Below are 142,450 nucleotides of genomic sequence, written 5' to 3'. Positions count from 1 at the left end.
TTATGGAGAGATTTTTGTGACAGGGAAGTTGAAGTTCATGGAGAAAAGCCCTGTAGAGGGCCAGCTCTCTACAACATTGGGAGTTCTGAAACATTTGTTTTCAGGAGTTAGACCCTCCTTTGGCTGCTTTATTGGTTTCTGTCAAGGACACCTGTCAGATGCTAGAAGCATTATTCTTTCTTAGTCCTACCAGACTTCAAAACCTATTCTCAGAAAAACAATTCTGACAAGATCTTCACCTGAAAGTGTACATGTCTGATCATGTCTACATTTTACCTTTCTCGAGAGGGCATGTATTATAAAAGCTATCAGAGACTTTAGCCAAAAGAATGAGAGTATAAAATTGGAAATTTCAGACTTACTAGATGGGGCTATAAAGTTACCACATTAAAGAAACCTTGAAACCAGCCCAAGTTTCCCGTAAAACTGAAGCTTTAGAAACTTACATTTGTCTTGTCTGAGTTCCTTTCTCAGGAGACCGACCAATAGGCCCCTAGATGGTGTCAGTGGGGCTGGGGCTTTTGGGATCAACACATCCTGCTGCCTATTGACCAACTCCTCTTCCTTAACCCTCTCTGATTCCTGTTTTCCTTTCCCCCTATGTAAACCCATAACTTTAGTCAGTTGAAGGCACAGATTTCCGACTTGTCTCTCATCTCTTTGTTGACATCACCTGCAATAAAGCCTTTTTTCCTGGGCAACACTTGTCTCAGGGATTGGCTTTCTGTGTGATGAGCAACTGGACCTAGGCCGAACCTTTAGTGTTTGGCAACAACATCATGAATGAATCTCAAAATAATTACACTGCATGAATGAAGCCAGATGAAAAAGAGTATATACTGTATGGTTCCATTTTTATAAAATTCTAGGCCATACAAACAGAAAGCAGTCAGTGGTTGCACGGGGATAGGAAGGTAGGAGGAAGGGATGGGATAGAGGGATGACAAAGGGACATGAGGAGACTTTTGGAGGTGATGCGTATGTTCACTATCTTGATTCTTGTGATGGTTTCATGGGTGCATGCATATGCCAAAAATCATCATATTATCTACACTTTAAATATGTGTAGTCTACTGAATAACAATTATAACTCAATAAAGTCGTAGAAAAAAATTAGGCTGACAAGATTAAATAAAAAGTACTATGCAGGCCAGGCACAGTGGCTCATGCCTATAATCCCAGAATTTTGGGAGGCCAAGGCGGGTGGATCACTTGAGGTCAGGAGTTCAAGACCAGCCTGGCCAGCCTCCTCTCTACTAAAAATACAAAAATTAGCAGGGCGTGGTGGTAGGCGCCTGTGGTCCCAACTACTGGGGAGGCCAAGGCATGAGATTCACTTGAATCTGTGGAGACACGGAAAAGGGTCAATCGAGTCTCCCCACTAAGAGCAAGGACACCCACGTCTGTGGCTGGTGCTGTGCCAAGTTCTTTGAATTATCACATCTTCTGCTCCACAAGAAGAACTGTACTATTCAATTAGTTTTATTTGTAAATGAAAATCCAGCCTCCCCACCCGAAACCTTCTCCCCCAGAGTCCCTCCCAATAATCCTGATGAACAAATGAATGAAACAGTTAACAAAACAGATCAAGTGGACTGCAGCGACCTTTAAGAACACAACAGACTCAACAGGGAAGAGTCCATGGAGGTGGAGGCCCCACTAGCTAACAAAAGTGGCAGCAGCACTTCCAGCCGCAGCCACAGCAGTATTGCCCCAAGTGGCAGCAGCAGCAGCTCCCCCCACAGGTACCTCAGCGATCACAACCTCTCTGCCTCAACTCGGGGACCTGACAACACTGGGCAACTTCTCCATGATCAACAGCAACGTCATCATGTAGAACCTCCAGAGCACCAAGGTGGTGGTGTCCCAGTTCTCCCAGAAAGCGAGGTGCAGCGAGGCTTCCGGGGGCAAGCTGGCGGTCCCAGCCCTCATGGAACAGCTCCTAGGTCTGCAGCAGCAGCAGGTCCACTAGTTGCAACTGATCGAATAGATTTGTCACCAAATATTGCCGTTGGCTTCTCAGAATGCAGACTTGCCAACATCTTCTCGTCCTTCTCAAGGTACTTTACAAACATCTGCCAACCCCTTGTCCATGCTAAATTCCCATTTATCTCAGCAGCTGGCAGCAGCAGCTGGAATGGCACAGAGCCTCACCAGCCAATCTGCCAGCATTAGTGGTGTGAAACAGTTACCCCAATCCAGCTACTTCAGAGTAATTCTGGCAACACCATCATTCCATCCAACAGTGGCTTTTCTCCCAATATGAACATATTGGTGGTGTCAGTTACCACCCTGTCCTCGGAAAAAGTGGATTCAAGTGCTGCGGTCTCCCATGTCAGTAACCCAGCAGTCTCATCATCATCCTCACCAGCTTTTGCAATAAGCAGTTTATTAAGTCCTGCATCTAATCCACTTCTACATCATTTGGTCCCCGCTAACTCGGTTTTCCCCAGCCCTTTGCCCGACATCAGAACAACTACAGAGGATTTAGACTCCTTGTCTGCCTTGGCCCTGCAAAGAAAAAGCAAGCCACCAAATGTCACTGCCTTTGAAGTGAAAAGTACTTCTAATGAAGCATTCTTCAAACACAAGTGCAGATTCTGCACAAAGGTCTTTGAGAGTGACAGTGTCTTACAGATCCACTTGCATTCCCATACTGGAAAGAGGCCGTTCAAGTACAACATCTGTGGGAATGGGTTCTCCACCAAGAAGAATCTGAAAGTCCACTTTCAGTGCCACAAAGAGAAATACACTCATACCCAGATGAACCCTTATCCTGTGTCTGAGCATTTGGACAATATCCCCATGAGTACCCGCATCCCATATGGCACGTCCATCCCTCCAGAGAAGCCAGTCACCAGCCGGCTAGACACCAAACCAGTCCTGGCTACTCTGACCACTTCAGTCGGCCTTCCATTGCCCCCAACCCTCCCAAGCCTCATACTCTTCATCAAGACAGAAGAGCCAGCCCCCATCCCCATTAGTCATTCTGCCACCAGTCCCACAGGTTTAGTCAAAAGTGACTCCAGGGTCGCCGAGCAGGCCACAAGAAACCTAGGTGGGCTCCCGGAGGAAGCTGAAGGGTCCACTCTGCCATCCTCCAGTAGCAAAAGCAAAGAGAGCGATGTGGTCACCAACTCAGTCCTGACAGTGAGCAGTAGTGCCCTAAGCTCCCCAGCAGCAGACTGGGGCCCCCTGGGGAAGCACCACCACCTTCACCAACCCTTTGTTGCCACTCATGTACAAGCAGTTCAAGGCCAAGTTTCCTTTTGGGGGACTCTTGGACTCAGCCCAGGCATCAGAGACATCCAAGCTTCAGCAACTGGTAGAAAACATTGACAAAAGGCCACTGACCCCAGGGAGTGCATCATCTGCCACCCAGTTCTCAGCTGTCAGAGTGCCTTGTAAATGCACTATCGGACACACATTAGGGAGGGGCCTTTTAAGTGTAAGATCTGTGGCCAGGTTTTCATCACAAAAAGGAATCTTAAAACCCACTACAGGGTCCATCGTACTGTGCCCCTGCTCAGAGCCCAGCATTCCTGCCCCATCTACCAGAAGTTGACAGACGAACACTGTCATCCTGCAGCAGCACACTCGAATGCATATGGGAGGCCAGGTCTCCAACACCCCAGTCCCCAACAGTTACTCGAGTCCACGGAGTCTGACACAGGCTCCTTCAATGAGAAAAATGTTGATGACCTAGACAAACTCTCCAGTGAAAAAATGGAAGACTGTCCTGAGGGCAGCTTCCCTGATATGCCCATGTCTGCAGAAAACTTCCAAGACAGCTTATCTTCTTCACCTTTGCCCCTAGAAATGTTGAGCATCACTTCTTTGGAAAATCAGATGAAGATGATGAATGCTGGCCTAGTGGAGCAGCTGTGGACCAGCCTGAAGTCAGTGGAGAATGGGTCCATCCAGGATGATGTCCTGATCAATGATTCAGCCTCAGTGGGTGATGACATGGAGAGCCAAAGTGCTGGCAGCCCAGCCATCTCAGAGTCTACGTCTTCCATGCAGGCTCTGTTCCCATCCAACAGCACCCAGGAGTTCCGTAAGTCACCCAGCGAAGAGGAGAAACCACAGAGAGTGGTCCCAGGTGAGTTTGCCAATGGTTTGTCTTTCATTCCAGTGAATGATGGGGCTTTGGATCTGACATCTAGTCACATACAGAAAATCATCAAGGAAGATTCTTTGTGGACCCTCTTCCCTTTCGGAGACCAGGGTAAATTTAGAAACACTACTTGCAGCATTTGTGGCAAAATATTTGCTTGACAGAGTGCCTTGGACATTCAGTATAGAAATCATACAAAAGAGAGACCTTTTATTTGCAGTTTGCAATTGTGGCTTTTCCACAAAGGGTCATTTGAAGCAGCATGTGTTGACACATCAGATGCAAGATCTACCATCACAGCTCTTTGAGCCCAGTTCCAACCTTCGCCCCAATCAGAACTCTGTGGTGATTCCTGCCAACTCGTTGTCATCTCTCAGCAAAACGGAGATCAATGGCTTTGTGCATATTTCTCCTCGGGACAGTAAGGACACCCCCACCAGTCAATCCCTTCTGGGCCTCTGTCTTTCTCTGCCACATCCCCAGTTCTGCTCTTGGCTCTGCCCGGGAGAACTCCCAAGTAGCACTACTGCAACACATGTGGCAAAATCTCCTCCGCGTTGAGTGCCCTGCAGAACTCACACTGGAGAGAAACCCTTTGCTTGCACTATTTGTGGAAGAGCTTTCACGACAAAAGGTACACAAGGTACACATGGGCACTCACATGTGGAATAACACCCCTGTGTGACAGGGTAGGCAGCTCTCTGGGGATGGGCCCATGGCATTTCTAGGAGGCAATCCCATCAAGTTCCCAGAAATGCTCCGTAAGGATTTGGTGGTAAGATCAGGAAGTGCGGATCCTTCCAGCTTCAGAATGCAGCACCGCATTCCAACGGGTTGATGATGAAGGTCAACAGAATCTCCGTCATTCAGAATGGTGGCATCCTCCAATTCCTGGAAGCCTTGACATTGGAAACAGCTCACCTGTTAGTGGGCTGACAGGAAATCTGGAGAAGCTCCAGAAGTCAGAGCCCACTGCTTCTCTGGCCAGACTGGAGAAAATGGCAAGCAATCAGAAGAGAACCAACTTGCGCTTCACCTGCTTCATGGAGGACAAGTTAAAGCAGCTCTGACTGGAAACATAGCATTCATTCTTGTTCAGAATACAACCTATGGTGGCCTCCTACTCCTTGCCCCCATACCCCTTCCTTCTGGTTCCCCAGATCTATGAATTACAACATTATGAAGACATTCTTTTGTACCTTGTTCAACTTTGGAGTTCTAAGAAAGCTTATTTATTAGCGATATAACCTTGTTTTGCAAACAGAATGAAAGTATTAACTTTGGTCTTCTGTATTGTGGACTAAATACTAATTAACTAGAGTGCTGTAAACTTGCTGTGATATTTATGGCAATTGCAAGTTGCCCTGCTAGGCAGTCGTAATCTGGCATTAACTTATTTTTTATATCCAGTTTAATATGAATCTGGTGTTGACGCAATGCCTCGGTGATGCATTAGATCTCTAATAAAGTCTGTATATAAATGTACACTTTGATCCCGCTGGAAATTTTTATCAGCAAACACATTGTCTAATCTTTCAAAACAGATTTAAGGAAAGGACTGAAAGTACAGACTGAACAGTGTGGTTGACAGGTTTGTTTTTTTATTTTTATTCAAAAATTCAACCTTTTTTTGTTTTGTAGATTTAACCATTTCCATTTTGAATTGCTATTTGTATTGTGCTTTTTACATGCATCATCTTCAATATTGATACATTTCTGCACAGTGATAAGCACGCAGAATTCTTTAGAGAAACAAGTGTTGTTTTGGTAGTTGAACTGAGACGTAACATTTTGCCGTATAGGTATATTCACGGTAGAAAATTTGTGCTAGAATTTCACAAGGCTGCTAAGCATAGCATCTTGAACAACATTCAGTAGAGAAAATGTAAATGCTCTTGTATATACAATAAGAAATGTCACTTTCATTCAAATGTACATATGTTCCTTACAAGAGATCTTACAATTAGATCTCTTGTATTGAGAGATTTGATCTCTTCTTCTTGATCAAGAGTGCAGGAATAGTGTTTATTTTGCATTAGATATGGAAGAAAAATAATGGACTGTTATATGCACTTTCTTGGAAAGTTGAAAGGAAAGGGGAGGAGTTCAGTTTCATTTAATACTTATTAACAACAGATAAACTGTAATTTTACTCAAGCAGTCAAATACATTTTTTTGCAACAGAAAAAGAAGCCCTGTGCAGTTTCCAAAGGGAAGTTAAACTTGCAGGTTATAGAGATGTCAAAGCAAACTACAAAAATAATAAAATAAAATAAAAATAGGCCGGGCACTGTGGCTCACGCCTGTAATCCCAGCACTTTGGGAGGCTGAGGAGGTGGATCGCCTAAGGTCAGGAGTTCCAGACCAGCCTGGCAACATGGTGAAACCCCATCTCTATTAAAAAACAAAAATTAGCTGATTATAGTGGCGCGAGCCTGTAATCCCAGCTACTCAGGAGGCTGAGGCAGGAGAATCGCTTGAACCTGGGAGGCGGAGGTTGCAGTGAGCCAAGATTGTGCCACTGCACTCCAGCCTGGCGACAGAGTGAGACTCTATCTCAAAATAAATAAATAAAAATAAAGATAAAAAATAGGGATGTCAAAGCAAAATTACACTCTAAAAATACACTGTTCTAAACTTCATCATAACTGGAAAAAACTGTAATCGGTATTTACATGGCAAGAGTGAAATGCAGTTCCGCATCTAGTAGGCACTGGTTCAATAAAACTGAAGTAAACCTTGGGTGGAGGCTTGAGCCTATTCCCTCCTTTGCTGGTTCACTGGGCTAACATTAGTCTCTTCTGAACCTGAAATCAGTGCGTTCCTTAAGTCTCTTCATTCATTCTCTGCTCTCTCCAAGATTCTTTATGCTCAGGCTGTGATTAGCCCAAGGACAGGACTATGTTTCTCTCCCAAGCTCCCATCCTATATCACTACCTGGATGTTCCCATTCAGATGTCCTGAAATCACATTAAATGCAATATGTCCCCAATTCAGTTTCTTCTACAAACTTTCGCAGTTCCCAAGTTCTGCACAATCCGGTCTACTCTGTCCCCTGTTCTCAGATATCTTGTAAGCAAGGGATTACCAGTGGGTCATGATGAACTGGATGAACATGGGGAGCTGTACAGGACATTGAGCAACTGCAGTGTCCACAGCACACCTGGAAGGCCATCTGTCACTTATGCCACCTAGATGAGAGCCCTGGTGTCTTAAAATCTACCTTCATGGGTATCCTGTAGATTTCATTCAGGAGGGTGGGAAACAGCAGGAACAGAATGCTGGCTTCAGATGGTGACAGTCTTGAGGCCACTGATGTTCTGGTCAATATACAGTTTTCAGCTCTGCTACAAAGAGTTTCAAATGAAAGTAGGGAGTTTGGGGGTCTATTCTCATTTGTACCCTGTATATTTGTGTGGTGCTTACCCAGGGCTCAGGATGGGAGTACTGGGGCCTCAGGCACAGGGTCTCTCAGGCACCCCACTAACATGGGATCAGAAGGGACGGCTGCTTTCCCTTGGCATCTGGACATGTACCCCTGTAAATTGCATGTTGGTGTGGGGTCCCTCAGTCTGGGGACAGAATTCTCCCCACACAAACTTCCCATTAAGTGAAACAGGACCTTCAATGTCTGCAAAGCACCAGGGGGGCTGTACCAGTTCATCATACAGGCTCCCAGAGACATTTCTAACATTTTTTTTCCCAAGAACTGGGACGCTCCTGGCCTTCCCAACAATGAGCGTGGCCTCCGCAGGGCAGTGGCCCAGAACAGAGTCTACTGCAGCCTGCAGGCCTGCAAGCACAGCCTTGGGGCTTACAGGAGCTCTGTGAGTGTCAGGCTAATCCCTGAAGGGAGGGAAGAACAGAGGGAGGTCTCTCAGCCCACTGGTGAGGAGATTGGCTGGGGCAGCTGGCTTCATGGTGCATTTGGGTATACCCCAGCTGGGCCCACAGAAGACACATTCATTTATTGATGTATATGATGCATACCCTATATTACCAGAGTAATTTACAGGTTGTGAAGCATGCCATTTCATATATCGCTTCATCTTCACAAACACTAGTGAAGTTAGAATCATTGCTCCGATTTTTCAAATGAGGAAACAAGCTCAGAGAAGTCCAATGGCTTGTCCCTATCACACAGCCTGATGGAGAGAAGTCACAAAAATACCTCTACCTTCTCACTGGCCGATAGGCTGGTGCTACATTTGGTTCCCATTTGCGAGTTAATTAAATAATGTTTGCATTTATAATTGCACTATTACAGACAATGAAGAGAAGCTTTGGGGGGAAAGTTGCCTTTCTAAATCTCTCTTTCTTTCTCTCTTTCTCTCTTTGCCCCTCCCTCCTTTACTTCCCACTGAACTACATAGCACAATTGTTTCCTGCCCCAAAGTGCAGGCAACTAATTGTGCTATGAAGTGTTCTTAAATGCAAAGCAGATCTGAAGAAAAGGTTTGTTGAGTAGGGAAAAGGTTTGGTATGCACACAATCATACAGCTTCATGTCTATAACCACAATGCCTGAGTTCCACCATCGGAAATTAAGATCATGGGATAAGAATTTTACACTGGCCCAATAACATTATCTCCAGATTCAAAAATTGGTCTTAAAAGCCATATGTTTTCAGATATTGTCAATCCCACAAAGACATGAAAGGGCTTATTTGTTTGTCAGCCCTGAAAGTTTGTTGCAGAGAGAACTGGAAGGCCACGAGAGAAGACTATAGCTGCTGGGAGGAAAGGAAAGTTCTAGACCTTGAATCCCAGCCCCAGGAGACCAGGCAGAACCACAGCGGTGGCAGGAGGTCATCGGATACTGGGAGGCAGGGAGGCTCAGAGAGGAGAGACAGAGGAGGGATACAGGAAGACAGGCCTGTGTGGGGGCCACAGGCCAAGTGTCGTAGAGAACAGAGCCCACAACAGATCACCCTGAATTCAGGCTGAGGCTCAGTCACTTCTGCCTATGACACAGTCCTCCCTTTCCACATCTGTTTCCATAAAGCTAAAATGAGGATAGTCAGATACGTATGAGGGTTGTGGTATGGGTGAAATAAGATGCTATGTGTGGAAGTCATTTGAAAATTGTCAGATGGGCTGGGCACAGTGGCTCACACCTGTAATCCCAACACTTTGGGAGGCGGAGGTGGGCGGATCACCTGAGGTCAGGAGTTTGAGACCAGCCTGACCAACATGGTAAAAGCCCATCTCTACTAAAAATACAAACATTAGCTGGGCGTGGTGCCGAGCGCCTGTAATCCCAGCTACTCAAGAGGCTGAGGCAGGAGAATCGCTTGAACCCAGGAGGCAGAGGTTGCAGTGAGCTGAGATGGCACCATTGCACTCCAACCTGGGCAACAAGAGCAAGACTCTGTCTCAAAAAACAAAACAAAAAACAAAACAAAACAAAAAACAGAAAGAAAAGTTTCAGATGCTCTACACACACACATAGAAATAGTTGAATGACAGGGGCTTGCCAGAAGCCCCTGATCCCTGGTTGTGCGTGCGTGTGTGTGTGCATGTGTGTGTGTGCACGTGTGTGTGCGCACGTGTGTGTGTGCACGTGTGTGTGTGCATGCGTGTGTGTGTGTGTGTGCACGTGTGTGTGTGTGCGTGCATGCGGTGTGTGTGTGTGGTGTGTGTGTGTGTTAGAGAGAGCGAGAGAGAGAGAGAAAGAAAGAGAGAGAGAGAGAGAAACTTCCACAGGGACCTCCATGCCATTCATTCCACAAGGATATACAGAAGCTGACCCCTGTCCTGCTGGCACCAAGATGTCTGACGCTGGGCAGTTCAGAGTGTAACTTTGCCTTCTGGTGTGAGATCACACAAACAGCACTGGGCCCTGCAGAAAATACCCACAGGCCCTTGGAGTCACAGTCTCAATAGTTCCAAACACTCATGCACTGTGCCCTATGTACTCCAGTTTTAAAAATAGAGTCTTAACCTCTAAACTGGCTATACTAGACCCAGATTAAAGTGAGTGCTGTTTAGAATAAATACTTCAATCTTATTAGGATTGATAATATCTAACAACGGCCGAGGTGCTACAGTTGCAGCACTCTGGGCCAAGGTGGGAGGACTGCTTGAGCCTAGGAGTTGGAGGTTACATTGAGCTATGATCTCACCACTGCACTCCAGCCTGGACAACAGAGCAAGACCTTGTCTCTAACACACACATATATATACACGTACATATAAACAAGTGGGCCAGAGGCAGTGGCTTAGGTCTGTAATCCCAACACTTTGGGAAGCTGAGGCAGGTGGATCACTTGAGGTCAGGATTTCGAGACCAGCCTGGACAACATGGTAAAACCCCGTCTCTACTAAAAATACAAAAATTTTAGCCATAGGAGTGATGGCACATGCCTGTAATCCCAGCTATTCAGGAGGCTGAGGCCCAAGAGTTGCTTCAACCCAGGAGGTAGAAGTTGCAGTGAGCCAAGATCACGCCACTGCACTCCAGCCTGGACAGCAGAGCCAGACCCTGTCTCAAAAAAAAAAAAAAAGGGGGGGGGTGTGTCAGAATGATGTTTAAATTTTGAGATAACATTATTGGAAGAGTGCAATAACTGACATTGAAAAGGACACTGATTTGTTTCTAAATCATAAAGTTTTATGGATTGTCTTGTGCATAAAACATTTTAGCAGCCAGTTGCGGTGGCTCATACCTGTAATCCTAGCACTTTGGGAGACTGAGGCGGGTGGATCACTTGAGGTCAGGAGCTCAAAACCAGCCTGGCCAACATGGCGAAACCCCGTCTCTACAAAAAATACAAAACATTAGCAGGGTGTGCTGGCCGGGGCCTGTAATCCCAGCTACTCTGGGGGCTGAGGCAGGAGAGTCGCTGGAACCCTGAAGGCGGAGGTTGCAGTGAGCCGAGATCGCGCCACTGTACTCCAGCCTGGGTGACAGAGCGGGACTCTGTCTCAAAAAATAAAATAAAATTTTTTAGCTGGTTTGTTGTCATCTCTAGCCAATGATTGTAACCGCTGTACTGTACCCTCCAATGAAAAAGGACAACTCCAACTGAGAAATCCCCCTCCTTTCCCCTAAACTTTCTTATCAAAGGCTTCCAACTTGTAACAGACTCTTAACACCAACTTTTTGTTGGTGTGTCTTCCCAGGTCAATCCTCACATTTGACTTCCAATAAACCTTTATGAAATTATTTCTGCCTCAACAGCCTTAATTTTGGTCAACACAATGATTATTAAACTGTCAAACAAAAAGAAGACTCCACTTTGTCACCAAAATCAAAATCAAGGGTTAAATTTGTGAGGGGGGTGGGGACAGGGGGGTAGCAGAGAGATCCAGCCACTCCTCTGAGATACTCATGACGGTCACTGCTAGAGTCTGTACCTGCTGCACCTTTTGTACCCTCTGTACCAGCTGAAAACCAACCACGATATTCTGATATAATAAGAAATGCACATTTAGACTTCATCTCCTGTTCCTGGCACCGAGTTTCTAAAACCCTTGTAATTTCCTGAGTGACAGGGATGGTAGAAGCATCTTTTGTTATAATATTTGGCCTTAGTCCCCGGTTCCTAACACAAGGCTCTTGGAATCTCTGGAGTGATGACTGTCTTCTGTACGCTAATAATATGACTGGTGGCTGAGAGTGCTAGGTAGCTTCAGGATGGGCTGGTCACCGGAAAACTATGGCAGGATTAGAGGATTAGGACTTTCCTCCCCACCTGCAACCTCTAAGGAGGAGAGAGGGGCTAGAGATTGAGTCGATCACCAATGGTCAATGGTTTAATCATAACGAAGCCTCCATAAGAACCCATAAAGCACCAAAAGACTTCCAGGGTTTTAATCCATTTCCCAACTATTTAATTTTGGGCAAGTTGCCTAAACTGTCTGTGCTTCAGTTTCACTCTCTGTAAAATGGGGAAATAAAGGCACCTTCCTGACAGTGTTGCTGTGGAGATGAAATGATTTAGCACAGATAAAGTGTCTGTAACAGAGCCCAGCTGCCCATTGAGAGTTAGCTCTTACTATTAACCGAGGCCCTCGGGACAATGGCTTCCGCCACAGATAGACAGGGTTTGAGCCTTGAATTCATTATCCACTAGTTGAGTGACCTGGAAGCAAGATCACATATCATCTCTGTGCCCCAGTTGCTTTATCTGTAACACAGAGGTCATAATGGGGCCAGCACCTCCTCAAAAGATATTGTGAGAATGAAGTTAGAAAATTTCCGAAAAGCAGTTAGCACATCCCCAGCACTAAATACCTGAACAACAGCAAGAGTGTTCCTAATTAATTAGCTAAACTGATGCTACCTGGCGAGCCCAGTGTCTCTTCTTGGGTAAGTCAGTGCTGTTCCACTTGCCTGGTGTCTTAGTGGTTTTGTGTTGCTATTACAGAATACTTGAGACTGGGTAATTTATAAAGAAAAGGAATTTATTTCTTACGGTTCTGGAGGCTAAGTTCAAGGTTGAGGGGGCACATCTAGGTAGGATGGTCTTGCTGGTGGGGACTCTCCGAGAGTCCTCAGGCGGTGCAGATAGGTATGGTATCACATGGCAAGGGGGCTGAGTGTGCTAATTAAGGTCTCTTTTCCTCTTCTTATAGGGCCACCAGTCCCACTCCCATGGTAACCCGTTAATTCATTAACCGTTTAATCCATTCATGACGGCAGAGCCTTCATGGCCCAATCACCTCTCAAAGGTCTCACCTCTCCACATTACCAAATTGGGAATTAAACTTCAACATAAATTTTGGAGAGGACAAATACTCAAACCATAGCAGTGACCTGTCCTCTCTGAGTCTCATTCAAATGCCCACCTTGGAGGACATCTGTGCATCTTAGTGACGTTTGCAATGTGCCTGGCTCCCAGCCATTCTTCAACAAGAGTTTTCTGAGAATCTGCTATGTGTCTGAGTGCTGTTCTAGGTGCTAGGGATACAACAGAGAACAAAACCAACAAAGTCCCTGACTCACCCCAGAGGCTACAGTAAAACTCTGGAGCCCAGACCAAACTGGCAGAAAGTTAAGAATTCTTCCTGAACTCAGCATCCCAGATTTCCAGGCTATGGTCAAGACCAGGTGGTAAAAATGTCTCCTTTCCAAGTTTAGATTAACAGGAGAAAACATTTGTATGAAGTTAGTTCTCTGGGTTTGTGTGACTTTGATCATTTCTTATTGATCCATCTCTCTCTCAAAGGGTAGCCACAATATTCTTTTGTCTCTGTCTTTTGTGTCACTTGCCATAAGAGGAAGAATCATAGGGTAAAATGCAGGCATACATCCTATAACCCTGTTGTTTGAGGCAGTCTCACAGATTGGTGAGTTTACAGTTCTCACCGGACCAGTTTCCATTTGAACCAACTTTGCTGTGGGTCACCAATGTTTTAAAAAAGATGAGATTTTTCTTCCATCTTATCTTGTGTCTTGAGAGCTTGGCTTGGATCCAGTGAGAGCACGTTCTCCCTGGTTTTTCTGCTGGAGTTGCAGGTTGTTGGGCTTGCATCTGTAGGTGGTGAGCTATCAGGATGAGGACCCGAGATACTTTGCCTAGCAACTGTGCCAATTTTCAGAGCTGAGTCTGCGTCTTTTCTTTGCCGCCTATTTGTGCTAGGGAAAGTCCTATCCCAGTATTGCCTACCTGGTGTCACAGATTAGTGGGTCTGTGATTGAAGGTGTCTCACTTTTGTGGAAGACTGGAGTTTCCTTACCACCTGTGACAACGAACGTCTTCATATTCCATGTCTATCTTTGGGAGTGACCTATTCGGAATCACAGAGGCAACATCATCTGCACCCATTTCAGGGATGTCTCTTTTGTCCATGATAAAAACTTATTCTCAGCCTGGAAATTTGCCTCTGGGTCTTTCCATCAAAAGGCTTTACGGTTTCTGGGAGTAGATGTATCATTCAGAGGTCCTATCCACTGATGGCCAGACACAGATCCTTTGGTTTGACATCTAAAATAATCGTTAGAGAGCTCTCATCCGAAACAAATATCCTCTTGGTACCTATGGAGAGATCAGATGCAAAGAAGAAAAAAAGAAATGGGAGAGTGCACTTCTGAGAGCAAAAACCCCCTTAACTAGATTAGGAAGCAGAAATCAGACTTAGAATAAAAGTTACGAATTACCAAAGACACTCAGGAAGGTGTGGGACTTATACAAACACTGATAGCCAGCAACCAGCTAACAAAGCCCCCCAACCTCTGACCCCCCAAGAATACACAGCAAGGTTGTTTTACTGCCCCTCACTCTATAACCAGTCCCCACCAGCTCCAGGCATTCCCACGCAATTCCCTTTGTGGATGCATTTTGGACCCCCACCACAAAGAAATCTGCACTTTCTAAAAAACTGTAAGTAACAATTGCCCTGGGTTTCCAACGGTAAGCAAATGTGCCCCTAAATCCCTTCTCAGAGAAAACTTACAACTTTTCTCTGTCTCTTGGAGTTGTAAATCTTACCATATTTTTAAAATGTAAACATCCAGGCCTGGTGCGGAGTCTCACATCTGAAATCCCAGCACTTTGAGAGGCCAGGGCAGATTGATCCCTTGAGCCCAGGAGTCCGAGACCAGCCTGGGCAACGTAGCGAAAAGTCCATCTCTACAAAAAAAATGCAAAATTAGCCGGGCATGGTGGGGTGCACCTGTGGTCCCAGCTAATGAGGTTTAATGAGGTATTATTTATACCCTTATTAAACAGGTAACCTTAATTTGTTCATCTGCCAAAAACACTATTTGGATTTGACTATTGTATATAAACTAGTGAGCTTTTTATTACTACTTTTGCCTGATTCATAGCTAAAAATTTTAAATGAAAGCTATAAGATCTCTATTTGCATTTGCCTGTACATTTGTCTATGTATGTATGTATATATGCTATGTATATGTGGTATTTTCTACCTTGCAATAGTACTGTCAAAATTAACTCATAAAATCCTGTAAAAGAGCTCTGCTTTAATTGGCCTAAAATAAATTAAGCACTTATGTAAATTAAGCATTCCTAGAACTCTTAGAAAACTAGAATCCAATCCATTTTATTTTTAATTCACATAATCTGGGATAATCTTTGGTAAATAAAGTTAGGTTAAGATTGCTGAGTTAAGATTTTTGGTTAGGTCAGGTGCAGTGGCTCGCACCTGTAATCTCAGCACTTTGGGAGACTGAGAAGGGAGGATAGCTTGAGCCCAGGAGTTTGAGACCAGCCTGGGCAACCTAGTGAAACCCCATCACTACAAAAGATACAAAAATTAGCCAGGCGTGGTGGTGGGAGGCTAAGGTGAAAGGATCACCTGAGCCCGGGAAGGCCAAGGCTGCAGTGAGCCATAATTGTTCCACTGTACTCCAGCCTGAGCGACAAAATGAGACACTGCCTCAAAAAAAAAAAAAAAAAAAAAAAAAAAAAAAAAAAAAAAAAAAAAAAAAAGATTGTTGGTTAAATAAAAACAGCATGTCTTCAGGGTTGATGGCATTAGATATTATACAGACATGCGATTTTATTCTCTTGGGTTTACAGGTTAAATAATGTTATATTATCTCTACTAGGTATTTAAGATTTAAAAATTATAAATTTGAGCTAAAAACCAAATGTACAATAAAAACAAATTGCTGGTGGGTGGGGCAGGAGGATCACTTGAGGCTAGAAGTTCAAGGCCAGCCTGGGCAACAAGGTGAAACCCCCTCTCTACAAAAAATACAAAAATTAGCCGGGTGTGGTGGCATGCACCCGTAGTCCCAGCTACTAGGGAGCCTGAGGGGGAAGGATCACTCGAGCCCAGGAGGTGGAGGTTGCAGTGAGCCATGATGGCGCCACTGCACTCCAGCCTGGGCAACAGAGTGAGACCCTGTCTCAAAATAAATAAATAAATAAATAAATAAATAAATAAATAAATAAATTGCTTGTGTTTATCAAGCACACCAGTAAAAACAAATCTGGGGAGCCATGTGCTTAATTTTTTGGGTGCTTTGTTCTGTAATGTTTGATACTTGCCTAATATACATGTGTTTTAAAATTGGTCAGCAAGAAAAAGAACTTAAGATGATAGCTAGCTTTGTTTAATGTCTTGTGAAATTTTCATGAACAATTCATGCATAGTTGTTAATAACAAGTAAATTAAATGAGTGTAAGTGGGATAAAAGTTTATAAATAAACCTTCCAACAATAACTATTGTATGTTTTCTTGATTGATTTATTTATTTTGAGACAGAGTCTCACTCTGTCACCTAGGCTGGCATGCAGTGGTATGATCTCACATCACTGCAACCTGCACCTCCTGGGTTCAAGCAATTCTCCTGCCTCAGCCTCCCGAGTAGCTGGGACTAAGGCGCCCACCACCACGCCCAGCTATTTTTTTTTTTTTTTTTGTATTTTTAGTAGAGACAGGGTTTCATCATGTTGGCCAGGCTGGTCTTGAACTCCTGACCTCAGATCATCTGCCTGCCCCAGCCTCCCAAAGTGCTGGGATTACAGGCGTGAACCACCGTGCCCAGCCTATTACATGTTTTATAATACGTTTGCTTGAAAATGGTTCCAAAATATTTTTGGTTACTTGAAATCCTAAAAGTATACTAAGTTACATTAAATGATAGATAATCATTGAATATCTAGATCATTAACAAATAATATAAAACACTGCAACATCAATTGCTAAACATAAGTTTAAATTCATCTACTTTTGGCTTCTTAATTTTTACAGAGCTACTAAAGATATTGGAACCTGTTGCTAAAAATATCCTTTGCCACATCAAAAAATTATACTACAAGGAAGCATACATCTCTAGGAATTATGAAAGGGTATATCCATAAATTTGCTAATCTACTACAAAATGTTGGTATATGACAGTTTACACTTCCTTGCTTTCTAATTTTAACTGAGAATGAAGATTACTAAGGGTTAAGAATTCTAATCAACATATTTAACTACCAGGAATAATAAGGATAAAGAAAAAATTTCTTTTTTTTTTTTTTTTTGAGACGGAGTCTCGCTGTGTCGCCCAGGCTGGAGTGCAGTGGCCGGATCTCAGCTCACTGCAAGCTCCGCCTCCCGGGTTTTTACGCCATTCTCCTGCCTCAGCCTCCCGAGTAGCCGGGACTACAGGCGCCCGCCACCTCGCCCGGCTAGTTTTTTGTATTTTTTTAGTAGAGACGGGGTTTCACCGTGTTAGCCAGGATGGTCTCGAACTCCTGACCTCGTGATCCGCCCGTCTCGGCCTCCCAAAGGAAAAAATTTCTATATGCAAAGTGTGCAAGGAAAATAAGATGTGCTTCAGTAAGGAAAGGTATGAGGTATGAAGGGTGCATTTTTGTTAAGGGAAAAGGAGAGAAATTTTGTTCTAGTTTAGGGGTTACTTAAATTTTGTTTTGAAAGGGGAAAATAAAGGACAAAAACTGAAATGGATATAAAATGTAAAGAAAGAGACAGAGAGACACAGAGAGAGGGAATCTTATCTCCTGTGGTCGAACAAGCCTTAGCCTGTCATTTTAGCTTGTCATTTTAATGACAATTAAATTGTCGTCTATGTTAATTGAATGAGTTTATTATAAGAGTTTTTAAAATTAGATTTAATATCAATAATGTACTATGCAAAACTATAATTTGAATTTCTTTCTCTATTAAAATGAAAATATTGGATTATTGTAAGGAGGTTTTCTTTACCTATTGAGTAAGTAATAGAAAATAAAGATTCTGTGTCTTTTCAAATAATTTCAAACATACAATTAGATAAAAGGAACAAGTTTTAGTGTTTGAAAACACAGTAGGGTGACTATAGTTAACAATTTATTGTATATTTCAAAAACAGCTAGAAGTGGCCAGGCATGGTGGCTCATGCTTATAATTCCAGCACTTTAGAAGGCTGACACGGGAGGATCGCTTGAGCCCAGGAGTTCAAGACCAGCCTGGGCAATATAGTGAGACCTCATCTCTACAAATAATTTAAAAAGTTAGCTAGGCATGGTGGCATATGCCTGTGGTCCCAGCTACTCAGAAGGCTGAGGTGGGAGGATCACTTGAGCCTGGGCAGTTGAAGCTGCAGTGAGCCATGATGGCACCATTGCACTCTAGACTGGGCAACAGATCAAGACCCTGTGTTAAGAAAAAAAAAAGGCTAGAAGAGAAGATTTGAAATATTCCTAACACAAAGAAATGATAAATGTTTGACATGATAGAAGTCCTAAGTACCCTGACTTGAACTAAGTATGCATGTATCAAAATATCACCTGTACCCCACAAATATGTGCAGTTATTATGTATCAATAAAAGTTTTAAAAAGTCATTTTCTGTGCTTCATATTGTCTTTATCAAGCCTTTGATTACTTAATGAAATGGAATTTTCTCAGTATTGAAAGAGCTAAGCAATTTTTTATACATACGTTACTTTCTATACTTGCCTTTGAAATCTTTTATTGTCATTTTAGTTTAAATATATAACTGATTATTATTGCATATAATCAGGATTTTTGATCTCATATGATCTCATATGATCTCATATAATCAGGTGTTCAAACCTTTTGACATTTTTTCACAAACTTCCCCAAATCAAATTATAAATGAAATCCTTTTTTGCCTCAAACTGACTGAGATTTCCCAGAGGGCCCCTGTAAAATCTCAAAGGACTTGTTCCTCTATCACCTTGTAAAAGAGAGATGTTAAACTAATTAGATTTATTTGATATGTTAAATTATATGGGAATCATTGTGAAATATGAACTGATGCTTAACCTTCTTTAGGTTATATTTGTAAATATCTATGTTATTAATATAAGTGTTTCAGGCCGGGCATGGTGGCCTGTAATTCCAACACTTTGGGAGGCCCAGACAAGAGGATCACTTGAGGCCAGGAGTTTGACCAGCCTGGGCAACACAGTAAGACCTACGCCTCTATGAAAAATCAAAACATACACATGTACAAGTGTTTCAGAAATTGTATAATATTCCTAAAAATTTGTCAGTGTCTTTACCATCTATATGTTTCAGTATGATATTAGTCATAATTCCGGATATTATGTTAAAATATCCTATGTCACAGAAATAACCAAATTTCATCATCAATTGCATTATAATGAGTTAGATCTTTAACCATGGCTATTTTAAGTATTTTGTCATTCACAGACAATTATTATTTTGGTTTTTCTCTGATAGCTTTTACAATTACCTGTAAGCAAAAAACAAAAGTGCTCCATCTTCAAAAGGATTCAAACAAAAGACTATGACAAGTATTCCAAAGTATCTGATACTTTAAGATCATTCCACTGAACTTGGCCAGGCACTACAGCTCACACCTGTTATCCCAGCACTTTGGAAGGCCGAAGAGGGCAGATCACTTGAGGCCACGAGTTCGAGACCAGCCTGGCCGCATGGTGAAACCCTGTTTCTACTAAAACTAAAAACTGTCCGGGCATGGTGGCAGGCGCCTGTAATCCCAGTTGCTATGGAGGCTAAGGTAAGAGAATCACTTGAACCCAGGAGGTGGAGGTTGCAGTGAGCAGAGAATGCACCACTCCACTCTAGCATGAGTGACAGAGCAAGACTCCATTAAAAAAAAAAAAAAAAAAAAAAAAAAAAAAGATCTGAGTAAAAATTCCCAGAACTCCCGTTTAAAAAAAAAAAAAAAATTCTTGTGACTTTATAAAGCTGCTAACCCAAGATCAAGTGGGACAAAAATTAATTACATGGCCCTGAATAAAGTGATGAAGATGATTATAATTTTTATGACTTTCTTTTTGAAACATTGTAGGTTCTTTAGTGTTTTATTTTCCAAATTTAAGAAAACTCTTTTTCTCTTTTCTCTTAAACTATTTATAACTTACAACAATTTGATAGATTATATCTTTGTAAGTGAAAAGAAAAAATTTATTTTTCTCCCTGTCTCATCCTTCCAGAATTCAGAAACTCTTATTAAATATTATTTTCATGGTAATATATTTGCATATGTTCAATAAGGATCTGTTCTGTAATCGGATACATAATAATATAGTTATTTGCATAAGTTCAATAAGAATCTGTTCTTAAAACAGGACAAAATTAGAAACACTGGTTATATTACCAAGGATTTGAATGGAATGTCATATTTAAGAATAAGGAACATAGAATCAGATAAGACCAGACAGATATAAGGAACTAAGGTTGACTTTATGGAGCCAATGTTTACAAAGCCCTCTTAGAACACCGGCTTGGTACCTGACTTACAGGATCTCTCTTCTTACAGATGAATAAGGAAGGCCACTTACTGACAGGTCCAAGAATCTTAAAATATATTGGAAAACTTGCCAATATATTGGCAAGTATATTGGTGGCTCATGTGTGTAATCCCAGCACTTTGGGAGGCTGAGGCAGGTGGATGACCTGAGGTCAGGAGTTTGAGACCAGCCTGGCCAACATGGTGAAACCCCATCTCTACTGAAAATACAAAATTAACTGGGCGTGGTGGCACATGCTTGTAATCCCAGCTACTCAGGAGGCTGAGGCAGGAGGATTGCTTGAACCCGGGAGGCAGAGGTTGCAGTGAGGTAAGATCGCGCCATTGCACTCCAGCCTAGGCAACAAGAGTGAAACTATGTCTCCAAACATATATATATATGTTTGGAGACATATATATATATATATATGTATATATATATAGTGCCTCACACCTGTAATCCCAGCACTTTGGGAAGCCAAGTCGGGCAGATCGTTTGAGCTCAGGAATTCAAGACCAGCCTGGGCAACATGGCAAAATCCGTCTCTACCAAAAATACAAAAATAAGCTGGGCATGGTGGCACGTGCCTGTGGTGCCAGCTACTTTGGAGGCTGAGGTGAGAGAATCACTTGAGCCCAGGAGGCAGAGGTTGCAGTAAGCCAAGACTGCACTACTGCCCTCCAGCCTGGGTGATTACCTCAATCAATCAACCAATCAATGAAAGACTACTTTGAGATTCCTTAAAAAAGATCCAGCAAAGCAGACTTAAAGGAGCCTATATGGTCAGTCACTATTCTTGCTGCACTTATGCACTTATCAGGCCAAGTTTAATGAGACAAGACTTACTTTGTAAGCAAATTAGTCTTCCTTTGATGATCTTTGATAGAAATGAGAGTGATTATAGAGAGAAAAATTCTGTTTCTGTGAGAAACTATAGCACACCCTTGTGGGTTGTCAAATTCTAGCCATGTTCACTATCTTTGAACATTTTGTTTTGTTTTGTCTTTTTACCTCTTTGTAAACTGGATCCTGCTGTTCTGTGATTTTTGTCAGTAAATAGCATTTCTAATTATTCTCTCACCCCTCTGACTTGATGCCACTGAAAACTAAGACCTGACTGCCCAGGTCCTTATCAGGACTATCTAAAAAGCCCTGCAAGCTGAAGCTGGATCCGTTCATGCTCTGCTCTGAGAAAAAACCATGACTGTGACACTGCAAATCAGAAAAATCAGTGGATTGCCACTGCCTATTCCCACTCTTTCATCTAAAGATGCTTCCGGTCCAACACCTAAAAGCCTTGAATGACTGCCCTCTGGACTAAAAATCTGAGTGTAAAGTTTTTCTAACCATCAACCTTTGTTTTGTTTTTTTTTTTTGTTTCCATAAACATGACACTTCATAAAGACCTATTTTTAGGCAGTTAGGGGGACGTAAAGAGCTTTTCCTGCATCTGCTGGTTATCAATGGTCTTTAGCACAAAATAATGAATATGCCAAAGAGGCATATTTTGGAGTGGCATATTCTGGTACCCTTCAAAACTTTAATAACTGTGCAGGGGGAAATCCCACAAGAGAGATTTCTCATGTTCTAGCAGTACTCACCCTCCAGTTTCTCTCCCACTTGTAACAGTATTTTCATTTCAGAGGCCAACTCTATTTGACTTTATTGGGCATTCAGATTAAAATCTGGTGGAAGATGAAGGAAGCTGTTTGAAAGAGAAGCAGAATCCTCGGATGGCTTAGCCAGAAGTCATGGGGGCTCAGGCCGGAAACTCCTGCAAATATCAGGGTGCTGAGGCTTCCTGCTTTTGTTGCTGATGTTGGAAGATAAAACACGGGAACTGAAGGCTGTTAGCTTTAAGATTGCCCTAGGCTAGATATCTCAGTCAGCAAATGAGGAAACTGAGGCACATACGATGTATAAAACTTGCTCAATGTCACATAGCCAGTTCTGTGGCCAAACTGAGGCTCCAGACCTATTTTCTTTCTTTCTTTCCTTCCTTCCTTCCTTCCTTCTTTCTTTCTTTTTTCTTTTCTTTTTTCTTTTTTTGAAACAGAGTCTCACAATGTCACCCAGGCCGGAGTGCAGTGGTGCAATATCAGCTCACTGCAACCTCCTTCTCCCAGACTCAAGCAATTCTCATCCCTCAACCTTCCAAGTAGCTGGGATTACAGGCACATGCCTGTGTGCCAGTTAATTTTTGTGTTTTTAGTAGAGATGGGGTTTCACCATGTTGCCCAGGCTGGTCTCGAACTCCTAGCCTCAGGTGATCCACCCACCTTGGCCTCCCAAAGTGCTGGGATTACAGGCGTGAGCCACCATGCCTAGCCCCAATAACTATTTTCAAACAACTTTAAGGATTCTTTAAAGCCTGTGCTCTTACAGCCCATGTCCCCAAAGAAGATGCAGGTGAGTGCCTGAAAGAAATTTGACATTTTCAAACACAAAGAAGCGATCATGCAGCCTCATATGAAGTGTCAGGCGTCTGAGCCCAGGCCAAGCCATCGCATCCCCTGTGACTTGCACGTATATATGCCCAGATGGCCTGAAGTAATGGAAGAATCACAGAAGAAGTGAAAATGCCCTGCCCCTGCCTTAACTGATGATATTCCACCACAAAGAAGTGAAAATGGCCGGTCCTTGCCTTAAGTGATGACATTACCTTGTGAAATTCCTTTTCCTGGCTCATCCTGGCTCAAAAACCTCCCCCACTGAGCACCTTGTGACCCCCACTCCTGCCTGCCAGAGAACAACCCCTCTTTGACTGTAATTTTCCTTTACCTACCCAAATCCTATAAAACAGCCCCATCCCTATCTCCCTTCGCTGACTCTCTTTTCAGACTCAGCCGGCCTGCACCCAGGTGAAATAAACAGCCTTGTTGCTCCCACAAAGCCTATTTGGTGGTCTCTTCACACGGACACGAGTGATATTAAGTGTCTTGGGCTGATGGGCAGGAGGAAGAGAAGGAATCCTGGGTGTGGCTCCACTACCCACCACCATAGGGAAGAGAACCCACATGCCCCTGTAATTTTCTCTGAGGGCAACTTGCCCTAATGGATACTCTCATGTGATTAAAGGTAATGTCTATAAATATTCATGAATAACTGGATGTGCTCTGAAACAGAAAGCTCAACTTGGACATTAATGGAATCAGGTCAAAAACATAAACATTTACTATAGGAGGAAAGAACCAGTCCTCACTTACACATCATATACCTATCGTGTCCCCAGGTCGGTAGTACACTGCACCAAGAGGGATGTAAGAAAAAGAAGGAACCTCAACACTATTTCCTGCTTTAAGGGAGCCCATACTCCAGCTGGCATAAGAAGATGAAGGAGCCTAGGATTTTAGGAAGCATAAGCAGGACTAGGTTGCCCTATTTACACTCCAGGTGCTAAGACTATCAGAGAGAGCCAGATGAACCAGAGCGACTATGATGGCAGCAGCAACTCATCTGGAGCAGCTACTGCCAAGATGCTGGCTACAGTGGAGCGGTACGGCCGGGGCTGCAAGCTACAGGGAGCTGGTGGGAGCCAGGGACGAGCAGGAGCCCTGTCCCTTCCAAGTTGGTGGGGAGGGAGCTGCTGCAGCTGCCCTGCCATGGCTCCAGACCCAGGCCTCCCTGTGTTCTTGGGGGCTGGGAGCAGGTAGGAGCCCCACCCTCCTGGACATAGCTGCAACCACCCAAGTCACAGCTGCAGACCTGGGCATCTCTGCACTCTCAGCATCCCAGGAAGACCCCCATCCCCCCACAGGCTCAGAGGGGTCTGCTCCTTCTGCCTGGCTTCTCCACACTCCCAGCGCCTGCTCCAATCTCAGGGCAAGGTTGGGGCCAAGCCCAGGTGCTATCACAGCCTAGGCAGTGCTGACATGCCAGCCCCCTGCCCCCTCAGACCCCTCCAGACTTTGGGCACTGACTAGCACAGGAGGGAGGCCGAGGGGGTGCTAAGGGCAGCTCTACACTGGCCTGCAGGCACTCCTTGGCATGAACAACTTGGGCACCATAGAAAGCCATAAGAGACAGGCTCTAGGGTAGAAAGCAGTGGGTCTCTGGTGAAGCCCTACCTTCAGGCTGGGAAAGGCCTGAAGCCTGGAAGCAAGGCCTCCAGTCATGCTGACCAGAGGGGGAACTGGTGATGTTTTTCCTGGGCCCACCCATGGCTGCCCATAGACCAGTCAGCACACACTTCCTCCCCTCTGAGGCCCATGAGAACCCTGGACTCAGCCAGACTCTGGGAGACATCACCATAACCTGCTTGGAGAAGAGCTACCCACTTCAGGGCCTCCTCTCTGCTGAGAGCTGAACACTCAACAGGATGACCTGCCTTCAGAGAGGAGCTACCCACTCCAGCGTTTCCTCTGAGCTATTCGGTCACTCAATAAAGCTCTTCTTCACCTTGCTCACCCTCCACTTGTCCATGTACCTCATTCTTCCTGGACACAAGACAAGAACTCGGGAGCTGCCGAATGGCAGAGTTGAAAGAGCTGTAACACAAACAGAGCTGAAACACACCACTTGCTTGCCACGTTGCAGGCGGAGAAGGAAAGAAGAGCTGCAGCCTTTCAGGGATCCCAGACATGGGTGCTCCCTGAGCCAGGACTGTGACTTCCTCTTTGGGGTCCTGTGGTTCCTGGAGTCTCCAAGCTTCCAGGCACCACCGTTCCCCAGTGACAGCCATGGAAGCTGCTTGTTGTGTGCCTGGTCCAGCTGCAGCCTTGCAGTGAGCCAGCATCCATGCTGCACCTGGAGTTGCCTGTCCAGCTGCAGCAGCCAACATGCTTGACTATGTGCAGTGGCTGGACCCCATGCTTACTTGCTCACACACCCTTCTCTGTTCCATGCCTGGTTTGCCCTTGGCAGGTGTGGGGTCCAGGGCAATAGCATGAGCCAAGCACAGCCTGACAGGCTAAGTGGGTGAAATCAGCCCAACGGGCCTGAGCAAAACTTGGGCAAAGGTGCTACTGGTCACAGAGGTTTCCAGCCAGAAAAGCAACACCCCGGGAATCCTGTGACAACTACAGAACTAATCCACTGACAAGTTAACAGAAGTGGTTGTGGAGCCCCTTCTTTGGAGTGATTCAGAGGTGAGATGGGTGTTGTTGATGAAAAGAGTCAAACTCTGTAAAGTATTTGAAAAGATGTATTCAGAGCCAAATATGAGTGACCAATTGCCTGTGACACAGCCCTCAGGAGATCCTGAGAACATGTGGCCATGGTGGTTGGGGTACAGTTTGGTTATATACATTTTAGGGAGACATAAGACATCAATTAGCACATGTAAGATGTACATTGGTTCGGTCAGGAGAGACAGGACAACTCCAAGTGTGAGGGTCCTTCCATGTTACAGGTAGATTCAAGATTTTCTGATTGGCAGTTGGTTGAAAGAGATAAGTTATTGTTTAAAGACCTAGAATCAATAGAAGGGAATGTCTGGGTTAAGATAAGGGGTTGTGGACACCGGGGTTTCCATTATGCAGACAGAATCAACAGAAAGGAATGTCTGGGTAAAGGAGGAGTTGTGGAGACCAAGGTTCCCATTATGCCAATGAAGCCTCCAGGTAGCAGGCTTCAGAGAGAATAGATTGTAAATGTTTCTTACCAGAGTTGATTCTCTCCTGGATCAGGGAAAAGGCCTGGAAAAGGAAGGGGATTCTCTTCAGAGTGTAGATTTTCCCCATAAGAGACAGCTTTGCAGGACTATTTCAAGATATGGCAAAGAAACATAATTTGGGGTAAAATACTTTGATTTATTTCAGGGCATGCTATCTGTCATGTGATGCTATACTAGAGTCAGGCTGGAATTTGATATCTTCTTATTACAAAGAGTCTGCTTTGTCAGCCTTAAGGTCTGTTTCAATGTTAATAATGGTCAGCTGTGCCAGAATTCTAAAAGGGAGGAGGGCATAATGGGGCATGTCCTACTCCTCCTTCCCATCATGACCTAAACTAGTTTTTCAGGTTAACTTTGGAATACTCTTGGCTGAGAGAAGAGGTCCATTCAGATGAGTGAGGGGCTTAGAATTTTAGTTTTGGTTTACAGAGTTGACAAAGAATTACCAGATGGAACAGCGTAAATGGTCAATATTAGGAATGAGAGAGGTAACATCACTACTGATTCTATTAAAAGGATAACTAGGGGTATATTATGATATTTAAATGATATTAAAGGTGATTTAAGGGAATATTATAAACTTTACACCAATAAATTTGAAAACAGCCAACACAGCTTTGAAAAAGGAAAAAGGTGGACTAACACTACCTGATTTCAAGACATCATAAAGCATATTAATTTTTATTGCTGCCATAACAATTATCACAGACCTTTAAAACAATACAAATTTATTAAGTCACAGTTCCTGTAAGTCAGTAGTTCAGTTGGGCTATGAATCCACTTCCAGGGTTATTCAGGCTGTTGACGGAATTCAGTTCCTTGCAGTTACAGAAATGGGGTTCTTGTTGTCTTGCTGGCTGTCAGCTGGAAGCCACTCTTTGCTCCTAGAGTCCTCTTTGGTCCTTTCTGTGGACTCCTCCATCGCAGAGACAGCAACAGTGTGTGGAATCCTTCTTACTCTTGGGATCTCTCTGATTTCTCGCATCTCTCTGCTGCATCTCTCCTACCTGACTCTATCGCCTTGTCTCTCTGACTTCGGCTACAGAAAGCTATCTGCTTTAAGGGTTCATGTGATTAGATTGGGCACCCCAAATAATCCAAGATAATTTCCCTATTTTAAAGTCCGTAACTTTATTTACATCTGCAAAGTCCTTGCCAGCAAGGTGCAGTGACTCAGGCCTGTAATCCCAGCACTTTAGAAAGCCAAAGTGGGAGGATCGCCTGAGACCAGGAGTTTGAGACCAACCTGGGAAACATAGCAAGACTCCATCTGTACAAAAAATAAAAATAAAAAAAGTAGCCAGGTGTGTTGGCACATGCCTGTAGTTCCAGCTACTCAGGAGGCTGAGATGGGAGGATCACTTGAGCCTAGGAGGTCGAGCCTACAGTGAGCCGAGATTGCGCCACTGCCCTCTAGCCTGGGCAACATAATGAGACTCTGTCTCAAAAACTAAATAAATAAAATAAATAATTTTTTTAAAAAGTCATTTTCGCCAATGTTACATAACAAATTCACAGGTTTCAGAGATTACAGCATGGATATCTTTGGGGAGCCATTCCACTATAACATAAAGTTATAGTAATTAAAAGAGTGTAGTTTTGGCATCAAGGTAGACAAATAGACCAATGAAACAGAAAACATTCAAGAAATAAACCTACAAAGATACAGATCACTGATATTTTACAAAGGTACAAAGGAAACGCAGTAGAGAAAGGATAATCTCAACAAATAAATGGCAATAGAACAATTGGATATCCATATGCGGAAAAAAAAACAAAGAACCTCAAGCCATGCTTCCTACCATGTGCAAAATTACTTCAAATGGATCATAAATCTAAACATAAAACCTCAAACTATAAAACCTGTAGGACAAAATCTTTGTGATGTTGGATTAGGCAAAGTTTTCTTAGATATGACAGCAAAAGAACAAGTCAAAAAGAACAAATTAATAAATTTGACTTTATCAAAACTAAAACATTTCTGCTTTTCAAAAGATGCAGGAGAATAAACTGATGAGCCACAGACAAGGAAAAAATATTTGCAAAGCATATATCTGATAAGGAACTTTTATCCAGAATTTATAAAGAACTCTTAAAACTGAAAAATGAGAAAACAAGCAACCAAAAAAAAAAAATAGGCAAAGAATTTGAACAGACACTTCACCAACGGAGACACCCAATTGGCAAAGAAGCACATAAAAAGATGCTCAACGTTATTAGTCATCAGGGAAATGCAAAATAAAACCACAATGAGGTACCATTCTGCAGGTACACACTTATTAGAATGACTAAAAACTTTTTAAAAGCTGACCATACTATGTGCTGATGAGAATGTGAAGAAACTGGAACCCTTATACACCACTGGTAAGAATGTAAGATACAATCACTTTGGAAAATTATTTGGCAGCTTCTTAAAAAGTTAAACATATACATATAATCCAGTCATTCCACTCCTAGGTATTTACCCCAAAGAAATGATAGTATAAGTCCAAGAAAGACTTGTACACAAATGTTCAGAGCAGCTTTATTTGTAATAGCCCACAGCTGGAAACAACGCAAATGTTCATCAATAGGTGAATAGATAAATTGTGTTATATTTACACAATAAAATCCTACTCAGTAATGAAAATAAATGACCTATTGATACGTGCAACAATTTGGATGAATCTTACAGTAATATGAGTAAAAGAAGACAAAAAAGAGTGCATACTGTATGATTCCATTTATATAAATTATAGAAAATGAAAAATACCTTTACTGACAGACAGCAGATCTTCGATTTTCTGAGGAGGTGGTGGCAGGGAGGGCCCAGAAGGAGGGATGACAAAAGGGCATGACGACACTTTCAGGGTTGATGAATATGTTCACTATATTGATTGTGGTGATGGTTTCATAGTGTAAACATATGTCAAAACTCACTAAATTGTACAATTTAAATGTGTGCCATGTATTGTATGTCAATAAATGTACCTCAATAAAGTTGTAAAAAAATTGTAAAGGACACAATTACTACCCTCAAAGAGCACACGATGTCCTTGGGGAAATGTTACTCATGGAGGAGATGAGACTGAAACTTGATGGATGAGGAGCATTTGCACGGATACGGAGAATTGGTGTAGGGGATAAAGTGGTAAGAAGATATCGACAGGAAGAAACATAAAAAACTTAGATGATGACAAATACAAAAGGTGTTCAGGCCAGGCGCCGTGGCTCACGCCAGTAATCCCAACATTTTGGGAGGCCGAGGTGGGTAGAACACCTGAGGTCAGGAGTTCAAGACCAGCCTGGCCAACATGGTGAAACCCCATCTCTACAAAAAAAATACAAAAATTAGCTGGACATGGTGGCATGTGCCTGTAATCCCAGCTACTCGGGAGGCTGAGGCAGGAGAATCGCTTGAACTCAGGAGGCGGAGGTTGCAGTGAGCTGAGATTGCGCCATTGCACTCCAGCCTAGGCGACAGAGTGAGACTCTGCCTCAAAACAAAAACAAAAAAAAAACCAAAAAAATCCACAAAGTAAGGGACAGATGATTGCATCTTGCATCTCCCACCATGAAGGAGGGACAATGCCTGGTGGGCTTCATCAGATTCTGCAGGCAGCATATTTGACACCTGGGAATGTTGCTTTGGCCCATATACCACATGATACAGAAGGCTACCAGCTTTGAATGGAACCCAGAGCAGGAAAGCGCCTCATAGCAGGTTCAGGATGCAGTTCAAACAGCTCTACTGCTTGGGCCATGTGACCTGGCAGCCACTAGAGTGTTGGAAGTATCAGTGGTGGGAAAATATGGTATAGAATTCGTAGTAAGCCCCAGTGAGCGTATCCAAGCTCAGACTCCTGAGGTTCTGGAGCAGGCCCATGACATGTACAGTGGAGAATTATACATTTTTTAAAAATAGACCCTGGGCAGGGCCTGGTGGCTCATGCCTGTAATACCAGTACTTTGGGAGGCCGAGGTTGCAGTGAGCCATGATCACTCCACCGCACTCTAGCCTGGGCGACATAGCGAGACAATGTGTGAATTGTTTTTTTAAAAAAAGGCCCAGGCAAATCCTGATACAGGCTACAACATGGATGAACGTGGAGGACATTATGTTAAGTGAAATAAGCTAGTTACAAAAGAACAGATACTATATAATTCCACATATTATGAGGTACCTAGAGAAGTCAAAATCATAGAGACAAAGCAGAATGGGGGATGCCAGGGGCTGAGGGGAGTGGGAGAATGGGGAGTTGTTTAATGGGTATAGAATTTCAGTTATGCAGCTGGGTGCAGTGGCTCACACCTGTAATCCCAATACTTTGGGAGGCCGAAGCAGGTAGATTGCTTGAGCCTAAGAGTTCAAGACCAATCTGGGCAACATGTCGAAACCCTGTCTCTATCAAAAATACAAAAAATTAGCTGGGTGTAGTGGCGCAGTCCTGTGGTCCCAGCTACTTGGGAGGCTGAGGTAGAAGGATCACTTAAGTCTGGGAGGCAAGCAGAGGTTGCAGAGAGCCAAGATTGCACCACTGCTCTCCAGCTTGGGCGAGACCCCATCTCAAAAAAAAAAAAAAAAAAAAAAAACGAAAAGAAAAGAAAAGAATTTCAGTTATGCAAGATGAAAAGGTTCTAGAGATCTGTTTCACAACAATGTGAATTGAGTTAACACCACTGGACCATACACTTGGAAATGGTTAAGTGGGTAACAAAGAAGAGATTTCAGAATCTTAAAAATAAAAACGGTGAGCACTGTTTCCTCTAAAAAAAAAAAAAAAAAAAAAAAAAAAAAAAAAAAAGTCCTGATGTGTTGCTAGGCTGTGGTAGACATGGAATGCTTGGCCATGGAGCATTTAGACATCATGCATCTGGAGCTGCCTGTCATAAGCTGGGATTCTGAATGCAAATAAGGAGGCCTTCTGGTGTTCACATCTGGCTTTCAGTCATTTGTCACAGTCCAGTTGTCTGAATAGCATTATCTTTTTGTAGAGCATCAGTGGTACTTGCAATAGCCATCCAATGCTTTTACCCTTAGATCCTTTCATCTACTGTTTCCCTCATATGTCTCTAACGCCTGATACATCTTATCCAGTCATGCATTCCTTCCCACCTGTATAGCCTCCCAATTCACAAGCAGTGAAAGCTTTAACAGCCAAACCCCTATTTTGTACCAGGGGCTGTCTGTGCTCCACCTGCCGCCAAGGACGGGGTCCTCATTGCCAGCTGATGGTGAATGATCCAGCTCCAAATGCCCATCTTATCTCTTACCCTCCCTCCCTCCCTCCCTCCCTTCCTTTCTTCCCTCCCTCCCTCCTTCCTTCCTTCCTCCCTCCCTTCCTTCTCTTTTTCTTTTTCTTTCTTTCTCTTTCCCTCCCTCCCTCCCTCCCTCCCTCCTCTCTCTCTCTCTCTCTCTTTCTCTCTCTTGTTTGGAGTCTTGCTCTGTCACCCAGGCTGTAGTGCAGTGGTGCGATCTCGGCTCACTGCTACCTTTGCCTCCCAGGTTCAAGTGATTCTCCTGCCTCAGCCTCCCGAGTAGCTGGGACTACAGGCACGTGCCACCACACCTGGCTAATATTTTGTATTTTTAGTAGAACGGGGTTTCACCATGTTAGCCAGGATGGTCTCGATCTCCTGACCTCGTGATCTGCCCATCTTGGCCTCTCAAAGTGCTGGGATTACAGGTGTGAGCCACTGGGCCCGTCCGTCTCTTACTTTCTTAGACCCTTCCCAGTATTATCTATCACAGGGCAGGTTTTCCTGAGGCAGTTGCTAAGATGAAGTTTTGGGTACAAGAGATTTATTGGGGATCAATTGATATGAAAGGAAGGGGTGAATAAACAGGATCAGGCAGAGGGACAGCTGAATGGGACGCAGGCCACACAAAGCCTTGGCCAACCCAGCGGGGAGCTCTGGAGCAGGGACAGCCCAGCAGAGTGTCCCCTGTTTTGGGGAAAGGGCATGATCTTCAAGAGGTAGCTCTTTGCAGCTGGAGCGAACCCTGATGGAGCTGACAACTGGAGGCTGCCTGCCCACCGCACTCCGTGCAGCTGCACAGGGAGTCTTTCCTTGAAAGGTGGTCTGGGTAGTGCATCTCTATGTTTACCTCAAAGTATCAAATATTTCATTCAACTTATCACTGAGGAACCAGCAGTATGGTAATGCTGGTTCCAAGAGCATTTGAGGAACTGGATTTATATAATCCTTTATAAAAAAGAATATTCGATTAATACTGTTAGGTACAAAAATGATTAATGTGTCACAGGGCAATAAAACCATATCCTTTGGAGTTATCTTTTTGACAGAACAAAAATCATTTGTTTCTCTACTGGACAAACATCTGCAAGTTAATAGAAAACTTCACAGAGTCTAGGCTTTTGATCAATAGTAGACAGTGTATCAAAGAAAGGCACATTCTACCTACAGAATTCAGTATTTCCTGGGCGAGCCTGTTAAACAGTGCTCCAGTATGACATTAAAAAGACATGCTATTGCTTGCGCCCAGGAGTTTGAGGTTATAGTGAGCTTGATCATACAATTGCCCTCCAGCCTGGGCAACTGCGAGAAACTATCTCTACATACATACATACATACATACATACATACATACATACATACACAAGGCACACTGATCTCCACTTGCTCTATTTCCAAGTTTTTGGATAAATATTCTTATCATCTCTAAGGCAGAGCATCCCTCCTCTAGTGCTGAACAACCACCCTCTTCCCCCTCACCCTTTACACTTGTCCTTGGAATTGGATCTTTGTTTTGTCAGGAACTGCTTACTGCCTTCCAGGAGCTTTAAAGAGTTGAATACAATTGCTGCCCATGGTTTCCTTGTCTCCTTTTCTTAAAATTTAGCAATCACATTGAAGTTAAGCCTCCTTTCTAGTGATTGCAACTTACTAATTTTATCAGAAAACTTCTATTTTCCAAGGCAAAAATGGTGGCTAAGGTAGACCCTCAGATGGACCCCTACTTCTCCTTAGTCAGAAAGAAATCTTTTTGGAAATCTGAAATTTCTTGTATAGCTCCTTTATCGTCCTTTATCCTCTCAGAAGTCATATCTATAGTGTTGCCCATAGAACAGCCCTTTGTGAATCCTTACTAATGGTATGTCTGATTCTCCAAACACTTTTTTTAATTAGACAGACGGAGTCTCACTCTGTCACCTGATCAGGCCAAGTCTCACGCCTGCAATCCTAGTATTCTGGGAGGCTGCGCTGCCCAGATCCTGAGCTCTGGACTTCGACTAAGACCAGGCTAAGCAACATCAGAAAATCTCATCACTACAAAAAACAAAGAAAAAACCATCAAAAAATTACCTAAGCATGGTGGCATGTACCTAGACTCACAGCTACTCGGGAGGCTGAGGTGGGAGGATCGCTTGAGCCCAGGAAGTCAAGGCTGCAGTTAGCTCTGATAACACCACTGCACCCCAGCCTGGATGACACAGCGAGACTCTGTCTCAAGTTTTAAAAATTGAACTTAAAAACGTCCAATTTTATCAATCAAATTCACTATATTAACAGATGAATGGGAAAAAATGCTGTGGTCATCGAAATAGATGCACTGTTTGATGAAACTCAACATAGATTCAAATGAATACGCTCAGCATATTTAGAACAGAATGGAATGACTTACTCTGAAGAAGTCCGTCTACAAAAAAAGGACAGTAAATATGACAGTGAAATGTTGAAAGTTTTCCGTTTCTCATCAGGGATAAGACAAGGATGTCCACTATCACCATGGTAACAGGTGGGTCTGCGCAATGCCATAAAATCAGAAAAGGAAATAAAACTCTTTACAATGGCAGCAACAGGCCCGGCACGGAGGCCCACACCTGTAATCCCAGCACTGTGAGAGGCAAGGCGGGTGCAACACTTGCACTCAGGAGTTCAAGAACAGCCTGGGAAACATGGCAAAACCCCGTCTCTACAAACAATACAAAAGGAAAAAGAAAGAAAAAAAAATGGCAGAAACAAAATTGCTCCTATTGAAGGATGATATGTTTCTGTATGTTGAAGACTGAAAACGATCCAGAAGTAAACTGTTAGAATTCATAAGCATATTTCACAAGGCTGCTGGATAGAAAACCAATATATAAGAATTATGTCTCCGCCGGGCGCGGTGGCTCACTCCTGTAATCCCAACACTTCGGGAGGCCGAGGCGGGTGAATCACGAAGTCAGGAGTTCAAGAGCACCCTGGCCAAGATGGTGAAACCCCATCTCTACTAAAAATACAAAACTTAGCCGGGAGTGCTGGTGGGCGCCTGTAATCCCAGCTACTCGGGAGGCTGAGGCAGAGAATTGCTTGAATCCGGGAGGCGGGGGTTGCAGTGAGCAGAGATCGCGCCACTGCACTCCAGCCTGGGTGATACAGCGAGACTCCGTCGCCAAAGAGAAAAATGAAAGAAAGAAAAAAGAATGATGTCTCTACATACCAGCTCAAACAGTTGGAATATAACATTTCAAAGAATGACACATGTCTCACAGCATCAAAAAGCTAGAAATAAAGTTCACAAAAGATGCATAAGACATTTTTGCAGAAGGCTATAAAGCTTTATTGGGAGAATTGTAATGAACAAATTTCCAACATAGGAGCAGCCTGCATCATTTCAGCGTGTCTTCTTTTAACACTGTCATTGCTTTTCACCTGTAACAGAAACGTAACAATTGGGAACATGACTTAGCAACAGATTATTTAAATGACCCTAAAGGCATACAAAGCACACTACAGTTTGGGTTTTATTAAACGGACTAGAAACAGAACCCTAAGGGTGATCCTGTATCTTACATCCGATTAAACCTCTCTATACACTTTGAGGACAGACCTGCAGAATTTAAAGGTAATTTCTTCTCTACACATCCAGTGCTTCCTTTCAATTCAGAAGCACTTACAATTCACAGTCAGCAATTTGGAAAACACATGTGTAAAACATACTTCAGTTGATTAGTCAGGAAGTACTAAAGTCATGGTCTTTCAACTTTAAATCTGATCAATCCATGTCTCTAAAGCTGAAACTTACATGTAACATTTGATATGGTGAGAGATGATTATATCACGTATGTGTCGACAGTCTTATTAGAAATACTGGCTCATGAAGACTGACAGTGCGGCAGGCAGCGTGCATAGCACAGACATCTGAATCACACCCATGCTGAGCATCACTGACCTACATGCCACAGATGATAGGAACTAACCAGTCTCTCGCCAGTTGATAATTCTGTCACTCAAGGATTCCATGAGGAAAGGTTTTAAACGCAATTGTTCATTAAAAGCCAGAGAATCTCAGCTTCGGCAACATAGTGAGACCTCATCTCGACAAAAAAAAGTTTAAAAAAAATTTAAAAAAACAAAAAAAAAACAAAACAAAAAACAACTTAGGCACAGTGGCTTGTGCATGTACTTTCAGCCACTCAGGAGGCTGAGGTGGGAGGACTGCTTTAACCAGGGAGCCAGAGGTTGCAGTGAGCTGAAATCACACCACTGTACTCCAGCCTGGGTGACAGACTGACACTCTGTCTCAGACAAACAAACAAACAAAGAGGAGGGAGAATTCACAATTTGACAAGATACTACGATAGGTATTTAGCTCTCCACACGGAAAAACTAGGATGAAGCAGAGTGACCGCTCACTTTCTAAGTAGCAATGAAATCTCAATTTAGAGATTTTCAGATGACTCAGGCCAGGGTTTCATGATTTGGGATCAACACATCATGCGAAGCAGTTGATCTCTATATCTCATGCATTCTATGCAACAGGATCAGAGTATGAAAGAACCAGAAGGGAAAATGGTTTTAAAATCTCTGACTTCAACTCACTATTTTCATAAGAACTAAAGACAGGTTTAGAAGTGAAAGGACTCACTCAGCATCTCGCCAAGGCTGTAAGAGCTGGTATTAGAACCCGCATCAGTGCTTTGGCATTTTTCACACCAAGTGATGGGTGTTACAAATGTGTTATGTATTTGTTAAAAGCAGATCTTTACAAAAGCATCTGAAAATTATGAGCTATTGGTTCAAGGATTTAGACTCAAATCTTCATTCAACATGGCTTTGACTCAGTTTGTTTCTATATCTGACAGCCTATCAGTCGGGTGCTGGGGCCTGAACTACGTTTCAAATAACCTTTCTATATAAGAACTCTAGTATTACAGAGGCAGTACTGTTACCTCTCTGCTATTAAAAATATAACGCTGGGTCGGGCTCCGTGGCTCTCGCCTGTAATCCCGGAAATTTCAAAGGCGAGGCACGTGGATAACCCGAGGCCGGGAGTTCGGGACCAACCTGTGCAACGGAACAAAACCCCATCAATACTAAACATACAAAAATTAGCTGGGAACGGTGGAGCACGTCTGTAAGCCTGGCTACTCGGGAGGCACACGCAGGAGAATGACTTGAACCCGGGAGGCTGAAGTTCCAGTGACCGAGGTGGGACCACTGTACTCCAGCCAGGGCGACAGAGCCAGACTCTGACTCAAAAAATAACTATTATTATTATTATACAAGACTGTGGAAACAGACACCCTACGATCTGCATGTCTAATGGACTGCCTACCTTATTCAGGCCTTTTCACCTCCTCTGGATTTGGCAGGCTCATCTCCTGGACATCAGGACCATCATCACGCTCATAATCGGGCGTCGGGTGAACCTCTTCCTGGCCCTCAGCTTCAGGTTCTGGCCCTTGAAAATAAAAAATACATATCAATTTAAGCAGTAAAATATAAAATGTCAATAAGAAAATAATACTCATGCTCTCTGAGTTATTATATCAAAACTTTAGCTACTGTAATAATAGATGTGTTGACAAGAATCCCACGAACATTATTTCAGGAGTCTGTTAGCAGAAAACAGGAAAACAAGGTGTTCCAAATATTACCCTCTTCCTTTCCGAAGACTGCCCTCAGACAACGTTGTGGCCTCCTTTGCTCTTCTCTGTTATTCTACTTCTGATTGTCCTTACCTCATCAAATGACTCAAGGCTGAAATCCTGTCTCTCACAGCACTTACACTCCTAGCACTCAGACTCTCCTATGGCCTGAGTAGCCACCAATCAACGCTGAGTTGAAAAAAGGTCTTTAAAAAATACACGAAAAAGCCCAAACTGCAGAACATTCTGCAAACCAACTGGTCTATCCTCTTCAAAAATGTCTGTATCATGAATGACAAAGAAAAATTAAGGAAACATTCCAGATTAAAGGAAACTAAAAACACCTGAAAAGCACATGCAAGACGTGATCCTGAACCGGACTCTGGATCAGAAAAAGAAATCCTATCAATAACATTATCTGGGCCGGGAGTGGGGTCTCACGCCTGCAATCCAAACACTTTGGGATGCCAAGGTGGGCAGATCAGGTGAGGTCAGAAGTTCAAGACCGCAGTGGCCGGCGCCCGTAGGCCCAGCTACACGGCAGGCTGAGGCGTGAGAATCCCTAGAACCTGGGAGGTGTAGGTTGCAGTGAGCCAAGATCGCACTACTGCACTCCAACCTGGGCAACAGAGGGAGACTCCGTCTCAACAAAGAATAACGAAAGGAAGAAAGAAGTTGTCTGGGGAGCTGGCAAAATTTGAGTATCCACTGTGTATTAAATGACTGCATTTTCTCATTGTTAAATTTCCTGATTTTGATCTTTCTGCAGTGATGATCCAAGAAATGACTTTCTCTTTGTGCTGACGATATACACACCCTCGAGTACATAGGGGAAAGGACCATGATACCTGAAACTTTATCTAAACAAGTCAGCATTAATAACAGTAAACATATATCCGCGTGTGGGTGTGTGTGAGTGTGGGGGCAGCCGGGTAAGAGAGGGAGGGAAGAGATATGAAATCTACGGAGCGAAAGCTATTGACAATTGGTGAATCATGGTGAAAAGTATATGAGTTCATTGTACTATTCTTGCAAATTTTCTAAAAATGTTATGTCTTGAATATAGACACAGTAAAACTTTTAAAGAATATATGACAACTACACTGAACTTTAGAAAGACAGGAGGTTTTCTTTAAATTGTGGTAAAAAACACACATATCATCAAATTTGCCGTCTTAACTATTTTTAAGTGGTACGGTTCACTAAGGAGTTATGTCTGCAACATTACCAGCCACTAGGCACAAACTTTGAATCTGTGTTTTCCTATACCATGAAATCTTTATTTACTTGTTTGTTTGTTTATTAGGAATGAAGTCTTCCCGTGTTCCCAGGCTGGGCTTGAACGCCAGGGCTCAAGCGATCCTCTCACCTCAACCTCCCAAGTAGCTGGGACTATGAGTGCACGGCATTCAGCCCAGCTTGAGACCTTTCTCCTAAATGACAATCTGAGGATAAACCACAGGACATGCATAACGCTTATATTCAGCCGTAGACTACCAAGAGCAGTGTGCATCACCTAAGAAATCTGAAGTCTACAACATGGACAGGATTTCAGTTACAATTACAATGTCAATTTCTGAAGGATTGATTAGCTGAATGGATTTGAGGACTATGGAAAATTACAGTCATGACACCCATTACCTACTGGGGTACAGAGAAACTTAACTTTGTTCAAACAAAGTTATATTTAGGTCCGAAGGTCTTAAATGTTATAATCCATACATGAACCCCATGAAGAACAAAGCACCACATATAACACTGTTTGTGAATCACACAAAATATACTGTCCCGCACTGAGAATAAGGGAGTGGGTGGACAGCAATTAATGGGCATTGTTGTCAGTCATATTGTAGAAACTTTTAACAGTGAATCCCTGGAATAATCCACGACCTCAGTTACATAAATGTTTCCTTTCAAAACATTTTATCTCGGAGAAATTATTTCCATCTCATGTTAATCTCAGGATAATTCCTTTTTTGCTTTTCTAACCATAAAAGGATTTAATCACCTCCTACAAGCCACTTAGAAAATCATTAAACCAGCTACCTGTATGGCAGTACCCTTGTGTACCCAGCTTTTATCGAACATACCATATAAAAATATAAATCGAAGGCAACGGTGGCCAACATTCAGTGACTCGGTTTTTGGAGCTGCTCCTGCTCCTCTGAGCTGGGTCTCTTCTTGGGCCAGTACTAAGCTACCTTACAGGAAAGCATTTGAGTTTTAAGCATTTTCAGCAAAATCATTTCCTTCTGTATAGCAACACAGATGATAGGAAGACACAAACCTTGGAAAAAAGTACAAATTGTGTATTCACCAGTCAAGGGTTCTCGGACAAAACACAATCCCAGCACCTCTATTCTCTCATTCATAAAGTCGAGAAATTTTATCATAGTGAGGGATTTGCCTAAGCTAAGCTGCAAACTACATAGCCTCCTGCTTTTCCAGTCAATTTCAGGCATTCTTTCCATTAATTTCTTTCCTCTGTTCCTCCTATGTGACAATGCATAACACACACACACATGCACACACGCACATGCACACACACAGACACACACACCAGCGGGCATTCTTCTTCCCTTTCCATCACCTTGACCTGCAGATGCTCCCTCATCCTCTCCCTCCAGAGCAGGCGCAGGATCCTGACTTTGAGTTGCTGGTTCCCCCTCTTCAGGTTTTGGTGGTTCCACTTCTTCATCACTGAACTGCTCGGGCTGGGGAATATGTGTGGGTGTGCAAATAAAGAAAAAAAAAAGTTTTGCTATTCATACAAAATTTTACATATATACACAGAATACATAGCTGTTTCTGATCATAACTAAGCCTAAAGACATTTCTCCAACTCTATTCTCTATGGCCAAGAAGGTTACTCTACCCACAGGGAGGTTACTGTGAGAAAAGTGACACACAAGGACTTTGGAAGCTATTATACTCTGTGTTGGAATACATGTGTACGATCTGTCATTAACAAACAAAGCATGAGAAAGAAGTCATGGGCAAAAGCTGAAGAACACGAGAGGAAAAACAAAAAAATCCTCCAGAATCAATGTTTCCTTCATGAGACGCCATAATCATGTTTTATCAGCAGGAAAGACGTTTCTCAGCATTTCCATACTAATGCAACAACACTATCACAAAAATTCATTTCTGCTAATAGAAAAACATCGAATTAATGTTTAAGCGCTCACCAGCATAGGCCCAATCATTTCAGGAGGCTCTACATAGCGTCTTGGTCTACGCCGATAGGTTGATCTTCCTCGCCAACTCATATTTCACACTGAAAACAGACAACCGTGATTGGGAACATGCGCTCCAGAGGGCTGCTATATTCGATCACTTCCATGGATCAATGTTGACTTGTCGTTTTAATTTTGAAAATACTCTCAAAATAAGTCCCAGAGTTAAGCATACGTGTGTATGTTTTCTAAGTGCCTACAAAGCCATTTATGCTGGCCAAGCTGGCAGAGCAGGCATCTTAAGGCATGTGGCAAGAGGCAAAGGACTTTTTTTTCTAAATTTCTTTCGGACGCGGGGTCTCGCTGTGGTGCTCAGGCTGGAGTGCAGCGGCGAGATCACAGCTCACTGCAGCCTCGACCTCCTGCTCAAGGGATCCTCCCGCCTCCGTGTCCCGAGTAATTCGGACTATAGGCGAGCGCCACTGTGCCCCGCAGATAGAGGTCATTTCTGATGAGGTTTAGTTTCACAAGCGGACTCCCCACGAAAACACTAGTGAATCACAATTCCCTTGATGGCTGCTTTGGGCACACTCCCGCTTCCTAGAGCCATTCACCCCCTCTCACATCAAGTTTGGTTGCACCGCACTGCCTCGCCCACTCCTTCCCACTTTTCCCAGACCTTCCATGGCGGACGTGAGACCTTGCAGTGCTTCTCACTCGGGCGCTCCACACTCCACACCGCTGGGGGGCGCTCACCAGGCCGTAGCCTTCCCAGGTGGCAGGTTCCTTCTTTACCGACTGCCTCACCCCCACCGGGCACCCCGTTCAGGGATCTGCCCTCTGTTGTCAGGGGTTCTGGGCACCTCGGGACTTCCATCCCCCAAACAGCACTCACCCCATCTTCACCTGAGTCCCTGACTGCCTTCCCTCCGTGGCCCACCTTCCTCCCTGTCCAGGCCCCCTCACGACCACAAAGTCGATGGTGGCCTAGCAGCCTGAGAAGAGAAGGAGGACGACCTCGAGGCGCTTCTCCCTCAGAGGCCACAGACCAGGAAGCGGGATCTACCGGACCCACCTGAGGCCCACTTCACCCGCACTCACACTTAGCCCCCGGGATGACTGGCCTGCAGACCTACCAGACGAATCTCAGTAGGGGAAAAAGAGACCGGACGGCAGGAACGAGAGCACACAGCCTCACAGCTTCCTGGCGTTCTTCACGTGGGCTAAGGGGCCGGGCGGAAGACGCCCAGTGAACATGCGCACTGAGATGGGGGCCCAGGGAGCCCGCGCGGCTGTGGGCCTGCGCGGGCTGCCGTTCCCAGCCCAATGCCCCAAATCCCCCCGATTGCCATCCACACTGAGGATAATGGAATCCAACCTCCCTTTGCTGTTTTCTATGCTTCTGGGACTCAAATACCTCAAGTAGTGCTCCCCTCAAAACTCACTCGATTTTCAACTGAACCGACCCCGACACACACACACCATCCCCCTACCCCAGGGTCCTCTCTTGCCCTGGCCCCATCATGGGGACAAGAACCATGGTGACTGCCTGGGAAGACAGGTAGGCTACCTGCAAAAACGGCAATAGCAACCTACCCCACAAGGAAATTGTTCAATGTGAACAAGTCACAGAAACAGACTGAAAGAAAAATGAATACAATCTCTAGGACCTGTAAAGAAACACTAAAACGATATCTATCATTTGAAGCATCAGAATCACAGAAGGAGAAGTGACAGTATTAGGGAAACGGGACAGCCAGAGTGGCACCATGTGAAAATCAACTCCATCTTGAAACTAGCAAGATACATAGTCCTACCAGTCACAACCCATGGTCCTAAGATGTTTGGAGTTGAGAAAACAGACGAAAGGTACCTCCACAGACATGCCCCCACAGCAGCAGAAACTGCAGGGTTCCCAACACCCAAAGCAACATATGCCTTCAACATAATTATGCTCTCATGGACTTACACACTGGTAAGTCAAGGATAGTTGTCTTTAAATCAACAGAATGGTAAATTTCATCATGCAAGTCTTTGCCCACCTGCACAAAGGTACAGGTAAGTTTAGTCTTTATATAGATAAGACCCCTATATAAGAAAAACCTGATCAGGCCAAGTCTCACGCCTGTAATCCTAGTATTTTGGGAGGCTGTGCTGGCCAGAACACCTGGGCTCAGGACTTCCATCGAGACCAGCCTGAGCAACATAAGAAAATCTCATCACTACAAAAAACAAAGAATAAGCCGTTAAAAAATTACCTGGGCGTGGTGGCATGTACCTAGACTCACAGCTACTCAGGAGGCTGAGGTGGGAGGATCGCTTCAGCCCAGGAGGTCAAGGCTGCAGTGAGCTCTGATAACACCACTGCACCCCAGCCTGGATGACAGAGTGAGACCCTGTCTCAAGTTTTAAAAATTGAACTTAAAAACCTACAATTTTATCAATCGAATTCACTATATTAACAGATGAATGGGAAAAAATGCTGTGGTCATCGAAATAGATGCACTGTTTGATGAAACTCAACATAGATTCAAATGAATACGCTCAGCATATTTAGAAAAGAATGGAATGACTTACTCTGAAGAAGTCCGTCTACAAAAAAAGGACAGTAAATATGGCAGTGAAATGTTGAAAGTTTTCCGTTTCTCATCAGGGATAAGACAAGGATGTCCACTATCACCATGGTAACAGGTGGGTCTGCCCAATGCCATAAAATCAGAAAAGGAAATAAAACTCTACAACGTCAGCAACAGTCCTGGTGCGGAGGCCCATGCCTGTAATCCCAGAACTGTGGGAGGCAAGGCGGGTGCATCACTTGCACTCAGGAGTCCAAGAACAGCACGGGAAACATGGCAAAACCCCGTCTCACCAAACAATACAAAAAGACAAAGAAAAATAAATGGCAGAAACAAAATTGCTCTTATTGAAGGATGATATGTTTCTGTATGTTGAAGACTGAAAATGATCTAGAAATAAACATTTAGAATTCATAAGCATATTTCACAAGGCTGCTGGATAGAAAACCAACATATAAGAATTATGTCTCCGCCGGGCTCGGTGGCTCACTCCTGTAATCCCAACACTTCGGGAGGCCGAGGCGGGTGAATCACGAGGTCAGGAGTTCAAGAGCACCCTGGCCAAGATGGTGAAACCCCATCTCTACTAAAAATACAAAACTTAGCTGGGAGTGCTGGTGGGCGCCTGTAATCCCAGCTACTTGGGAGGCTAAGGCAGAGAACTGCTTGAATCCGGGAGGCGGGGGTTGCAGTGAGCAGAGATCGCGCCACTGCACTCCAGCCTGGGTGATACAGCGAGACTCCGTCGCCAAAGAGAAAAATGAAAGAAAGAAAAAAGAATGATGTCTCTACATACCAGCTCAAACAGTTGGAATATAACATTTCAAAGAATGACACATGTCTCACAGCATCAAAAAGCTAGAAATAAAGTTCACAAAAGATGCGCAAGACTTCTTTGTAGAGGGCTGTAAAGCTTTATTGGGAGAATTGTAATGAACAAATTTCCAACATAGGAGCAGCCTGCATCATTTCAGCGTGTCTTCTTTTAACACTGTCATTGCTTTTCACCTGTAACAGAAACGTAACAATTGGGAACATGACTTAGCAACAGATTATTTAAATGACCCTAAAGGCATACAAAGCACACTACAGTTTGGGTTTTATTAAACGGACTAGAAACAGAACCCTAAGGGTGATCCTGTATCTTACATCCGATTAAACCTCTCTATACACTTTGAGGACAGACCTGCAGAATTTAAAGGTAATTTCTTCTCTACACATCCAGTGCTTCCTTTCAATTCAGAAGCACTTACAATTCACAGTCAGCAATTTGGAAAACACATGTGTAAAACATACTTCAGTTGATTAGTCAGGAAGTACTAAAGTCATGGTCTTTCAACTTTAAATCTGATCAATTCATGTCTCTAAAGCTGAAACTTACATGTAACATTTGATATGGTGAGAGATGATTATATCACATATGTGTCGACAGTCTTATTAGAAATACTGGCTCATGAAGACTGACAGTGCAGCAGGCAGCGTGCATAGCACAGACATCTGACTCACACCCATGCTGAGCATCACTGACCTACATGCCACAGATGATAGGAACTAACCAGTCTCTCGCCAGTTGATAATTCTGTCACTCAAGGATTCCATGAGGAAAGGTTTTAAACGCAATTGTTCATTAAAAGCCAGAGAATCTCAGCTTCGGCAACATAGTGAGACCTCATCTCGACAAAAAAAAGTTTAAAAAAAATTTAAAAAAAACAAAAAAAAACAAAACAAAAAACAACTTAGGCACAGTGGCTTGTGCATGTACTTTCAGCCACTCAGGAGGCTGAGGTGGGAGGACTGCTTTAACCAGGGAGCCAGAGGTTGCAGTGAGCTGAAATCACACCACTGTACTCCAGCCTGGGTGACAGACTGACACTCTGTCTCAGACAAACAAACAAACAAAGAGGAGGGAGAATTCACAATTTGACAAGATACTACGATAGGTATTTAGCTCTCCACACGGAAAAACTAGGATGAAGCAGAGTGACCGCTCACTTTCTTAGTAGCAATGAAATCTCAATTTAGAGATTTTCAGATGACTCAGGCCAGGGTTTCATGATTTGGGATCAACACATCATGCGAAGCAGTTGATCTCTATATCTCATGCATTCTATGCAACAGGATCAGAGTATGAAAGAACCAGAAGGGAAAATGGTTTTAAAATCTCTGACTTCAACTCACTATTTTCATAAGAACTAAAGACAGGTTTAGAAGTGAAAGGACTCACTCAGCATCTCGCCAAGGCTGTAAGAGCTGGTATTAGAACCCGCATCAGTGCTTTGGCATTTTTCACACCAAGTGATGGGTGTTACAAATGTGTTATGTATTTGTTAAAAGCAGATCTTTACAAAAGCATCTGAAAATTATGAGCTATTGATTCAAGGATTTAGACTCAAATCTTCATTCAACATGGCTTTGACTCAGTTTGTTTCTATATCTGACAGCCTATCAGTCGGGTGCTGGGGCCTGAACTACGTTTCAAATAACCTTTCTATATAAGAACTCTAGTATTACAGAGGCAGTACTGTTACCTCTCTGCTATTAAAAATATAATGCTGGGTCGGGCTCCGTGGCTCTCGCCTGTAATCCCGGAAATTTCAAAGGCGAGCAGGTGGATAACCCGAGGCCAGGAGTTCGGGACCAACCTGTGCAACGGAACAAAACCCCATCAATACTAAACATACAAAAATTAGCTGGGAACGGTGGAGCACGTCTGTAAGCCTGGCTACTCGGGAGGCACACGCAGGAGAATGACTTGAACCCGGGAGGCTGAAGTTCCAGTGACCGAGGTGGTACCACTGCACTCCAGCTTGGTCGACAGAGCGAGACTCTGTCTCAAAAAATAACTATTATTATTATTATACAAGACTGTGGAAACAGACACCCTACGATCTGCATGTCTAATGGATTGCCTACCTTATTCAGGCCTTTTCACCTCCTCTGGATTTGGCAGGCTCATCTCCTGGACATCAGGACCATCATCACGCTCATAATCGGGCGTCGGGTGAACCTCTTCCTGGCCCTCAGCTTCAGGTTCTGGCCCTTGAAAATAAAAAATACATATCAATTTAAGCAGTAAAACATAAAATATCAATAAGAAAATAATACTCATGCTCTCTGAGTTATTATATCAAAACTTTAGCTACTGTAATAATAGATGTGTTGACAAGAATCCCACGAACATTATTTCAGGAGTCTGTTAGCAGAAAACAGGAAAACAAGGTGTTCCAAATATTACCCTCTTTCTTTCCGAAGACTGCCCTCAGACAACGTTTGGCCTCCTTTGCTCTTCTCTGTTATTCTACTTCTGATTGTCCTTACCTCATCAAATGACTCAAGGCTGAAATCCTGTCTCTCACAGCACTTACACTCCTAGCACTCAGACTCTCCTATGGCCTGAGTAGCCACCAATCAACGCTGAGTTGAAAAAAGGTCTTTAAAAAATACACGAAAAAGCCCAAACTGCAGAACATTCTGCAAACCAACTGGTCTATCCTCTTCAAAAATGTCTGTATCATGAATGACAAAGAAAAATTAAGGAAACATTCCAGATTAAAGGAAACTAAAAACACCTGAAAAGCACATGCAAGACGTGATCCTGAACCGGACTCTGGATCAGAAAAAGAAATCCTATCAATAACATTATCTGGGCCGGGCGTGGGGTCTCACGCCTGCAATCCAAACACTTTGGGATGCCAAGGTGGGCAGATCAGGTGAGGTCAGAAGTTCAAGACCGCAGTGGCCGGCGCCCGTAGGCCCAGCTACACGGCAGGCTGAGGCGTGAGAATCCCTAGAACCTGGGAGGTGTAGGTTGCAGTGAGCCAAGATCGCACTACTGCACTCCAACCTGGGCAACAGAGGGAGACTCCGTCTCAACAAAGAATAACGAAAGGAAGAAAGAAGTTGTCTGGGGAGCTGGCAAAATTTGAGTATCCACTGTGTATTAAATGACTGCATTTTCTCATTGTTAAATTTCCTGATTTTGATCTTTCTGCAGTGATGATCCAAGAAATGACTTTCTCTTTGTGCTGACGATATACACACCCTCGAGTACATAGGGGAAAGGACCATGATACCTGAAACTTTATCTAAACAAGTCAGCATTAATAACAGTAAACATATATCCGCGTGTGGGTGTGTGTGAGTGTGGGGGCAGCCGGGTAAGAGAGGGAGGGAAGAGATATGAAATCTACGGAGCGAAAGCTATTGACAATTGGTGAATCATGGTGAAAAGTATATGAGTTCATTGTACTATTCTTGCAAATTTTCTAAAAATGTTATGTCTTGAATATAGACACAGTAAAACTTTTAAAGAATATATGACAACTACACTGAACTTTAGAAAGACAGGAGGTTTTCTTTAAATTGTGGTAAAAAACACACATATCATCAAATTTGCCGTCTTAACTATTTTTAAGTGGTACGGTTCACTAAGGAGTTATGTCTGCAACATTACCAGCCACTAGGCACAAACTTTGAATCTGTGTTTTCCTATACCATGAAATCTTTATTTACTTGTTTGTTTGTTTATTAGGAATGAAGTCTTCCCGTGTTCCCAGGCTGGGCTTGAACGCCAGGGCTCAAGCGATCCTCTCACCTCAACCTCCCAAGTAGCTGGGACTATGAGTGCACGGCATTCAGCCCAGCTTGAGACCTTTCTCCTAAATGACAATCTGAGGATAAACCACAGGACATGCATAACGCTTATATTCAGCCGTAGACTACCAAGAGCAGTGTGCATCACCTAAGAAATCTGAAGTCTACAACATGGACAGGATTTCAGTTACAATTACAATGTCAATTTCTGAAGGATTGATTAGCTGAATGGATTTGAGGACTATGGAAAATTACAGTCATGACACCCATTACCTACTGGGGTACAGAGAAACTTAACTTTGTTCAAACAAAGTTATATTTAGGTCCGAAGGTCTTAAATGTTATAATCCATACATGAACCCCATGAAGAACAAAGCACCACATATAACACTGTTTGTGAATCACACAAAATATACTGTCCCGCACTGAGAATAAGGGAGTGGGTGGACAGCAATTAATGGGCATTGTTGTCAGTCATATTGTAGAAACTTTTAACAGTGAATCCCTGGAATAATCCACGACCTCAGTTACATAAATGTTTCCTTTCAAAACATTTTATCTCGGAGAAATTATTTCCATCTCATGTTAATCTCAGGATAATTCCTTTTTTGCTTTTCTAACCATAAAAGGATTTAATCACCTCCTACAAGCCACTTAGAAAATCATTAAACCAGCTACCTGTATGGCAGTACCCTTGTGTACCCAGCTTTTATCGAACATACCATATAAAAGTATCAATCGAAGGCAACGGTGGCCAACATTCAGTGACTCGGTTTTTGGAGCTGCTCCTGCTCCTCTGAGCTGGGTCTCTTCTTGGGCCAGTACTAAGCTACCTTACAGGAAAGCATTTGAGTTTTAAGCATTTTCAGCAAAATCATTTCCTTCTGTATAGCAACACAGATGATAGGAAGACACAAACCTTGGAAAAAAGTACAAATTGTGTATTCACCAGTCAAGGGTTCTCGGATAAAACACAATCCCAGCACCTCTATTCTCTCATTCATAAAGTCGAGAAATTTTATCATAGTGAGGGATTTGCCTAAGCTAAGCTGCAAACTACATAGCCTCCTGCTTTTCCAGTCAATTTCAGGCATTCTTTCCATTAATTTCTTTCCTCTGTTCCTCCTATGTGACAATGCATAACACACACACACATGCACACACGCACATGCACACACACAGACACACACACCAGCGGGCATTCTTCTTCCCTTTCCATCACCTTGACCTGCAGATGCTCCCTCATCCTCTCCCTCCAGAGCAGGTGCAGGATCCTGACTTTGAGTTGCTGGTTCCCCCTCTTCAGGTTTTGGTGGTTCCACTTCTTCATCACTGAACTGCTCGGGCTGGGGAATATGTGTGGGTGTGCAAATAAAGAAAAAAAAAAGTTTTGCTATTCATACAAAATTTTACATATATACACAGAATACATAGCTGTTTCTGATCATAACTAAGCCTAAAGACATTTCTCCAACTCTATTCTCTATGGCCAAGAAGGTTACTCTACCCACAGGGAGGTTACTGTGAGAAAAGTGACACACAAGGACTTTGGAAGCTATTATACTCTGTGTTGGAATACATGTGTACGATCTGTCATTAACAAACAAAGCATGAGAAAGAAGTCATGGGCAAAAGCTGAAGAACACGAGAGGAAAAACAAAAAAATCCTCCAGAATCAATGTTTCCTTCATGAGACGCCATAATCATGTTTTATCAGCAGGAAAGACGTTTCTCAGCATTTCCATACTAATGCAACAACACTATCACAAAAATTCATTTCTGCTAATAGAAAAACATCGAATTAATGTTTAAGCGCTCACCAGCATAGGCCCAATCATTTCAGGAGGCTCTACATAGCGTCTTGGTCTACGCCGATAGGTTGATCTTCCTCGCCAACTCATATTTCACACTGAAAACAGACAACCGTGATTGGGAACATGTGCTCCAGAGGGCTGCTATATTCGATCACTTCCATGGATCAATGTTGACTTGTCGTTTTAATTTTGAAAATACTCTCAAAATAAGTCCCAGAGTTAAGCATACGTGTGTATGTTTTCTAAGTGCCTACAAAGCCATTTATGCTGGCCAAGCTGGCAGAGCAGGCATCTTAAGGCATGTGGCAAGAGGCAAAGGACTTTTTTTTCTAAATTTCTTTCGGACGCGGGGTCTTGCTGTGGTGCTCAGGCTGGAGTGCAGCGGCGCGATCACAGCTCACTGCAGCCTCGACCTCCTGCTCAAGGGATCCTCCCGCCTCTGTGTCCCGAGTAATTCGGACTATAGGCGAGCGCCACTGTGCCCCGCAGATAGAGGTCATTTCTGATGAGGTTTAGTTTCACAAGCGGACTCCCCACGAAAACACTAGTGAATCACAATTCCCTTGATGGCTGCTTTGGGCACACTCCCGCTTCCTAGAGCCATTCACCCCCTCTCACATCAAGTTTGGTTGCACCGCACTGCCTCGCCCACTCCTTCCCACTTTTCCCAGACCTTCCATGGCGGACGTGAGACCTTGCAGTGCTTCTCACTCGGGCGCTCCACACTCCACACCGCTGGGGGGCGCTCACCAGGCCGTAGCCTTCCCAGGTGGCAGGTTCCTTCTTTACCGACTGCCTCACCCCCACCGGGCACCCCGTTCAGGGATCTGCCCTCTGTTGTCAGGGGTTCTGGGCACCTCGGGACTTCCATCCCCCAAACAGCACTCACCCCATCTTCACCTGAGTCCCTGACTGCCTTCCCTCCGTGGCCCACCTTCCTCCCTGTCCAGGCCCCCTCACGACCACAAAGTCGATGGTGGCCTAGCAGCCTGAGAAGAGAAGGAGGACGACCTCGAGGCGCTTCTCCCTCAGAGGCCACAGACAAGGAAGCGGGATCTACCGGACCCACCTGAGGCCCACTTCACCCGCACTCACACTTAGCCCCCGGGATGACTGGCCTGCAGACCTACCAGATGAATCTCAATAGGGGAAAAAGAGACCGGACGGCAGGAACGAGAGCACACAGCCTCACAGCTTCCTGGCGTTCTTCACGTGGGCTAAGGGGCCGGGCGGAAGACGCCCAGTGAACATGCGCACTGAGATGGGGGCCCAGGGAGCCCGCGCGGCTGTGGGCCTGCGCGGGCTGCCGTTCCCAGCCCAATGCCCCAAATCCCCCCGATTGCCATCCACACTGAGGATAATGGAATCCAACCTCCCTTTGCTGTTTTCTATGCTTCTGGGACTCAAATACCTCAAGTAGTGCTCCCCTCAAAACTCACTCGATTTTCAACTGAACCGACCCCGACACACACACACCATCCCCCTACCCCAGGGTCCTCTCTTGCCCTGGCCCCATCATGGGGACAAGAACCATGGTGACTGCCTGGGAAGACAGGTAGGCTACCTGCAAAAACGGCAATAGCAACCTACCCCACAAGGAAATTGTTCAATGTGAACAAGTCACAGAAACAGACTGAAAGAAAAATGAATACAATCTCTAGGACCTGTAAAGAAACACTAAAACGATATCTATCATTTGAAGCATCAGAATCACAGAAGGAGAAGTGACAGTATTAGGGAAACGGGACAGCCAGAGTGGCACCATGTGAAAATCAACTCCATCTTGAAACTAGCAAGATACATAGTCCTACCAGTCACAACCCATGGTCCTAAGATGTTTGGAGTTGAGAAAACAGACGAAAGGTACCTCCACAGACATGCCCCCACAGCAGCAGAAACTGCAGGGTTCCCAACACCCAAAGCAACATATGCCTTCAACATAATTATGCTCTCATGGACTTACACACTGGTAAGTCAAGGATAGTTGTCTTTAAATCAACAGAATGGTAAATTTCATCATGCAAGTCTTTGCCCACCTGCACAAAGGTACAGGTAAGTTTAGTCTTTATATAGATAAGACCCCTATATAAGAAAAACCTGATCAGGCCAAGTCTCACGCCTGTAATCCTAGTATTTTGGGAGGCTGTGCTGGCCAGAACACCTGGGCTCAGGACTTCCATCGAGACCAGCCTGAGCAACATAAGAAAATCTCATCACTACAAAAAACAAAGAATAAGCCGTTAAAAAATTACCTGGGCGTGGTGGCATGTACCTAGACTCACAGCTACTCAGGAGGCTGAGGTGGGAGGATCGCTTCAGCCCAGGAGGTCAAGGCTGCAGTGAGCTCTGATAACACCACTGCACCCCAGCCTGGATGACAGAGTGAGACCCTGTCTCAAGTTTTAAAAATTGAACTTAAAAACCTACAATTTTATCAATCGAATTCACTATATTAACAGATGAATGGGAAAAAATGCTGTGGTCATCGAAATAGATGCACTGTTTGATGAAACTCAACATAGATTCAAATGAATACGCTCAGCATATTTAGAAAAGAATGGAATGACTTACTCTGAAGAAGTCCGTCTACAAAAAAAGGACAGTAAATATGACAGTGAAATGTTGAAAGTTTTCCGTTTCTCATCAGGGATAAGACAAGGATGTCCACTATCACCATGGTAACAGGTGGGTCTGCCCAATGCCATAAAATCAGAAAAGGAAATAAAACTCTACAACGTCAGCAACAGTCCTGGTGCGGAGGCCCATGCCTGTAATCCCAGAACTGTGGGAGGCAAGGCGGGTGCATCACTTGCACTCAGGAGTCCAAGAACAGCACGGGAAACATGGCAAAACCCCGTCTCACCAAACAATACAAAAGGACAAAGAAAAATAAATGGCAGAAACAAAATTGCTCTTATTGAAGGATGATATGTTTCTGTATGTTGAAGACTGAAAATGATCTAGAAATAAACATTTAGAATTCATAAGCATATTTCACAAGGCTGCTGGATAGAAAACCAACATATAAGAATTATGTCTCCGCCGGGCTCGGTGGCTCACTCCTGTAATCCCAACACTTCGGGAGGCCGAGGCGGGTGAATCACGAGGTCAGGAGTTCAAGAGCACCCTGGCCAAGATGGTGAAACCCCATCTCTACTAAAAATACAAAACTTAGCTGGGAGTGCTGGTGGGCGCCTGTAATCCCAGCTACTTGGGAGGCTGAGGCAGAGAACTGCTTGAATCCGGGAGGCGGGGGTTGCAGTGAGCAGAGATCGCGCCACTGCACTCCAGCCTGGGTGATACAGCGAGAATCCGTCGCCAAAGAGAAAAATGAAAGAAAGAAAAAAGAATGATGTCTCTACATACCAGCTCAAACAGTTGGAATATAACATTTCAAAGAATGACACATGTCTCACAGCATCAAAAAGCTAGAAATAAAGTTCACAAAAGATGCGCAAGACTTCTTTGTAGAGGGCTGTAAAGCTTTATTGGGAGAATTGTAATGAACAAATTTCCAACATAGGAGCAGCCTGCATCATTTCAGCGTGTCTTCTTTTAACACTGTCATTGCTTTTCACCTGTAACAGAAACGTAACAATTGGGAACATGACTTAGCAACAGATTATTTAAATGACCCTAAAGGCATACAAAGCACACTACAGTTTGGGTTTTATTAAACGGACTAGAAACAGAACCCTAAGGGTGATCCTGTATCTTACATCCGATTAAACCTCTCTATACACTTTGAGGACAGACCTGCAGAATTTAAAGGTAATTTCTTCTCTACACATCCAGTGCTTCCTTTCAATTCAGAAGCACTTACAATTCACAGTCAGCAATTTGGAAAACACATGTGTAAAACATACTTCAGTTGATTAGTCAGGAAGTACTAAAGTCATGGTCTTTCAACTTTAAATCTGATCAATCCATGTCTCTAAAGCTGAAACTTACATGTAACATTTGATATGGTGAGAGATGATTATATCACATATGTGTCGACAGTCTTATTAGAAATACTGGATCATGAAGACTGACAGTGCAGCAGGCAGCGTGCATAGCACAGACATCTGACTCACACCCATGCTGAGCATCACTGACCTACATGCCACAGATGATAGGAACTAACCAGTCTCTCGCCAGTTGATAATTCTGTCACTCAAGGATTCCATGAGGAAAGGTTTTAAACGCAATTGTTCATTAAAAGCCAGAGAATCTCAGCTTCGGCAACATAGTGAGACGTCATCTCGACAAAAAAAAGTTTAAAAAAAATTTAAAAAAAACAAAAAAAAACAAAACAAAAAACAACTTAGGCACAGTGGCTTGTGCATGTACTTTCAGCCACTCAGGAGGCTGAGGTGGGAGGACTGCTTTAACCAGGGAGCCAGAGGTTGCAGTGAGCTGAAATCACACCACTGTACTCCAGCCTGGGTGACAGACTGAGACTCTGTCTCAAACAAACAAAGAGGAGGGAGAATTCACAATTTGACAAGATACTACGATAGGTATTCAGCTCTCCACACGGAAAAACTAAGATGAAGCAGAGTGACCGCACACTTTCTTAGTAGCAATGAAATCTCAATTTAGAGATTTTCAGATGACTCAGGCCAGGGTTTCATGATTTGGGATCAACACATCATGCGAAGCAGATGATCTCTGTATCCCATGCATTCTATACAACAGGATCAGAGTATGAAAGAACCAGAAGGGAAAATGGTTTTAAAATCTCTGACTTCAACTCACTATTTTCATAAGAACCAAAGACAGGTTTAGAAGTGAAAGGACTCACTCAGCATCTCGCCAAGGCTGTAAGAGCTGGTATTAGAACCCGCATCAGTGCTTCGGCATTTTTCACACCAAGTGATGGGTGTTACAAATGTGTTATGTATTTGTTAAAAGCAGATCTTTACAAAAGCATCTGAAAATTATGAGCTATTGATTCAAGGATTTAGACTCAAATCTTCATTCAACATGGCTTTGACTCAGTTTGTTTCTATATCTGACAGCCTATCAGTCGGGTGCTGGGGCCTGAACTACGTTTCAAATAACCTTTCTATATAAGAACTCTAGTATTACAGAGGCAGTACTGTTACCTCTCTGCTATTAAAAATATAATGCTGGGTCGGGCTCCGTGGCTCTCGCCTGTAATCCCGGAAATTTCAAAGGCGAGCAGGTGGATAACCCGAGGCCAGGAGTTCGGGACCAACCTGTGCAATGGAACGAAACCCCATCAATACTAAACATACAAAAATTAGCTGGGAACGGTGGAGCACGTCTGTAAGCCTGGCTACTCGGGAGGCACACGCAGGAGAATGACTTGAACCCGGGAGGCTGAAGTTCCAGTGACCGAGGTGGTACCACTGCACTCCAGCTTGGTCGACAGAGCGAGACTCTGTCTCAAAAAATAACTATTATTATTATTATACAAGACTGTGGAAACAGACACCCTACGATCTGCATGTCTAATGGATTGCCTACCTTATTCAGGCCTTTTCACCTCCTCTGGATTTGGCAGGCTCATCTCCTGGACATCAGGACCATCTTCATGCTCACAATCAGTCTTCGGGCGAACCTCTTCCTGGCTCTCAGCTTCAGGTTCTGGCCCTTGAAAATAAAAAATACACATCAATTTAAGCAGTAAAACATAAAATATCAATAAGAAAATAATACTCATGCTCTCTGAGTTATTATATCAAAGCTTTAGCTACTGTAATAATAGATGTGTTGACAAGAATCCCACGAACATTATTTCAGGAGTCTGTTAGCAGAAAACAGGAAAACAAGGTGTTCCAAATATTACCCTCTTCCTTTCCGAAGACTGCCCTCAGACAACGTTTGGCCTCCTTTGCTCTTCTCTGTTATTCTACTTCTGATTGTCCTTACCTCATCAAATGACTCAAGGCTGAAATCCTGTCTCTCACAGCACTTACACTCCTAGCACTCAGACTCTCCTATGGCCTGAGTAGCCACCAATCAACGCTGAGTTGAAAAAAGGTCTTTAAAAAATACACGAAAAAGCCCAAACTGCAGAACATTCTGCAAACCAACTGGTCTATCCTCTTCAAAAATGTCTGTATCATGAATGACAAAGAAAAATTAAGGAAACATTCCAGATTAAAGGAAACTAAAAACACCTGAAAAGCACATGCAAGACGTGATCCTGAACCGGACTCTGGATCAGAAAAAGAAATCCTATCAATAACATTATCTGGGCCGGGCGTGGGGTCTCACGCCTGCAATCCAAACACTTTGGGATGCCAAGGTGGGCAGATCAGGTGAGGTCAGAAGTTCAAGACCGCAGTGGCCGGTGCCCGTAGGCCCAGCTACACGGCAGACTGAGGCGTGAGAATCCCTAGAACCTGGGAGGTGTAGGTTGCAGTGAGCCAAGATCGCACTACTGCACTCCAACCTGGGCAACAGAGGGAGACTCTGTCTCAACAAAGAATAACGAAAGGAAGAAAGAAGTTGTCTGGGGAGCTGGCAAAATTTGAGTATCCACTGTGTATTAAATGACTGCATTTTCTCATTGTTAAATTTCCTGATTTTGATCTTTCTGCAGTGATGATCCAAGAAATGACTTTCTCTTTGTGCTGACGATATACGCACCCTCGAGTACATAGGGGAAAGGACCATGATACCTGAAACTTTATCTAAACAAGTCAGCATTAATAACAGTAAACATATATCCGCGTGTGGGTGTGTGTGAGTGTGGGGGCAGCCGGGTAAGAGAGGGAGGGAAGAGATATGAAATCTACGGAGCGAAAGCTATTGACAATTGGTGAATCATGGTGAAAAGTATATGAGTTCATTGTACTATTCTTGCAAATTTTCTAAAAATGTTATGTCTTGAATATAGACACAGTAAAACTTTTAAAGAATATATGACAACTACACTGAACTTTAGAAAGACAGGAGGTTTTCTTTAAATTGTGGTAAAAAACACACATATCATCAAATTTGCCGTCTTAACTATTTTTAAGTGGTACGGTTCACTAAGGAGTTATGTCTGCAACATTACCAGCCACTAGGCACAAACTTTGAATCTGTGTTTTCCTATACCATGAATCTTTATGTACTTGTTTGTTTGTTTATTAGGAATGAAGTCTTCCCATGTTCCCAGGCTGGGCTTGAACGCCAGGGCTCAAGCGATCCTCTCACCTCAACCTCCCAAGTAGCTGGGACTATGAGTGCACGGCATTCAGCCCAGCTTGAGACCTTTCTCCTAAATGACAATCTGAGGATAAACCACAGGACATGCATAACGCTTATATTCAGCCGTAGACTACCAAGAGCGGTGTGCATCACCTAAGAAATCTGAAGTCTACAACATGGACAGGATTTCAGTTACAATTACAATGTCAATTTCTGAAGGATTGATTAGCTGAATGGATTTGAGGACTATGGAAAATTACAGTCATGACACCCATTACCTACTGGGGTACAGAGAAACTTAACTTTGTTCAAACAAAGTTATATTTAGGTCCGAAGGTCTTAAATGTTATAATCCATACATGAACCCCATGAAGAACAAAGCACCACATATAACACTGTTTGTGAATCACACAAAATATACTGTCCCGCACTGAGAATAAGGGAGTGGGTGGACAGCAATTAATGGGCATTGTTGTCAGTCATATTGTAGAAACTTTTAACAGTGAATCCCTGGAATAATCCATGACCTCAGTTACATAAATGTTTCCTTTCAAAACATTTTATCTCGGAGAAATTATTTCCATCTCATGTTAATCTCAGGATAATTCCTTTTTTGCTTTTCTAACCATAAAAGGATTTAATCATCTCCTACAAGCCACTTAGAAAATCATTAAACCAGCTACCTGTATGGCAGTACCCTTGTGTACCCAGCTTTTATCGAACATACCATATAAAAACATAAATCGAAGGCAACGGTGGCCAACATTCAGTGACTCGGTTTTTGGAGCTGCTCCTGCTCCTCTGAGCTGGGTCTCTTCTTGGGCCAGTACTAAGCTACCTTACAGGAAAGCATTTGAGTTTTAAGCATTTTCAGCAAAATCATTTCCTTCTGTATAGCAACACAGATGATAGGAAGACACAAACCTTGGAAAAAAGTACAAATTGTGTATTCACCAGTCAAGGGTTCTAGGATAAAACACAATCCCGGCACCTCTATTCTCTCATTCATAAAGTCGAGAAATTTTATCATAGTGAGGGATTTGCCTAAGCTAAGCTGCAAACTACATAGCCTCCTGCTTTTCCAGTCAATTTCAGGCATTCTTTCCATTGATTTCTTTCCTCCGTTCCTCCTATGTGACAATGCATAACATACACACACATGCACACACGCACATGCACACACACAGACACACACACCAGCGGGCATTCTTCTTCCCTTTCCATCACCTTGACCTGCAGATGCTCCCTCATCCTCTCCCTCCTGAGCAGGTGCAGGATCCTGACTTTGAGTTGCTGGTTCCCCTTCTTCAGGTTTTGGTGGTTCCACTTCTTCATCACTGAACTGCTCAGGCTGAGGAATATGTGTGGGTGTGCAAAGAAAAAATAATAATAAGTTTTGCTACTGATGCAAAATTTTACATATATACACAGAATACATAGCTGTTTCTGATCATAACTAAGCCTAAAGACATTTCTCCAACTCTATTCTCTATGGCCAAGAAGGTTACTCTACCCACAGGGAGGTTACTGTGAGAAAAGTGACACACAAGGACTTTGGAAGCTATTATACTCTGTGTTGGAATACATGTGTACGATCTGTCATTAACAAACAAAGCATGAGAAAGAAGTCATGGGCAAAAGCTGAAGAACACGAGAGGAAAAACAAAAAAATCCTCCAGAATCAATGTTTCCTTCATGAGACGCCATAATCATGTTTTATCAGCAGGAAAGACGTTTCTCACCATTTCCATACTAATGCAACAACACTATCACAAAAATTCATTTCTCCTAACAGAAAACATTGAATTAACGTTTAAGCGCTCACCAGCATAGGCCCAATCATTTCAGGAGGATCTACATAGCGTCTTGGTCTACGCCGGTAGGTCGATCTTCCTCGCCAACTCATATTTCACACTGAAAACAGACAACCGTGATTGGGAACATGCGCTCCAGAGGGCTGCTATATTCGATCACTTCCATGGATCAATGTTGACTTGTCGTTTTAATTTTGAAAATACTCTCAAAATAAGTCCCAGAGTTAAGCATACGTGTGTATGTTTTCTAAGTGCCTACAAAGCCATTTATGCTGGCCAAGCTGGCAGAGCAGGCATCTTAAGGCATGTGGCAAGAGGCAAAGGACTTTTTTTTCTAAATTTCTTTCGGACGCGGGGTCTTGCTGTGGTGCTCAGGGTGGAGTGCAGCGGCGCGATCACAGCTCACTGCAGCCTCGACCTCCTGCTCAAGGGATCCTCCCGCCTCTGTGTCCTGAGTAATTCGGACCAGGCGAGCGCCACTGTGCCCCGCAGATAGAGGTCATTTCTGATGAGGTTTAGTTTCACAAGCAGACTCCCCACGAAAACACTAGTGAATCACAATTCCCTTGATGGCTGCTTTGGGCAACTCCCGCTTCCTAGAGCCATTCACCCCCTCTCACATCAAGTTTGGTTGCACCGCACTGCCTCGCCCACTCCTTCCCAGACTTTCCATGGCGGAGGTGAGACTTTGCAGTGCCTCTCACTCGGGCGCCCCCCACTCCACACCGCTGGGGGGCGCTCACCAGGCCGTAGCATTCCCAGGTGCCAGGTTCCTTCTTTACCGCCCACCCCGCCCCCACCGGGCACCCCATTCAGGGATCTGCCCTGTGTTGTCAGGGGTTCTGGGCACCTCGGGACTTCCATCCCCCAAACAGCACTCACCCCATCTTCACCTGAGCCCCTGACTGCCTTCCCTCCGTGGCCCACCTTCCTCCCTGTCCAGGCCCTCTCAGGAGTACAAAGTCGATGGTGGCCTAGCAGCCTGAGAAGAGAAGGAGGACGACCTCGAGGCCCTCCTCCCTCAGAGGCCACAGACCAGGAAGTGGGATCCACTGGACCCACCCGAGGCCCTCTTCACCCTCACTCACACTTCAGCCCCCGGGATGACTGGCCTGCAGACCTACCAGATGAATCTCAGTAGGGGAAAAAGAGACCGGACGGCAGGAACGAGAGCACAGAGCCTCACAGCTTCCTGGCGTTCTTCACGTGGGCTAAGGGGCCAGGCGGAAGACGCCCAGTGAACATGCGTGCTGAGAAGGGAGCCCAGAGAGCATGCGCGGCTGTGGGCCTGGGCGGGCTGCCGTTCCCAGCCCCATGCCCCAAACCCCTGATTCGCATCCACACTGAGGATAATGGAATCCAACCTCCCTTTGCTGTTTCCTATGCTTCTGGGACTCAAATACCTCAAGTAGTGCTCCCCTCAAAACTCACTTGATCTTCAACTGAACCCCCCCCCCCACACACACACCCAGGGTCCTCTCTTGCCCTGGCCCCATCACGGGGACAAGAACCATGGTGACTGCCTGGGAAGACAGGTAGACCACCTGCAAAAATGGCAATAGCAACCTACCCCACAAGGAAATTGTTCAATGTGAACAAGTCACAGAAACAGACTGAAAGAAAAATGAATACAATCTCTAGGACCTGTAAAGAAATACTAAAACGATATCTATCATTTGTAGCATCAGAATCACAGAAGGAGAAGTGACAGTATTAGGGAAACGGGACAGCCAGAGTGGCATCATGTGAAAATCAACTCCGTCTTGAAACTAGCAAGATACATAGTCCTACCAGTCACAACCCATGGTCCTAAGATGTTTGAAGTTGAGAAAAGAGACGAAAGGTACCTCCACGGACATGCCCCCACAGCAGCGGAAGCTGCAGGGTTCCCAACACCCATAACAATACATGCTTTCAACATAATTATGCTCTCATGGACTTACACACTGGTAAGTCAAGGATAGTTGTCTTTAAATCAACAGAATGATAAATTTCATCATGCTCTTTGCCCACCTGCACAAAGATACAGATAAATTTAGTCTTTACATAGATAACACCCCTATATAAGAAAAACCTGATCAGGCCAAGTCTCACGCCTGTAATCCTAGTATTTTGGGAGGCTGGGCTGGCCAGATCACCTGAGCTCAGGACTTCCATCGAGACCAGCCTGAGCAACATCAGAAAATGTCATCACTACAAAAAAAACAAAGAAAAAGCCATCAAAAAATTACCTGGGCATGGTGGCATGTACCTAGACTCACAGCCACTCAGGAGGCTGAGGTGGGAGGATCACTTGAGCCCAGGACGTCAAAGCTGCAGTGAGCTCTGATAACACCACTGCACCCCAGCCTGGATGACAGAGTGAGACCCTGTCTCAAGTTTTAAAAATTGAACATAAAAACGTACAATTTTATCAATTGAATTCTCTATATTAACAGATTAATTGGAAAAAAAATGCTGTGGTAATCGAAATAGATCCACTGTTTTATGAAACTCAACATAGATTCAAATGAATCTCAGCTCACTGCAACCTCCGCTTCCTGAGTTCAAGCAATTCTCCCTCAGCCTCCCAAGTAGTTGGGATTACAGGCATGCACCACCATGCTCGGCTACTGGGTTTCACCATGTAGGCCCGTCTGGTGTTGATCTCCTGACCTCAAGCGATCTGGCTCCTTTGGCCTTCCAAACGGCCGGGATTACAGGCATGAGTCACCATGCCTGACTTGTCCTTTACTTTGGAGGGAACGTTCTAGGACTGAACTCCAGACCACTGAACTCCTGACAGGCATGTGGCAGGTTCCTGAATTTTAAGTGTTCATCTCCCACCCTCTGGAGCCCATGTGTCTTACCAAGTCCTTCATTGTGCTGGCCCCCTCTTACATAAGGTAATCGACATCATGACTTGATGTGATGTTCTGTGGGGTATCCAGACTGTCCAGATCCCCTTTTACTAATTATGACAGAAGTCAGGAGAGTTAAAATACCTTTGGGACAAAACTGTAAATGAATATTGTCTCCCATTCTGTATGATTGTAAACTGTTTTTGATCTTATTTTCTGATAGGAATAGAAAAGCATGCATTCGACAAATTGAGGGCCACATACCATGGACCTGAGGCCAGGTTAAGGTTCCCTAGAAATGATACAACATCTGGCTGCCACTGGGGCTGCTGTTTTTTGGTTGAACTATGGCAGTCTGCTGTCAACCTTCAGGATCCAGCCAGTTTCTGAAGGAGCCAGACTGACAAATTAGATGGAGACACGATGAGACTCACTATCCCTGCATCTTCTAGATTCTTAAAGGTGGCACTAATCTCAGCCATACCCCCAGGATCCAATATTGCTTTTGATATTCTGCTGAGTGGAGGGTAGTGTTGTGGGTTGAATAGTGTTCCTCCACCCCACTACAATTCAGATGTTGGAGTCCTAACCCCCAGTACTTCAGAAAGTAATCTTATATGGCATTACAGATGTAAATTAGTTAAGTTAGGATGAGATCATACTGAAGCAGGTGGACCCCTAATCCAATATGACTGGTGTTCTTATAAGAAGGGGAAATTTGGACACAGACACACAGACACACATAGACATAGACACACACACACACACACACACGCCACATGAAGATGAAGGCAGAAATTGGAGTGATGCTTCTACAAGCCAAGGAAGCCAAAGATTGGCAGCAAACCACCAGAAGCTGGGGAAGAGGCAGGGAATATATTCTCCCTCGTAGCCCTCAGAAGGAACCAACCCTGACAACACCTTGATTTTGGACTTCTGGCCTCCAGAACTGTAAGATGACGAACTTCTGTTATTTAAGTCACCCAGTTTGTAATACTTTGTTATGGCAGCCCCAGGAAACCAATACAGGCAGTTCCAGAGGTTTCCACTTAGCCTTCCCCACATCCCAGCTCTTACCCCACAGGCCAAGGAACCAATGTAGGAGTTACACTAACTACCGATTATGTCAATCCCAATTATATATTCAAAGACCAGTAAAATGACAACCAGTTGGGACCTTGGCCCCATTGCCCCACTGTAAGCACCATAAAGTCCCGCTAAGGTGGACTTGGGCCAGGACTCTATTCATTATCTGGCCTTTGTACACCCCACTCTAACAGAGGGGCCACAATGACACTTTGAGTCTCTAGATATCAATGTAAACTCAGACCCTGTGTCCAATAGTCCTTAAAAAGTCTGGATATTTTTCTTTTCCTAGTGCAGTTGTCTAAGACCAGCTCCAGTGGCAAGGGTTATGATTCATCCCACTAGTTGCCCTCATTAAGTTACCCTGAAAGAACACCAGGCCACCAGAATTTTAAAGGAACAGCTCCTTGATTATATGTAGAGGAATAGACCATGCAAATATAAACCCATACCACCAGACCCCCTTCAGGTTCTTTCAGGGCCTGCCTCAGCTTCACAGCTGCCTGGGCTGAGTTCACATGTTTCCTAGGATGGCCCGCAAGCAGTGACTCAGTGAAGCCACGGGGGAATAAAGGGCCAGCCATCTTGGCCCAACACAAGACACTCAGGTGAGCAGTACGCACTGCAATGGACTGAATGTTTGTTCCTCTACACTCCCCACTCCACCGAAATTCACATATGGAAACCCTAATCCCAATGTGATAGTGTTAGGAGGTGTGGCCTGTGAGAGGTCATGAGGTCATGAGGATTCTGCTAATGGGATTAGCGCCTGCTAATGGGATTAGAGGCCAGAGAGCTAGCTAGCTCTCTTTCCACCATGTGAGGACACAACATGAAGTAGGCATGTCTGCAACCGGAAGAGGGCCCTCACCAGAACCCAGCCATACTGGCACCCTGATTTTGGACTTCCAGCCTCCAGAACAGGGAGAAATAAATACTTTTTGTGTTTGAGCCTCCCAATCTATAGTTAATGTGTTCCAGTAGCCCAAGCTAAGACACTTACTCCAGAACTCCTGTCCAGATTAGCTGGCCAGGGCTTTGTTGGGCTCTCCATTGTAGTTCTGTTTGTTCCTCTGCCCAGTCATACTTCTGTCCCCTCCCTTTTACAGGTACTGATGCTTACTAAAGTTCTTGTCAGGCTCAGTAGCTCACACTTGCAATCCCAGAGCTTTGGGAGGCCAAGGTAGAAGAATCGCCTGAGGCCAGGAGTTCAAGACCAGCTTGGGCAACACAGAGAGACACCCATCTCTGAAAAAAAAAAATTAGCCATCATGTCATTGCACTCCTGCGTGGATGACAGAGCAAGTCCCTGTCTCAAAAAAGAAAAAAAAAATTAGCTGGCCATGGTGGTGCATATTTATAGTCCCAGCAACTTGGGGGCTGAAGCAGGGGGACCACTTGAGCCCAGGAGTTGGAGGCTGCAGTAAGCCAAGATCCTGCCACTGCACTCCGACCTGGGCAACATAGCGAGACCGTGTCTCTAAATAAATAAGCAAAGTCTTGCCAACAGACTCCATCTCAGCAACAGTTGCCAGAGAATGCACCTTGTGATACATGTTCACTCCATATTTGTATCAGGGCCATGCCTGTGACTTCTTGAAAAGTGTACTTCAACAGATATCAGAGGCAGCATAGAAATGTTACAAGGGCAAGCGCCTGGATAGGACAGAGAATCAGTTCTTTATTAAGAGCTGTGTGACATGGACACAGGGAGGGGAACATCACACACCAGGGCCTGTCGGAAGGTGGGGAGCAAGGGGAGGGAGAGCATTAGGACAAATACCTAATGCATGCGGGGCTTAAAACCTAGATGACAGGTTCATAGGTGTAGCAAACCATCATGGCACATGTATACCTATGTAACAAACCTACATGCTCTGCACATGTATCCCAGAACTTAATTTGTTTTGAAAAAAAAGACCTGTGTGAGGTCAATTGATATCTTTACTATTATCTCAACAAAACTGCTATGTTCTGGGTACCCTGCCTTGGGAACACGTTGAGGCTCTCTAACAGAGAAAGGGCAGTGCATACACTAAAAGATGTAAAGGAAAGGGAACGTTCTCAGTAACATTGTAAACAGGGTGTGTTTCTTCAGGGTTTTCCCTTTATCCTTTTGGCATCCCCTCTGCACTCTCTTCCTTCTTCTCTATTATCCATGCCAACTGCACCGCGACCTGGGTCCCCAGAAAATCTCCAGGACCTTTTCCTCCATCCCCTTCCCCTGTCCACCAAAAAGGACCAATGCTTCATTACCCCTCTAATGTTTCATTCTCTTAGACAGGTGCTAAGTGACTCATTCATCTGGTCAATCAGGCTATTAATAGCTGCTAATAGCACTGTGAACAGTCCCATTTCTATGCTTTTTCCAGCAGAGGAGTATAATGTGGGGTTTTCGAGCCATATTAGGGCCAATAGGACAGACAGTTGCAAGAAGAAGCAGTCACAAATCATGACTTCTCAGCAGCCACTTTGATATGAAAAGACAAAGTTTAGAGTGGGATCCTAGGAAAGGGATAGTGACAAGCATGGCCTTCAGCAGCCAGAAACAAGTGGCCTGGGCTACTCCAGGAGCTGGAGAAGTGATGGGACCAGGGAGAAGAGTGAGATTGCTCCAGCCACCTTCTTGTGAGTTCTGACTTGTATTCCCAGGCAATTCCCAACAAAGAACTGATTTGAAAACAGTCCGGATTGTTTGCTAACAGTTTGCTGCCCTTGTCCTGGAGAAATTGACTTCAGGTAAATGTCAACGTCTGATTAAAAGAAACAGGAAGCATTCAGAACTCTTGACAAAAAGAAAATAAAATTGAATAATGAAGGCTGTGCACATGGAGCCCTTCCTCCGTGATAACCAAGACTGACACAGCCAGGAAACTGTATTCAAAGTTATCTGGAAGAATACTTTTCCTTGTGGGTTATGGCTTTGATTAAGAGTTAGGTTCATATACTTATGCTTGTATTCACTTTTGGGGTTTGCTTTATTTCTCCCATTTACTTTTACCTTTTTTTTTTTTTTAAACTACGTAGCTTTTTTTCATTTTCCTATGCATCACAAGAGGAAATGTTGGAAACATACACTGCAAACAGAAGAAATTTTAATTGCCTTTAGATAAAGAGTTATGTTGTGTTTTAAAAGTAGATTGCTGGGCCAGGCAAAGTGGCTCATGCTTGTAATTCCAGCACTTTGGGAGGCCGAGGCGAGTGGATCACCTGAGGTCAGGAGTTTGAAACCAGCCTGGCCAACGTGGAGAAACTTCACCTCTACTAAAAATACAAAAATTAGCCTGGCGTGGTGGTGCATGCCTGTAATCCCAGCTACTTGGGAGGCTGAGGCAGGAGAATTGCTTGAACCCGGGAGGCAGAGGTTACAGTGACCTGAGATTGTGCCACTGCACTCCAGCCTGGGCAACAGAGTAAGACTCTGTCTCAAAGAAAAAAAAAAAAAAAAACTAGATTGCTATACCATCTCAAGATATCAAACCTGGCTCCAGGTCCTTAATGTACTTCTGGAATTAATAGCAAAAAGAAAACAAGAAGAACAAAGCTGGAGGCATCACGCTACCTGACTTTGAACTACACTACAAGGCTACAGTAACCAAAACAGCATGGTACTGGTATCAAAACAGATATATAGACCAATGGAACAGAACAGAGGCCTCAGAAATAACACACAGCTGCAACCATCTGATCTTTGACAAACCTGACACACACAAGCAATGGGGAAAATATTCCCTATTTAATAAATGGTGTTAGGAAAACTGGCTAGCCATATGCAGAAAACTGAAACTGGACTCCTTCCTTATACCTTTTACAAAAATCAGCTCAAGATGGACCAAAGACTTAAACGTAAGATCTAGGTCCATAAAAATCCTAGAACACCTGAGCAATACCATTCAGGACATAGGCATGGGCAAAGACTTCATGTCTAAAATACCAAAAGCAATGGCAACAAAAGCCAAAACTGACAAATCAGATCTAATTAAACTAAAGAGCTTCTGCACAGCAAAAGAAACTATCATCAGAGTGAACAGGCAACCTACAGAACGGGAGAAAATTTTTGCAATCTATCCATCTGACAAAGGGCTAATATCCAGAATCCACAAAGAATTTAAACAAATTTACAAGAAAAAAACAAACAGCCCCATCAAAAAATGGGCAAAGGATATGAACAGACACTTCTCAAAAGAAGACATTTATGCAGCCAGCAGACGTATGAAAAAATGCTCATCGTCACTGGTCATTAGAGAAATGCAAATCAAAACCGCAATGAGATACCATCTCACGCCAGTTAAAATGACTATCATTAAAAAGTCAGGAAAAAACAGATGCTGGAGAGGTTGTGGAAAAATAGGAATGCTTTTACACTGTTGGTGGGAATGTAAATTAGTTCAACCATTGTGGAAGACAGTGTGGCAATTCCTCAAGGATCTAGAACTGGAAATACCATTTGACCCAGCAATCCCATTACTGGGTATATACCCAAAGGATTATAAATCATTCTACAATAAAGACACATGCACACGTATGTTTATTGTGGCACTATTCACAATAGCAAAGACTTGGAACCAACCCAAATGTCCATCAATGATACACTGGATTAAGAAAATGTGGCACATACACACCGTAGAATACTATGCAGTCATAAAAAAGAATAAGTTCATGTCCTTTGCAGGGACATGGATGAAGCTGGAAACCATCATTCTCAGCAAACTATCACAAGATCAGAAAACCAAACACCGCATGTTCTCACTCATAAGTGGGAGTTGAACAATAAGAACACATGGACACAGAGAGGGGAACATCACACACTGGGGCCTGTCGGGGGGTAGGGGGCTAGGGGAGGGATAACATTAGGAGAAATACCTAATTTAGGTGACAGGTTGATGGGTGCAGCAAACCCCAGGGCACGTGTATACCTATGTAACAAAATTGCACGTTCTGCACATGTAACCCAGAACTTAAAGTATAATTTTAAAAAATAATAAATAAATAAATAACAAAATCACAAAGCCATATTTGATGGAAAAATCAAAATCAAAGAAAGAAAACCCACATGGGAAAATATTTCATCACAGAAGTACCAGCTGCTGGAGACTGGGCTTGTCTAAGGGACTCCTGCTCTGTGGTCCTGGGGTGAGGGGCGTCTACCAGGGCAGGAATTCTACTTAATCAAATTTTTTCTTTGAAGTTTCCCTAAATCCCAAATCCGACGATGCAATTTTAGCAATGGAAAGGAAGGAAGGAAGGAAGGAAGGAAGGAAGGAAGGAAGGAAGGAAGGAAGGAAGAAAGAAAGAATAAATACACTGCAAGAATGACTGAGTGGAGGCAAGGCGCCTGCTAGGCTTGTGACTGAGTTTAGGGATAAATGGGTAGCACAAGACTGCAGGAGCTTACATGAAGTCAGCCCCCATCACCCGTGCACTAAGAGGCAGAGCACGGCTACGAGCCAGTGATCTCTGTGAATTCTACTACAGGAGTTACTATCTTTGGCCCCTTTGACAAATGTCAGTCTTGAGGCATCGAGACAGGATTCGAACCTCTCTTCTCATCCCGAAAGTCCCAGGAACCGCAGCCCGGAACTCTAGCCAAGCAACTATTGCGCCTGCGCCGAACGAGCGGCCAATTGGAGCTCGGCGCGCCACCGAGTTGAGGTGCGGCAGTTTGCCCCTATTGCGCGCAGAAAAAGCTTAGGAGAAATGAAAGCTCGCGTTGACCAGTCAGATCCCAGAACGAGCCTTGCGGTCCGCTCCCTTCTGCTGGGATCCAATCGCGTGCCCTTGCACGCGCAAGCCACGGTTTCAAAGTCAAAAAGCCAAGAAAGGCGGAGCCAGAGGAGCTGGAACTGGAGCCGAGGAGAGGTGGAGGCCTCTCATGCTAGCAGGTGCCTGCCTGGGATGGGAAACGAGAGGATGGGTGTGGGCTACGGACCGTCAAGGTAGTGTCATTCCTGCCTTCTTCAGAGGCTTGGGCTGAAACCACTTGCATGGGGTGGAAGCGGCCCTTCGAGTCCCCCCAACACGCACACAATGGTTTGATCCAAGCCCCCTACCCAGTGGTGCCTCCCAGAGCTGACTGTTCTGTCTCTGCCTACCGCAGTGGTATCGCCTGGCAGGATGTTTCCATCCTTGATTTGTTGTCCCCGCCTCCCGTAGGCCCCCTAGTGGTGCGATCGAGGAAGCTTCTGTGCAAATGCCCTGGAAACCGTTCCTTCTCCGCCTCCCTGCTCTCCAGTGGACCCTTCCATCCCCACCTCCCGTCATTTCATACTCACGACCCCAGAGGGATCGCCCGTCCCAGGTCCTGGCCCTGAAGATCATGCAGAGAGCAAAGGCCAAAGCTTTTATTCACCTGCCTCAAAGCCCCCACCCCAGGAGTGAGCCGAGGATGCCGGTAATTGGACAGCAATGTGGCAGCATTTACCAAAATAAAAACTGGAAACATCCTTCACAAGAATGTCAGCTCCATCAAGGCAGGCACATGTGACTTTCTAATTCCCTGATGTCTTCCCAGCACCTAGAACAGCACCCACCACATAGTAGGCAGTCATTAGGTGTTTGTTGAATGAATGGCTCCTTTGACGAAACTATTCCACTTCTAAGAATGTGACCTTAAAAGAAAAACTCACCGGGTGCGGTGGCTCACGCCTGTAATCCCAACGCCTTGGGAGGCCGAGGTGGGCGGATCAGCTGAGTCGGGAGTTCGAGACCAGCCTGACCAACATGGGGAAACCCCAGCTCTACTAAAAATACAAAATTAGCTGGGCGTGGTGGCGCATGCCTGTAGTCCCAGCTACTGGGGAGGCTGAGGCAGGAGAATCACTTGAACCTGGGAGGCAGAGGTTGCGGTGAGCCGAGATTACCACTGCACTCCAGCCTGGGCAACAGGAATGAAACTTCGTCTCAAAAACAACAACAAGAAAAAAGAAAAGAAAAGGAAAAGAAAGAAAAGGAAAGGAAAAAGAAAAAACGCTCGCACGTGTGCACAGAGCAATGTGGACAACAATGTCCAGAGCAAACTACTGGCCTGAGGTGGGGGAGACTCTAAATGACCACTTATAGCCAATGACTTGCAGAGTAAAATTAACGATGGGGTTCATGTTATACCACAGACCCCCCTCACTGGACATGAAACAGAATGAATAGGATCTGTGTGCGCCTGCAGGGGACAGGGGGCAGGGGAAATGCCTTTTACAAGACAACACTGTAAGCAGGGAAAAGTGGATGGGTGTGTGTGTGTGTGTGTGTGTGTGTGTCTCCAATCCCAAGAGGCTAGTGCCTCATCCCCATGAAAGGAGGGGAAGACAGCTTTGTTAACCTGAGGTCTGGCCCCACACGACTCCGTAGGCTGTCTCAGATGGGTGGGCTTAGGGAGGGCTGACTCAGGAGCTTGGGAGAGGGTGAGCCATCTCTTTTTGCTTCATTTGGTCACTCTTCATTCACTCACTCACAAATACTGTGGGCTGACATTTACCTTTATGACTTGGATGAAGACACAGTGAGGCTCATTCAGACTGACAATGAGAGGACAAGAATCTCCAGATCCTAACAGGAGGGGAGGAGACAGACCTCCTCCAGGGAGCCGGGTGTAAAGCCCTGAAGCCCAGCTGGACTTCAGGCAGGGAAAGGGGACTCCATATCAGTTCGGAAAGGGCCCTTGGGAGCCACAGGGAAATCTCAGAGCCTGGAGCCACAATAACAAAAGTGGCATCCAGAATGGAGGAGGGGGACAGGGCTCCTGCTAAGGGATGGGGACTTAACACTACGACTACACGTTAAGAAAGACGTAATGAAATAAGCACAGCAAACCTTGGAGGGTAGTGCTTTCAGCATCCCCACTTTACATTATGTTCTCTTCCCGTGTCCCTTCTTGATCTTCCATGGGCTGCATTTCTTTCTTTTTCTTTTTCTTTTTTCAGACAGAGTCTCTCTCTGTTGCCCAGGCTGGTGCAGTGGTGTGATCTCGGCTCACTGCAACCTCTGACTCCCAGGTTCAAGTGATTCTCCTGCCTCAGCCTCCCGAGTAGCTGGGATTACAGGCATGCGCCATCACCCCCCACTAATTTTTGTATTTTAGTACAGACAGGGGTTTCACCATACTGGCCAGGCTGGTCTCAAACTCCTGACCTCAGGTGATCTGCACGCCTTGCCCTCCCAAAGTGCTGTTATTACAGGCGTGAGCCACCGTGCCCAGCCTCATGGGCTGCACTTCTAATTCAATGCTTTAAAGTGTTTTCACTAGCAAGCACGTATTGACCATTTAATGTTATGTCAAGACCCATTCTAAGTTTTTTACAAATATTAACTCACCTAATAGTCCTCACAATAACCTAATGAAATAAATAATGTTGTTTCCTCCATTTTACAAATGAGGCACCTGAGAAACAGGTTAAGTAACCCGCCAGAGATCACACAGCTGGGAAATCATGGAACCAGGATTTGAACCTAGTCCATCTGGATCCAGAGTTCTATCTCATAACTACCTACTGCTATGCCTTTTCTTTTTCTTTTTGTTGTGCTTGTGTGTGTCAGTCTCCCTCACCACACTGTGACACCTGAGGATTTGTGTGATGCTTGTGTCACTGCCGGGTTTCCAGCAGTCAGGATGCACCTGACATTGTGTGGGCATCCCTGGACAGATGCTGAATCAGTGGATTAACTCCTCTTCCTTCCATCCTGGGCATCCATCCTCAGAGTGGGCACCATGGGGTGTGATTGTGTACCTGCCCCCAGGAAGGTCCTTCTGGGCAGTTGGGAGAGGCTGAGGGGCCAGGCGTGCCCTGAGGCGTGACTTCAGCAGTGGTTCCTGAACTCCAGTCACTCACTTCCCACCTGAGGGAACTGCCCTGTCACAATCCCATTCAGACTAATAGAGCCATCTCAAATTTTCCCTAAGGTCAAATCGCTTTTGTTCTTAAATTAAATGTTTTGAAAAGAGTCTATCACTATACAAAATTAGAAACAGTTGCCACAGAAGGTAACTGTAAAAGTAAACAATGAAAAATATCCTGTTTTATCAGTTCTAAAATGTACTTTAAAATATATTTTGATATTATATATAAATATATATTTTTTAAGACAGGGTCTCACTCTATCACCCAGGCTGGAGTGCAGTGCCATGATTATAGCTCGCTGCAACGTCAAACTCCTGGTCTCAAATGATCTTCCCACCTCATCCTCCCAAGTAGCAAGGGCTACAGGCATGCACCACCATGCCTGGCTAATTTTTTTTTTTTTTTTTTTTTGTAGATAAGGGGTCTCTCTATGTTGCCCAGGCTGGTCTGGAACTCCTAGGCTCAAGTGATCATCTTGTCTTGGCCTCCCAAAGTGCTGCGTTTACCAGTGTGAGCCAGTGCACCCAATCTTAAAATATTTTAATGTATCTGAAATCAGGAATGCATCGTACAGTCACTGAGGTGAGAAGGCAACAGGCCATAGTTCAATTAGTAGCATTCTTTCTTAGGGTTTCCTACAAGAAGAGTGTGACACACAATCTGTAGCATCTGAGATTTGATGAGATATGGTAAAAGTGTCATGAAGCTCTCAATCTTAAATTTATTTTTTAATTAATTAATTAATTTTTTCCATGGGCCATAACAAGAAAGCATCAATCTTAAATTTAAAGAACAACTTTGTTTTAGGTCACCACAGATCTGACTTGCAGTATCCTAAGCACTTCTTTTGTGCTATCTCATTTAATTCCCACCAGGACCCTTGGAAGAAAACCCTGTCGCCCCTGTCACTGATGAGGACACTGAGGCACTGAGAAGGCAGGTCCCTGGCTCAGGCCCTCCAGCTAGGGTGGGGCAGAGCTGGGGCCAGATGCCAATGCCAGGATGACCGCACTTGGGGCACTCCCTATGCTCACGCTGCCCCTGTCCCTCCCAGGGTCCCTTCTCTGTCCTCACAGACCCAGCTCTGCAGTGTCCTTCCATCTCCTGAGGTGACACTCACCCCAGCATCTCCTTCAGGAATCCCACACCGCCTCCTCCAGCCCTAGGTGAATTGCCCTGGACTCTCAGTCTGGGTCTGGAGTTTCATCTGGATCTGGGAGACATTTCCAGTTCTGCCCTAATAAGGATGTTGTGACAGACCCCAGTAGCCAGCAGGCATAGGGATTTGGGGAAAGATATGGTGAGGTGTCCCAGAAGTCCTGGTCCAGACACCTGCATCATTCACAGTCTGTTGCTCACCCGTTCCCAAGATGCCCACAGGAAACTAACTCCCCCTGACTGCCTCCTGCTGACCTTCAACAGCAGAGGCCACTTTAATGGGAGACAGAGCTGTGGGTGTTTCTACACTAGCTGCAGAGTTTTGTGTAAGGCAGGCCCCCATGTGTGCTGAGGGTCATGACCCACTCGTAAACAACCCTGAGTAATAGAGGTTAAACCATGAATATAAGACACCATGGCGTGTGTGTGTGTGTGTGTGTGTGTGTGTGTGTGTGTGTGTGTGTCAGAGAGAGAGAGAGAGAGAGAGAGAAGGAGGAAGGGGGAGAGAGAGAAAGGTGGAGTCAAACAGCCTCTTTGCAGGTCCAGAAGTGATAGCGATTTGGCCACTAGCAAATTCCTAAAATCCATCCTACAGTTCTAGCTCCATAAATGATCCACTCTGAGGAGGCCTTCCCCAACTTCTCGGGGGTAATGACTTGAGGTAGGGCTTAGGGGCACAGGCTGCAGAGAAAACCTGAGCACTAACTCTGGCTCCTCTGCTGCCTGCCATCTGTGTGACACCAGGCAAATCACAGAGCCTCCCTGGGCCTCAGATTTCTCATTGTAAAATGGGGATGGTGGCACCTATGATCCCTGCAAAGTGATGGCACATGCCAAGCCTGGGGTAAATGGTAGCTGTTATTATCAACATTGTCATTATTATTATTCCTGGTGGCTGTCAACCACTGCTGTATTTTTCTCCTTGCTATTCACAGAGCTAGGCCCCATCTGTGTCCACCTCTGTGGTCCAATGTGGGGACAGTGACAGTCACCACAAAGGCTTAGGGAGGGAAACCGGGTGTGGTATGAAGAATATGGCCCCCAAAGATGCCCATGTCCTAATTTCCAGAATCTGTGAATATATTACCTTACACAGCAAAGGAACGTCGCAGATGTGATTAAGTTAAGCATCTTGACATGGGGAGATAATCTTGGATTATCTAGGTCATAACAAAAATCTAAACAAATTTAAAAGAACTGAAATAATGCACAGGATGTTTTCTAACGAAACCAAACTGGATATCAATGACAAAAATATCTAGAAAATCTCCAAATATTTGGAAGTTGAACATACTTATAAATAACCTATGAGTCAAAGAATAAGTCGCAAAGCAGCTTAGAAAATAGTTTGAAGTAAATGACACCAAAAATACAACATATCAAAATTTGTGACATGAGGCTAAAGCAGTGCTTAGAGGAAAAGTTATAGCATGAAATGCTTATGTTAGAAATGAAAGCTTGGATTTGGACAATGGGAAGAAAAAATAGAAACGGAAGCCTCACATCTAAGCTTCCACCTTACAAAATGAGAAAAAGACAAATTAAACCTAAAGCAAGCTGATGGAAGAACATAATAAAGATAAGAGAAGAAATCAAGAAAATTGAAAATAGAATAACAATAGAAAAAAATAAATGAAACCAAAAGCTAGTTCCCTGGAAAGATTAATAAAATTGATCTAACTAGCCGGACTGACCAAAAATACAAACAAACAAAAAACAAAGAGAAGACATAAAACCAATATCAGGAGTGAAAGAGAGAGAGAGAAAGGTAAATGGAGATTTATGGTTTAATAGGTACAGTTTCCGTTTTGCAAGGTGAAAAAGTTCTTGGCAATGATAAATGATGTAAATCTGCTTAATGCCACTGAACTGTACAGTTTAAAATGCCTAAAATGGACTGGGCTTGGTGACTCATACCTGTAATCTCAGGGATTTGGGAGGCTGAGGTAGGAAGATTGCTTAAGGCCAGGAATTCAAGACCAGCCTGGGGAACATAGCAAGACCCCATCTCTAAAAAACAATTTTTAACTTACCTGGGCATGGCAGCTCATGCCTGTGGTCCCAGCTACTCAAGAGGCTGAGATGGGAGGATCATTTGAGCCCAGAAGTTTAAGGCTGCAGTGAGCTATGATTGTGCCACTACACTCCAGCCTGGGCAAAAGGGCAAGACACTCTCTCAAAAACAAAAAAAAAAAAAAAAAAGGAAAAGAAAAAGCAATGATGGTAAATTTTATGTTATATGCATTTTATTACAATTTTAAAATAAATAAACTTTTAAAACTAATCAATGGCTGTTACCAGTATACCAAAGAAGACAGTTTTGGTGAAGGAGGAGGAGGTGCCACAACTTCTGCAAACACTCATCCTGCGAGTTCTGGAATTTCAGATGCCTATAGCCCTCATTGACCTGAGACTCTTGGCCTGAGCAGCCTGGTGGAGCTGGTACCTCTCCTTGGAATTCATCGTGGATATCTTAATGTCATGACACCCAATAGACAAGTCTGGGGGTGGGGCGGGGTTGTAGTCCTCCTGAGGCCTTCATTCCCTGTGACATAGACCAGTTTGTGTATAATAACTATGTACCTTACCTGGGCCAGTAATCTCAGTAGCCTAGGTTAATATTTCCTCTGCCAGGTGCCTTGGCTGATGGGGGCTAGAACCTGTCTTCTGCATGGCTTCTGATGCAGCCACACAGTTCCTGACAGAGGTCTGTGATCCAAAGCTTGAATAATAAGAAGACAATTCCAGACACCTTTAATGGGTAGACTGGAGTCTAAATAAATCAAACCTCATGGGTCTATCTTTTTCTGTAAGAAAAAAAAAAACCTTCCCACCTTTCGTCATTGCCCACAATTTCTATCTTCCCTTCAAGTGCCTCCACACTCAAATTTCTGAATCAAAGACAATCATTGGGTGACAGGGAGAAAACAGACATCAGCCAGTTTCCCTGACTTTCGGTTTGCCCTAAATTGAGCTTAGCTTGATGAAAGCACTCCCACGTTGATACAACTGAAAAATCCCTGTCTCCACAGGCCACCGTTTTTCCTTTTCAAAAGCAAAACAAAACAAAATAAAAACATTTAGGTTGTTGTCAAGGCTGGGGAATGTCAGGGCATGAAAGTCTATGGGCACCATACAACTCCATGTTGTATGTGAACCCTTCCACTGGGGAGGGAAAGAATGACTTTCCATTACTTTGTAGGAAATACACACACACACACACACACACACACACACACACATATATATAGAGAGAGAGAGAGTGTGTCAGAGTCTCGCTCTGTCGCCCAGGCTGGAGTGCAGTGAGACCATCTCGGCTCACTGTAGCCTCCACCTCCTGGGTTCAAACGATTCTCTTGCCTCAGCCTCCCAAGTAACTGGGATTACAGGCGCCCACCACCACGCCTGGCTAATTTTTTTTTGTATTTTTTAGTGGAGATGGGGTTTTGCCATGTTGGCCAGGCTGGTCTCTAACTCCTGACCTCAAGTGATCCGCCCACCTCAGCCTCCCAAAGTGCTGGGATTACAGGCGTGAGCCACGGTGCCTGGTCTTGCTTTTTACAAAGGTGAAACAAAAGTGGATTTCTAAAAATTTCCTGGAAATCAGATAGTTAATAAAAAGCATTCAATGGGAAGACTTGAAAAAGCCAGGTGAGCAAACCTTCAACAAAGTTGAATAAATAGGCAAAAGGAGTGAAACAATATAAAAATAAAGTCTTAATAAAGATGGTCTAGAATCAGGTTAAGAAAATTTCCTTAATCCCAGCACTTTGGGAGGCCGAGGCCAGCGGATCACATGAGGTCAGGAGTTCAAGACCAGCCTGGCCAACATGGCGAAACCCCATCTCTACTAAAAAAATACAACAATTAGCCAGGCGTGGTGGTGCACACCTGTAATCCCAGCTACTCGGGAGGCTGAGGCAGGAGAATTGCTTGAACCCAGAGGCAGTGGTTGTGGTGAGCCAAGATGGCATCACTACACTCCCGCCTGGATGACTGAATGAGACTCTGTCTAAAAAAAAAAAAAAGAGAGAGAGAAGAAGAAGAAAAGGAGGAGGAGGAGGAGGAGAAGAAGAAGAAAAGGAGAAGGAGAAGGAGAAGGAAAAGAAAAGAAAATTCCCTGGCAAAGAAAATTCCCTGGCTGGGCGCGGTAGCTCACACTTGTAATCTCAGTGCTTTGGGAGGCCGAGGCTGGCAGATCACTTGAACTCAGGAGTCCAAGACCAGCCTGGCCAACACAGCAAAACCCTGTGTCTGCTAAAAATACAAAAATTAGCGGGGCATGGTGACGCATGCCTGTGGTCCCAGCTACTCGGGAGGCTGAGGCAGGGAGAATCACTTGAGCCCAGAAGGCAGAGGTTGCAGTGAGCTGAGATCGTGCCACTGCACTCCAGCCTGGGTAATAGAGCAAGACTCAAGGAAAGAAAGAAAGAAAAAGAAAGGAAAAGAGAAAGAAGAGAGAGAGAGAAAGAAGAAAGAGAGAGAAAAGAGAGAGAGAAAAAATAAAATATGTTCAACGTGTTGAAATGCAAATTAAAACTGCAAGAAGGTACCACTACACACCTATTAGAATGGCTAAAATGTAAAGAACTGGTAGTATCAAGTGTTCATGGAGATGTAGAGCAAATGCAGCCCTCATACACTGCTGGTAAGAGTGCAAAATGTCTCAGCCTCTGAAAAACATGTTAGCACTTTAGCAATAAAGCTGTAAAATAAGAAGGAACTTTGGGGGCAAGCTGAGCAAGGAACTGTATTTATGGTGAATGTGAATTAAAACAGAAGACAATATTAAAAGCACCAAAGATGCTTATCATGGAAAGTACATGGGTGTTCCAAGAGTCCTAGGTTGAAAACTGGCTGCACCAGGGACTACTGACTTGACCTTGAATTAGATACTTATCTTCTCTGATCTCGTTACCTCATCTATAACATGAGAATAATTGAGCAGTGAGATTTTTATTTTTTAATGAAAAGGGGGATAATGAACAGAGATTAAAAGTTATTTACTGGCCTGGCACAGTGGCTCATGCCTGTAATCCCAGCACTTTGGGAGGCTGAGGAGGGCGGATCACCTGAGGTCAGGAGTTCAAGACCAGCTCGGTCAACATGGCAAAACCCCGTCTCTACTAAAAATAAAAAAATTAGCCAGGCGTGGTGGCAGGCACCTGTAATTCCAGCTACTTGGGAGGCTGAGGCAGGAGAATCACTTGAACCCAGGAGACAGGGGTTGCAATGAACCAAGATCACGCCTCTGCACTCCAGCCTGGGCGACAAGTGTGAGACTCCTGTCAAAAAATAAATAAAATAAAATAAAAGTTATTTACCAGCCTGGCGCAGTGGCTCACTCCTGTAATCCTACCACTTTGGGAGGCCAAGGCAGGTGGATCACTTGAGGTCAGAAGTTGGAGACCAGCCTGGCCAACACAGTGAAACCCCATCTATTAAAAATACAAAAACTAGCTGGGCAAGGTGATGGGCACCTGTAATCCCAGCTACTGGGGAGGCTGAGGCAGAAGAAACATTTGAACCTGGGAGGTGGAGGTTGCAATGAGCCGAGATTGCGACATTGCACTCCAGCCTGGGTGACAGAGCAAGACTCTGTCTCAATAAACAAACAAACAAACAAATAAATAAATAAATAAAAAGTTATTTACAGTGAAGCAGTACCTAGAACACATACATCATCCCCTAGGAGTAGACTCTGAGCTCTGTGATAACTCTTATCCTGCATGAATCATTCCTCGATCCTCAGAGTCTTTCTAGCCCAGAGCACAGAGCCTGATTCCCAGCAGCTGATTCTCAAACAAGTTTTTGTTGTTGGTTTTTGCATTGTTTCATTGTTGCTGCTGTTGTTATTGTTGACAGAGAGAGAGATGATGACATGCTCCTTGCTTACTTAAGTGTAGCCGTTATTAAACTAGTAATTTACTTCCTGGAAATAATACATTGCAGATGAGAGATCACAGGAAATCTCTCTTTGCAAACTTCTCTTCTCTTAGAGGAGGTTGTGCAGGAAAGGATGAACTCAGCAGGACCGCCTGATAAGAGTGTTTTTTATGCCTGAGTCTTTGGGCCATACTGTAACAGTGGGATCTGATAAGTTTGTTGAACGATGTGATTTATGGTGAATGTTTGTTTTTGCTCAGGAAGGCTGGAGTCTGAGTAGCTGAGGTCAGTTACACAAGCTTTGCATGCCTACATGATTCCCAATAAAAACCCTGAACACCAAGGTCAGGTGAGCTTCCCTGGTTGATAATACTTCACATGTTGTCACACATCATTGCTGGGACAGTATATAAACGTGTCCCTGTTCCACTCTATTGGGAAAAAACACCTAAAATCTTGCCCCCAGTCTCTCCCTGATTTCACCCCATGCGCCTTTTACCTTTGCTGATTCTAATCTGTATCCTTTCACTTTAATAAACTATAACTGTGAGTATAACAGCTTCTGAATACTGTGTGTCTGGAAGATCATCAAGCTGAAGGTTGTCTTGGGGATCTGTCATAGAGGGCTTGTGCCCTTCACCACACACTTTGCCTAGAAGCATCTAGTACCAATGTATTACCTTTTATACTTTTATATTTACAGTGAATATATATAATATTTTATAAATATTAAACACTTTTACATTTATAATGAATCTTGGACACTGCTACTTTCTTAGACCATTTCTCAGTTAGGGGCTACATTGGCTAATTCACTGATGTCTTCTCATATATAAAGGAGCTGATAAAGAAACAGCCCTCAATAAATACTTTTTGAATAAGCACAACACTGCCATTCTGGTTATTTTAGTTTTCAAGTGTGAGGCACAGATGTCACTCAGCCTTCAAAAAATAAAGAGGCCAGGCATGGTGGCTCATGCCTGTAACCTGAGTACTTTGAGAGGCCAAGGCAGGCAGAACACTTGAGGTCAGGAGTTCGAGACCAGCCTGGCCAACATTGTGAAACCTCGTCTCTACAAAAAATACAAAAATTAGCCAGGTGTGGTGACGTGCACCTGTAATCCCAGCCACCTGAGAGGCTGAGGTGGGAAAATCACTTGAGCCCGGGAGGCAAAGGTTGCAGTGAGCCAATATTGTGCCACTGCACTCCAGCCTGGGCAACAGAGCGAGACTCTGTCTCAAAAAAAAAAAAAAAAAAAAATAGAAGCAGGGTCTCGCTCTGTTGCTCAGGCTGGTCTTGAACTCCTGGGCTCAAGCAATCCTCCCTCCTCAGCCTCCCAAAGTGCTAGGATTACAGGTGTGAGCCTCCGTGCCTGGCCGTCATTCAGCCTTATATCAACAGAATCAAGTAGATGAACCCAGCGATCAGTGGATATGAGAAATCCAGTAGATCACTTTCACTCTCACAAGGCTTCTCTCCATGTTTTTCTCTTGCTTCTTAGGTACCCCATTCACTGTGGGGGGTGTGTGTGTGTGTGTGTGCACCTCAACTGCTCTTCTGTTTATGTGTCTGTCTGCCCCACCAGAACATGATATCCCTCGTGGGAAACACCATATGTATTGACATCTCATTCTCCATAGCAATCATTTAGCGTAAATATTGTAATCCGTACTTTAGAAATGGGGTGGGGAAACAGGCCCAAAGAATGTAAGAACCTTTCCCACCATTTCACCATTGCAAGGTCAGTGTGTCAGAGACAGGATGGAAACCCATGGCTATTTCATGCCATTGCCTATAAGGAGACAGTGTAAGTAGGACCCAAGTAATTTTGCGTAAGCAAATTTTCCTGGTTGCTTTCCCTTTTCTTCTATATAGGCTCTAATCCTTTCTGCTACCTCCACAACCAAGGGACCCCCTCATGTATTTGGGGTAAATTGAGATACCCTGCATTTAGCCTCACTCTTTACTTGAACCATAGATTTTAAGTCCTCTTGGATCAGGAAATATTTTTAGGCCTCTGTAAGAGGGAAAAATCATTGCTGTTTATAATCCCTTGTCATTCCCTAAGCAGGGTAGATTCTGAATAGGATTTTTTTTTTTTTTGGCAGAACTGTTTCCTTGGGGTGGGGGGCTGTGAAGATGCAAACAAGACCTCAGAGGTATAACCTGTCTTTGTGTATAGTAATAGGGGTAGACGTCTGGAATCGGGCAGCAAGGGGGGCTTCTGAGAGATCTCTTGACTATCAAGCCAACAGAGGATTTTGTGGAAGAAAAAAAGAGATTTGTGGCTGCTCCTTCTCCACCTCTGAGTAACTTCGAAGGACAGATGTGTTTGTAGGGGATGTTGTGGTGTTTTGCCGTGTGATTTGTGACACACGTTCTTAACTTTCTCCCCACAAATGGTTGCAAATGGCTTTAGTATTATATTTTCTGTAACATAAGCACATTATCATGGAAAAAAAAGTTTTTAAATGTTTGTTTTTGTATTAATGATTTCATCCAGCCAAATCCGTGGCTGGAGCTGCCCCAAAAGCAGAAGTAGGAGAGTTCCCACAAGGGAGTGCCCCAGACCATCTAAAGATTGTGCCTGTCAGGATTTCCAAGGAGCACTAAACACCAGGGTGATCAGTCCAAAGCATTTATTGGGAGAACTTACAGAGTAGACTAAAGCATCCTCACAACAGACAACAAGGATGTCGTGCCTAGGTATATCCGCAGAGAGGGGGTCAGGTTATGGAGTTTTATAGGAGAGTTTAAGGGATTTGGTTCAGGGCCAGAGCTAGTTTCTTTCAGTATTTTGAGCAACAACTTAAATACCTTTATGTTCAAGGCTCCAGCTTGGGTTCAAGCATGCTGGGTAAACATGCAGCTGGCTGGGTCACAGTGCAGTCAAAGCACTTTGTTTTTCAGTCAGAACAAGAGAAAAAGGAGGGGAAATGCGGGGTGGGAGGCCCTAGAGACACCATGCGAGGTCTGTGTGCCACATTTTGGTAGACGCTTCCTTTAAAGGGAGAACAAAGCCTTTTAAGTCAAACACTTTTGTATATGTAATTTTTTTAAGAAAACATCAGATTACAACTAAAGTCATCATATACACCATCAGTTCGTCTACATTTAACACTTTCAAAAGCTTTACTTTGAGAAAAGTGCAAGGGCTTTGAGCTTAGAAATTGAAATCCCCCCAAATCTGCTTCTTACTGGAGTCAGTCGTCAATTTCATGAAAATTCTGCCTTATCTTGTGAGGATCTAAAGAGGTCATACATGTACAGAACCTAGCACAAAGAAGTAATTCATACATAGTACACATCCAGTAAATAGGAATTTTATAATAATTCCTCTTATTATTTTAAAAATAAATGGAGCCATTGTCATAATTATACACAGATCTAGGGTCAGTCAGCCCATTCTCAGCCACATAGCACAGATCAAAATCTAGAGAAAATAATAACCGGTGACATTTAACTTTCTGTGCACAGAGAGTTAATATCAGCAGAGAAACAGGAACAGATAGCTTTCAAATTGAAGAGGCATCTTCAGAGAACATGACCCTCACAAAGTTTGAGGGGATAGGTACTCGGAGCTGCCCGTTTGGTCACTGCCGTTTAAGAAGGGTCCAAATCTGAGAGAAGCATTCTAGAAAAGCTCATTATGTAATCCCAGCACTTTGGGAGGCCGAGGCGAGCGGACGACTTGAGCCTAGGAGTATAAAACCAGCCTGGGCAACATGAAAAAATATCATCTCCAAAATAGAAAAATTAGCTTGGCATGGTGGCATGTACCTATAGTCCTAGCTACTCAGGAGGGTGAGGTGGGAGGATCGCTTGAGCCCAGGAGGTTGAGGCTGCAGTGAGCTGTGATCACACTACTGCAGTCAGCATGGGTGACAGAGTGAGACCTGTCTCAATTGTTAAAATTTTAAAAGTACAGATTTATCAACGTAATTGACTACATAAACAGATTACTGGGGGAAAAACCCCTGTGGTAATCACAATAGATGCAGTGTTTGATGAAATTCAACATATATTCAAAATGAACACTCTCAGCAAACTAAAACAGAATGGAATGACTTACTCTGAAAAAGTCCATCTACAAAAAAAGCACAGTAAATATTGTCATGAAATGTTGAAATTTTTCCATTCCTCATCAGGAATAACACAAAAATTTCCACTATCGCAATTGTACTGGGTGGGTCTGCTCAATGCCATAAAATCAGAAAAGGAAATAAAAGTGTTTAAAATGGCAAAAACAGGCCCAGCACAGTGGCCCATGCCTGTAATCCCAACACTTTGAAAGGCCAAGGAGAGTGGATTACTTGCGCTCAGGAGTTTAAAAAAGCCTGGGCAACAGGCCAAAATCCCATCTGTACGAAAAATACAAAAAAAAACAAACAAAAACAGCAGAAACAAAATTGTTCTTATTCAAAAATGATACGATTCTGTATGTTGAAAACTGAAAAAAATCTAGAAGAAAACTTTTTTTTTTTTTTTTTTTTTTTTTTTTTGAGATGGAGTCTCTCTCTGTCGCCCAGGCTGGAGTGCAGTGGCCGGATCTCAGCTCACTGCAAGTTCCGCCTCCCGGGTTTACGCCATTCTCCTGCCTCAGCCTCCCGAGTAGCTGGGACTACAGGCGCCCGCCACCTCGCCCGGCTAGTTTTTTGTATTTTTTAGTAGAGACGGGGTTTCACTGGGTTAACCAGGATGGTCTCGATCTCCTGACCTTGTGATCCGCCCATCTCGGCCTCTCAAAGTGCTGGGATTACAAGCTTGAGCCACCGCGCCCAGCCTAGAAGTAAACTTTTAAAATTAATAAGCATATTTAACAAGGTTTCTGGATAGAAAATCAATATATGAGAATTATGCCTCTACACACCAGCTCAAAGAGTTAGACTACAAAATTTCAAAGAATGATACATTTCACAGCATCAAATACCTAGAAATAAAATTAACAAAAGATGCACAAGACTTCTTTGCAGAAGGCTGTAAAGCTTTATTGGGAGAACTTTAATGAAAATTTTTCCAACATAGGAGCAGCCTGCATCATTTCAGCGTGTCTTCTTTTAACACTGTGATCGCCCTTCACCTGAAACAAAAAACAACATTTGGGAACATTACTGAGCAACAGATTATTATTATTATTATTATTATTATTATTATTATTATTATTACTTTAGACAGAATCTCACTCTGTCACTCAGGCTGGGGTGCAGTGGTGCAATCTCGGCTCACTGCAACCTCCGCCTTCTGGGTTCAAGCAATTCTCCTGCCTCAGCCTCCTGAGTAGCTGGGACCACAGGCACGTGCCACCACACCTGGCTAATTTTTTGTATTTTTAGAACAGACAGGGTTTCACCGTGTTAGCCAGGATGGTATCGAACTTCTGACCTCGTGATCCACCCGCCTCAGCCTCCCAAAGTGCTGCGATTACAGGCGTGAGCCACCGCGCCCGGCCGAGCAACAGATTGTTTAGATGACCCTAAAGGTATACAAAGCACACTACAGTTTGGGTTTTATAAAATGTACTAGAAACAGAAACCTAAGGGTGATCCTGTGTCTTACATCCAATTGAACCTCTGTACACACTTTGAGGGTAGACCTGCAGAATTTAAAGGTAATTTCTTCCTAAGCATCAGGTGCTCCCTTTCAATTCAGAAGCACTTACAATTCACAGTCAGCAATTTGGAAAACACATGTGTAAAACATACTTCAGTTGATTAGTCAGGAAGTACTAAAGTCATGGTCTTTCAACTTTAAATCTGATCAATCCATGTCTCTAAAGCTGAAACTTACATGTAACATTTGATATGGTGAGAGATGATTATATCATATATGTGTCGACAGTCTTATTAGAAATACTGGCTCATGAAGACTGACAGTGCAGCAGGGAGCGTGCATAGCACAGGCATCTTACTCACACCCATGCTGAGCATCACTGACCTACATGCCACAGAGGATAGGAACTAACTGGTCTCTCGCCAGTTGATAATTCCGTCACTCAAGGTTTCCTTGGGGGAAAGATTTAAAAAGCAATTATTAATTAAAAGCCAGAGAATCGCAGCCTGGGCAACATAGTGAGACCTCATCTCTACAAAAATTTATTTTTAAAAAAACAAAATAAGTTAGGCACGGTGGCCTAGGCCTGTAGTTCCAGCCACTCAGGAAGGTGAAGTGAGAGAATGGCTTGAGGCTCAGAGGCAGAGGTTGCAGTGAGCTGAAATTGCACCACTGCACTCCAGCCTGGGTTACAGAGTGAACCCGTGTCTAAAAAAATAAATAAATAAAATGAAGAGAATTCACAATTTGACAGAATCTAAGAGTAGGCATTCAAGTCTCCACACAGAAATGCAAACATGAAGCCGAGTGCCCGCTCACTTTCTTAGTACCAATGAAATCTCAATTCACACGTTTTAAGATGACTCAGGTCAGGGTTTGATGATTTGGGATAAAGAAATCATGCACAGCAGATAATCTCTGTATCCTATGCATTCTATCCAACAGGATCAGTGTATGAAAAAACCAGAATGGAAAATTATATTAAAATATCTTCATTAAACTCAGTATTTTTATAAGACCAAAGATAGCTTTGTAAGTTAAGGGATTTGCTGAGAATCTCACCAAGGCTGCAAGAGCTGGTATTAGAACCTGCATCAGTGCTTCAGCATATTTCACACCAAGTGATGGGTGTTAAAAATATGTTATGTATTTGTTAAAAGCAGACCTTTAAAAAGCATCTGAAAATTATAAGCTGTTGGTCTGAGGGCTTATTCTCAAAAGCTATAATTCAATAGGGCTTTGACTCAATTTGTTTCTATATGACAGTCTATAAGTCAGTTGCTGGGGCTGGAACTACATTACAAAAAATCTTTATATAAGAACTCTATTATTGGCCAGAACCGGTGGCTCACGCCATAATCCCAGCATTTTGGTAGGCCGAGGCAGGTGGATCACCTGAGGTCAGGAGTTCGAGATCAGCCTGACTAATATGCCGCAACCCGTCTCCACTGATAATACAAAAATTACCCAGGCATGGTGGCATGTGCCTGTAGTCCCAGCTACTCGGGAGGCTGAGACAGCAGAGGTTGCAATGACCTACAAGATCAGAAAACTGCACTCCAGGCTGGGTGACAAAGTAAGACTCTATTTCCAAAAATAAAAAATAAAAGTACAAAATAAAAAAAACCTCTAATATTAAAGAGGCAGTATTATTACCTCTGTGTTATTAAAACCATAATACTCTGGAAACAGACACCCTACAATTTGCATGGTTAATAGATTGCCTACCTTCTTCTGGCAGTTTCCCCGGCTCTGGATTTGACAGGCACATCCCCTTCACATCAGGACCATCTCCACGCTCACACCCAGTTTTCAGCTGAACCAGCTCCTGGCTATCAGCTTGCAGCTCAGGCCCTTAAAAGAAAAAAAATCAATTTAAGCAGTAAACCATGGAATATGAATAAGAAAATAATATTCATGCTCACAGTGTTATTAAATGAAAGCCTTAGGCTCATGTAGTAATAACTGTGTTAATAAGAATCACAAGAATATTATCTGAGGAGTCTGTTGCCAGAAAATAGGAAAACAGGGTTTTCCAAATATTACCCTCTTCCTTTCTGAAGACTGCCCTCACACAGCTTTGTCACCTCCTTTGCACATATCTGTGAATGTATTTCTCATTGTCCTTGTCATATTAAACACTCAAGGCTGAAATCCTGTCTCTCATTAGCAATTAGACTCCTAGCACCTAGCAAGTTATATGGCATGAGTAGCCACCAATAAATGGTGAGTGAAAAAAGGTCTCTAAATGATAAATGAAAAAGCCCAAACTGGTGAACATTCTGCAAACCAACTGTTCTATCTATCCTCTTCACAAACATCAGTATCATGAATGACAAAGAAAACTTAAGGAACCATTCCAGATGAAACTAAAAAGACATGACAACTACACACAAGACATGATCCTGAACTGGACTCTGGATCAGAAAATTAAATTCTATAGAGGAAATTATCTGGGCCGGACGTGGTGGCTCACACCTATAATCCCAACAGTCTGGAAGGCCGAGGTGGGCAGAGCACTTGAGGTTAGGGGTTTCACCTGGCCAACATGGTGAAACCCTGTCTCTACTAAAAATATATTTAAAAAAAAAAAATTAGCCAGTTGCCATGACAGGCACCTGTAATCCAAGTTATTCAGGAGACTGAGACATGAGAATCCCTTGAACCTGAAAGGCTCAGGTTGCAATGCACCAAGATCGTACCACTGCACTCCAGTTTGACTGACGGAGTGAAACTCCGTCTCAAAAAAACAAAAAATGGGAAATTACTTGAATAACTGGCAAAATTTGAGTATATGCTGTATATTAAATGACTGCAGGTTCTCATTGTTAAATTTCCTTATTTCGATCATTGTGCAGTGATTATCCAAGGAATGACTTTTTCTTTCTGAGGATATACACACACTCAAGTACTTTGGGTAAAGGACCATAATACCTGAAAATTTACGCAAATAATTCACCATTAATAACAATAAATATAATACAAATAAGGGTGTGTGAGCGTGTAGGCGCCAGGGTAAGAGAGGGAGAGAAGAGATAAGAAACTAATGAGGCAAAAACTATTAACAGTTGGTGAATCCAGATGAAAAATATATGAATTGATTGAAATTCTTGCAACTTTTCTATAAATATTATATTTACAAAATATATCAAATGAAAACTTAAAATAATATATGATGACTACACTGAACATTATGAAGACAGGGGATTTTTAAATTTGTGGTAAAAACTACACATAACTTAAAATTTATCAACTTAACTATTTGAAAGTGTTACAGTTCAGTAAAGACTTATGTTTCCAACATTACCAGCAACTAGGAACAAACTTTACATGTTTGCTTTCCAATACCACGAAACATTTAGTTATTCATTCACTCACTTATTTACTTACTTATTTGCTTATTTCTTAGCGATAAGGTCTCACTATGCTTCCCAGGCTGGGCTTGAACTCCTGGACTCAAGCAAACCTCTCACTTCAGCGTCCCAAGTAGCCGGGACTACGAGTACACGGCACTGAGCCCATTGAGCCCACTGAGCACCATTGAGCACTGAGCCCATTGAGCACCTTTCTCTTAAATTACAATCTAAGGATAAACCATGGGACATGTATAATTCCTATATTCAGCCATAGAGTACTAAGAGCAGTGCGCATCAAATAAGAAATCTGATGTCTACAACACAGAAACGATTTCAATTACAATTGAAACGTAAATTTCTGAAGGACTGATTAGCTGAATGGATTTGAGGACTATGAAAAATCTTACAGTCAGGACATCCATTCCCTATTGGGGTAAACAGAAACTCAACTTTGTTCAAATGAAGTTATATTTAGGTTCAAAGGTCCTAAATGTAATATTCCATGAATGAACCCCAGGTAGTACAAAATAACATTATTTGTCAATCACAGAAAATATACTGCCCCAAACTGAGAATAAGGGAGAGGGTGGACAGCAATTAGTGGGTATTGTTGTCCGTCATAGTCTAGAAACCTTTAACAGTGAATTACTAGACTAATCCATGACCTGATACATAAAAGTATTGCTTCAAAATGTTTTATCTAGGAGAAATTATTTCTATCTTCTGTTAATCTCAGGATAATTATTTTAAAATTTTCTAACCATAAAAAAAATTTAGTCACCTCTTAAAGCCACTTAAAAACTCATACTAAACCAACTACATGTATGGCAATATCCTGATTTATCCAGCTTTTATCCAACTTACCATATAAAAATATCAATCAAAGGAAATTGTGACCAACATTCAGCGACACAGTTTTTGGGTTTGCTCCTACTCCTAAGAATTGGGTCTATTTTGGGGCCAGTACTAAGCTACCTTACAGTAAAGCATTGCAGTTCTAAGCATTTTAAGCAAAATCATTTACTATTTTCACAGCAACATAGATGGTAGGAAGACACACACTTTGGAAAAATAATACAAATTCTGTATTCACCAGTCAAGTGTTCTTGGATATTTGGAAAAATAATATAAATTCTGTATTCACCAGTCAAGTGTTCTTGGATAAAACACAGTCACCGAGGCTTCATTCTCTTTATAAAGTGGAGAAATTTTATCATAGTGAGGGATTTCCCTAAGCTAAGCTGCAAACTATACCCTCTTCAATTTTCCAGTCAATTTCCCAGCATTGTTTGCGTTGTTTTCTTCTCTCCTGCTTCTGGTATGTGACAACGCATCACACACACACACACACACACACACACACACACACACACACACTTCCACAAGCATTCTTTCTTTGCCCTTCACCTTGAGCTGCAGATGCTCCCTTATCCTTTCTCTCCTGAGCAGGTGCAGGATCCTGACTTTGAGTTGGTGGTTCCAGTTTTTCAGGTGTTTCGTGAACATACTGGATGGGCTAGAAAACATGTGTGTGTGTACAATTTAAAAGTTTCGTTATTAATACATGTCAATAAAATATACACATATACATGTATAGATACATATATATAAATACACAGAGATAGAATACATAGAATCTTCTGATCATAATTAAGCCTAAAGACATTTCTCCAACTCTATTCTATATGCTTCATAAGGTTACTCTACCTACAGAAAGGTAACTCTGATAAAGAGATACCCACAAAAACGTTGGAAGCGATTATACGCTATGGTAGAAGTATACAATTTAAAATTAACAAGCATGAGAAGGAAGTCATGTGCAAAAGCTGCAGAACACAAGAGGAAAAAAATCCTCCTGAAACATTATTTCCTTCATGAGATGCCATAACCACTGTCATAAGATGCCAGCCTAATCAACATGAGAAAATCTCATCACTACAAAACAAAAAAAAATCATAGAAAAATGAGCTAGGCATACTGGCATGTACCTATAGTCACAGCTAATCAGGAGGCGGAGGCGGGAGGATCGCTTGAGCCCAGGAAGTCAAGGCTGCAGTTAGCTCTGACAACACCACCGCACTCTAGCCTGGGTGATGGAGGGAAATGGTAGCCAACATTCAGCAACACGGTTTTTGGAGTTATAAAAATACAAAATAAAAATGAATGAAGTTTTAAAAATACAATGTGAACCATAAATTTAGCAATCTAATTCCTGATATTAATAGATGAATGGGAAAAAATGCTGTGGTAATCAAAATAGATGCACTGTTTGATGAAACTCAACATAGATTCAAATGAATATGCTTAGCATATTTAGAACAGAATGGAATGACTTACTCTGAAGAAGTCCATCTACAAAAAAAGGACAGGAAATATGACGGTGAAATGTTGAAAGTTTTCCGTTTCTCATCAGGGATAAGACAAGGACGTCCACTATCACCATGGTAACAGGTGGGTCTGCGCAATGCCATATAATCAGAAAAGGAAATAAAACTCTTTACAACGGCTGCAACAGTCCTGGTGCGGAGGCCCATGCCTGTAATCCCAGCACTGTGGGAGGCAAGGCGGGTGCATCACTTGCACTCAGGAGTCCAAGAACAGCACGGGAAACATGGCAAAACCCCGTCTCTACAAACAATACAAAAGGACAAAGAAAAATAAATGGCAGAAATAAAATTGCTCTTATTGAAGGATGATATGTTTCCGTATGTTGAAGACTGAAAATGATCCAGAAGTAAACTTTTAGAAATCATAAGCATATTTCACAAGGCTGCTGGATAGAAAACCAATATATAAGAATTATGTCTCTGCCGGGCATGGTGGCTCACGCCTGTAATCCCAGCACTTTGGGAGGCCGAGGCGGGTGAATCACGAGGTCAGGAATTCAAGAGCACCCTGGCCAAGATGGTGAAACCCCATCTCTACTAAAAATACAAAACTTAGCGGGGCGTGATGGTGGACGCCTGTAATCCCAGCTACTCGGGAGGCTGAGGCAGAGAATTGCTTGAATCCGGGAGGCGGGGGCAGTGAGCAGAGATCCCGCCACTGCACTCCAGCCTGGGTGACACAGCGAGACTCCGTCGCCAAAGAGAAAAATGAAAGAAAGAAAAAAGAATGATGTGTCTACATACCAGCTCAAACCGTTAGAATATAACATTTCAAAGAATGATACATGTCTCACAGCATCAAAAAGCTAGAAATAAAGTTCACAAAAGATGCGCAAGATTTCTTTGCAGAGGGCTGTAAAGCTTTATTGGGAGAATTCTAATGAACAAATTTCCAACATAAGAGCAGCCTGCATCATTTCAGCGTGTCTTCTTTTAACACTGTCATTGCTTTTCACCTGTAACAGAAACATAACAATTGGGAACATGACTTAGCAACAAATTATTTAAATGCCCCTAAAGACATACAAAATACACTACACTTTGGGTTTTATTAAATGGACTAGAAACAGAACACTAAGGGTGATCCTGTGTCTTACATCCAATTGAACCTCTGTACACACTTTGAGGGTAGACCTGCAGAATTTAAAGGTAATTTCTTCTCTACACATCCAGTGCTCCCTTTCAATTCAGAAGCACTTACAATTCACAGTCAGCAATTTGGAAAACACAGGTGTAAAACATATTTCAGTTGATTAGTCAGGAAGTCCTAAAGTCATGGTCTTTCAACTTTAAATCTGATCAATCCATGTCTCTAAAGCTGAAACTTACATGTAACATTTGATATGGTGAGAGATGATTATATCACATATGAGTCGACAGTCTTATTAGAAATACTGGCTCATGAAGACAGTGCGGCAGGCAGCGTGCATAGCACAGACATCTTACTCACACCCATGCTGAGCATCACTGACCTACATGCCACAGAGGATAGGAACTAACCGGTCTCTCACCAGTTGATAACTCTGTCACTCAAGGTTTCCGTGAGGAAAGATTTTAAACGCAATTGTTCATTAAAAGCCAGACAATCCCAGCCTGGGCAGCATAGTGAGACCTCATCTCGACAAAAAAAAAAAAAAGTTTAAAAAAAATTTTTTAAAAAAATTAATAAATAACTTAGGCACGGTGGCTTGTGGGCTTGTGCATGTACTTTCAGCCACTCAAGACGCTGAGGTGGGAGGACTGCTTTAGCCAGGGAGCCAGAGGTTGCAGTGAGCTGAAATCACACCACTGTACTCCAGACTGAGACTCTGTCTCAAACAAACAAACAAACAAAGAGGAGGGAGAATTCACAATTTGACAAGATACTACGATAGGTATTCAGCTCTCCACACGGAAAAACTAGGATGAAGCAGAGTGACCGCTCACTTTCTTAGTAGCAATGAAATCTCAATTTAGAGATTTTCAGATGACTCAGGTCAGGGTTTCATGATATGGGATCAACACATCATGCGAACCAGATGATCTCTGTATCCCATGCATTCTATGCAACAGGATCAGAGTATGAAAGAACCAGAAGGGAAAATGGTTTTAATTTTTTTTTTTTTGAGACGGAGTCTCCCTCTGTCGCCCAGGCTGAAGGGCAGTGGCCTGATCTCAGCTCACTACAAGCTCCTCCTTCCGGGTTTACGCCATTCTCCTGCCTCAGCCCCCTGAGTAGCTAGGACTACAGGCGCCCGCCACCTCACCCGGCTAGATTTTTGTATTTTTTAGTAGAGACGGGGTTTCACCATGTTAGCCAGTATGGTCTTGATCTCCTGACCTCATGATCCGCCTGTCTCGGCCTCCCAAAGTGCTGGGATTACAGGCTTGAGCCACCGCGCCCGGCCGGGAAAATGGTTTTAAAATCTCTGACTTCAACTCACTATTTTCATAAGAACCAAAGACAGGTTTAGAAGTGAAAGGACTCACTCAGCATCTCGCCAAGGCTGTAAGAGCTGGTATTAGAACCCGCATCAGTGCTTTGGCATTTTTCACACCAAGTGATGGGTGTTACAAATGTGTTATGTATTTGTTAAAAGCAGATCATTACAAAAGCATCACAAAATTATGAGCTATTGGTTCAAGGATTTAGACTCAAATCTTCATTCAACATGGCTTTGACTCAGTTTGTTTCTATATCTGACAGCCTATCAGTCGGGTGCTGGGGCCTGAACTACGTTTCAAATAACCTTTCTATATAAGAACTCTAGTATTACAGAGGCAGTACTGTTACCTCTCTGCTATTAAAAATATAATGCTGGGTCGGGCTCCGTGGTTCTCGCCTGTAATCCCGGAAATTTCAAAGGCGAGGCACGTGGATAACCCGAGGCCAGGAGTTCGGGACCAACCTGTGCAACGGAACGAAACCCCATCAATACTAAACATACAAAAATTAGCTGGGAACGGTGGAGCACGTCTGTAAGCCTGGCTACTCGGGAGGCACACGCAGGAGAATGACTTGAACCCGGGAGGCTGAAGTTCCAGTGACCGAGGTGGGACCACTGTACTCCAGCCAGGGCGACAGAGCGAGACTCTGACTCAAAAAATAACTATTATTATTATTATACAATACTGTGGAAACAGACAACCTACGATCTGCATGTCTAATGGATTGCCTACCTTATTCAGGTCTTTTCACCTCCCCTGGATTTGGCAGGCTCATCTCCTGGACATCAGGACCATCTTCACGCTCATAATCAGGCGTCGGGCGAACCTCTTCCTGGCTCTCAGCTTCAGGCTCTGGCCCTTGAAAATAAAAAATACATATCAATTTAAGCAGTAAAATACAAAACGTCAATAAGAAAATAATACTCATGCTCTCGGTGTTATTTTATCAAAGCTTTAGCTACTGTAATAATAGATGTGTTGACAAGAATCCCAGGAACATTATTTCAGGAGTCTGTTAGCAGAAAACAGGAAAACAAGGTGTTCCAAATATTACCCTCTTCCTTTCCGAAGACTGCCCTCAGACAACGTTGTGGCCTCCTTTGCTCTTCTCTGTTATTCTACTTCTGATTGTCCTTACCTCATCAAATGACTCAAGGCTGAAATCCTGTCTCTCACAGCACTTACACTCCTAGCACTCAGACTCTCCTATGGCCTGAGTAGCCACCAATCAACGCTGAGTCGAAAAAAGGTCTTTAAAAAATACACGAAAAAGCCCAAACTGCAGAACATTCTGCAAACCAACTGGTCTATCCTCTTCAAAAATGTCCGTATCATGAATGACAAAGAAAAATTAAGGAAACATTCCAGATTAAAGGAAACTAAAAACACCTGAAAAGCACATGCAAGACGTGATCCTGAACCGGACTCTGGATCAGAAAAAGAAATCCTATCAATAACATTATCTGGGCCGGGCGTGGGGTCTCACGCCTGCAATCTAAACACTTTGGGATGCCAAGGTGGGCAGATCAGGTGAGGTCAGGAGTTGAAGACCGCAGTGGCAGGCGCCCGTAGGCCCAGCTACACGGCAGGCTGAGGCGTGAGAATCCCTAGAACCTGGGAGGTGTAGGTTGCAGTGAGCCAAGATCGCACTACTGCACTCCAACCTGGGCAACAGAGGGAGACTCCGTCTCAACAAAGAATAACGAAAGGAAGAAAGAAGTTGTCTGGGGAGCTGGCAAAATTTGAGTATCCACTGTGTATTAAATGACTGCATTTTCTCATTGTTAAATTTCCTGATTTTGATCTTTCTGCAGTGATGATCCAAGAAATGACTTTCTCTTTGTGCTGACAATATACACACCCTCAAGTACACAGGGGAAAGGACCATGATACCTGAAACTTTATCTAAATAAGTCAGCATTAATAATAGTAAACATATATCCGTGTGTGGGTGTGTGCGAGTGTGGGGGCAGACGGGTAAGAGAGGGAGGGAAGAGATATGAAACCTACGGAGCGAAAGCTATTAACAACTGGTGAATCTAGGTGAAAAGTATATGAGTTCGTTGTACTATTCTTGCAAATTTTCTATAAATGTTTCGTCTTGAATATAGACACAGTAAAACTTTTAAAGAATATATGACAACTACACTGAAGTTTAGGAAGAGAGGAGGTTTTCTTTCAATTGTGGTAAAAAACACACATATCATCAAATTTGCCGTCTTAACTATTTTTAAGTGGTACGGTTCACTAAGGAGTTATGTCTCCAACATTACCAGCCACTAGGCACAAACTTTGAGTCTGTGTTTTCCTATACCATGAAACCTTTATTTATTTACTTCTTTGTTTGTTTATTAGCAATGAGGTCTTGCTGTGTTTCCCAGGCTGGGCTTAAACGCCAGGGCTCAAGCGATCCTCTCACCTCATCCTCCCAAGTAGCTAGGACTATGAGTGCACGGCATTCAGCCCAGCTTGAGACCTTTCTCCTAAATGACAATCTGAGGATAAACCACAGGACATGCATAACGCTTATATTCAGCCGTAGACTACCAAGAGCACTATGCATCACCTAAGACATCTGAAGTCTACAACATGGATAGGATTTCAGTTACAATTACAATGTCAATTTCTGAAGGAATGATTAGCTGAATGGATTTGAGGACTATGGAAAATCTTACAGTCATGACACCCATTACCTACTGGGATAAACAGAAACTTAACTTTGTTCAAACAAAGTTATATTTAGGTCCGAAGGTCCCAAATGTATTATCCCACAAACGAACCCCGTGAAGAACAAAGCACCAAATATAACATTGTTTGTGAATCACACAAAATATACTGTCCCGCACTGAGAATAAGGGAGTGGGTGGACAGCAAGTAATGGGCATTGTTATCAGTCATATTCTAGAAACTTTTAACAACGAATCCCTGGAATAATCCATGACCTCGGTTACATAAACGTTTCCTTTCAAAACATTTTATCTCGCAGAAATGATTTCCATCTCATGTTAATCCCAGGATAACTCCTTTTCTGCTTTTCCAACCATAAAAGGATTTAATCACCTCCTAAAAGCCACTTAGAAAATCACTAAAGCAGCTACCTGTATGGCAGTACCCTTGTTTATCCAGCTTTTATCGAACGTACCATATAAAAATATCAATCGAAGGCAACGGTGGCCAACATTCAGTGACTCGGTTTTTGGAGCTGCTCCTGCTCCTCTGAACTGGGTCTCTTCTTGGGCCAGTACCAAGCTACCTTACAGGAAAGCATTTGAGTTTTAAGCATTTTCAGCAAAATCATTTCCTTCTGTATAGCAACACAGATGATAGGAAGACACAAACTTGGAAAAAAGTATAAATTGTGTATTCACCAGTCAAGGGTTCTTGGATAAAACACAATCCCGGCACCTCTATTCTCTCATTTATAAAGTCGAGAAATTTTATCATAGTGAGGGATTTACCTAAGCTAAGCTGCAAACTACATAGCCTCCTGACTTTTCCAGTCAAATTCAGGCATTCTTTCCATTGATTACTTTCCTCCTGTTCCTGCTATGTGACAATGCATAACACACACACACATGCACACACGCACACGCACACACACGGGCACACAAGCGGGCATTCTTCCTCCCTTTCCATCACCTTGACCTGCAGATGCTCCCTCATCCTCTCCCTCCTGAGCAGGTGCAGGATCCTGACTTTGAGTTGCTGGTTCCCCTTCTTCAGGTTTTGGTGGTTCCACTTCTTCATCACTGAACTGCTCGGGCTGGGGAATATGTGTGGGTATGCAAATAAAGAAAAAAAACCAAGTTTTGCTATTGATACAAAATTTTACATATATACACAAAATACATAGCTGTTTCTGATCATAACTAAGCCTAAAGACATTTCTCCAACTCTATTCTCCATGGCCAAGAACGTTACTCTACCCACAGGGAGGTTACTGTGAGAAAAGTGACGCACAAGGACTTTGGAAGCTATTATACTCTGTGTTGGAATACATGTGTACGATCTGTCATTAACAAACAAAGCATGAGAAAGAAGTCATGGGCAAAAGCTGAAGAACACGAGAGGAAAAACAAAAAAATCCTCAGGAATCAACGTTTCCTTCATGAGACGCCATAATCATGTTTTATCAGCAGGAAAGACGTTTCTCAGCATTTCCATACTAATGCAACAACACTATCACAAAAATTAATTTCTGCTAACAGAAAACGTCGAATTAACATTTAAGCGCTCACCAGCATAGGCCCAATCATTTCAGGAGGCTCTACATAGCGTCTTGGTCTACGCCGGTAGGTCGATCTTCCTCGCCAACTCATATTTCACACTGAAAACAGACAACCGTGATTGGGAACATGCGCTCCAGAGGGCTGCTATATTCCATCACTTCCATGGATCAATGTTAACTTGTCGTTTTAATTTTGAAAATACTCTCAAAATAAGTCCCAGAGTGAAGCATACGTGTGTACGTTTTCTAAGTGCCTACAAAGCCATTTATGCTGGCCAAGCTGGCAGAGCAGTCATCTTAAGGCGTGTGGCAAGAGGCAGAGGACTTTTTTTTCTAAATTTCCTTCGGATGCGGGGTCTCGCTCTGTTGCTCAGGCTGGAGTGCAGAGGCGCGATCACAGCTCACTGCAGCCTCGACCTCCTGCTCAAGGGATCCTCCCGCCTCTGTGTCCCAAGTAACTCGGACTATAGGTGAGCGCCACTGTGCCCCGCAGATACAGGTCATTTCTGATGAGGTTTAGTTTCACAAGTGGACTCCCCACGAAAACACTAGTGAATCACAATTCCCATGATGGCTGCTTTGGGCACACTCCCGCTTCCTAGAGCCATTCACCCCCTCTCACATCAAGTTTGGTTGCACAGCACTGCCTCGCCCACTCCTTCCAACTTTTCCCAGACCTTCCATGGCGGACGTGAGACCTTGAGGTGCTTCTCACTCGGGCGCTCCACACTCCACACCACTGCGGGGCGCTCACCTGGCCGTAGCCTTCCCAGGTGCCAGGTTCCTTCTTTACCGACCGCCTCACCCCCACCGGGCACCCCGTTGAGGGATCTGCCGTGTGTCGTCAGGGGTTCTGGGCACCTCGGGACTTCCATCCCCCAAACAGCACTCACCCCATCTTCACCTGAGTCCCTGACTGCCTTCCCTCCGTGGCCCACCTTCCTCCCTGTCCAGGCCCCCTCACGACCACAAAGTCGATGGTGGCCTAGCAGCGTGAGAAGAGGAGGACGACCTCGAGGCCCTTCTCCCTCAGAGTCCACAGACCAGGAAGCGGGATCCACTGGACCCACCCGAGGCCCTCTTCACCCTCACTCACACTTCAGCCCCCGGGATGACTGGCCTGCAGACCTACCAGACGAATCTCAGTAGGGGAAAAAGAGACCGGACGGCAGGAACGAGAGCGCACAGCCTCACAGCTTCCTGGCGTTCTTCACGTGGGCTAACGGGCCGGGCGGAAGACGCCCAGTGAACATGCGCACTGAGACGGGGGCCCAGGGAGCATGCGCGGCTGTGGGCCCTCGCGGGCTGCCGTTACCAGCCCAATGCCCCAAACCCCCCGATTCCCATCCACACTGAGGATAATGGAATCCAACCTCCCTTTGCAGTTTTCTATGCTTCTGGGACTCAAATACCTCAAGTAGTGCTCCCCTCAAAACTCACTCGATTTTCAACTGAACCGACCCCGACACACTCACACCACCCCCCCACCCCAGGGTCCTCTCTTGCGCTGGCCCCATCATGGGGACAAGAACCATGGTGACTGCCTGGGAAGACAGGTAGACCACCTGCAAAAACAGCAATAGCAACCTACCCCACAAGGAAATTGTTCAATGTGAACAAGTCACACAAAGAGACTGAAAGAAAAATGAATACAATCTCTAGGACCTGTAAAGAAATACTAAAACGATAGCTATCATTTGTAGCATCTAAATCACAGAAGGAGAAGTGACAGTATTAGGGAAACGGGACAGCCAGAGTGGCACCATGTGAAAATCAACTCCGTCTTGAAACTAGAAAGATACATAGTCCTACCAGTCACAACCCATGGTCCTAAGATGTTTGGAGTTGAAAAAACAGACGAAAGGTACCTCCACGGACATGCCCCCACAGCAGCAGAAACTGCAGGGTTCCCAACACCCAAAGCAACATATGCTTTCAACATAATTATGCTTTCGTGGACTTATACACTGGTAAGTCAAGGATAGTTGTCTTTAAATCAACAGAATGGTAAATTTCATCATGCTCTTTGCCCACCTGCACAAAGGTACAGGTAAGTTTAGTCTTTATATAGATAAGACCCCTATATAAGAAAAACCTGATCAGGCCAAGTCTCACGCCTGTAATCCTAGTATTTTGGGAGGCTGTGCTGGCCAGAACACCTGGCCTCAGGACTTCCATCAAGACCAGCCTGAGCAACATCAGAAAATCTCATCACTACAAAAAACAAAGAATAAGCCGTTAAAAAATTACCTGGACGTGATGGCATGTACCTAGACTCACAGCTACTCAGGAGGCTGAGGTGGGAGGCTCGCTTCAGCCCAGGAGGTCAAGGCTGCAGTGAGCTTTGATAACACCACTGCACCCCAGCCTGGATGACAGAGTGAGACCCTGTCTCAAGTTTTTAAAATTGAACATAAAAACATCCAATTTTATCAATCGAATTCACTATATTAACAGATGAATGGGAAAAAATGCTCTGGTCATCAAAATAGATGCACTGTTTGATGAAACTCAACATAGATTCAAATGAATACGCTCAGCATATTTAGAACAGAATGGAATGACTTACTCTGAAGAAGTCCGTCTACAAAAAAAGGACAGTAAATATGACAGTGAAATGTTGAAAGTTTTCCGTTTCTCATCAGGGATAAGACAAGGATGTCCACTATCACCATGGTAACAGGTGAGTCTGCGCAATGCCATAAAATCAGTAAAGGAAATAAAACTCTTTACAACGGCAGCAACAGGCCTGGCGCGGAGGCCCACACCTATAATCCCAGCACTGTGGGAGGCAAGGCGGGTGCATCACTTGCACTCAGGAGTCCAAGAACAGCACGGGAAACATGGCAAAACCCCGTCTCTACAAACAATACAAAAGGACAAAGAAAAATAAATGGCAGAAACAAAATTGCTCTTATTGAAGGATGATATGTTTCTGTATGTTGAAGACTGAAAATGATCTAGAAATAAACTTTTAGAATTCATAAGCATATTTCACAAGGCTGCTGGATAGAAAACCAGTATATAAGAATTATCTCTCCGCCAGGCGCGGTGGCTCACGCCTCTAATCCCAGCACTTTGGGAGGCCGAGGCGGGTGAATCACGAGGTCAGGAATTCAAGAGCACCCTGGCCAAGACGGTGAAACCCCATCTCTACTAAAAATACAAAACTTAGCCGGGAGTGCTGGTGGACGCCTGTAATCCCAGCTACTTGGGAGGCTGAGGCAGAGAATTGCTTGAATCTCTGCAATTCAAGCAGTGAGCAGAGATCGCACCGCTGCACTCCAGCCTGGGTGACACAGCAAGACTCCGTCGCCAAAGAGAAAAATGAAAGAAAGAAAAAAGAATGATGTGTCTACATACCAGCTCAAACAGTTGGAATATAACATTTCAAAGAATGATACATGTCTCACAGCATCAAAAAGCTAGAAATAAAGTTCACAAAAGATGCGCAAGACTTCTTTGCAGAGGGCTGTAAAGCTTTATTGGGAGAATTGTAATGAACAAATTTCCAATATAGGAGCAGCCTGCATCACTTCAGCGTGTCTTCTTTTAACACTGTCATTGCTTTTCACCTGTAACAGAAACGTAACAATTGGGAACATGACGTAGCAACAGATTATTTAAATGACCCTAAAGGCATACAAAACACACTACAGTTTGGGTTTTATTAAATGGACTAGAAACAGAACCCTAAGGGTGATCCTGTATCTTACATCCGATTAAACCTCTCTATACACTTTGAGGACAGACCTGCAGAATTTAAAGGTAATGTCTTCCCTAAACATCCAGTGCTTCCTTTCAATTCAGAAGCACTTACAATTCACAGTCAGCAATTTGGAAAACACATGTGCAAAACATACTTCAGTCGATTACTCAGGAAGTACTAAAGTCATGGTCTTTCAAATTTGAATCTGATCAATCCATGTCTCTAAAGCTGAAACTTACATGTAACATTTGATATAGTGAGAGATGATTGTATCATATATGTGTCGACAGTCTTATTAGAAATGCTGGCGCATGAAGACTGACACTGCGGCGGGGAGCATGCATAGCACAGGCATCTTACTCACACCCATGCTGAGCATCACTGACCTACATGCCACAGAGGATAGGAACTAACCGGTCTCTCGCCAGTTGATAATTCTGTCACTCAAGGTTTCCATGAGGAAAGATTTTAAAAGCAATTGTTCATTAAACGCCAGAGAATCTCAGCTAGGGCAACATAGTGAGACCTCATCTCAACAAAAAAAAGAGTTAAAAAAAAATTTAAAAAAACAAAACAAAACAAAACAAAAAACAACTTAGGCACAGTGGCTTGTGCATGTACTTTCAGCCACTCAAGAGGCTGAGGTGGGAGGACTGCTTTAGCCAGGGAGCCAGAGGTTGCAGTGAGCTGAAATCACACCACTGTACTCCAGCCTAGGTGACAGACTGAGACTCTGTCTCAGACAAACAAACAAACTAACAAAGAGGAGGGAGAATTCACAATTTGACAAGATACTACGATAGGTATTCAGCTCTCCACACGGAAAAACTAGGATGAAGCAGAGTGACCGCTCACTTTCTTAGTAGCAATGAAATCTCAATTTAGAGATTTTCAGATGACTCAGGCCAGGGTTTCATGATTTGGGATCAACACATCATGTGAAGCAGATGATCTCTATGTCCCATGCATTCGATGCAACAGGATCAGAGTATGAAAGAACCAGAAGGGAAAATGGTTTTAAAATCTCTGACTTCAACTCACTATTTTCATAAGAACCAAAGACAGGTTTAGAAGTGAAAGGACTCACTCAGCATCTCGCCAAGGCTGTAAGAACTGGTATTAGAACCCGCATCAGTGCTTCGGCATTTTTCACACCAAGTGATGGGTGTTACAAATGTGTTATGTATTTGTTAAAAGCAGATCTTTACAAAAGCATCTGAAAATTATGAGCTATTGGTTCAAGGATTTAGACTCAAATCTTCATTCAACATGGCTTTGACTCAGTTTGTTTCTATATCTGACAGCCTATCAGTCGGGTGCAGGGGCCTGAACGACGTTTCAAATAACCTTTCTATATAAGAACTCTAGTATTACAGAGGCAGTACTGTTACCTCTCTGCTATTAAAAATATAATGCTGGGTCGGGCTCCGTGGCTCTCGCCTGTAATCCCGGAAATTTCAAAGGCGAGGCACGTGGATAACCCGAGGCCAGGAGTTCGGGACCAACCTGTGCAACGGAACAAAACCCCATCAATACTAAACATACAAAAATTAGCTGGGAACGGTGGAGCACGTCTGTAAGCCTGGCTACTCGGGAGGCACACGCAGGAGAATGACTTGAACCCAGGAGGCTGAAGTTCCAGTGACCGAGGTGGGACCACTGCACTCCAGCTTGGTCGACAGAGCGAGACTCTGTCTCAAAAAATAACTATTATTCTTATTATACAATACTGTGGAAACAGACACCCTACGATCTGCATGTCTAATGGATTGCCTACCTTATTCAGGCCTTTTCACCTCCTCTGGATTTGGCAGGCTCATCTCCTGGACATCAGGACCATCTTCACGCTCATAATCGGGCGTCGGGCGAACCTCTTCCTGGCTCTCAGCTTCAGGCTCTGGCCCTTAAAAATAAAAAATACATATCAATTTAAGCAGTAAAACATAAAATATCAATGAGAAAATAATACTCATGCTCTCGGTGTTATTTTATCAAAGCTTTAGCTACTGTAATAATAGATGTGTTGACAAGAATCCCAGGAACATTATTTCAGGAGTCTGTTAGCAGAAAACAGGAAAACAAGGTGTTCCAAATATTACCCTCTTCCTTTCCGAAGACTGCCCTCAGACAACGTTGTGGTCTCCTTTGCTCTTCTCTGTTATTCTACTTCTGATTGTCCTTACCTCATCAAATGACTCAAGGCTGAAATCCTGTCTCTCACAGCACTTACACTCCTAGCACTCAGACTCTCCTATGGCCTGAGTAGCCACCAATCAACGCTGAGTCGAAAAAAGGTCTTTAAAAAATACACGAAAAAGCCCAAACTGCAGAACATTCTGCAAACCAACTGGTCTATCCTCTTCAAAAATGTCTGTATCATGAATGACAAAGAAAAATTAAGGAAACATTCTAGATTAAAGGAAACTAAAAACACCTGAAAAGCACAGGTAAGACGTGATCCTGAACCGGACTCTGGATCAGAAAAAGAAATCCTATCAATAACATTATCTGGGCCGGGAGTGGGGTCTCACGCCTGCAATCCAAACACTTTGGGATGCTAAGGTGGGCAGATCAGGTGAGGTCAGAAGTTCAAGACAGCAGTGGCCGGCGCCCGTAGGCCCAGCTACACGGCAGGCTGAGGCGTGAGATTCCCTAGAACCTGGGAGGTGTAGGTTGCAGTGAGCCAAGATCGCACTACTGCACTCCAACCTCGGCAACAGAGGGAGACTCCGTCTCAACAAAGAATAACGAAAGGAAGAAAGAAGTTGTCTGGGGAGCTGGCAAAATTTGAGTATGCACTGCGTATTAAATGACTGCATTTTCTCATTGTTAAATTTCCTGATTTTGATCTTTCTGCAGTGATGATCCAAGAAATGACTTTTCTTTGTGCTGACGATATACACACCCTCGAGTACATAGGGGAAAGGACCATGATACCTGAAACTTTATCTAAACAAGTCAGCATTGATAACAGTAAACATATATCCGCGTGTGGTGTGTGTGAGTGTGTGGGCAGCCGGGTTAGACAGGGAGGGAAGAGATATAAAACCTACGGAGAGAAAGCTATTAAAAATTGGTGAATCTAGGTGAAAAGTATATGAGTTCGTTGTACTATTCTTGCAAATTTTCTATAAATGTTTCGTCTTGAATATAGACACAGTAAAAATTTTAAAGAATATATGACAACTACACTGAAGTTTAGGAAGAGAGGAGGTTTTCTTTCAATTGTGGTAAAAAAATACACATATCCTCAAACTTCCCGTCTTTTTTTAAGTGGTACAGTTCACTAAGGAGTTATGTCTGCAACATTACCAGCCACTAGGCACAAACTTTGAATCTGTGTTTTCCTATACCATGAAACCTTTATTTATTTACTTGTTTGTTTGTTTGTTTATTACTGATGAGATCTCGCCATGTTTCCCAGGCTGGGCTTGAACGCCAGGGCTCAAGCGATCCTCTCACCTCAGCCTCCTAAGTAGCTGGGACTATGAGTGCACGGCGTTCAGCCCAGCTTGAGACCTTTCTCCTTAATGACAATCTGAGGATAAACCACAGGACATGCATAATGCTTATATTCAGCCATAGAGTACCAAGAGCAGTGTGCATCACCTAAGAAATCTGAAGTCTACAACATGGATAGGATTTCAGTTACAATTACAATGTCAATTTCTGAAGGAATGATTAGCTGAATGGATTTGAGGACTATGGAAAATCTTACAGTCATGACACCCATTACCTACTGGGATAAACAGAAACTTAACTTTCTTCAAACAAAGTTATATTTAGGTCCGAAGGTCCCAAATGTAATATTCCATAAATGAACCCCGTGAAGAACAAAGCACCAAATATAACATTGTTTGTGAATCACACAAAATATACTGTCCCGCACTGAGAATAAGGGAGTGGGTGGACAGCAGGTAATGGGCATTGTTATCAGTCATATTCTAGAAACTTTTAACAATGAATCCCTGGAATAATCCATGACCTCAGTTACATAAATGTTTCCTTTCAAAACATTTTATCTCAGAGAAATGATTTCCATCTCATGTTAATCCCAGGATAACTCCTTTTCTGCTTTTCCAACCATAAAAGGATTTAATCACCTCCTAAAAGCCACTTAGAAAATCACTAAACCAGCTACCTGTATGGCAGTATCCTCGTATATCCGGCTTTTATCAAACGTACCATAAAAATATCAATCTAAGGAAACGGTGGCCAACATTCAGTGACTCGGTTTTTGGAGCTGCTCCTGCTCCTCTGAACTGGGTCTCTTCTTGGGCCAGTACTAAGCTACCTTACAGAAAAGCATTTGCGTTTTAAGCATTTTCAGCAAAATCTTTCCTTCTTTATAGCAACATAGATGATAGGAAGACACAAACCTTGGAACAAAGTACAAATTGTGTATTCACCAGTCAATCCCGGCACCTCTATTCTCTCATTCATAAGGTCGAGAAATTTTATCACAGTGAGGGATTTGCCTAAGCTAAGCTGCAAACTACATAGCCTCCTGGCTTTTCCAGTCAATTTCAGGCATTCTTTCCACTGATTTCTTTCCTCCTGTTCCTGCTATGTGACAATGCATAACACACACACACATGCACACGCACACACTCAGACACACACACCAGCGGGCATTCTTCTTCCCTTTCCATCACCTTGACCTGCAGATGCTCCCTCATCCTCTCCCTCCTGAGCAGGTGCAGGATCCTGACTTTGAGTTGCTGGTTCCCCTTCTTCAGGTTTTGGTGGTTCCACTTCTTCATCACTGAACTGCTCGGGCTGGGGAATATGTGTGGGTGTGCAAATAAAGAAAAAAAAAACAAGTTTTGCTATTGATACAAAATTTTACATATATACACAGAATACATAGCTATTTCTGATCATAACTAAGCCTAAAGACATTTTTCCAACTCTATTCTCTATGGCCAAGAACGTTACTCTACCCACAGGGAGGTTACTGTGAGAAAAGTGACGCACAAGGACTTTGGAAGCTATTATACTCTGTGTTGGAATACATGTGTACGATCTGTCATTAACAAACAAAGCATGAGAAAGAAGTCATGGGCAAGAGCTGAAGAACACGAGAGGAAAAACGAAAAATCCTCCAGAATCAACGTTTCCTTCATGAGACGCCATAATCATGTTTTATCAGCAGGAAAGACGTTTCTCAGCATTTCCATACTAATGCAACAACACTATCGCAAAAATTCATTTCTGCTAATAGAAAACATCGAATTAATATTTAAGCGCTCACCAGCATAGGCCCAATCACTTCAGGAGGATCTACATAGCGTCTTGGTCTACGCCGGTAGGTCGATCTTCCTCGCCAACTCATATTTCACACTGAAAACAGACAACCGTGATTGGGAACATGCGCTCCAGAGGGCTGCTATATTCGATCTCTTCCATGGATCAATGTTAACTTGTCGTTTTAATTTTGAAAATACTCTCAAAATAAGTCCCAGAGTGAAGCATACGTGTGTACGTTTTCTAAGTGCCTACAAAGCCAATTATGCTGGCCAAGCTGGCAGAGCAGTCATCTTAAGGCGTGTGGCAAGAGGCAGAGGACATTTTTTTCTAAATTTCTTTTGGACGCGGGGTCTCGCTGTGTTGCTCAGGCTGGAGTGCAGGGGCGCAATCACAGCTCACTGCAGCCTCGACCTGCTGCTCAAGGGATCCTCCCGCCTCTGTGTCCCGAGTAACTCAGACTATAGGCGAGCACCACTGTGCCCCGCAGATAGAGGTCATTTCTGATGAGGTTTAGTTTCACAAGCGGACTCCCCACGAAAACACTAGTGAATCACAATTCCCGTGATGGCTGCTTTGGGCAACTCCCGCTTCCTAGAGCCATTCACCCCCTTTCACATTAAGTTTGGTTGCACCGCACTGCCTCGCCCACTCCTTCCCACTTTTCCCGGACCTTCCATGGCGGACGTGAGACCTTGCAGTGCTTCTCACTCAGGCGCTCCACACTCCACACCGCTGGGGGGCGCTCACCAGGCCGTAGCCTTCCCAGGTACCAGGTTCCTTCTTTACCGACTGCCTCACCCCCACCGGGCACCCCATTCGGGATCTGCCCTGTGTCGTCGGGGGTTCTCGGCACCTCGGGACTTCCATCCCCCAAACAGCACTCACCCCATCATCACCTGAGCCCCTGACCGCCTTCCCTCTGCGGACCACCTTCCTCCCTGTCCAGGCCCCCTCACGACCACAAAGTCGATGGTCGCCTGGTAGCCTGAGAAGAGAAGGAGGACGACCTCGAGGTCCTTCTCCCTCAGAGGCCACAGACCAGGAAGCGGGATCCACCGGACCCACCCGAGGCCCTCTTCACCCTCACTCACACTTCAGCCCCCATTATGACTGGCCTGCAGACCTACCAGACGAATCTCAGTAGGGGAAAAAGACTCCGGACGGCAAGAACGAGACCGCACAGCCTCACAGCTCCCTGGCGTTCTTCACGTGGGCTAACGGGCTGGGCGGAAGACGCCCAGTGAACATGCGCACTGAGAAGGGAGCCCAGAGAGCATGCGCGGCTGTGGGCCTGGGCGGGCTGCCGTTCCCAACCCCATGCCCCAAACCCCCGATTCCCATCCACACTGAGGATAATGGAATCCAACCTCCCTTTGCTGTTTCCTATGCTTCTGGGACTCGAATACCTCAAGTAGTGCTCCCCTCAAAACTCACTCGATTTTCAACTGAACCGACCCCGACACACACACACACACACACACACAAACCCAGGGTCCTCTCTTGCCCTGGCCCCACCATGGGGACAAGAACCACGGTGACTGCCTGGAAAGACAGGTAGACCACCTGCAAAAACAGCAATAGCAACCTACCCCACAAGGAAATTGTTCAATGTGAACAAGTCACACAAAGAGACTGAAAGAAAAATGAATACAATCTCTAGGACCTGTAAAGAAATACTAAAACGGTATCTATCCTTTTTAGAATCAGAATCACAGAAGGAGAAGTGACAGTATTAGGGAAACGGGACAGCCAGAGTGGCACCATGTGAAAATCAACTCCATCTTGAAACTAGCAAGATACATAGTCCTACCAGTCACAACCCATGGTCCTAAGATGTTTGGAGTTGAGAAAACAGACGAAAGGTACCTCCAAGGACATGCTCCCACAGCAGCGGAAACTGCAGGGTTCCCAACACCCAACAATATATGCTTTCAACATAATTATGCTCTCATGGACTTACACACTGGTAAGTCAAGGATAGTTGTCTTTAAATCAACAGAATGATAAATTTCATCATGCAAGTCTTTGCCCACCTGCACAAAGGTACAGGTAAGTTTAGTCTTTATATAGATAAGACCCCTATATAAGAAAAACCTGATCAGGCCAAGTCTCACGCCTGTAATCCTAGTATTTTGGGAGGCTGTGCTGGCCAGAACACCTGAGCTGAGGACTTCCATCGAGAGCAGCCTGAGCAACATCAGAAAATCTCAAAACTACAAAAAACAAAGAAAAAGCCATCAAAAAATTACCTGCGCATGGTGGCATGTACCTAGACTCACAGCTACTCAGGAGGCTGAGGTGGGAGGATCGCTTCAGCCCAGGAGGTCAAGGCTGCAGTGAGCTCTGATAACACCACTGCACCCCAGCCTGGATGACAGAGTGAGACCCTGTCTCAAGTTTTAAAAATTGAGCATAAAAACATCCAATTTTATCAATCGAATTCACTATATTAACAGATGAATGGGAAAAAATGCTGTGGTCGAAAGAGATGCACTGTTTGATGAAACTCAACATAGATTCAAATGAATACGCTCAGCATATTTAGAACAGAATGGAATGACTTACTCTGAAGAAGTCCGTCTACAAAAAAAGGACAGTAAATATGACAGTGAAATGTTGAAAGTTTTCCGTTTCTCATCAGGGATAAGACAAGGATGTCCACTATCACCATGGAACAGGTGGGTCTGCGCAATGCCATAAAATCAGAAAAGGAAATAAAAGTCTTTACAACGGCAGCAACAGTCCTGGTGCGGAGGCCCATGCCTGTAATCCCAGCACTGTGGGAGGCAAGGCGGGTGCATCACTTGCACTCAGGAGTCCAAGAACAGCACGGGAAACATGGCAAAACCCCGTCTCACCAAACAATACAAAAGGACAAAGAAAAATAAATGGCAGAAATAAAATTGCTCTTATTGAAGGATGATATGTTTCTGTATGTTGAAGACTGAAAATGATCTAGAAATAAACTTTTAGAGTTCATAAGCATATTTCACAAGGCTGCTGGATAGAAAACCAATATATAAGAATTATGTCTCCGCCGGGCATGGTGGCTCACGCTTGTAATCCCAACACTTTGGAAGGCCGAGGCGGGTGAATCACGAGGTCAGGAATTCAAGAGCACCCTAGCCAAGATGGTGAAACCCCATCTCTACTAAAAATACAAAACTTAGCCGGGAGTGCTGGTGGGCGCCTGTAATCCCAGCTACTTGGGAGGCTGAGGCAGAGAATTGCTTGAATCCGGGAGGCGGGGGTGGCAGTGAGCAGAGATCGCGCCACTGCACTCCAGCCTGGGTGACACAGCGAGACTCTGTCGCCAAAGGGAAAAATGAAAGAAAGAAAAAAGAATGATGTGTCTACATACCAGCTCAAACAGTTGGAATATAACATTTCAAAGAATGATACATGTCTCACAGCATCAAAAAGCTAGAAATAAAGTTCACAAAAGATGCGCAAGACTTCTTTGCAGAGGGCTGTAAAGCTTTATTGGGAGAATTGTAATGAACAAATTTCCAACATAGGAGCAGCCTGCATCATTTCAGCGTGTCTTCTTTTAACACTGTCATTGCTTTTCACCTGTAACAGAAACATAACAATTAGCAAGGTGACTTAGCAACAGATTATTTAAATGACCCTAAAGGCATACAAAACACACTACAGTTTGGATTTTGTTAAATGGACTAGAAACAAAACCCAAAGGGTGATCCTGTGTCTTACATCCAATTAAACCTCAATACACTTTGAGGACGGACCTGTAGAATTTAAAGGTAATTTCTTCCCTAAACATCCAGTGCTTCCTTTCAATTCAAAAGCACTTACAATTCACAGTCAGGAATTTGGAAAACACAAGTGTAAAACATACTTCAGTTGATTAGTCAGGAAGTCCTAAAGTCATGGTCTTTCAACTTTAAATCTGATCAATCCATGTCTCTAAAGCTGAAACTTACATGTAACATTTGATATGGTGAGAGATGATTATATCACATATGTGTCAACAGTCTTATTAGAAATACTGCCTCATGAAGACTGACAGTGTGGCAGGGAGCGTGCATAGCACAGGCATCTTACTCACACCCATGCTGAGCATCACTGACCTACATGCCACAGAGGATAGGAACTAACCGGTCTCTCGCCAGTTGATAATTTCATCACTCAAGGTTTCCGTGAGGAAAGATTTTAAAAGCAATTGTTCATTAAAAGCCAGAGAATCCCAGCCTGGGCAACATAGTGAGACCTCATCTCGACAAAAAAAAATTTTTTTTTAATTTAACAGAAAAAAAAAAAAAAAAACAACTTAGGCACGGTGGCTTGTGCATATACTTTCAGCCACTCAGGAGGCTGAGGTGGGAGGACTGCTTTAGCCAGGGAGCCAGAGGTTGCAGTGAGCTGAAATCACACCACTGTACTCCAGCCTGGGTGACAGACTGAGACTCTGTCTCAAACAAACAAAGAGGAGGGAGAATTCACAATTTGACAAGATACTACGATAGGTATTCAGCTCTCCACACGGAAAAACTAAGATGAAGCAGAGTGACCGCTCACTTTCTTAGTAGCAATGAAATCTCAATTTAGAGATTTTCAGATGACTCAGGCCAGGGTTTCATGATTTGGGATCAACACATCATGCGAAGCAGATGATCTCTGTATCCCATGCATTCTATACAACAGGATCAGAGTATGAAAGAACCAGAAGGGAAAATGGTTTTAAAATCTCTGACTTCAACTCACTATTTCCATAAGAACCAAAGACAGGTTTAGAAGTGAAAGGACTCACTCAGCATCTCGCCAAGGCTGTAAGAGCTGGTATTAGAACCCGCATCAGTGCTTCGGCATTTTTCACACCAAGTGATGGGTGTTACAAATGTGTTATGTATTTGTTAAAAGCAGATCTTTACAAAAGCATCTGAAAATTATGAGCTATTGGTTCAAGGATTTAGACTCAAATCTTTATTCAACATGGCTTTGACTCAGTTTCTTTCTATATCTGACAGCCTATCAGTCGGGTGCTGGGGCCTGAACTACGTTTCAAATAACCTTTCTATATAAGAACTCTAGTATTACAGAGGCAGTACTGTTACTTCTCTGCTATTAAAAATATAATGCTGGGTCGGGCTCCGTGGCTCTCGCCTGTAATCCCGGAAATTTCAAAGGCGAGGCACGTGGATAACCCGAGGCCAGGAGTTCGGGACCAACCTGTGCAACGGAACAAAACCCCATCAATACTAAACATACAAAAATTAGCTGGGAACGGTGGAGCACGTCTGTACGCCTGGCTACTCGGGAGGCACACGCAGGAGAATGACTTGAACCCGGGAGGCTGAAGTTCCAGTGACCGAGGTGGTACCACTGCACTCCAGCTTGGTCGACAGAGCGAGACTCTGTCTCAAAAAATAACTATTATTCTTATTATACAATACTGTGGAAACAGACACCCTACGATCTGCATGTCTAATGGATGGCCTACCTTATTCAGGCCTTTTCACCTCCTCTGGATTTGGCAGGCTCATCTCCTGGACATCAGGACCATCTTCACGCTCATAATCAGGCGTCGGGCGAACCTCTTCCTGGCTCTCAGCTTCAGGCTCTGGCCCTTGAAAATAAAAAATACATATCAATTTAAGCAGTAAAATATAAAATGTCAATAAGAAAATAATACTCATGCTCTCTGAGTTATTATATCAAAGCTTTAGCTACTGTAATAATAGATGTGTTGACAAGAATCCCAGGAACATTATTTCAGGAGTCTGTTAGCAGAAAACAGGAAAACAAGGTGTTCCAAATATTACCCTCTTCCTTTCCGAAGACTGCCCTCAGACAACGTTGTGGCCTCCTTTGCTCTTCTCTGTTATTCTACTTCTGATTGTCCTTACCTCATCAAATGACTCAAGGCTGAAATCCTGTCTCTCACAGCACTTACACTCCTAGCACTCAGACTCTCCTATGGCCTGAGTAGCCACCAATCAACGCTGAGTCGAAAAAAGGTCTTTAAAAAATACACGAAAAAGCCCAAACTGCAGAACATTCTGCAAACCAACTGGTCTATCCTCTTCAAAAATGTCTGTATCATGAATGACAAAGAAAAATTAAGGAAACATTCTAGATTAAAGGAAACTAAAAACACCTGAAAAGCACAGGTAAGACGTGATCCTGAACCGGACTCTGGATCAGAAAAAGAAATCCTATCAATAACATTATCTGGGCCGGGAGTGGGGTCTCACGCCTGCAATCCAAACACTTTGGGATGCTAAGGTGGGCAGATCAGGTGAGGTCAGAAGTTCAAGACAGCAGTGGCCGGCGCCCGTAGGCCCAGCTACACGGCAGGCTGAGGCGTGAGATTCCCTAGAACCTGGGAGGTGTAGGTTGCAGTGAGCCAAGATCGCACTACTGCACTCCAACCTGGGCAACAGAGGGAGACTCCGTCTCAACAAAGAATAACGAAAGGAAGAAAGAAGTTGTCTGGGGAGCTGGCAAAATTTGAGTATGCACTGCGTATTAAATGACTGCATTTTCTCATTGTTAAATTTCCTGATTTTGATCTTTCTGCAGTGATGATCCAAGAAATGACTTTTCTTTGTGCTGACGATATACACACCCTCGAGTACATAGGGGAAAGGACCATGATACCTGAAACTTTATCTAAACAAGTCAGCATTGATAACAGTAAACATATATCGACGTGTGGGTGTGTGTGAGTGTGTGGGCAGCCGGGTTAGACAGGGAGGGAAGAGATATAAAACCTACGGAGAGAAAGCTATTAAAAATTGGTGAATCTAGGTGAAAAGTATATGAGTTCGTTGTACTATTCTTGCAAATTTTCTATAAATGTTATGTCTTGAATATAGACACAGTAAAAATTTTAAAGAATATATGACAACTACACTGAAGTTTAGGAAGAGAGGAGGTTTTCTTTCAATTGTGGTAAAAAAATACACATATCCTCAAACTTCCCGTCTTTTTTTAAGTGGTACAGTTCACTAAGGAGTTATGTCTGCAACGTTACCAGCCACTAGGCACAAACTTTGAATCTGTGTTTTCCTATACCATGAAACCTTTATTTATTTACTTGTTTGTTTGTTTGTTTATTACTGATGAGATCTCGCTATGTTTCCCAGGCTGGGCTTGAACGCCAGGGCTCAAGCGATCCTCTCACCTCAGCCTCCCAAGTAGCTGGGACTATGAGTGCACGGCGTTCAGCCCAGCTTGAGACCTTTCTCCTAAATGACAATCTGAGGATAAACCACAGGACATGCATAATGCTTATATTCAGCCATAGAGTACCAAGAGCAGTGTGCATCACCTAAGAAATCTGAAGTCTACAACATGGATAGGATTTCAGTTACAATTACAATGTCAATTTCTGAAGGAATGATTAGCTGAATGGATTTGAGGACTATGGAAAATCTTACAGTCATGACACCCATTACCTACTGGGATAAACAGAAACTTAACTTTCTTCAAACAAAGTTATATTTAGGTCCGAAGGTCCCAAATGTAATATTCCATAAATGAACCCCGTGAAGAACAAAGCACCAAATATAACATTGTTTGTGAATCACACAAAATATACTGTCCCGCACTGAGAATAAGGGAGTGGGTGGACAGCAGGTAATGGGCATTGTTATCAGTCATATTCTAGAAACTTTTAACAATGAATCCCTGGAATAATCCATGACCTCAGTTACATAAATGTTTCCTTTCAAAACATTTTATCTCGGAGAAATGATTTCCATCTCATGTTAATCCCAGGATAACTCCTTTTCTGCTTTTCCAACCATAAAAGGATTTAATCACCTCCTAAAAGCCACTTAGAAAATCACTAAACCAGCTACCTGTATGGCAGTATCCTCGTATATCCGGCTTTTATCAAACGTACCATAAAAATATCAATCTAAGGAAACGGTGGCCAACATTCAGTGACTCGGTTTTTGGAGCTGCTCCTGCTCCTCTGAACTGGGTCTCTTCTTGGGCCAGTACTAAGCTACCTTACAGAAAAGCATTTGCGTTTTAAGCATTTTCAGCAAAATCTTTCCTTCTTTATAGCAACATAGATGATAGGAAGACACAAACCTTGGAACAAAGTACAAATTGTGTATTCACCAGTCAATCCCGGCACCTCTATTCTCTCATTCATAAGGTCGAGAAATTTTATCACAGTGAGGGATTTGCCTAAGCTAAGCTGCAAACTACATAGCCTCCTGGCTTTTCCAGTCAATTTCAGGCATTCTTTCCACTGATTTCTTTCCTCCTGTTCCTGCTATGTGACAATGCATAACACACACACACATGCACACGCACACACTCAGACACACACACCAGCGGGCATTCTTCTTCCCTTTCCATCACCTTGACCTGCAGATGCTCCCTCATCCTCTCCCTCCTGAGCAGGTGCAGGATCCTGACTTTGAGTTGCTGGTTCCCCTTCTTCAGGTTTTGGTGGTTCCACTTCTTCATCACTGAACTGCTCGGGCTGGGGAATATGTGTGGGTGTGCAAATAAAGAAAAAAAAACAAGTTTTGCTATTGATACAAAATTTTACATATATACACAGAATACATAGCTATTTCTGATCATAACTAAGCCTAAAGACATTTTTCCAACTCTATTCTCTATGGCCAAGAACGTTACTCTACCCACAGGGAGGTTACTGTGAGAAAAGTGACGCACAAGGACTTTGGAAGCTATTATACTCTGTGTTGGAATACATGTGTACGATCTGTCATTAACAAACAAAGCATGAGAAAGAAGTCATGGGCAAGAGCTGAAGAACACGAGAGGAAAAACGAAAAATCCTCCAGAATCAACGTTTCCTTCATGAGACGCCATAATCATGTTTTATCAGCAGGAAAGACGTTTCTCAGCATTTCCATACTAATGCAACAACACTATCGCAAAAATTCATTTCTGCTAATAGAAAACATCGAATTAATATTTAAGCGCTCACCAGCATAGGCCCAATCACTTCAGGAGGATCTACATAGCGTCTTGGTCTACGCCGGTAGGTCGATCTTCCTCGCCAACTCATATTTCACACTGAAAACAGACAACCGTGATTGGGAACATGCGCTCCAGAGGGCTGCTATATTCGATCTCTTCCATGGATCAATGTTAACTTGTCGTTTTAATTTTGAAAATACTCTCAAAATAAGTCCCAGAGTGAAGCATACGTGTGTACGTTTTCTAAGTGCCTACAAAGCCAATTATGCTGGCCAAGCTGGCAGAGCAGTCATCTTAAGGCGTGTGGCAAGAGGCAGAGGACATTTTTTTCTAAATTTCTTTTGGACGCGGGGTCTCGCTGTGTTGCTCAGGCTGGAGTGCAGGGGCGCAATCACAGCTCACTGCAGCCTCGACCTCCTGCTCAAGGGATCCTCCCGCCTCTGTGTCCCGAGTAACTCAGACTATAGGCGAGCACCACTGTGCCCCGCAGATAGAGGTCATTTCTGATGAGGTTTAGTTTCACAAGCGGACTCCCCACGAAAACACTAGTGAATCACAATTCCCGTGATGGCTGCTTTGGGCAACTCCCGCTTCCTAGAGCCATTCACCCCCTTTCACATTAAGTTTGGTTGCACCGCACTGCCTCGCCCACTCCTTCCCACTTTTCCCGGACCTTCCATGGCGGACGTGAGACCTTGCAGTGCTTCTCACTCAGGCGCTCCACACTCCACACCGCTGGGGGGCGCTCACCAGGCCGTAGCCTTCCCAGGTACCAGGTTCCTTCTTTACCGACTGCCTCACCCCCACCGGGCACCCCATTCGGGATCTGCCCTGTGTCGTCGGGGGTTCTCGGCACCTCGGGACTTCCATCCCCCAAACAGCACTCACCCCATCATCACCTGAGCCCCTGACCGCCTTCCCTCTGCGGACCACCTTCCTCCCTGTCCAGGCCCCCTCACGACCACAAAGTCGATGGTCGCCTGGTAGCCTGAGAAGAGAAGGAGGACGACCTCGAGGTCCTTCTCCCTCAGAGGCCACAGACCAGGAAGCGGGATCCACCGGACCCACCCGAGGCCCTCTTCACCCTCACTCACACTTCAGCCCCCGTTATGACTGGCCTGCAGACCTACCAGACGAATCTCAGTAGGGGGAAAAGACTCCGGACGGCAAGAACGAGACCGCACAGCCTCACAGCTCCCTGGCGTTCTTCACGTGGGCTAACGGGCTGGGCGGAAGACGCCCAGTGAACATGCGCACTGAGAAGGGAGCCCAGAGAGCATGCGCGGCTGTGGGCCTGGGCGGGCTGCCGTTCCCAACCCCATGCCCCAAACCCCCGATTCCCATCCACACTGAGGATAATGGAATCCAACCTCCCTTTGCTGTTTCCTATGCTTCTGGGACTCGAATACCTCAAGTAGTGCTCCCCTCAAAACTCACTCGATTTTCAACTGAACCGACCCCGACACACACACACACACACACACACACAAACCCAGGGTCCTCTCTTGCCCTGGCCCCACCATGGGGACAAGAACCACGGTGACTGCCTGGAAAGACAGGTAGACCACCTGCAAAAACAGCAATAGCAACCTACCCCACAAGGAAATTGTTCAATGTGAACAAGTCACACAAAGAGACTGAAAGAAAAATGAATACAATCTCTAGGACCTGTAAAGAAATACTAAAACGGTATCTATCCTTTTTAGAATCAGAATCACAGAAGGAGAAGTGACAGTATTAGGGAAACGGGACAGCCAGAGTGGCACCATGTGAAAATCAACTCCATCTTGAAACTAGCAAGATACATAGTCCTACCAGTCACAACCCATGGTCCTAAGATGTTTGGAGTTGAGAAAACAGACGAAAGGTACCTCCAAGGACATGCTCCCACAGCAGCGGAAACTGCAGGGTTCCCAACACCCAACAATATATGCTTTCAACATAATTATGCTCTCATGGACTTACACACTGGTAAGTCAAGGATAGTTGTCTTTAAATCAACAGAATGATAAATTTCATCATGCAAGTCTTTGCCCACCTGCACAAAGGTACAGGTAAGTTTAGTCTTTATATAGATAAGACCCCTATATAAGAAAAACCTGATCAGGCCAAGTCTCACGCTTGTAATCCTAGTATTTTGGGAGGCTGTGCTGGCCAGAACACCTGAGCTGAGGACTTCCATCGAGAGCAGCCTGAGCAACATCAGAAAATCTCAAAACTACAAAAAACAAAGAAAAAGCCATCAAAAAATTACCTGGGCATGGTGGCCTGTACCTAGACTCACAGCTACTCAGGAGGCTGAGGTGGGAGGATCGCTTCAGCCCAGGAGGTCAAGGCTGCAGTGAGCTCTGATAACACCACTGCACCCCAGCCTGGATGACAGAGTGAGACCCTGTCTCAAGTTTTAAAAATTGAGCATAAAAACATCCAATTTTATCAATCGAATTCACTATATTAACAGATGAATGGGAAAAAATGTTGTGGTCGAAATAGATGCACTGTTTGATGAAACTCAACATAGATTCAAATGAATACGCTCAGCATATTTAGAACAGAATGGAATGACTTACTCTGAAGAAGTCCGTCTACAAAAAAAGGACAGTAAATATGACAGTGAAATGTTGAAAGTTTTCCGTTTCTCATCAGGGATAAGACAAGGATGTCCACTATCACCATGGAACAGGTGGGTCTGCGCAATGCCATAAAATCAGAAAAGGAAATAAAAGTCTTTACAACGGCAGCAACAGTCCTGGTGCGGAGGCCCATGCCTGTAATCCCAGCACTGTGGGAGGCAAGGCGGGTGCATCACTTGCACTCAGGAGTCCAAGAACAGCACGGGAAACATGGCAAAACCCCGTCTCACCAAACAATACAAAAGGACAAAGAAAAATAAATGGCAGAAATAAAATTGCTCTTATTGAAGGATGATATGTTTCTGTATGTTGAAGACTGAAAATGATCTAGAAATAAACTTTTAGAGTTCATAAGCATATTTCACAAGGCTGCTGGATAGAAAACCAATATATAAGAATTATGTCTCCGCCGGGCATGGTGGCTCACGCTTGTAATCCCAACACTTTGGAAGGCCGAGGCGGGTGAATCACGAGGTCAGGAATTCAAGAGCACCCTAGCCAAGATGGTGAAACCCCATCTCTACTAAAAATACAAAACTTAGCCGGGAGTGCTGGTGGGCGCCTGTAATCCCAGCTACTTGGGAGGCTGAGGCAGAGAATTGCTTGAATCCGGGAGGCGGGGGTGGCAGTGAGCAGAGATCGCGCCACTGCACTCCAGCCTGGGTGACACAGCGAGACTCTGTCGCCAAAGGGAAAAATGAAAGAAAGAAAAAAGAATGATGTGTCTACATACCAGCTCAAACAGTTGGAATATAACATTTCAAAGAATGATACATGTCTCACAGCATCAAAAAGCTAGAAATAAAGTTCACAAAAGATGCGCAAGACTTCTTTGCAGAGGGCTGTAAAGCTTTATTGGGAGAATTGTAATGAACAAATTTCCAACATAGGAGCAGCCTGCATCATTTCAGCGTGTCTTCTTTTAACACTGTCATTGCTTTTCACCTGTAACAGAAACATAACAATTAGCAAGGTGACTTAGCAACAGATTATTTAAATGACCCTAAAGGCATACAAAACACACTACAGTTTGGATTTTGTTAAATGGACTAGAAACAAAACCCAAAGGGTGATCCTGTGTCTTACATCCAATTAAACCTCAATACACTTTGAGGACGGACCTGTAGAATTTAAAGGTAATTTCTTCCCTAAACATCCAGTGCTTCCTTTCAATTCAAAAGCACTTACAATTCACAGTCAGGAATTTGGAAAACACAAGTGTAAAACATACTTCAGTTGATTAGTCAGGAAGTCCTAAAGTCATGGTCTTTCAACTTTAAATCTGATCAATCCATGTCTCTAAAGCTGAAACTTACATGTAACATTTGATATGGTGAGAGATGATTATATCACATATGTGTCAACAGTCTTATTAGAAATACTGCCTCATGAAGACTGACAGTGTGGCAGGGAGCGTGCATAGCACAGGCATCTTACTCACACCCATGCTGAGCATCACTGACCTACATGCCACAGAGGATAGGAACTAACCGGTCTCTCGCCAGTTGATAATTTCATCACTCAAGGTTTCCGTGAGGAAAGATTTTAAAAGCAATTGTTCATTAAAAGCCAGAGAATCCCAGCCTGGGCAACATAGTGAGACCTCATCTCGACAAAAAAAAATTTTTTTTTAATTTAACAGAAAAAAAAAAAAAAAAAAACAACTTAGGCACGGTGGCTTGTGCATATACTTTCAGCCACTCAGGAGGCTGAGGTGGGAGGACTGCTTTAGCCAGGGAGCCAGAGGTTGCAGTGAGCTGAAATCACACCACTGTACTCCAGCCTGGGTGACAGACTGAGACTCTGTCTCAAACAAACAAAGAGGAGGGAGAATTCACAATTTGACAAGATACTACGATAGGTATTCAGCTCTCCACACGGAAAAACTAAGATGAAGCAGAGTGACCGCACACTTTCTTAGTAGCAATGAAATCTCAATTTAGAGATTTTCAGATGACTCAGGCCAGGGTTTCATGATTTGGGATCAACACATCATGCGAAGCAGATGATCTCTGTATCCCATGCATTCTATACAACAGGATCAGAGTATGAAAGAACCAGAAGGGAAAATGGTTTTAAAATCTCTGACTTCAACTCACTATTTTCATAAGAACCAAAGACAGGTTTAGAAGTGAAAGGACTCACTCAGCATCTCGCCAAGGCTGTAAGAGCTGGTATTAGAACCCGCATCAGTGCTTCGGTATTTTTCACACCAAGTGATGGGTGTTACAAATGTGTTATGTATTTGTTAAAAGCAGATCTTTACAAAAGCATCTGAAAATTATGAGCTATTGGTTCAAGGATTTAGACTCAAATCTTCATTCAACATGGCTTTGACTCAGTTTGTTTCTATATCTGACAGCCTATCAGTCGGGTGCTGGGGCCTGAACTACGTTTCAAATAACCTTTCTATATAAGAACTCTAGTATTACAGAGGCAGTACTGTTACTTCTCTGCTATTAAAAATATAATGCTGGGTCGGGCTCCGTGGCTCTCGCCTGTAATCCCGGAAATTTCAAAGGCGAGGCACGTGGATAACCCGAGGCCAGGAGTTCGGGACCAACCTGTGCAACGGAACAAAACCCCATCAATACTAAACATACAAAAATTAGCTGGGAACGGTGGAGCACGTCTGTACGCCTGGCTACTCGGGAGGCACACGCAGGAGAATGACTTGAACCCGGGAGGCTGAAGTTCCAGTGACCGAGGTGGTACCACTGCACTCCAGCTTGGTCGACAGAGCGAGACTCTGTCTCAAAAAATAACTATTATTCTTATTATACAATACTGTGGAAACAGACACCCTACGATCTGCATGTCTAATGGATTGCCTACCTTATTCAGGCCTTTTCACCTCCTCTGGATTTGGCAGGCTCATCTCCTGGACATCAGGACCATCTTCACGCTCATAATCAGGCGTCGGGCGAACCTCTTCCTGGCTCTCAGCTTCAGGCTCTGGCCCTTGAAAATAAAAAATACATATCAATTTAAGCAGTAAAATATAAAATGTCAATAAGAAAATAATACTCATGCTCTCTGAGTTATTATATCAAAGCTTTAGCTACTGTAATAATAGATGTGTTGACAAGAATCCCAGGAACATTATTTCAGGAGTCTGTTAGCAGAAAACAGGAAAACAAGGTGTTCCAAATATTACCCTCTTCCTTTCCGAAGACTGCCCTCAGACAACGTTGTGGCCTCCTTTGCTCTTCTCTGTTATTCTACTTCTGATTGTCCTTACCTCATCAAATGACTCAAGGCTGAAATCCTGTCTCTCACAGCACTTACACTCCTAGCACTCAGACTCTCCTATGGCCTGAGTAGCCACCAATCAACGCTGAGTCGAAAAAAGGTCTTTAAAAAATACACGAAAAAGCCCAAACTGCAGAACATTCTGCAAACCAACTGGTCTATCCTCTTCAAAAATGTCTGTATCATGAATGACAAAGAAAAATTAAGGAAACATTCTAGATTAAAGGAAACTAAAAACACCTGAAAAGCACAGGTAAGACGTGATCCTGAACCGGACTCTGGATCAGAAAAAGAAATCCTATCAATAACATTATCTGGGCCGGGAGTGGGGTCTCACGCCTGCAATCCAAACACTTTGGGATGCTAAGGTGGGCAGATCAGGTGAGGTCAGAAGTTCAAGACAGCAGTGGCCGGCGCCCGTAGGCCCAGCTACACGGCAGGCTGAGGCGTGAGATTCCCTAGAACCTGGGAGGTGTAGGTTGCAGTGAGCCAAGATCGCACTACTGCACTCCAACCTCGGCAACAGAGGGAGACTCCGTCTCAACAAAGAATAACGAAAGGAAGAAAGAAGTTGTCTGGGGAGCTGGCAAAATTTGAGTATGCACTGCGTATTAAATGACTGCATTTTCTCATTGTTAAATTTCCTGATTTTGATCTTTCTGCAGTGATGATCCAAGAAATGACTTTTCTTTGTGCTGACGATATACACACCCTCGAGTACATAGGGGAAAGGACCATGATACCTGAAACTTTATCTAAACAAGTCAGCATTGATAACAGTAAACATATATCCGCGTGTGGGTGTGTGTGAGTGTGTGGGCAGCCGGGTTAGACAGGGAGGGAAGAGATATAAAACCTACGGAGAGAAAGCTATTAAAAATTGGTGAATCTAGGTGAAAAGTATATGAGTTCGTTGTACTATTCTTGCAAATTTTCTATAAATGTTATGTCTTGAATATAGACACAGTAAAAATTTTAAAGAATATATGACAACTACACTGAAGTTTAGGAAGAGAGGAGGTTTTCTTTCAATTGTGGTAAAAAAATACACATATCCTCAAACTTCCCGTCTTTTTTTAAGTGGTACAGTTCACTAAGGAGTTATGTCTGCAACATTACCAGCCACTAGGCACAAACTTTGAATCTGTGTTTTCCTATACCATGAAACCTTTATTTATTTACTTGTTTGTTTGTTTATTACTGATGAGATCTCGCTATGTTTCCCAGGCTGGGCTTGAACGCCAGGGCTCAAGCGATCCTCTCACCTCAGCCTCCCAAGTAGCTGGGACTATGAGTGCACGGCGTTCAGCCCAGCTTGAGACCTTTCTCCTAAATGACAATCTGAGGATAAACCACAGGACATGCATAATGCTTATATTCAGCCATAGAGTACCAAGAGCAGTGTGCATCACCTAAGAAATCTGAAGTCTACAACATGGATAGGATTTCAGTTACAATTACAATGTCAATTTCTGAAGGAATGATTAGCTGAATGGATTTGAGGACTATGGAAAATCTTACAGTCATGACACCCATTACCTACTGGGATAAACAGAAACTTAACTTTCTTCAAACAAAGTTATATTTAGGTCCGAAGGTCCCAAATGTAATATTCCATAAATGAACCCTGTGAAGAACAAAGCACCAAATATAACATTGTTTGTGAATCACACAAAATATACTGTCCCGCACTGAGAATAAGGGAGTGGGTGGACAGCAGGTAATGGGCATTGTTATCAGTCATATTCTAGAAACTTTTAACAATGAATCCCTGGAATACTCCATGACCTCAGTTACATAAATGTTTCCTTTCAAAACATTTTATCTCGGAGAAATGATTTCCATCTCATGTTAATCCCAGGATAACTCCTTTTCTGCTTTTCCAACCATAAAAGGATTTAATCACCTCCTAAAAGCCACTTAGAAAATCACTAAACCAGCTACCTGTATGGCAGTATCCTCGTATATCCGGCTTTTATCAAACGTACCATAAAAATATCAATCTAAGGAAACGGTGGCCAACATTCAGTGACTCGGTTTTTGGAGCTGCTCCTGCTCCTCTGAACTGGGTCTCTTCTTGGGCCAGTACTAAGCTACCTTACAGAAAAGCATTTGCGTTTTAAGCATTTTCAGCAAAATCTTTCCTTCTTTATAGCAACATAGATGATAGGAAGACACAAACCTTGGAACAAAGTACAAATTGTGTATTCACCAGTCAATCCCGGCACCTCTATTCTCTCATTCATAAGGTCGAGAAATTTTATCACAGTGAGGGATTTGCCTAAGCTAAGCTGCAAACTACATAGCCTCCTGGCGTTTCCAGTCAATTTCAGGCATTCTTTCCACTGATTTCTTTCCTCCTGTTCCTGCTATGTGACAATGCATAACACACACACACATGCACACGCACACACTCAGACACACACACCAGCGGGCATTCTTCTTCCCTTTCCATCACCTTGACCTGCAGATGCTCCCTCATCCTCTCCCTCCTGAGCAGGTGCAGGATCCTGACTTTGAGTTGCTGGTTCCCCTTCTTCAGGTTTTGGTGGTTCCACTTCTTCATCACTGAACTGCTCGGGCTGGGGAATATGTGTGGGTGTGCAAATAAAGAGAAAAAAAACAAGTTTTGCTATTGATACAAAATTTTACATATATACACAGAATACATAGCTATTTCTGATCATAACTAAGCCTAAAGACATTTTTCCAACTCTATTCTCTATGGCCAAGAACGTTACTCTACCCACAGGGAGGTTACTGTGAGAAAAGTGACGCACAAGGACTTTGGAAGCTATTATACTCTGTGTTGGAATACATGTGTACGATCTGTCATTAACAAACAAAGCATGAGAAAGAAGTCATGGGCAAGAGCTGAAGAACACGAGAGGAAAAACGAAAAATCCTCCAGAATCAACGTTTCCTTCATGAGACGCCATAATCATGTTTTATCAGCAGGAAAGACGTTTCTCAGCATTTCCATACTAATGCAACAACACTATCGCAAAAATTCATTTCTGCTAATAGAAAACATCGAATTAATATTTAAGCGCTCACCAGCATAGGCCCAATCACTTCAGGAGGATCTACATAGCGTCTTGGTCTACGCCGGTAGGTCGATCTTCCTCGCCAACTCATATTTCACACTGAAAACAGACAACCGTGATTGGGAACATGCGCTCCAGAGGGCTGCTATATTCGATCTCTTCCATGGATCAATGTTAACTTGTCGTTTTAATTTTGAAAATACTCTCAAAATAAGTCCCAGAGTGAAGCATACGTGTGTACGTTTTCTAAGTGCCTACAAAGCCAATTATGCTGGCCAAGCTGGCAGAGCAGTCATCTTAAGGCGTGTGGCAAGAGGCAGAGGACATTTTTTTCTAAATTTCTTTTGGACGCGGGGTCTCGCTGTGTTGCTCAGGCTGGAGTGCAGGGGCGCAATCACAGCTCACTGCAGCCTCGACCTCCTGCTCAAGGGATCCTCCCGCCTCTGTGTCCCGAGTAACTCAGACTATAGGCGAGCACCACTGTGCCCCGCAGATAGAGGTCATTTCTGATGAGGTTTAGTTTCACAAGCGGACTCCCCACGAAAACACTAGTGAATCACAATTCCCGTGATGGCTGCTTTGGGCAACTCCCGCTTCCTAGAGCCATTCACCCCCTTTCACATTAAGTTTGGTTGCACCGCACTGCCTCGCCCACTCCTTCCCACTTTTCCCGGACCTTCCATGGCGGACGTGAGACCTTGCAGTGCTTCTCACTCAGGCGCTCCACACTCCACACCGCTGGGGGGCGCTCACCAGGCCGTAGCCTTCCCAGGTACCAGGTTCCTTCTTTACCGACTGCCTCACCCCCACCGGGCACCCCATTCGGGATCTGCCCTGTGTCGTCGGGGGTTCTCGGCACCTCGGGACTTCCATCCCCCAAACAGCACTCACCCCATCATCACCTGAGCCCCTGACCGCCTTCCCTCTGCGGACCACCTTCCTCCCTGTCCAGGCCCCCTCACGACCACAAAGTCGATGGTCGCCTGGTAGCCTGAGAAGAGAAGGAGGACGACCTCGAGGTCCTTCTCCCTCAGAGGCCACAGACCAGGAAGCGGGATCCACCGGACCCACCCGAGGCCCTCTTCACCCTCACTCACACTTCAGCCCCCGTTATGACTGGCCTGCAGACCTACCAGACGAATCTCAGTAGGGGAAAAAGACTCCGGACGGCAAGAACGAGACCGCACAGCCTCACAGCTCCCTGGCGTTCTTCACGTGGGCTAACGGGCTGGGCGGAAGACGCCCAGTGAACATGCGCACTGAGAAGGGAGCCCAGAGAGCATGCGCGGCTGTGGGCCTGGGCGGGCTGCCGTTCCCAACCCCATGCCCCAAACCCCCGATTCCCATCCACACTGAGGATAATGGAATCCAACCTCCCTTTGCTGTTTCCTATGCTTCTGGGACTCGAATACCTCAAGTAGTGCTCCCCTCAAAACTCACTCGATTTTCAACTGAACCGACCCCGACACACACACACACACACACACAAACCCAGGGTCCTCTCTTGCCCTGGCCCCACCATGGGGACAAGAACCACGGTGACTGCCTGGAAAGACAGGTAGACCACCTGCAAAAACAGCAATAGCAACCTACCCCACAAGGAAATTGTTCAATGTGAACAAGTCACACAAAGAGACTGAAAGAAAAATGAATACAATCTCTAGGACCTGTAAAGAAATACTAAAACGGTATCTATCCTTTTTAGAATCAGAATCACAGAAGGAGAAGTGACAGTATTAGGGAAACGGGACAGCCAGAGTGGCACCATGTGAAAATCAACTCCATCTTGAAACTAGCAAGATACATAGTCCTACCAGTCACAACCCATGGTCCTAAGATGTTTGGAGTTGAGAAAACAGACGAAAGGTACCTCCAAGGACATGCTCCCACAGCAGTGGAAACTGCAGGGTTCCCAACACCCAACAATATATGCTTTCAACATAATTATGCTCTCATGGACTTACACACTGGTAAGTCAAGGATAGTTGTCTTTAAATCAACAGAATGATAAATTTCATCATGCAAGTCTTTGCCCACCTGCACAAAGGTACAGGTAAGTTTAGTCTTTATATAGATAAGACCCCTATATAAGAAAAACCTGATCAGGCCAAGTCTCACGCCTGTAATCCTAGTATTTTGGGAGGCTATGCTGGCCAGAACACCTGAGCTGAGGACTTCCATCGAGAGCAGCCTGAGCAACATCAGAAAATCTCAAAACTACAAAAAACAAAGAAAAAGCCATCAAAAAATTACCTGCGCATGGTGGCCTGTACCTAGACTCACAGCTACTCAGGAGGCTGAGGTGGGAGGATCGCTTCAGCCCAGGAGGTCAAGGCTGCAGTGAGCTCTGATAACACCACTGCACCCCAGCCTGGATGACAGAGTGAGACCCTGTCTCAAGTTTTAAAAATTGAGCATAAAAACATCCAATTTTATCAATCGAATTCACTATATTAACAGATGAATGGGAAAAAATGCTGTGGTCGAAAGAGATGCACTGTTTGATGAAACTCAACATAGATTCAAATGAATACGCTCAGCATATTTAGAACAGAATGGAATGACTTACTCTGAAGAAGTCCGTCTACAAAAAAAGGACAGTAAATATGACAGTGAAATGTTGAAAGTTTTCCGTTTCTCATCAGGGATAAGACAAGGATGTCCACTATCACCATGGAACAGGTGGGTCTGCGCAATGCCATAAAATCAGAAAAGGAAATAAAAGTCTTTACAACGGCAGCAACAGTCCTGGTGCGGAGGCCCATGCCTGTAATCCCAGCACTGTGGGAGGCAAGGCAGGTGCATCACTTGCACTCAGGAGTCCAAGAACAGCACGGGAAACATGGCAAAACCCCGTCTCACCAAACAATACAAAAGGACAAAGAAAAATAAATGGCAGAAATAAAATTGCTCTTATTGAAGGATGATATGTTTCTGTATGTTGAAGACTGAAAATGATCTAGAAATAAACTTTTAGAGTTCATAAGCATATTTCACAAGGCTGCTGGATAGAAAACCAATATATAAGAATTATGTCTCCGCCGGGCATGGTGGCTCACGCTTGTAATCCCAACACTTTGGAAGGCCGAGGCGGGTGAATCACGAGGTCAGGAATTCAAGAGCACCCTAGCCAAGATGGTGAAACCCCATCTCTACTAAAAATACAAAACTTAGCCGGGAGTGCTGGTGGGCGCCTGTAATCCCAGCTACTTGGGAGGCTGAGGCAGAGAATTGCTTGAATCCGGGAGGCGGGGGTGGCAGTGAGCAGAGATCGCGCCACTGCACTCCAGCCTGGGTGACACAGCGAGACTCTGTCGCCAAAGGGAAAAATGAAAGAAAGAAAAAAGAATGATGTGTCTACATACCAGCTCAAACAGTTGGAATATAACATTTCAAAGAATGATACATGTCTCACAGCATCAAAAAGCTAGAAATAAAGTTCACAAAAGATGCGCAAGACTTCTTTGCAGAGGGCTGTAAAGCTTTATTGGGAGAATTGTAATGAACAAATTTCCAACATAGGAGCAGCCTGCATCATTTCAGCGTGTCTTCTTTTAACACTGTCATTGCTTTTCACCTGTAACAGAAACATAACAATTAGCAAGGTGACTTAGCAACAGATTATTTAAATGACCCTAAAGGCATACAAAACACACTACAGTTTGGATTTTGTTAAATGGACTAGAAACAAAACCCAAAGGGTGATCCTGTGTCTTACATCCAATTAAACCTCAATACACTTTGAGGACGGACCTGTAGAATTTAAAGGTAATTTCTTCCCTAAACATCCAGTGCTTCCTTTCAATTCAAAAGTACTTACAATTCACAGTCAGGAATTTGGAAAACACAAGTGTAAAACATACTTCAGTTGATTAGTCAGGAAGTCCTAAAGTCATGGTCTTTCAACTTTAAATCTGATCAATCCATGTCTCTAAAGCTGAAACTTACATGTAACATTTGATATGGTGAGAGATGATTATATCACATATGTGTCAACAGTCTTATTAGAAATACTGCCTCATGAAGACTGACAGTGTGGCAGGGAGCGTGCATAGCACAGGCATCTTACTCACACCCATGCTGAGCATCACTGACCTACATGCCACAGAGGATAGGAACTAACCGGGCTCTCGCCAGTTGATAATTTCATCACTCAAGGTTTCCGTGAGGAAAGATTTTAAAAGCAATTGTTCATTAAAAGCCAGAGAATCCCAGCCTGGGCAACATAGTGAGACCTCATCTGGACCAAAAAAAAAATTTTTTTAATTTAACAGAAAAAAAAAAAAAAACAACTTAGGCACGGTGGCTTGTGCATATACTTTCAGCCACTCAGGAGGCTGAGGTGGGAGGACTGCTTTAGCCAGGGAGCCAGAGGTTGCAGTGAGCTGAAATCACACCACTGTACTCCAGCCTGGGTGACAGACTGAGACTCTGTCTCAAACAAACAAAGAGGAGGGAGAATTCACAATTTGACAAGATACTACGATAGGTATTCAGCTCTCCACACGGAAAAACTAACATGAAGCAGAGTGACCGCTCACTTTGTTAGTAGCAATGAAATCTCAATTTAGAGATTTTCAGATGACTCAGGCCAGGGTTTCATGATTTGGGATCAACACATCATGCGAAGCAGATGATCTCTGTATCCCATGCATTCTATACAACAGGATCAGAGTATGAAAGAACCAGAAGGGAAAATGGTTTTAAAATCTCTGACTTCAACTCACTATTTTCATAAGAACCAAAGACAGGTTTAGAAGTGAAAGGACTCACTCAGCATCTCGCCAAGGCTGTAAGAGCTGGTATTAGAACCCGCATCAGTGCTTCGGCATTTTTCACACCAAGTGATGGGTGTTACAAATGTGTTATGTATTTGTTAAAAGCAGACCTTTACAAAAGCATCTGAAAATTATGAGCTATTGGTTCAAGGATTTAGACTCAAATCTTCATTCAACATGGCTTTGACTCAGTTTGTTTCTATATCTGACAGCCTATCAGTCGGGTGCTGGGGCCTGAACTACGTTTCAAATAACCTTTCTATATAAGAACTCTAGTATTACAGAGGCAGTACTGTTACCTCTCTGCTATTAAAAATATAATGCTGGGTCGGGCTCCGTGGCTCTCGCCTGTAATCCTTGAAAGTTCAAAGGCGAGGCACGTGGATAACCCGAGGCCAGGAGTTCGGGACCAACCTGTGCAACGGAACAAAACCCCATCAATACTAAACATACAAAAATTAGCTGGGAACGGTGGAGCACGTCTGTACGCCTGGCTACTCGGGAGGCACACGCAGGAGAATGACTTGAACCCGGGAGGCTGAAGTTCCAGTGACCGAGGTGGTACCACTGCACTCCAGCTTGGTCGACAGAGCGAGACTCTGTCTCAAAAAATAACTATTATTCTTATTATACAATACTGTGGAAACAGACACCCTACGATCTGCATGTCTAATGGATTGCCTACCTTATTCAGGCCTTTTCACCTCCTCTGGATTTGGCAGGCTCATCTCCTGGACATCAGGACCATCTTCACGCTCATAATCAGGCGTCGGGCGAACCTCTTCCTGGCTCTCAGCTTCAGGCTCTGGCCCTTGAAAATAAAAAATACATATCAATTTAAGCAGTAAAATATAAAATGTCAATAAGAAAATAATACTCATGCTCTCTGAGTTATTATATCAAAGCTTTAGCTACTGTAATAATAGATGTGTTGACAAGAATCCCAGGAACATTATTTCAGGAGTCTGTTAGCAGAAAACAGGAAAACAAGGTGTTCCAAATATTACCCTCTTCCTTTCCGAAGACTGCCCTCAGACAACGTTGTGGCCTCCTTTGCTCTTCTCTGTTATTCTACTTCTGATTGTCCTTACCTCATCAAATGACTCAAGGCTGAAATCCTGTCTCTCACAGCACTTACACTCCTAGCACTCAGACTCTCCTATGGCCTGAGTAGCCACCAATCAACGCTGAGTCGAAAAAAGGTCTTTAAAAAATACACGAAAAAGCCCAAACTGCAGAACATTCTGCAAACCAACTGGTCTATCCTCTTCAAAAATGTCTGTATCATGAATGACAAAGAAAAATTAAGGAAACATTCTAGATTAAAGGAAACTAAAAACACCTGAAAAGCACAGGTAAGACGTGATCCTGAACCGGACTCTGGATCAGAAAAAGAAATCCTATCAATAACATTATCTGGGCCGGGAGTGGGGTCTCACGCCTGCAATCCAAACACTTTGGGATGCTAAGGTGGGCAGATCAGGTGAGGTCAGAAGTTCAAGACAGCAGTGGCCGGCGCCCGTAGGCCCAGCTACACGGCAGGCTGAGGCGTGAGATTCCCTAGAACCTGGGAGGTGTAGGTTGCAGTGAGCCAAGATCGCACTACTGCACTCCAACCTCGGCAACAGAGGGAGACTCCGTCTCAACAAAGAATAACGAAAGGAAGAAAGAAGTTGTCTGGGGAGCTGGCAAAATTTGAGTATGCACTGCGTATTAAATGACTGCATTTTCTCATTGTTAAATTTCCTGATTTTGATCTTTCTGCAGTGATGATCCAAGAAATGACTTTTCTTTGTGCTGACGATATACACACCCTCGAGTACATAGGGGAAAGGACCATGATACCTGAAACTTTATCTAAACAAGTCAGCATTGATAACAGTAAACATATATCCGCGTGTGGGTGTGTGTGAGTGTGTGGGCAGCCGGGTTAGACAGGGAGGGAAGAGATATAAAACCTACGGAGAGAAAGCTATTAAAAATTGGTGAATCTAGGTGAAAAGTATATGAGTTCGTTGTACTATTCTTGCAAATTTTCTATAAATGTTATGTCTTGAATATAGACACAGTAAAAATTTTAAAGAATATATGACAACTACACTGAAGTTTAGGAAGAGAGGAGGTTTTCTTTCAATTGTGGTAAAAAAATACACATATCCTCAAACTTCCCGTCTTTTTTTAAGTGGTACAGTTCACTAAGGAGTTATGTCTGCAACATTACCAGCCACTAGGCACAAACTTTGAATCTGTGTTTTCCTATACCATGAAACCTTTATTTATTTACTTGTTTGTTTGTTTATTACTGATGAGATCTCGCTATGTTTCCCAGGCTGGGCTTGAACGCCAGGGCTCAAGCGATCCTCTCACCTCAGCCTCCCAAGTAGCTGGGACTATGAGTGCACGGCGTTCAGCCCAGCTTGAGACCTTTCTCCTAAATGACAATCTGAGGATAAACCACAGGACATGCATAATGCTTATATTCAGCCATAGAGTACCAAGAGCAGTGTGCATCACCTAAGAAATCTGAAGTCTACAACATGGATAGGATTTCAGTTACAATTACAATGTCAATTTCTGAAGGAATGATTAGCTGAATGGATTTGAGGACTATGGAAAATCTTACAGTCATGACACCCATTACCTACTGGGATAAACAGAAACTTAACTTTCTTCAAACAAAGTTATATTTAGGTCCGAAGGTCCCAAATGTAATATTCCATAAATGAACCCTGTGAAGAACAAAGCACCAAATATAACATTGTTTGTGAATCACACAAAATATACTGTCCCGCACTGAGAATAAGGGAGTGGGTGGACAGCAGGTAATGGGCATTGTTATCAGTCATATTCTAGAAACTTTTAACAATGAATCCCTGGAATACTCCATGACCTCAGTTACATAAATGTTTCCTTTCAAAACATTTTATCTCGGAGAAATGATTTCCATCTCATGTTAATCCCAGGATAACTCCTTTTCTGCTTTTCCAACCATAAAAGGATTTAATCACCTCCTAAAAGCCACTTAGAAAATCACTAAACCAGCTACCTGTATGGCAGTATCCTCGTATATCCGGCTTTTATCAAACGTACCATAAAAATATCAATCTAAGGAAACGGTGGCCAACATTCAGTGACTCGGTTTTTGGAGCTGCTCCTGCTCCTCTGAACTGGGTCTCTTCTTGGGCCAGTACTAAGCTACCTTACAGAAAAGCATTTGCGTTTTAAGCATTTTCAGCAAAATCTTTCCTTCTTTATAGCAACATAGATGATAGGAAGACACAAACCTTGGAACAAAGTACAAATTGTGTATTCACCAGTCAATCCCGGCACCTCTATTCTCTCATTCATAAGGTCGAGAAATTTTATCACAGTGAGGGATTTGCCTAAGCTAAGCTGCAAACTACATAGCCTCCTGGCGTTTCCAGTCAATTTCAGGCATTCTTTCCACTGATTTCTTTCCTCCTGTTCCTGCTATGTGACAATGCATAACACACACACACATGCACACGCACACACTCAGACACACACACCAGCGGGCATTCTTCTTCCCTTTCCATCACCTTGACCTGCAGATGCTCCCTCATCCTCTCCCTCCTGAGCAGGTGCAGGATCCTGACTTTGAGTTGCTGGTTCCCCTTCTTCAGGTTTTGGTGGTTCCACTTCTTCATCACTGAACTGCTCGGGCTGGGGAATATGTGTGGGTGTGCAAATAAAGAGAAAAAAAACAAGTTTTGCTATTGATACAAAATTTTACATATATACACAGAATACATAGCTATTTCTGATCATAACTAAGCCTAAAGACATTTTTCCAACTCTATTCTCTATGGCCAAGAACGTTACTCTACCCACAGGGAGGTTACTGTGAGAAAAGTGACGCACAAGGACTTTGGAAGCTATTATACTCTGTGTTGGAATACATGTGTACGATCTGTCATTAACAAACAAAGCATGAGAAAGAAGTCATGGGCAAGAGCTGAAGAACACGAGAGGAAAAACGAAAAATCCTCCAGAATCAACGTTTCCTTCATGAGACGCCATAATCATGTTTTATCAGCAGGAAAGACGTTTCTCAGCATTTCCATACTAATGCAACAACACTATCGCAAAAATTCATTTCTGCTAATAGAAAACATCGAATTAATATTTAAGCGCTCACCAGCATAGGCCCAATCACTTCAGGAGGATCTACATAGCGTCTTGGTCTACGCCGGTAGGTCGATCTTCCTCGCCAACTCATATTTCACACTGAAAACAGACAACCGTGATTGGGAACATGCGCTCCAGAGGGCTGCTATATTCGATCTCTTCCATGGATCAATGTTAACTTGTCGTTTTAATTTTGAAAATACTCTCAAAATAAGTCCCAGAGTGAAGCATACGTGTGTACGTTTTCTAAGTGCCTACAAAGCCAATTATGCTGGCCAAGCTGGCAGAGCAGTCATCTTAAGGCGTGTGGCAAGAGGCAGAGGACATTTTTTTCTAAATTTCTTTTGGACGCGGGGTCTCGCTGTGTTGCTCAGGCTGGAGTGCAGGGGCGCAATCACAGCTCACTGCAGCCTCGACCTCCTGCTCAAGGGATCCTCCCGCCTCTGTGTCCCGAGTAACTCAGACTATAGGCGAGCACCACTGTGCCCCGCAGATAGAGGTCATTTCTGATGAGGTTTAGTTTCACAAGCGGACTCCCCACGAAAACACTAGTGAATCACAATTCCCGTGATGGCTGCTTTGGGCAACTCCCGCTTCCTAGAGCCATTCACCCCCTTTCACATTAAGTTTGGTTGCACCGCACTGCCTCGCCCACTCCTTCCCACTTTTCCCGGACCTTCCATGGCGGACGTGAGACCTTGCAGTGCTTCTCACTCAGGCGCTCCACACTCCACACCGCTGGGGGGCGCTCACCAGGCCGTAGCCTTCCCAGGTACCAGGTTCCTTCTTTACCGACTGCCTCACCCCCACCGGGCACCCCATTCGGGATCTGCCCTGTGTCGTCGGGGGTTCTCGGCACCTCGGGACTTCCATCCCCCAAACAGCACTCACCCCATCATCACCTGAGCCCCTGACCGCCTTCCCTCTGCGGACCACCTTCCTCCCTGTCCAGGCCCCCTCACGACCACAAAGTCGATGGTCGCCTGGTAGCCTGAGAAGAGAAGGAGGACGACCTCGAGGTCCTTCTCCCTCAGAGGCCACAGACCAGGAAGCGGGATCCACCGGACCCACCCGAGGCCCTCTTCACCCTCACTCACACTTCAGCCCCCGTTATGACTGGCCTGCAGACCTACCAGACGAATCTCAGTAGGGGGAAAAGACTCCGGACGGCAAGAACGAGACCGCACAGCCTCACAGCTCCCTGGCGTTCTTCACGTGGGCTAACGGGCTGGGCGGAAGACGCCCAGTGAACATGCGCACTGAGAAGGGAGCCCAGAGAGCATGCGCGGCTGTGGGCCTGGGCGGGCTGCCGTTCCCAACCCCATGCCCCAAACCCCCGATTCCCATCCACACTGAGGATAATGGAATCCAACCTCCCTTTGCTGTTTCCTATGCTTCTGGGACTCGAATACCTCAAGTAGTGCTCCCCTCAAAACTCACTCGATTTTCAACTGAACCGACCCCGACACACACACACACACACACACACACAAACCCAGGGTCCTCTCTTGCCCTGGCCCCACCATGGGGACAAGAACCACGGTGACTGCCTGGAAAGACAGGTAGACCACCTGCAAAAACAGCAATAGCAACCTACCCCACAAGGAAATTGTTCAATGTGAACAAGTCACACAAAGAGACTGAAAGAAAAATGAATACAATCTCTAGGACCTGTAAAGAAATACTAAAACGGTATCTATCCTTTTTAGAATCAGAATCACAGAAGGAGAAGTGACAGTATTAGGGAAACGGGACAGCCAGAGTGGCACCATGTGAAAATCAACTCCATCTTGAAACTAGCAAGATACATAGTCCTACCAGTCACAACCCATGGTCCTAAGATGTTTGGAGTTGAGAAAACAGACGAAAGGTACCTCCAAGGACATGCTCCCACAGCAGCGGAAACTGCAGGGTTCCCAACACCCAACAATATATGCTTTCAACATAATTATGCTCTCATGGACTTACACACTGGTAAGTCAAGGATAGTTGTCTTTAAATCAACAGAATGATAAATTTCATCATGCAAGTCTTTGCCCACCTGCACAAAGGTACAGGTAAGTTTAGTCTTTATATAGATAAGACCCCTATATAAGAAAAACCTGATCAGGCCAAGTCTCACGCTTGTAATCCTAGTATTTTGGGAGGCTGTGCTGGCCAGAACACCTGAGCTGAGGACTTCCATCGAGAGCAGCCTGAGCAACATCAGAAAATCTCAAAACTACAAAAAACAAAGAAAAAGCCATCAAAAAATTACCTGGGCATGGTGGCCTGTACCTAGACTCACAGCTACTCAGGAGGCTGAGGTGGGAGGATCGCTTCAGCCCAGGAGGTCAAGGCTGCAGTGAGCTCTGATAACACCACTGCACCCCAGCCTGGATGACAGAGTGAGACCCTGTCTCAAGTTTTAAAAATTGAGCATAAAAACATCCAATTTTATCAATCGAATTCACTATATTAACAGATGAATGGGAAAAAATGTTGTGGTCGAAATAGATGCACTGTTTGATGAAACTCAACATAGATTCAAATGAATACGCTCAGCATATTTAGAACAGAATGGAATGACTTACTCTGAAGAAGTCCGTCTACAAAAAAAGGACAGTAAATATGACAGTGAAATGTTGAAAGTTTTCCGTTTCTCATCAGGGATAAGACAAGGATGTCCACTATCACCATGGAACAGGTGGGTCTGCGCAATGCCATAAAATCAGAAAAGGAAATAAAAGTCTTTACAACGGCAGCAACAGTCCTGGTGCGGAGGCCCATGCCTGTAATCCCAGCACTGTGGGAGGCAAGGCGGGTGCATCACTTGCACTCAGGAGTCCAAGAACAGCACGGGAAACATGGCAAAACCCCGTCTCACCAAACAATACAAAAGGACAAAGAAAAATAAATGGCAGAAATAAAATTGCTCTTATTGAAGGATGATATGTTTCTGTATGTTGAAGACTGAAAATGATCTAGAAATAAACTTTTAGAGTTCATAAGCATATTTCACAAGGCTGCTGGATAGAAAACCAATATATAAGAATTATGTCTCCGCCGGGCATGGTGGCTCACGCTTGTAATCCCAACACTTTGGAAGGCCGAGGCGGGTGAATCACGAGGTCAGGAATTCAAGAGCACCCTAGCCAAGATGGTGAAACCCCATCTCTACTAAAAATACAAAACTTAGCCGGGAGTGCTGGTGGGCGCCTGTAATCCCAGCTACTTGGGAGGCTGAGGCAGAGAATTGCTTGAATCCGGGAGGCGGGGGTGGCAGTGAGCAGAGATCGCGCCACTGCACTCCAGCCTGGGTGACACAGCGAGACTCTGTCGCCAAAGGGAAAAATGAAAGAAAGAAAAAAGAATGATGTGTCTACATACCAGCTCAAACAGTTGGAATATAACATTTCAAAGAATGATACATGTCTCACAGCATCAAAAAGCTAGAAATAAAGTTCACAAAAGATGCGCAAGACTTCTTTGCAGAGGGCTGTAAAGCTTTATTGGGAGAATTGTAATGAACAAATTTCCAACATAGGAGCAGCCTGCATCATTTCAGCGTGTCTTCTTTTAACACTGTCATTGCTTTTCACCTGTAACAGAAACATAACAATTAGCAAGGTGACTTAGCAACAGATTATTTAAATGACCCTAAAGGCATACAAAACACACTACAGTTTGGATTTTGTTAAATGGACTAGAAACAAAACCCAAAGGGTGATCCTGTGTCTTACATCCAATTAAACCTCAATACACTTTGAGGACGGACCTGTAGAATTTAAAGGTAATTTCTTCCCTAAACATCCAGTGCTTCCTTTCAATTCAAAAGCACTTACAATTCACAGTCAGGAATTTGGAAAACACAAGTGTAAAACATACTTCAGTTGATTAGTCAGGAAGTCCTAAAGTCATGGTCTTTCAACTTTAAATCTGATCAATCCATGTCTCTAAAGCTGAAACTTACATGTAACATTTGATATGGTGAGAGATGATTATATCACATATGTGTCAACAGTCTTATTAGAAATACTGCCTCATGAAGACTGACAGTGTGGCAGGGAGCGTGCATAGCACAGGCATCTTACTCACACCCATGCTGAGCATCACTGACCTACATGCCACAGAGGATAGGAACTAACCGGTCTCTCGCCAGTTGATAATTTCATCACTCAAGGTTTCCGTGAGGAAAGATTTTAAAAGCAATTGTTCATTAAAAGCCAGAGAATCCCAGCCTGGGCAACATAGTGAGACCTCATCTCGACAAAAAAAAATTTTTTTTTAATTTAACAGAAAAAAAAAAAAAAAAAAACAACTTAGGCACGGTGGCTTGTGCATATACTTTCAGCCACTCAGGAGGCTGAGGTGGGAGGACTGCTTTAGCCAGGGAGCCAGAGGTTGCAGTGAGCTGAAATCACACCACTGTACTCCAGCCTGGGTGACAGACTGAGACTCTGTCTCAAACAAACAAAGAGGAGGGAGAATTCACAATTTGACAAGATACTACGATAGGTATTCAGCTCTCCACACGGAAAAACTAAGATGAAGCAGAGTGACCGCACACTTTCTTAGTAGCAATGAAATCTCAATTTAGAGATTTTCAGATGACTCAGGCCAGGGTTTCATGATTTGGGATCAACACATCATGCGAAGCAGATGATCTCTGTATCCCATGCATTCTATACAACAGGATCAGAGTATGAAAGAACCAGAAGGGAAAATGGTTTTAAAATCTCTGACTTCAACTCACTATTTTCATAAGAACCAAAGACAGGTTTAGAAGTGAAAGGACTCACTCAGCATCTCGCCAAGGCTGTAAGAGCTGGTATTAGAACCCGCATCAGTGCTTCGGTATTTTTCACACCAAGTGATGGGTGTTACAAATGTGTTATGTATTTGTTAAAAGCAGATCTTTACAAAAGCATCTGAAAATTATGAGCTATTGGTTCAAGGATTTAGACTCAAATCTTCATTCAACATGGCTTTGACTCAGTTTGTTTCTATATCTGACAGCCTATCAGTCGGGTGCTGGGGCCTGAACTACGTTTCAAATAACCTTTCTATATAAGAACTCTAGTATTACAGAGGCAGTACTGTTACTTCTCTGCTATTAAAAATATAATGCTGGGTCGGGCTCCGTGGCTCTCGCCTGTAATCCCGGAAATTTCAAAGGCGAGGCACGTGGATAACCCGAGGCCAGGAGTTCGGGACCAACCTGTGCAACGGAACAAAACCCCATCAATACTAAACATACAAAAATTAGCTGGGAACGGTGGAGCACGTCTGTACGCCTGGCTACTCGGGAGGCACACGCAGGAGAATGACTTGAACCCGGGAGGCTGAAGTTCCAGTGACCGAGGTGGTACCACTGCACTCCAGCTTGGTCGACAGAGCGAGACTCTGTCTCAAAAAATAACTATTATTCTTATTATACAATACTGTGGAAACAGACACCCTACGATCTGCATGTCTAATGGATTGCCTACCTTATTCAGGCCTTTTCACCTCCTCTGGATTTGGCAGGCTCATCTCCTGGACATCAGGACCATCTTCACGCTCATAATCAGGCGTCGGGCGAACCTCTTCCTGGCTCTCAGCTTCAGGCTCTGGCCCTTGAAAATAAAAAATACATATCAATTTAAGCAGTAAAATATAAAATGTCAATAAGAAAATAATACTCATGCTCTCTGAGTTATTATATCAAAGCTTTAGCTACTGTAATAATAGATGTGTTGACAAGAATCCCAGGAACATTATTTCAGGAGTCTGTTAGCAGAAAACAGGAAAACAAGGTGTTCCAAATATTACCCTCTTCCTTTCCGAAGACTGCCCTCAGACAACGTTGTGGCCTCCTTTGCTCTTCTCTGTTATTCTACTTCTGATTGTCCTTACCTCATCAAATGACTCAAGGCTGAAATCCTGTCTCTCACAGCACTTACACTCCTAGCACTCAGACTCTCCTATGGCCTGAGTAGCCACCAATCAACGCTGAGTCGAAAAAAGGTCTTTAAAAAATACACGAAAAAGCCCAAACTGCAGAACATTCTGCAAACCAACTGGTCTATCCTCTTCAAAAATGTCTGTATCATGAATGACAAAGAAAAATTAAGGAAACATTCTAGATTAAAGGAAACTAAAAACACCTGAAAAGCACAGGTAAGACGTGATCCTGAACCGGACTCTGGATCAGAAAAAGAAATCCTATCAATAACATTATCTGGGCCGGGAGTGGGGTCTCACGCCTGCAATCCAAACACTTTGGGATGCTAAGGTGGGCAGATCAGGTGAGGTCAGAAGTTCAAGACAGCAGTGGCCGGCGCCCGTAGGCCCAGCTACACGGCAGGCTGAGGCGTGAGATTCCCTAGAACCTGGGAGGTGTAGGTTGCAGTGAGCCAAGATCGCACTACTGCACTCCAACCTCGGCAACAGAGGGAGACTCCGTCTCAACAAAGAATAACGAAAGGAAGAAAGAAGTTGTCTGGGGAGCTGGCAAAATTTGAGTATGCACTGCGTATTAAATGACTGCATTTTCTCATTGTTAAATTTCCTGATTTTGATCTTTCTGCAGTGATGATCCAAGAAATGACTTTTCTTTGTGCTGACGATATACACACCCTCGAGTACATAGGGGAAAGGACCATGATACCTGAAACTTTATCTAAACAAGTCAGCATTGATAACAGTAAACATATATCCGCGTGTGGGTGTGTGTGAGTGTGTGGGCAGCCGGGTTAGACAGGGAGGGAAGAGATATAAAACCTACGGAGAGAAAGCTATTAAAAATTGGTGAATCTAGGTGAAAAGTATATGAGTTCGTTGTACTATTCTTGCAAATTTTCTATAAATGTTATGTCTTGAATATAGACACAGTAAAAATTTTAAAGAATATATGACAACTACACTGAAGTTTAGGAAGAGAGGAGGTTTTCTTTCAATTGTGGTAAAAAAATACACATATCCTCAAACTTCCCGTCTTTTTTTAAGTGGTACAGTTCACTAAGGAGTTATGTCTGCAACATTACCAGCCACTAGGCACAAACTTTGAATCTGTGTTTTCCTATACCATGAAACCTTTATTTATTTACTTGTTTGTTTGTTTATTACTGATGAGATCTCGCTATGTTTCCCAGGCTGGGCTTGAACGCCAGGGCTCAAGCGATCCTCTCACCTCAGCCTCCCAAGTAGCTGGGACTATGAGTGCACGGCGTTCAGCCCAGCTTGAGACCTTTCTCCTAAATGACAATCTGAGGATAAACCACAGGACATGCATAATGCTTATATTCAGCCATAGAGTACCAAGAGCAGTGTGCATCACCTAAGAAATCTGAAGTCTACAACATGGATAGGATTTCAGTTACAATTACAATGTCAATTTCTGAAGGAATGATTAGCTGAATGGATTTGAGGACTATGGAAAATCTTACAGTCATGACACCCATTACCTACTGGGATAAACAGAAACTTAACTTTCTTCAAACAAAGTTATATTTAGGTCCGAAGGTCCCAAATGTAATATTCCATAAATGAACCCTGTGAAGAACAAAGCACCAAATATAACATTGTTTGTGAATCACACAAAATATACTGTCCCGCACTGAGAATAAGGGAGTGGGTGGACAGCAGGTAATGGGCATTGTTATCAGTCATATTCTAGAAACTTTTAACAATGAATCCCTGGAATAATCCATGACCTCAGTTACATAAATGTTTCCTTTCAAAACATTTTATCTCGGAGAAATGATTTCCATCTCATGTTAATCCCAGGATAACTCCTTTTCTGCTTTTCCAACCATAAAAGGATTTAATCACCTCCTAAAAGCCACTTAGAAAATCACTAAACCAGCTACCTGTATGGCAGTATCCTCGTATATCCGGCTTTTATCAAACGTACCATAAAAATATCAATCTAAGGAAACGGTGGCCAACATTCAGTGACTCGGTTTTTGGAGCTGCTCCTGCTCCTCTGAACTGGGTCTCTTCTTGGGCCAGTACTAAGCTACCTTACAGAAAAGCATTTGCGTTTTAAGCATTTTCAGCAAAATCTTTCCTTCTTTATAGCAACATAGATGATAGGAAGACACAAACCTTGGAACAAAGTACAAATTGTGTATTCACCAGTCAATCCCGGCACCTCTATTCTCTCATTCATAAGGTCGAGAAATTTTATCACAGTGAGGGATTTGCCTAAGCTAAGCTGCAAACTACATAGCCTCCTGGCTTTTCCAGTCAATTTCAGGCATTCTTTCCACTGATTTCTTTCCTCCTGTTCCTGCTATGTGACAATGCATAACACACACACACATGCACACGCACACACTCAAGACACACACACCAGCGGGCATTCTTCTTCCCTTTCCATCACCTTGACCTGCAGATGCTCCCTCATCCTCTCCCTCCTGAGCAGGTGCAGGATCCTGACTTTGAGTTGCTGGTTCCCCTTCTTCAGGTTTTGGTGGTTCCACTTCTTCATCACTGAACTGCTCGGGCTGGGGAATATGTGTGGGTGTGCAAATAAAGAAAAAAAAACAAGTTTTGCTATTGATACAAAATTTTACATATATACACAGAATACATAGCTATTTCTGATCATAACTAAGCCTAAAGACATTTTTCCAACTCTATTCTCTATGGCCAAGAACGTTACTCTACCCACAGGGAGGTTACTGTGAGAAAAGTGACGCACAAGGACTTTGGAAGCTATTATACTCTGTGTTGGAATACATGTGTACGATCTGTCATTAACAAACAAAGCATGAGAAAGAAGTCATGGGCAAGAGCTGAAGAACACGAGAGGAAAAACGAAAAATCCTCCAGAATCAACGTTTCCTTCATGAGACGCCATAATCATGTTTTATCAGCAGGAAAGACGTTTCTCAGCATTTCCATACTAATGCAACAACACTATCGCAAAAATTCATTTCTGCTAATAGAAAACATCGAATTAATATTTAAGCGCTCACCAGCATAGGCCCAATCACTTCAGGAGGATCTACATAGCGTCTTGGTCTACGCCGGTAGGTCGATCTTCCTCGCCAACTCATATTTCACACTGAAAACAGACAACCGTGATTGGGAACATGCGCTCCAGAGGGCTGCTATATTCGATCTCTTCCATGGATCAATGTTAACTTGTCGTTTTAATTTTGAAAATACTCTCAAAATAAGTCCCAGAGTGAAGCATACGTGTGTACGTTTTCTAAGTGCCTACAAAGCCAATTATGCTGGCCAAGCTGGCAGAGCAGTCATCTTAAGGCGTGTGGCAAGAGGCAGAGGACATTTTTTTCTAAATTTCTTTTGGACGCGGGGTCTCGCTGTGTTGCTCAGGCTGGAGTGCAGGGGCGCAATCACAGCTCACTGCAGCCTCGACCTCCTGCTCAAGGGATCCTCCCGCCTCTGTGTCCCGAGTAACTCAGACTATAGGCGAGCACCACTGTGCCCCGCAGATAGAGGTCATTTCTGATGAGGTTTAGTTTCACAAGCGGACTCCCCACGAAAACACTAGTGAATCACAATTCCCGTGATGGCTGCTTTGGGCAACTCCCGCTTCCTAGAGCCATTCACCCCCTTTCACATTAAGTTTGGTTGCACCGCACTGCCTCGCCCACTCCTTCCCACTTTTCCCGGACCTTCCATGGCGGACGTGAGACCTTGCAGTGCTTCTCACTCAGGCGCTCCACACTCCACACCGCTGGGGGGCGCTCACCAGGCCGTAGCCTTCCCAGGTACCAGGTTCCTTCTTTACCGACTGCCTCACCCCCACCGGGCACCCCATTCGGGATCTGCCCTGTGTCGTCGGGGGTTCTCGGCACCTCGGGACTTCCATCCCCCAAACAGCACTCACCCCATCATCACCTGAGCCCCTGACCGCCTTCCCTCTGCGGACCACCTTCCTCCCTGTCCAGGCCCCCTCACGACCACAAAGTCGATGGTCGCCTGGTAGCCTGAGAAGAGAAGGAGGACGACCTCGAGGTCCTTCTCCCTCAGAGGCCACAGACCAGGAAGCGGGATCCACCGGACCCACCCGAGGCCCTCTTCACCCTCACTCACACTTCAGCCCCCGTTATGACTGGCCTGCAGACCTACCAGACGAATCTCAGTAGGGGGAAAAGACTCCGGACGGCAAGAACGAGACCGCACAGCCTCACAGCTCCCTGGCGTTCTTCACGTGGGCTAACGGGCTGGGCGGAAGACGCCCAGTGAACATGCGCACTGAGAAGGGAGCCCAGAGAGCATGCGCGGCTGTGGGCCTGGGCGGGCTGCCGTTCCCAACCCCATGCCCCAAACCCCCGATTCCCATCCACACTGAGGATAATGGAATCCAACCTCCCTTTGCTGTTTCCTATGCTTCTGGGACTCGAATACCTCAAGTAGTGCTCCCCTCAAAACTCACTCGATTTTCAACTGAACCGACCCCGACACACACACACACACACACACACACAAACCCAGGGTCCTCTCTTGCCCTGGCCCCACCATGGGGACAAGAACCACGGTGACTGCCTGGAAAGACAGGTAGACCACCTGCAAAAACAGCAATAGCAACCTACCCCACAAGGAAATTGTTCAATGTGAACAAGTCACACAAAGAGACTGAAAGAAAAATGAATACAATCTCTAGGACCTGTAAAGAAATACTAAAACGGTATCTATCCTTTTTAGAATCAGAATCACAGAAGGAGAAGTGACAGTATTAGGGAAACGGGACAGCCAGAGTGGCACCATGTGAAAATCAACTCCATCTTGAAACTAGCAAGATACATAGTCCTACCAGTCACAACCCATGGTCCTAAGATGTTTGGAGTTGAGAAAACAGACGAAAGGTACCTCCAAGGACATGCTCCCACAGCAGCGGAAACTGCAGGGTTCCCAACACCCAACAATATATGCTTTCAACATAATTATGCTCTCATGGACTTACACACTGGTAAGTCAAGGATAGTTGTCTTTAAATCAACAGAATGATAAATTTCATCATGCAAGTCTTTGCCCACCTGCACAAAGGTACAGGTAAGTTTAGTCTTTATATAGATAAGACCCCTATATAAGAAAAACCTGATCAGGCCAAGTCTCACGCTTGTAATCCTAGTATTTTGGGAGGCTGTGCT

General features: G+C 43.9%; 9 protein-coding genes, 1 long non-coding RNA gene and 1 pseudogene across 14 annotated transcripts; 2 read left to right on the top strand and 9 right to left on the bottom strand.

Moving 5' to 3' along the window:
* Window positions 1-1,545: 1,545 nt before the first annotated feature.
* On the top strand, window positions 1,546-5,187 carry LOC102123530 (sal-like protein 1 pseudogene; annotated as a pseudogene).
* A 29,217-nt stretch (window positions 5,188-34,404) lies between these two features.
* LOC135969050 (G antigen 10-like) lies at window positions 34,405-41,164 on the bottom strand. The gene is made up of 5 exons (XM_065537806.1): window positions 41,052-41,164; window positions 39,928-40,016; window positions 39,330-39,453; window positions 36,427-36,552; window positions 34,405-34,520 (listed from the first exon to the last, which is right to left on the bottom strand). Exons 2-4 carry the CDS (start codon window positions 40,006-40,008, stop codon window positions 36,428-36,430), a joined length of 330 nt encoding a protein of 109 aa, XP_065393878.1. The 5' UTR covers window positions 40,009-40,016; window positions 41,052-41,164; the 3' UTR covers window positions 34,405-34,520; window position 36,427.
* Window positions 41,165-43,382: 2,218 nt separating this feature from the next.
* Window positions 43,383-48,999, bottom strand: LOC135969067 (G antigen 10-like). Its single transcript, XM_065537836.2, has 4 exons — window positions 48,905-48,999; window positions 48,307-48,430; window positions 45,405-45,530; window positions 43,383-43,499 (listed from the first exon to the last, which is right to left on the bottom strand). The coding sequence occupies exons 1-3, from the start codon at window positions 48,983-48,985 to the stop codon at window positions 45,406-45,408; spliced, it is 330 nt and encodes a 109-aa protein (XP_065393908.1). The 5' UTR covers window positions 48,986-48,999; the 3' UTR covers window positions 43,383-43,499; window position 45,405.
* Window positions 49,000-52,359: 3,360 nt separating this feature from the next.
* On the bottom strand, window positions 52,360-59,086 carry LOC102125613 (G antigen 10-like). The gene is made up of 5 exons (XM_005593562.3): window positions 58,986-59,086; window positions 57,873-57,961; window positions 57,275-57,398; window positions 54,374-54,499; window positions 52,360-52,476 (listed from the first exon to the last, which is right to left on the bottom strand). Exons 2-4 carry the CDS (start codon window positions 57,951-57,953, stop codon window positions 54,375-54,377), a joined length of 330 nt encoding a protein of 109 aa, XP_005593619.3. The 5' UTR covers window positions 57,954-57,961; window positions 58,986-59,086; the 3' UTR covers window positions 52,360-52,476; window position 54,374.
* On the bottom strand, window positions 52,360-105,868 carry LOC102124448 (G antigen 10-like). Of its 4 annotated transcripts, none has more exons than XM_065537885.1 (5): window positions 105,698-105,868; window positions 104,575-104,663; window positions 103,976-104,099; window positions 101,098-101,223; window positions 52,360-52,476 (listed from the first exon to the last, which is right to left on the bottom strand). In XM_065537885.1, the coding sequence occupies exons 2-4, from the start codon at window positions 104,653-104,655 to the stop codon at window positions 101,099-101,101; spliced, it is 330 nt and encodes a 109-aa protein (XP_065393957.1). In that variant the 5' UTR covers window positions 104,656-104,663; window positions 105,698-105,868; the 3' UTR covers window positions 52,360-52,476; window position 101,098. The 4 variants fall into 4 exon arrangements, with proteins under 4 accessions (XP_065393957.1, XP_065393956.1, XP_005593617.1 ...); XM_065537884.1 differs by lacking the exon at window positions 52,360-52,476 and adding an exon at window positions 89,795-89,912; XM_005593560.5 differs by lacking the exon at window positions 52,360-52,476 and adding an exon at window positions 99,073-99,186 and having other exon boundaries at window positions 105,698-105,866.
* On the top strand, window positions 67,618-73,354 carry LOC135969047 (uncharacterized). The gene is made up of 2 exons (XR_010584112.2): window positions 67,618-67,669; window positions 67,941-73,354. It is a non-coding gene; the product is annotated as an uncharacterized lncRNA (long non-coding RNA).
* Window positions 91,987-96,833, bottom strand: LOC102123791 (G antigen 10-like). The gene is made up of 4 exons (XM_045383668.2): window positions 96,744-96,833; window positions 95,622-95,710; window positions 95,023-95,146; window positions 91,987-92,241 (listed from the first exon to the last, which is right to left on the bottom strand). The coding sequence occupies exons 2-4, from the start codon at window positions 95,700-95,702 to the stop codon at window positions 92,117-92,119; spliced, it is 330 nt and encodes a 109-aa protein (XP_045239603.2). The 5' UTR covers window positions 95,703-95,710; window positions 96,744-96,833; the 3' UTR covers window positions 91,987-92,116.
* A 2,158-nt stretch (window positions 105,869-108,026) lies between the features above and the next one.
* On the bottom strand, window positions 108,027-113,690 carry LOC135969126 (G antigen 10-like). Its single transcript, XM_065537938.2, has 4 exons — window positions 113,509-113,690; window positions 112,911-113,034; window positions 110,032-110,157; window positions 108,027-108,143 (listed from the first exon to the last, which is right to left on the bottom strand). The coding sequence occupies exons 1-3, from the start codon at window positions 113,587-113,589 to the stop codon at window positions 110,033-110,035; spliced, it is 330 nt and encodes a 109-aa protein (XP_065394010.1). The 5' UTR covers window positions 113,590-113,690; the 3' UTR covers window positions 108,027-108,143; window position 110,032.
* A 3,272-nt stretch (window positions 113,691-116,962) lies between these two features.
* On the bottom strand, window positions 116,963-123,674 carry LOC135969125 (G antigen 10-like). 2 transcript variants are annotated; one of them, XM_065537936.2, is made up of 5 exons: window positions 123,567-123,674; window positions 122,444-122,532; window positions 121,845-121,968; window positions 118,970-119,095; window positions 116,963-117,079 (listed from the first exon to the last, which is right to left on the bottom strand). In XM_065537936.2, exons 2-4 carry the CDS (start codon window positions 122,522-122,524, stop codon window positions 118,971-118,973), a joined length of 330 nt encoding a protein of 109 aa, XP_065394008.1. In that variant the 5' UTR covers window positions 122,525-122,532; window positions 123,567-123,674; the 3' UTR covers window positions 116,963-117,079; window position 118,970. The 2 variants fall into 2 exon arrangements, with proteins under 2 accessions (XP_065394008.1, XP_065394009.1); XM_065537937.2 differs by lacking the exon at window positions 123,567-123,674 and having other exon boundaries at window positions 122,444-122,625.
* Window positions 123,675-125,893: 2,219 nt separating this feature from the next.
* On the bottom strand, window positions 125,894-131,552 carry LOC135969128 (G antigen 10-like). The gene is made up of 4 exons (XM_065537942.2): window positions 131,371-131,552; window positions 130,772-130,895; window positions 127,897-128,022; window positions 125,894-126,010 (listed from the first exon to the last, which is right to left on the bottom strand). Exons 1-3 carry the CDS (start codon window positions 131,449-131,451, stop codon window positions 127,898-127,900), a joined length of 330 nt encoding a protein of 109 aa, XP_065394014.1. The 5' UTR covers window positions 131,452-131,552; the 3' UTR covers window positions 125,894-126,010; window position 127,897.
* Window positions 131,553-134,824: 3,272 nt separating this feature from the next.
* Window positions 134,825-140,487, bottom strand: LOC135969129 (G antigen 10-like). Its single transcript, XM_065537943.2, has 4 exons — window positions 140,306-140,487; window positions 139,708-139,831; window positions 136,832-136,957; window positions 134,825-134,941 (listed from the first exon to the last, which is right to left on the bottom strand). Exons 1-3 carry the CDS (start codon window positions 140,384-140,386, stop codon window positions 136,833-136,835), a joined length of 330 nt encoding a protein of 109 aa, XP_065394015.1. The 5' UTR covers window positions 140,387-140,487; the 3' UTR covers window positions 134,825-134,941; window position 136,832.
* Between the last annotated feature and the right edge of the window lie 1,963 nt (window positions 140,488-142,450).

This window comes from Macaca fascicularis, chromosome X (assembly GCF_037993035.2).
Source record: "Macaca fascicularis isolate 582-1 chromosome X, T2T-MFA8v1.1".
NCBI classification, from domain to species: Eukaryota; Metazoa; Chordata; class Mammalia; order Primates; family Cercopithecidae; genus Macaca; species Macaca fascicularis.
This window is presented reverse-complemented; position numbering and strand designations above follow the sequence as displayed.

Coding starts and splice junctions, on each gene's coding strand:
- LOC102125613 (XM_005593562.3), bottom strand. CDS start 57,953: ATGAGTTGGCGAGGAAGATCGACCTACCGGCGTAGACCAAGACGCTAT. Junction 57,399..57,872: donor AAATGATTGGGCCTATGCTG/GTGAGCGCTTAA, acceptor CATATTCCTCAG/CCTGAGCAGTTCAGTGATGA. Junction 54,500..57,274: donor GGGAGCATCTGCAGGTCAAG/GTGATGGAAAGG, acceptor TTTATTTTCAAG/GGCCAGAACCTGAAGCTGAG.
- LOC135969129 (XM_065537943.2), bottom strand. CDS start 140,386: ATGAGTTGGCGAGGAAGATCGACCTACCGGCGTAGACCAAGACGCTAT. Junction 139,832..140,305: donor AAGTGATTGGGCCTATGCTG/GTGAGCGCTTAA, acceptor CATATTCCCCAG/CCCGAGCAGTTCAGTGATGA. Junction 136,958..139,707: donor GGGAGCATCTGCAGGTCAAG/GTGATGGAAAGG, acceptor TTTATTTTCAAG/GGCCAGAGCCTGAAGCTGAG.
- LOC135969067 (XM_065537836.2), bottom strand. CDS start 48,985: ATGAGTTGGCGAGGAAGATCAACCTATCGGCGTAGACCAAGACGCTAT. Junction 48,431..48,904: donor AAATGATTGGGCCTATGCTG/GTGAGCGCTTAA, acceptor CATATTCCCCAG/CCCGAGCAGTTCAGTGATGA. Junction 45,531..48,306: donor GGGAGCATCTGCAGGTCAAG/GTGATGGAAAGG, acceptor TTTATTTTCAAG/GGCCAGAACCTGAAGCTGAG.
- LOC135969050 (XM_065537806.1), bottom strand. CDS start 40,008: ATGAGTTGGCGAGGAAGATCAACCTATCGGCGTAGACCAAGACGCTAT. Junction 39,454..39,927: donor AAATGATTGGGCCTATGCTG/GTGAGCGCTTAA, acceptor CATATTCCCCAG/CCCGAGCAGTTCAGTGATGA. Junction 36,553..39,329: donor GGGAGCATCTGCAGGTCAAG/GTGATGGAAAGG, acceptor TTTATTTTCAAG/GGCCAGAACCTGAAGCTGAG.
- LOC135969125 (XM_065537936.2), bottom strand. CDS start 122,524: ATGAGTTGGCGAGGAAGATCGACCTACCGGCGTAGACCAAGACGCTAT. Junction 121,969..122,443: donor AAGTGATTGGGCCTATGCTG/GTGAGCGCTTAA, acceptor CATATTCCCCAG/CCCGAGCAGTTCAGTGATGA. Junction 119,096..121,844: donor GGGAGCATCTGCAGGTCAAG/GTGATGGAAAGG, acceptor TTTATTTTCAAG/GGCCAGAGCCTGAAGCTGAG.
- LOC102124448 (XM_065537885.1), bottom strand. CDS start 104,655: ATGAGTTGGCGAGGAAGATCGACCTACCGGCGTAGACCAAGACGCTAT. Junction 104,100..104,574: donor AAGTGATTGGGCCTATGCTG/GTGAGCGCTTAA, acceptor CATATTCCCCAG/CCCGAGCAGTTCAGTGATGA. Junction 101,224..103,975: donor GGGAGCATCTGCAGGTCAAG/GTGATGGAAAGG, acceptor TTTATTTTTAAG/GGCCAGAGCCTGAAGCTGAG.
- LOC135969128 (XM_065537942.2), bottom strand. CDS start 131,451: ATGAGTTGGCGAGGAAGATCGACCTACCGGCGTAGACCAAGACGCTAT. Junction 130,896..131,370: donor AAGTGATTGGGCCTATGCTG/GTGAGCGCTTAA, acceptor CATATTCCCCAG/CCCGAGCAGTTCAGTGATGA. Junction 128,023..130,771: donor GGGAGCATCTGCAGGTCAAG/GTGATGGAAAGG, acceptor TTTATTTTCAAG/GGCCAGAGCCTGAAGCTGAG.
- LOC102123791 (XM_045383668.2), bottom strand. CDS start 95,702: ATGAGTTGGCGAGGAAGATCGACCTACCGGCGTAGACCAAGACGCTAT. Junction 95,147..95,621: donor AAATGATTGGGCCTATGCTG/GTGAGCGCTTAA, acceptor CATATTCCCCAG/CCCGAGCAGTTCAGTGATGA. Junction 92,242..95,022: donor GGGAGCATCTGCAGGTCAAG/GTGATGGAAAGG, acceptor TTTATTTTCAAG/GGCCAGAGCCTGAAGCTGAG.
- LOC135969126 (XM_065537938.2), bottom strand. CDS start 113,589: ATGAGTTGGCGAGGAAGATCGACCTACCGGCGTAGACCAAGACGCTAT. Junction 113,035..113,508: donor AAGTGATTGGGCCTATGCTG/GTGAGCGCTTAA, acceptor CATATTCCCCAG/CCCGAGCAGTTCAGTGATGA. Junction 110,158..112,910: donor GGGAGCATCTGCAGGTCAAG/GTGATGGAAAGG, acceptor TTTATTTTCAAG/GGCCAGAGCCTGAAGCTGAG.